This window comes from Tiliqua scincoides, chromosome 3 (genome assembly GCF_035046505.1).
Source record: "Tiliqua scincoides isolate rTilSci1 chromosome 3, rTilSci1.hap2, whole genome shotgun sequence".
NCBI classification, from domain to species: domain Eukaryota; kingdom Metazoa; phylum Chordata; class Lepidosauria; order Squamata; family Scincidae; genus Tiliqua; species Tiliqua scincoides.
Window position 1 is genome coordinate 4,307,402 of NC_089823.1, and position 130,173 is coordinate 4,437,574.

A 130,173-nucleotide genomic window follows, 5' to 3' on the forward strand; every position below is an offset into this window, starting at 1 on the left:
AGGTCGCCAGTTCGAGGCCACCGGCACCATGCGACCTTGAAGCAGCCGGCAAGCTGCAGCTGAGCTGTTCCATCTGCTCGGAGTGTGGGAGGATGGAGGCCAGAATGTTAAAACCAGATCGGAGTGTAACATCTTGAATGTGGTGGTTCTTGAAAGAGAGAACCTTCTTTCAATTTGTAAAAATCCCTGCGTGGATTTAATAAGCCTGCCTGTGTAAACCGCCTTGAATAAAGTCTTGAATAAAGACCAAGAAAGGCGGTATATAAATACTGTATATTATTATTATTATTATTATTATTATTAAATGGCATGGCTCCTGCGTATCAAGGAAGGGCCTTCTCACAGCACCCATTCTTGGGCATGCCGGGAGGGATAACACTGGCATGGGACATGACCAGGTCAGTTCCTCCAACAGGACCGCCTGAGTTCCAACGTTACCAGAGTATTGTAGGAAGAAGCCACATGAAATCAGCCTGTTTTTAAAGGAATATAGGAACAGGCATTGGTGTGCTGTTGGGGTGGTGTTGCCAGGTTGGGCTTAGAATACGATGGGCAACAAGAGGGCTTCTGTGCAGTGTTGGCATGACATCTGAATAAGTTCTGGCCATTAATTTAAAATACAGCAATTAATTACATACCCTCCTCATTCCCCTAGGCTCTCAGATTACTTTGCAAAAATGAAAGCAACGGTCATTTGCATCTCTTAATATTCTGCTTGTCTGGCTTTGTCATTCACACTGGCTGATCTCATGAAAAGCCTTTCCTGTGGCTGCTTCCTTCATGGGAACCAGTTTTGCAATTGTAAAGATTATAATAAATGCATTAGACTAGAATTTCACCCTGTCCTTTGTTTGCATGCAAATAACAATACTGAGGCTTAAACTTTTCTGTAGATATATAAATAAGAGAATCATCACTGGTGGATGCTTAGTGCTCGGAATGTAGAACACTACCCCTCCCCCAAAACATATTTGAGGCCTTTAATCATCACCCTAGCCAGAGGTGTCATTAGGGTTTGCATCACCCGAAGTGAGAGCTCATTGCATCACCCCCAGGATGGACCTCCTCCTGTACCTTCTGTATAAACACAGAATAAATTACAGTATCATACGCACAGCCTAAATACAGTGGCATCACTAGGGTTCATGTAACCCCCATTAACTGTATTTATTTCAGTAGATCACAGTACAGGTCAGTCACCCAACAAATCAGTTACCAATTAAAAAACCAGGAACCAACTTGATAACTCTCACATAATTTAATAAGAGTTCTAGTATTAGCTCTGATACATGGAAATCAGAGCTGACTCAGACTAACACCTTTTTGGTTCCCTGCAGTGTCATAACAACACCTCCATGCTAAATATGAACAGCACAGAAAATGAGAAAATTCACAGTACGAGCCTATGCGTATCTACTCAAAAGTAAGCCCCACTGAGTTCAACGGGACTTACTCCCAGGTAAGTGTATATTACTCCCAAGTTGATCTGCTGCAATCCTATAAAACTTTCCCACTTTCCTTGGAGTAAGTCCTATGGAATACAATGAAACTTGCTTCTGAACAAATGTGTGTAGGATTGTGCTTCCACTTTGCTTTTGAAACCATGACAGGGATGGAAACTAAGGGAGAGGGGTCATTTTACATGGGCATCTCTCAGCACCTAAAGAAACTTAGTGCTTCCCCCCCAACTCCTCTACCTTACTATAGTCTAACTGGAGTTACCAAATCTTAAATGGCAACTTCTTCCTTTCCTTTACCTTGAGGAGGCCACAGTGACTCCCCCCCCCCCACTTTTGATGCAGCTGTATAGTTGAAAATAGTTTTAGTTGAAAAGCAGTATATAAATACTGTTGATTGATTGATTGAGCTGTATAAGTGTTGGAAAGTTGTATAGGATTGGGCCCTTATTTGGCTGAGAGGGTGCTGTTGGTAGATGGAAAACTGAGCTGAGTGGTCCACTCTTCTGACTGACATGCCAGTTCTTGGGTGCTTTATATGATCTTCAACAGCTTTTCTGAACAACCAAAAGGGCAAGACACTTGATTTTCTCTTGATAGTTAATTCTGAGATATGTTACAATCCCAGGTGTTCAGACATTCAGGCTTCCTACAACTAGTTAGCTAGTTCAGAGTAATATGGAATACTTTGAGATTTGCAAAAGAAGTGACTCCAGACTGGGCAAGTTTTGGATGAGTAAAACTAAGTGCTAAACTAAAGTGGCATCAGGGGTGTGTGAATGTATCTCTGATAACTTTGTGGTGAAAAGCAATTGGGGAGGGGGGCTGAACTAGATTGGGATGTAGCCATGAAGGGAGACAAATTCTGACCCTTTTACCTTACCCATTGACCCCACTCTAGTGCTGCTATCACCTGCAGAGAGGAAAGACTACAGGCACCCATATTATATCTATATGTTTTTGCATATAGCAGCTTGTGAGGGTGGGAGGTTTGCATTGTGCAATCAAGCAGGAGGAAAGAGTTAGCCACCTACACACACACACTGCACAATGGCTGTGATCCAAATTGTCCCCCATGCATGCATCCCTCATCATGTCTCATCTAGCTTGGCCTTTAGAAGATTCTAATGCAACATTTTTCAAATAGGAGAGTTTGATTTGAGGCGCTCAGTTTTCCCTGATTCATTCTGATGCAAAAGAATTTGCAACTGGATATTCCTGAGAATCCGAGAGCACTGGTGAGGGAGACCTAGCAGCTCAGTGGACAGTCCAAACCTCAACAGCTCACTGGGTATTTAGTTTCCTTGAAGGGGAGAGATACTTTGTACTTCATCTTGCAAAAACAAAATATTAGTTTCTCACTTATCGGTGCAATTTGTTTTAAATTCTAGCCATGAGTGCCAACTCAATTCAAATGTAGTAGGATTTGGCACACCTGACCAGAGGAAAGCAGGCAACTTACCAGCAGTGGCATATGAAGGTCATTTGACATCCGGGGCTCATAAATTTTTGGTGCCCTCCCCATGACAAAATTATTTTCAGTGATAGTCATGATATGAAATGAATAATAATAATAATGGTCAGAAAAGAAGTGCAGAGAGTGAACATTTTTTTATTGAGCTTAAATATATTATAGGTTTCACATATATAGTGAACATTAGAGATCATAACCCAGACTGGAGAATGGCCATTGTTTTTAAGAGAACTGAAGACGGCAGGAGAAGAGTTACAGTCACACATTTTTTTGGTCTTGTGGCCATCTCAGATCAAAAATGTTGCACAAATGTTGAAATGTTACACAGATCTCTTGAACACTCACTACTGGCAGCTGCTCTCCAGCTTTCAGACAAGCGTTTTTCCCAGCCCTACCTGAAGATGCTGCCAGGGACTGACCTTCTGCATGCAAAGCAGGTGCTCAACCATTAAGGGACAGGGATTGGTTGGTTGGTTGGCAACCTTCAGTCTCGAAAGACTATGGTATAGGCCTACAGCACCCGGTATTCCCTGGTGGTCTCCTATCCAAGTACTAACCAGGCCTGACCCTGCTTAGCTTCTGAGATCATGGTATAAGCCTACAGCACCCGGTATTCCCTGGCGGTCTCCCATCCAAGTACTAACCAGGCCTGACCCTGCTTAGCTTCTGAGATCAGACAAGATCAGGCATGTGCAGGGTAACAGTTGCTAGGACAGCCCTGGTGCCTAATGGGATGCCACCCCTAAGTTCTGCAGCAATCTTCTGACTAGGTATTAAATGAAAACCAACATACTTTCTGTGACAACCAGGGCAGGCCCAGCACCTGCTCTCCACCTTGTATGGTCTCCCAACCCTAGGAAGATGCCTGCTTTTTGCTTAGCTGTAACAAAAACTTGGACACAACCCAAGAGCTCTAGTTGTTGCTGTTACAAGGATTGGACACTAAGACCAGGCCCATCCCCTTGGCCCTGTCCAGACTTCATGTGCACCAATTATGCTGTACCTGTGGCACAACTCCTTCTCCCTAATGGTGAGGACATCTCTCTGTCCCACATCAGCCTAATCATTGTCAGCTGCATGTGACCTGATAAGCTGGGAAGAACTCTGGCAACAGCCTGGGCACATTTATCATTAGCTGAAAACCAGTATACTTTGGGCAGTTAGCACAAAGTAAACCCCCTCCCCCCAATCTCACACTAATTTATTTCAACTCACTCTCAACCTTCGACACCTGCACATCACTATGCCACTCTGTGAGCTTTATGACCTCTGTTTACTTTGTATGCTTTATCTTAGAAATAAAGGATTCTGGTACCTTGACCTGGCATATTCCCTACTCCAATCCTTAAAAGAACCTCCAGCCTGCCACATGGGCTGTAATAATAATAATAACTTTATTTTTACCCCGCCTTTCTCCCTGAAGGGACTCAAGGCAGCTTACAACAGGTTAAAACAGATTTAAAACATAATTTAAAAAACAGATAAACACATATAAAAACAGTAGTCAGATAAAAAGTAATCAGGTACAAAGCATAGAGCAGCAAATCATAAAAGAATCAGGCCTGTAATCAAGTATTTAAAAAATATTAAAAGGTGTTGAAAAGATGTTAAAAAGGCTGAGAACTCAGAAGGCTTGTTTAAACAGAAGGGTCTTCAGGTCTCACCGAAAAGTCTAAAGAGAGGGAGCCATTCTTAAGTCAAGGGGAAGGGAATTCCATAGCATTGGTGCCACTACTGAGAAGGCCCTATTTCTTGCCACCGCTCCACGTACCTACCTAGGTGGCTGCACTTGTAAAAAGGCCTTCTCTGATGACCTAAGCAGACGAGCCAGATTGTACGGGAGTAGGTGTTCAATGAGATACCCTGGCCCAGAGCAGTATAGGGCTTTAAAGGTCAAAACCAGCACCTTGAAATGGGCCCGGAAACAAATGGGCAGCCAATGCAGCCACTGGAGAAGTGGACTGACAGAGTCAAACCGCCTACCTCCAGTAACTACACGGGCTGCCGCATTCTGCACTAGTTACAATTTCCGAACTGTCTTCAAGGGCGGCCCCACATAGAGCGCGTTACAATAATCTAACCTCGATGTCACCGTGGCATGGATCACCGTGGTCAAGTCTGCACGATCCAAGTATGGCCGCAGCTGGCGCACCAGCCGAAGCTGAGTGAAGGCCCCCCTAGCCACAGCCGCCACCTGGGAATCCAGGAGCAGCTGTGAGTCCAGGTGGACCCCCAAGCTGCGGACCTGCTCCTTCATGGGGAGTGCAACCACCATTCAGCGCAAGCCGATAGTCCAGCACCTGCATCGAGGATTTCCGAACCAGGAGAGCCTGTGTCTTATCCAGATTTAATTTCAGCTTGTTAGCCCCCATCCAGATCCTCACTGCCTCCAGGCAGCGCTCCAGGCCCTCAACTGCCACCCTGGAGTCTGGAGGAGATAGAGCTGGGTGTTATCGGCATATTGAAGGCACCCCACTCCAAACCCCCAGATGACCTCTCCCAGCGGTTTCATGTAGATGTTAAATAGCATGGGGGACAGAACTGAACCCTGTGGCACCCCGCACCTCAAGGGCCAGGGTGTCGAACAGGCATCCCCCAGCACACCATCTGGGACCGATCCTCCAAGTAGGAGTGGAACCACAGCAAAACAGTGCCTCCAACCCCCAGCTCAGCCAATCAGCCCAGAAGGATACCATGGTCGATGGTATCGAAAGCCACTGAGAGGTCCAGCAGGACCAACAGGGACACACTCCCCCTGTCCAGTCCCCGGCATAGGTCATCCACCAAGGCGACCAAGGCAGTTTCCGTCCCGAAGCCCGGCCTGAAACCAGATTGAAAAGGATCCAGATAATCTGCTTCATCCAAGACCCTGTGGAGTTGGGACGCCACCACCCGCTCAATTACCTTGCCCAGAAACGGGATGTTGGAGACTGGCCGGTAGTTATCCCACACAGTGGAATCCAGGGAGGGCCTCTTCAGGAGGGGGCAAACCACCGCCTGTTTCAAAGCACATGGCAACGTCCCCTCCATCAAGGAAGAGTTGACCACCCTCCTTGTCCACTCAGCCAGTCCACCCCGGGCAGCTCTTATCAGCCAAGCTGGGCAAGGGTCAAGCAGGCAGGCAGATGGCCTCACACTCCAAAGGAGTCTGTCCACATCCTCAGGCTGTACAAGCTGAAAAGAATCCCACAACACTGGACAAGCAGTTGCCAAGGGGACATCATCAGACATTGTCGATGTGGCATCCAAGTTGTGACGAATACGATCAATTTTATCTGCAAAATGTTGTGCAAACACGTCACAGCGGCTGACTGTGTGTTCCTCCTGTTTTACTGGTGGGGCCTGATGGAGAAAGCCCCGCACCACATGGAATAGCTCTGCCAGATGGTTGTCAGCAGGCGCAATGGTAGCAGAGAAGAACGATCTCTTCACTGCTACCACCGCCACGGAATAGGCTCTGTAATGAGCTCTACTCCGTGTCCGATCGGATTCATCCCAAGTTTTCTGCCACCGTCGCTCTAGACGCCTGCCCTGCCGCTTCATCATTCGCAGCTCCTCAGTGAACCAAGGAGCCGCTCCGAGTCTTCGACATGGCAGAGGTCGCTCCAGAGCAATCTCATCCATTGCCCTGGTCATTTCCCCATTCCAGAGATCAACCAGGGCCTCAGATGAGACCCAGTCTTGACAGTGGGGAAATCCCCCAGAGCCCTCAGGAATTCTTCAGGATCCATTAGCCTCCGGGGGGCGGACCATAGAAAACGGTCCCCTGCCTCTGTGGAGGTAGGAAGTCGCAACAAGCCTAAACCTTACCAGGAAGTGATCTGTCCATGACAATGGAGTGATCTTGATCTCCTCTACATCCAGATCACTGCCCCAATGCCCAGCTGTGAACACCACCACCAACAACGGTATTTATATACCGCTTTTCAACAAAAAGTTCACAAAGCGGTTTACAGAGAAAATAAATATCTAATGGCTCCCTGTCCCAAAAGGGCTCACAATCTAAAAAGATGCAACACCAGCAGACAGCCACTAGAAAAGACACTGCTGGGGTGAGGTGGGCCAGTTACTCTCCCCCTGCTAAATAAAAGAGGAGCACCCACTTGAAAAAGTGCCTCTTAACCAGTTAGCAGGGTCCAGCTATTGGGCTGTAGGCTGGCCCAAGGCAGTTTCTGAGATCGAAGAAGCCTCATCCTTTCTCTTCCAAGTCCCTCTGTTGGACCGGATCAAGATCTGTCTTTGGGTTGTCTTTGCCTGAACAGTCCCCGAGCAAAAGTCCAGTTGGAGTCCTGGGTACATGACTAGTTTCTCTTTTACTGTCTCTCTTCTCCAATAAGGCTTTCCTGAGAGAGAACCAACCTCCTTTGCTGGTGTTCAGTGGGGAACAGTGCTAGGGATTAGCAGCTGTGCTGTCTGATGTCTCACTTGAACCAGCTCTCAGTGCTAATAATGGGAACTCCCCTAGAACCCTCCTTAAAAAAAATAAAAAAACAATTAGGAGAATGAAATAAGCACTTTGTTCTCACATAGAAAGTCATTAGCTGCAATTGACAGAAAATATGCAAATCTTATTCATATTTTCAAGATATGAGAGAGAGAGTTCAGTTATAACGGGGCCTGAATAAATTGCTTCTGAGGGCCACATTTGGTCTGTGGGCTTCATGTTTGACACCCCTGATCTAGATGATGTGCTTAATGTCATGTCTAGTTTGGCACAACAGGTACACTAGATGTGACAGCAACAGGGTTTACCCCAATCACATATAAAACGGGATGGGGTTATCTGCTTATTACAGCAAATAGATATGTTAGGACATTGATAAATTCCCTAATTCAACATTCACCAAGCCATAGTCTGTGGGCCAGATCCAGTGTGACACTGAATTGTTAAGGTTAGTTTAAATGGGATGATTGGTGTAGGATCCCTGTTTTGTCCCAATGTGAGCAGGTTGCAAGAAAAACAGCAAATACAGCAGAGTACTTTCAGCAGATGTATTTGAGCAAGGGATATCACAAGCAGAGTAGTCAGTTAGCAGTCCAAGAGTCATCACAAAGAGCAGTCAATCCAAGTATAACAAATCCAAATCAGTTTCCAACAATACACATTCAAAGGGTCAGTCCATAAGTCAGTAATAACATATACATACAGTATCCAGCCTCCTCAGTTACTGGCAGCAGTTCCTCAGTTATCTCCATCAACTCCCCTACTGCTGCACTGGAAGCTCCAGCAGACTAACCTTATGTAGTTAGCTTAGCCAATCAATGCTGGCTTAGTCACACCCAGGGTGTGTCAGTCCCAGGTGCCTGCTGATTCTGCTGACTCAGCAAACTACACCTGCCCCCCTGAACCAACTTGTAAGCTGTGATTCTGCTTCCCTCGGAACTCAAAGCTGACATGAATCCCTCCCCACTATGGGCAGTGCTTACCATTCTGCCGTGCTGCTCACAAGAAGCCCCTCCAATCTCTGTCCCGCCACCCCCTGTGCAGTTGCATCTGCCCAGAAATTGGTGCAAAGCCTGTTGGGACAGTAAGTTACAGACACAATTGCCCAGAGGGTTGTGCTGTGGTGATTGGAGGGGCTTCTTGTGAGCCATGTGGCGGAATGGTAAGTGCTGGTCCAAACAGGGACTGCTTTTGCACTACACAACAGTCACAAGTTTGGTGACCGCTGTCCTAGTTTATAATATCTGATTTAGGACTGTGGTTTTTTTTTAGGTAGAATATCACTGCCCTGATTTGTTACAGTAATACTAAGAAAAGGGGCATTACTGGCAGGGGATGGGCATTTTTGGGATTAGCAGAACATATCACCCCATCACAGCTATTTTCAAATTAGTGGAGGGGACCTTGCTTTTGAGAGTGCCAGTTGTTGGGAAATGTGTGGTTTGTGGCCTTTTAAAAACCAGAGAACGGACTTCCTATTTTCCTTTCCCCCTTCAGATCTAGTAGGCACAGTGTATGGTGATTCTGAGCCAGGCAAAGCTGGGTGGGAAGCTTTTAAGCTTTTATTAAGATGTGCCAAACACACAAATTGTAAAAGAAACTCAAGGCAGGCAAAACGTTGCCATCTTAAAGCAACATAATTTGTTTCCAACATGCTGTCTGTCTAACCCTTCCAACAGAACTCATCTCCAATTGATTAACCAGTTATTTTCATCCTTTTTCATTTCAAGGAGTGGGCACCAGGATGGCACCAGGAGTGGGCACAAGGGAGGGCACCAGGATGCAGGTCTCCTGTTGTCTGGTGTGCTCCCTGGGGCATTTGGTGGGCCGCTGTGAGATACAGGAAGCTGGACTAGATGGGCCTGTGGCCTGATCCAGTGGGGCTGTTCTTATGTTCTTAACTACAATTCCCAGGAGGCCTTGCAGGTCTCTTGTTATCTGGTGTGCTCCCTGGGGCATTTGGTGGGCCGCTGTGAGATACAGGAAGCTGGACTAGATGGGCCTGTGGCCTGATCCAGTGGGGCTGTTCTTATGTTCTTAACTACAATTCCCAGGAGGCCTTGCAGGTCTCTTGTTATCTGGTGTGCTCCCTGGGGCATTTGGTGGGCCGCTGTGAGATACAGGAAGCTGGACTAGCTGGGCCTATGGCCTGATCCAGTGGGGCTGTTCTTATGTTCTTAACTACAATTCCCAGGAGGCCTTGCAGGTCTCTTGTTATCTGGTGTGCTCCCTGGGGCATTTGGTGGGCCGCTGTAAGATACAGGAAGCTGGACTAGATGGGCCTGTGGCCTGATTCAGCGGGGCTGTTCTTATGTTCTATGTTCTTAAGGAACACTGACAAGGCACTAAAATTGTTAAGGCGCACCATGCTGCTGGTGGGGGGGGCACTCTCCCCCCAATGGCCCTATTAGTAATGAATGACCCTCCCCCAAACTCCCACAGCACACTTGCTGACCATTCACGGCACATCAATGTGCCATCACACAGTGGTTGAAGATAACTGAACTTACAACTAAACCAATCTTTAAGATGGTCTCCCATCGTACCCTGACCCTGCAGGAGATCAAAGCCCGACACAGATTCACAGCAGTGCACAGCCAGTCAGTTCAGGTTGCCAACCTTGACTTAAGCTATTTCTGGAGATTTTTCTTCCAATATGATCTAATGATGGACATTCCCGGAAGCTCTGTTAAAATCTCCTGGATTGCTTTCAGTAGTCACCTGGGGATTGTTGCTGATTCTGGAAGCCTCCAGGACCATCTTGGAGGATTAGCAACCCTAAGAGCAGGAGGTCATGATGAGCAAGGTATCACTTGTGTAGAAGAAGCTTGGTAACAAATGACAAGCTCATTTGTTTACAGCTAACTTTAAGGGGTTGACCAACTTCCCCATTCCTTGTTCCCATTTTCATTGCTTTTGCAATTCTTCCTCTGACAGTTCTGGGGTCCTTCACTTCTCCTTTCCCTAGTGCCAGCAAATGCCTCCATTTTGCTTCTGCTGGAATGACTCTGAGGGGAAGTGGCCACCTGAAGGCTGCGGTGAAGCTCTCTGTAAAACTTAAGAACATAAGAACAGCCCCACTGGATCAGGCCAGAGGCCCATCTAGTCCAGCTTCCTGTATCTCACAGCGGCCCACCAAATGCCCCAGGGAGCACACCAGAGACCTGCAAGGCTTCCTGGGAATTGTAGTCAAGATCATAAGAACAGCCCCACTGGATCAGGCTACAGGCCCATCTAGTCCAGCTTCCTGTATCTCACAGCAGCCCACCAAATGCCCCAGGGAGCACACCAGAGAACAAGAGACCTGCAAGGCTTCCTGGGAATTGTAGTCAAGAACATAAGAACAGCCCCACTGGATCAGGCCACAGGCCCATCTAGTCCACCTTCCTATATCTCACAGCAGCCCATCAAATGCCCCAGGGAGCACACCAGATAACAAGAGACCTCACACCAGATAACAAGAGAACGTAGTACTTTGCACCCCCTCTAGCTATGCCCCTGCATGCTAGCTAGTTTGGCTTTTAATCCATGTGGCTCTGTCTTCGGTATATTTACTGTCTTTCTTCAGTTTTTTTTAATTGTTTCATGGGGTTCATTGTTTCTCAGTTTCACATTGTCATCCACTGTGGGAGGTGGAAAACTTAAGGATGGGGGCAGGAATCCCACAAAGATTCAAAATTAATTTAGAAATGGAACTCCAAGAAATCCAAATGTGAAGCAGCCCTGGAGAGACAGGGAAAGTGCAGGCTGTGTAGGCCTTGCAGGCTTTTTGTGAGAACCCAAGAAGGATGCAGATTCTAGCTGTGCTTCTCCAGCTGTCTTTTGCACCCTGGCCAGTGCAACAAAGGCATGGCTGCCTGGCAGTGGTGCTGGCTCTGTCTGGTTTGTTTCCTTGCTGAGATACCCTTTGCTGGACACCACCAGGTGTTCCACCCCTGACAAAAGCTGTAAATGAAATACCAAGCGCTCATTTGGCATCTCAATGGCATTCCTAGGGAGGCTGTCAGATTCTTACATCACCCCAGCCAAGGAGAAAACAGCTATAGAAGAAACAATGCAATGACCCCAGGAGGCCTTTAGCAGGGAAAGCTGTCAAAAGCTGTGAATGGCTGGGCTTAGGTGATGAATCAGCCTCAGCAGGGGGAGATCTCTGGTCACCCCCCACTCTCCCCAGGCCTGGAGGAAATTTAGAGGTTGTCACAGAAGGTTTCCTCTAGAGTAGAAGGAGAGAACGTAATGGATATTGGGGGTCAGCAGGGAACACTATAGGGCACAGAAAGTAATAGTAGAAATGGTCTGGTTTCTTCATGCTCCCCCCCCCAAATATGGCCACAGCTGCCATCTCTGCTGCATTCCGACCCAATGTGCACTTCACTGCACTTCACTGCAGTGTCGACCCAATGTGCGGCGGCAGTGAAGAAGGCCAATTCTATGCTTGGGATCATTAGGAAGGGTATTGAGAACAAAACGGCTAATATTATAATGCCGTTGTACAAATCGATGGTAAGGCCACACCTGGAGTACTGTGTCCAGTTCTGGTCGCCGCATCTCAAAAAAGACATAGTGGAAATGGAAAAGGTGCAAAAGAGAGCGACTAAGCTGATTACGGGGCTGGGGCACCTTCCTTATGAGGAAAGGCTACGGCGTTTGGGCCTCTTCAGCCTAGAAAAGAGACGCTTGAGGGGGGACATGATTGAGACATACAAAATTATGCAGGGGATGGACAGAGTGGATAGGGAGATGCTATTTACACTCTCACATAATACCAGAACCAGGGGACATCCACTAAAATTGAGTGTTGGGCGGGTTAGGACAGACAAAAGAAAATATTTCTTTACTCAGCGCGTGGTCAGTCTGTGGAACTCCTTGCCACAGGATGTGGTGCTGGCGTCTAGCCTAGACGCCTTTAAAAGGGGATTGGATGAGTTTCTGGAGGAAAAATCCATTATGGGGTACAAGCCATGATGTGTATGCGCAACCTCCTGATTTTAGGAATGGGTTAAGTCAGAATGCCAGATGTAGGGGAGAGCACCAGGACGAGGTCTCTTGTTATCTGGTGTGCTCCCTGGGGCATTTGGTGGGCCGCTGTGAGATACAGGAAGCTGGACTAGATGGGCCTATGGCCTGATCCAGTGGGGCTGTTCTTATGTTCTTATGTTCTTATTCCCAGAATGCGGCTTTGCTGACCTACAGAAAATGAAAGTTGCAAAAACAGAGATAAATGAAGGTGCGTCTGTTGCAGCAACAACAACACAGAGGCCGCTGGCACTTTAAAGACTCACAAATGTATTGTGACATAAGCTTGTTATCTTCAGTTGAGGACACACATATGCACACCCAGAGAGAGACAGAAGAAGGATTGTGGAGGCAAAGTTGCCAGGCTGGCAGCATTCCACCCAAAGGCAGGGTCTGGTGATGTCACACAGTTGCCAACTCTTGAAAGATCCAAATACAAATAAAACTCTGGTGCCAGGGTGGAGCTGGGCAATGCCAGTGCCCAGGAAAAAGGGAGAAACATCAGAGAAAAATGGAAATTTGGAGGGGAAATGGAAAATGGAAAAACCTTGTGCTGCCCGACCGTTGTTCTTCCTAGAAAGCATCGTGATTCTTTGGACCTTTGATCCAATATTTTCTTTTACAGAATGATGTTTAAAGTAATGCTTTAAAATATTTTTACAGCCAGATATGTTGCTGCAGAACTTCTAGATTTAAGTTTCACAGGTAAAAATATTGGTGATTATGGCACTACTGTTGCAATTGTCAGGACAATAAAATCATACCTTCCAATATTTTACAGAGAAAGACAGGGACTTGATTACACAGGCCTACAAAACTAAGGGTCAGAAAAGTTTTCTGGTCGCCGCATCTCAAAAAAGACATAGTGGAAATGGAAAAGGTGCAAAAGAGAGCGACTAAGATGATTACGGGGCTGGGGCACTTTCCTTATGAGGAAAGGCTACGGCGTTTGGGCCTCTTCAGCCTAGAAAAGAGACGCTTGAGGGGGGACATGATTGAGACATACAAAATTATGCAGGGGATGGACAGAGTGGATAGGGAGATGCTCTTTACACTCTCACATAATACCAGAACCAGGGGACATCCACTAAAATTGAGTGTTGGGCGGGTTAGGACAGACAAAAGAAAATATTTCTTTACTCAGCGCGTGGTCGGTCTGTGGAACTCCTTGCCACAGGATGTGGTGCTGGCGTCTAGCCTAGACGCCTTTAAAAGGGGATTGGACGAGTTTCTGGAGGAAAAATCCATTATGGGGTACAAGCCATGATGTGTATGCGCAACCTCCTGATTTTAGGAATGGGTTAAGTCAGAATGCCAGATGTAGGGGAGAGCACCAGGATGAGGTCTCTTGTTATCTGGTGTGCTCCCTGGGGCATTTGGTGGGCCGCTGTGAGATACAGGAAGCTGGACTAGATGGGCCTATGGCCTGATCCAGTGGGGCTGTTCTTATGTTCTTATGTTTTCCCCAAACTTTATGGTGGTTTGATATGAATTTGGGGTGCCGATTCCAAAAATGACATCCATTTTGCCCTATCATGTCTAGTTTTGGATATATAGTATAGCCTCATTAGTGAATGGTTCAAGCAGCTTCTTTGTGAGGAAGCCATGGTGTAGGTGTATCAGACCCAATTCCAATAGGAGGGATCACTTCCCAAGCTTACCCCTCCCCACTATTGCATCTTTCATCCATCTATCAATTCTCTCTCTCTCTCTCTCTTTTCCAGGAGCGCGCACGCGCACGCACGCACACACACCCACATGCACCTACCTGCCAGCCTGCCAGCCTGCCACCCAGGCACTGTTTTCCCTCCCCAATCCATCCATTCTCCCCATCACCAAGCTCTTACCTGCTGCTGCTGAGACTCAGGTTGGGCTCCCACCTACAAGGGCCCTGTGGCCCCAGTTGTGGCATGGTGGGAGCACACTATTGCTGCTACTACCTGCAGTTGACCAGCCCCCAAAGCAATGCCAGTGGCAGGGAGACACAACCTTCCAGGGAGCGGCACTGCTCCTGGATAGCAGTGTCATCCAGCACAAGAAAGCACTGTGAGCCAGTGCGGTGTAGTGGTTACACTACTGGGCTGGGATTGGGAAAAGCTGGGTTCAGCCCTAAAGCTCTTTAGTCCGAACACCCACGGGATGTCCCAGGGCTCAACACAATATAACAGGGCAACCTCAGGAGGTTGTTGCAAGGGTAAAATGAAAGGAAGCAACATATTCTGCCCTGAGATCTTTGGTTTGGTTGCCTGAGAATTCCAGGATCCTCTTCTTGAACCTTTTACACCCGGCCTCCTCTGGTTACAGGGGCAAACCCCTGCCAAAACAGATGCCCTGAGAATGGATAAATGATACACAACAGAGGACACAGCTGTAGCATAGCTAGTAGTTGGCAACCTTCAGTCTCGAAAGACTATGGTATCGCGCTCTGAAAGGTGGTTCTGGCACAGCGTCTAGTGTGGCTGAAAAGGCCAATCCGGGAGTGACAATCCCTTCCACACTGGGAGCAAGTGCAGTCTGTCCCTGGTCTGTCTCCCTGGCTATGGGCCTTCCTTCTTTGCCTCTTAGCCTCAGACTGTTGGCCAAGTGTCTCTTCAAACTGGGAAAGGCCATGTTGCACAGCCTGCCTCCAAGCGGGCCGCTCAGAGGCCAGGGTTTCCCACTTGTTGAGGTCCATCCCCAAGGCCTTCAGATCCCTCTTGCAGATGTCCTTGTATCGCAGCTGTGGTCTACCTGTAGGGCGCTTTCCCTGCACGAGTTCTCCATAGAGGAGATCCTTTGGGATCCGGCCATCATCCATTCTCACGACATGACCCAGCCAACGCAGGCGTCTCTGTTTCAGCAGTGCATACATGCTAGGGATTCCAACACTTTCCAGGACTGTGTTGTTTGGAACTTTGTCCTGCCAGGTGATGCCAAGAATGCGTCGGAGGCAGCGCATGTGGAAAGCGTTCAGCTTCCTCTCCTGTTGTGAGCAAAGAGTCCATGACTCGCTGCAGTACAGAAGTGTACTCAGGACGCAAGCTCTGTAGACCTGGATCTTGGTATGTTCCGTCAGCTTCTTGTTGGACCAGACTCTCTTTGTGAGTCTGGAAAACGTGGTAGCTGCTTTACCGATGTGTTTGTTTAGCTCGGTATCGAGAGAAAGAGTGTAGCATAGCTAGAGGGGGTGCAAAGCACTAAGTTTTTCATGGTGCCTCACTGCAGCGTGCAAGCGGCCCCTCCTTCTTCCCTTTCGAACCATTCCAGGTGTACGCTTCTGTTTTGCTCTAGCAGCCTGGAATAGCTTTGAAGAGGAGGGGCTGCTTGCCCACTGTGGTGAGGCACCATGAAAAACTTAGTGCTTTGCACCCCCTCTAGCTATACTACTGGGACACAGATCTGCTGGGAATTGCTGGTAGGCCTCTGCACCATGTACAAGATTGGCAGCCATTTCCAATGCTCATTTAACAAGAGCAACAACAAAATTCCAGCCTTTAAATCAAGCTCTTGGAATGCAGAAGGGGGGACGGACGGACGGGGGATGACAAGGGTGCACTTTCCTGAGAAAGAATTGCATGCTCATCTCCAGTTCTGAAAATAAATTCCTGAGCGGAGGATGTGCTCAAAGGCAGCCTCCTCCTCTTTACCTGTGCTTGTCCCTCTAAGCCCCTGTTTTTCACCTGACTCTCACTGGCAGCCTTTTCGGTTCCTATGAAAAAGTAAGCAGATCTTGGTAAGTAAAGTAAGTAAGCGCATCACCAGTCTCCTCACTTCTATAATATATGGTGTTTCTATCAATTGATCCATCACTGATCCATCATCAATTTGAGAAAGCAGACTCATTGATCAGGGGTGCCAAACCCGTTTAGTACAGAGGGCCAAATAGCATTCACGTCGCCTGCTGAGGGCCAGCAGTGATGTCATTAAGCAGGAAGTGATGTCATTAAGCAGGTTATGACCAGAAATAAGCACTTTTTTTTCTCAGGAACTCATCAGCTGCACATGACAGAAGATAGATACACAAATCTGGCCTATAAAGATTTAATACACAAATAAAAATCAAATACACAAAGCTTGATGGCATTTTCAAGGTATGGGAGAGCCCAATTCTCGTCTGGTCTGCCCTTTTAGCCTGACACCTCAGCAGGGCTCAGCAGCAGAAAGCCATGCCAGGTGGGGGGGGGCAAAGCCCTAAGTTTTGCGGGGAGCCCTGCAAGGGGCCCCTCCCCTTGGGAGCCACCCCAAGCACTGGCCTCCGTTGCTCTCCCCGCCTGGAACGGCCCCGAAGGGGGGCCCCTTGCAGGCTGCCCGCAAAACTCCGGGCTTTGCCCCCCTCCGCCCACGCCACTGGGGCAGCCCTCCTCCTGCAGGCGCCCCCGTCCCTCGCAGGCTGGCAGGAGCATCGCCCGCACCAGGACCAGCCAGGCAGCCCACCTAGAGCGGAGCGGAGCCGGGAGGCCGTGCTGGAGGTGGGGCCGAGCGAGGGAGGCCGGCCGATGGGCGAGGCGGGGGGCGGCCGGCCGGGGGGCGGGCGCTGCCGCAGTCCGCTGGTGGGCAAGGCGGGGACGGCGGTGCTGACAATAGCGGCAGGTCCGGACTGGCTGCTCCTGCCTGCCGGGGAATCGCGCGGGGACAGCGGCTCCGGCTCCGGCTCCGGCTCGCCTGCGGCGGGAGAGGCCGGTGAGTGCTGCCTGCGTGCCGCGCGGGCGCGCCCCGCACTGCGCGGGGGTTCGTCCCGGCGAGGAGGTCCGGGCTGCAAGCCGAGCCGCACTTGCCTGGGAGCAAGCCCCGTTGACTACAGCGGGACTTACTTCCGAGTAGACGTGCCTGGGCTTGCGCTGTGAGGCTGCAATCCCAGCCCAGCAAGCCCCATAGCCTGTAGTGGGACTTACTTCTGAGTAGACGTGCCTAGGATTAGGATGCATCCCAGCCACACTTAACCTGGGAGCAAGCCCCATTGATTACAGTGGGACTTGCTCCTGAGTAGACGTGCCTAGGATTGGGCTCCTGCACCGCTGAGTGCTCTCGCCCCAGGCAGATCTCCGGTCCTGCGCACCCCTCCCCCAGTGCTTTGGGGCTTGACTCACTTTGTCCCACCGGGGAAGTCTCGCCCAGGAACGTGAGGGGTGTGGGGCTGGCTGGCTGGTGGGATCAAGCCCTGTTGGGGGGCTCCCGGTGGCGAAGGGATCGCGTTCCCCATCACGCCCACCCCCCGCGTTTAGAGAGGGAACTTTTTTGAGGGAGGGAGCGCCTTTCTTTGGATCCCCATCTTTCTGGGTGGTCCCAGTGGCCCCCCGGATCCCTCTGACTTCAGCTGCACAGGATGCAACGTTTCTCTCCCTTCTCTGAATTTCCTTTGATGTGGGCCCTGGAGTGGGGGGCTGGACCCAGTGGCGTAGCTAGAGGGGGGGCAAAGCGCTAGGTTTGGCTCGGAGCCTCACGGGGGGGAGTGCAGGCGGCCCCTCCCCCTCGCAGCCATTCCAGGGGCCCCTTGCTGCAGTGAGGCTCCCTGCCAAACTTAGCTCTTTTGCCCCCCTCTGGCTACGCCACTAGCTGGACCAGCTCTGCTCCTCTTCCGCGCTGAGTTTATTCATTCAAAAATCACAGCGCTTCCAGTGGGCCATTTAACAAAGGGATTAAGCCTTGGCTGCTGCCCCTCCCTCGAACTGAGTTGAGGACTCCCAACAGATCTGCGGAGCTGGGATGAAGCAGCTGGCCTCCTCTTCCTCTCTGTGATCCCCCATGCAGTTAAGCACTTCACAGTGCATGGGGAGTTATTTTAGTCACTCTGGGTCCAAGGAACCCCAAAGGATTTCAGTGGCTTGACTCCTAAGTACTTTGTCTTTCCTGGATTGTGAGGGGTGGGGTTGGGGGGGGGCTTTAATTCCAAGGAGGTGTACAGGATCTCTCTGCAGTGCTTTGGATTTGGGAAAAGTCTGCTTTCAACTGATACTTGTTCTAGGAAGTATCCTAGAACTGAACTAAGTATCAACTGAACAAAGTTGAGTTGGTATGTCCAAAGCTGTGAAAAATTAGGCAGGTGCCTTTAGGTGTATGAGGGTTTTTACCCCCAGGTTAGCCCCAATTTTAAGGAATTTTTGCCAGGAAAGGAGGCATATCCTCCTCATCTCTTGTGCTTTCCCAGTACCTTGGGATATTTCTGGGATGGGTGCATGTGTGCATATTTTAGATCACTTAATGCAGATTGATTACCACTTAATATGCCAGGGAGCCCCCACAGTTGATTAGTCTGTATTAGTCTGTGGAACTCCTTGCAACAGGATGCAGTGATTGCTTCTGGCCTGGATGCCTTTGAAAAGGGATAGGACAAATTTCTGGAGGAAAAGTCAATCACAGGTTACAAGCCCTGATGGATATGTGCCATCTCCTGGTTTTAGAAGAAGGCTACCTCAGAATGCCAAATGCAAGGGAGAGCGCCAGGATGCAGGTCTCCTGCTGTCTTGTGTGCTCCCTGAGGCATAGGATGGGAACACTGTGAGATACAGGAGGCTGGTTTGACCTGATCCAACAGGGCTCTTCCTATGTTCAGTTGCAATGAAAATCACCAGTTAACAACTTTCCTCCTCTCCCTCCTTTAGATGTGACCTCACTGGTTATTAAGGGATTCGAATTTGCTTTGGGACTTTTCTGGAAGCCCACTCATAACTTGATGGCTGCATCATCCAGTGATGACTTGTGTGGGTGAATGAGCCACCACAGAAGGAATTAGAGTGGTACCCAAATGCTGAGCTTTTCAGTGGCAGCAATGGACATATTCTCACTTCCTGGCCCCACAGATGTGTGTTTGTCTTTGAGCCTTAACTGGCCAGCTGATGTGGGGTACATGGGTTGTGAGCTTGTGCATGTGGCATGTGTGAGGAGAGGCAGAGGGTTCTGGTGAGAGTAAAAGTAAAAATTAAAGATTAAAGTAAAAATGGGGTGAGAGTTGTAGGTACAAGTCTGTGAAGGTTGATGCACTTCCACTGTGAGAGGATCCTCATTTCAGTGGCAGAGCATGTGCTCTGCATGAAGAAAGCCCCAGATTCAATCGGTGGCATTTCCAGGAAAAAGGATGAAAAGGCTTTGGAAGGGTTCCTGAAGAAACTTGGGAATTTCTGCCAGTCAGAATCGATAGCCTGATGTGTTCACCAGAGGGTCTTGTTGGGAATGCAGGAATAATACTTAACATTTACTATATATACAGTAGCATGTTCTGAGTGTGCATGTATTATCTTGATGTTGTCGCTACAACAACCCTGTAAGTAGTAGTATCTCATAGCTGAGGCTGAAAGGGAATGCTTGCCTAAGGCAACCTGGTGAGTTTGTGCAAAGGTGATGAGATCTGAACTGGGAAAGATTTGCAGCTCAGTCCCTTCGCTACTCTGCTACATCAACAACCTAGCCTATATTTGGTGGTTGGTTTCCTGGATGAGCAGCACCAGGAAAGAGGAGGGGGCTAGTTTGTCTCTCAGGCAGCTTCTGTAAAGAGCAATACATCAATACTGTATAATCCTGGATTCAGCTTCTTGGTGCTTCACTCATAGGAAGACTTTCAGGCACACTGCTGATTTGTCTGCACTTTTGAGGAACAGAAACTCACAGTATAGTCCTACACATGTCTGTGCAGAAGATATGAGACTTACTTCTTAGTAGGGCTTACTTCCAGGAAAGTGTGTATAGGATTGCAGCTTAGGCCATTTCTGCCCTACATTGCATATATGCAACAGGGATCAAATGTGTACACCTGTGGGTGGGGCAGAAATGGCTTAAGTGGGTGGCTTATGATCAAAGTCAGTGGTTAGTTTGCTCCTGGAAAGAGTTGTGGGCATTGCTATCTTGGGAGAGGGTCATGCTGCCTAAGTACTTTGGCCGGTGTCCTCTTCCCTGCCCCCGCCCCTGCCCCCATTCTTTGGAGGCAGACTGGAAATTAGGAGTCCATGTGGAATATGCTCCTTCTCAGTGGCATAGCTAGAAGAGGTGCAAAGCACTAAGTTTTGCAGGGAGCCTCACCACAGTGTGCAAGTGACCCCTCCCCTTTGGAGCCATTCCCAGCAGTGGGAGCAAAATGTAGGTGAATGCCTGGCACTTAGTGCTTTGCACCCCCTCTAGCTATGCCACTGCTCCTTCTACACAACAGTTCTCTCCCCCCCCTCCATTAGCTTTCAAAATGAAAGGCATGCAAGAGAGTTTTCCATTGAAAGCATTATTTATAATCCATCAGTGCAGCGTGTCAAGATGTGATCTTTCTTTCCTCCCTTGAATTGACTCTGCCATCTAATAACACCAATACCTTGCACTTTCATCTGGTTAAGGACCAGAGCAAATTGATGAATGTCAAAGCAGAGCCTTATTTAGCTTGCAAATTTTATTTTGGCTGGTGAAAAACTTAACTATATAATGCATGCATATGCATGCAAAACTGAAATAAAAGAACAATAAACATAAGAACATTGATGACATGGAAGGTTGAATGAAGTTGGAACAAAGAAGGTGGATGAAATTTGAAATGTGGTTATAGTTGAAAATGGCTGAAAGAGCAACGTGTTGAAAGTCAAGGTATTTCTGTACTGCCATCCTCAAGACACTGTTCGCTGGCACCAGGTCCGTGTGTCTTAGTAAGGGAGGGTTGACCAAATGGAGGGAGGAGGGGTTGGGTAGTGGGGAGGTTGGGAAAAGACGCAGGAGCCCAGGTCAGTGCAAGGCACTTCGTTTCATGTGGTTCACAGGGTATTTTTCACAAGCGACAATTCTCTCTTGAGTGTTTTGTGTACATGAATGGCCATGGCTCAGTGGTAGTGTCTCTTTTCCATGCCGAAGGTTCTGGGTTTGATCCCTGCCGTCCCTCGTTAAGCATGGTCTTGGGTAGCAGGGTGGGGAACAGACCTGAGAGCTTCAAAAAAGCATCAGGAGAATCCTTGCTGGACCTGACCTTGTCCCACAGCCTGCTTTTCCCAGTGGCCATTTGGATGCCTCCAGGAAGCTTGCAAGCCAGGCATGCTGGCAACAGCCTTCTCCTTCCTGGTAACCGATGCTCTGTGTGTTCTGCTTCTGGCCCTGGAGACCCTCGGAGCCCTCACAGCTAATAGCTCCCAAGAGAGCTGCCCTCTGTGGCTCGGAATTGCCACATCTTTTGGCCGAGAAGTCCATAATTATGTGTTGTGTGAGAAATTCCTCTCTTTTGTCTGCCCATTGGGTGACCCCCAGTTCTGGTATTGGGGGGGGGGGAGGAGAAACTTATCTATTCACTTTCTCTTCACTGTGCAGAACTTTCAGGACTCCTTCTCAGTTGCTTCTTCAACAATCCCAAGGCATGCTTGAGCTGTTCGTAGCACGGAAGGTGCACAGAGCCAGTTGCCCTCTTCTGCACCTATCCCAGTTCTGTAGTATCCTTCTGGAGACAAAACTTCATTTGTACACTGTGATGCAGCATTTCTGCCCAGCCCACAGGTATACACATTTGATCCCTGTTGTGTATATGCAACACAGAAATAGGGCAGAAATAGCTTTAAGAGGGAAGGGGTTGTAGTTCAGCAGCAGAGCACCTACTCTGCATGCCTGAAGTCCCAGGTGTCTCCAGTTGGGGCTGGGAAAGATCCCCGGAGAGCTACGGAAAGTCAGCAGAGACAATACTGAGCTGGATGGAGCAATGGTTAGTATACAACTGCATTGCATGAATGCAGAGGAATCCAGTTTTTAAATAACTTGAGTGTTGTACACATTTCTTGCTTCACCTTTGGCCTCTACCTGAAGTGCATTGTTATTCATCAGCCACCTGCTTATCTGTTTTGTGTCCTGTCCTCCAGGGCTGGTGTTAGTTTTGTGGGGGCCCTGGGGAAAAGCCTTGTGTGGGCCTCCCATGGAACTTCCCTTTTCTATGTACGTTGGGTGCTCCCTCTGCTTTTGGGGGATCAGGGACCAGCCTGGCTGTGTGAACTGTTGAGTGCCGACCTCTGACGCTATCCCTGCTGCCGCCTTCCTCAGGGTGGTGTGTGTTGAGATTATTGTGTGTTATGCTTGCAGCGAGAATCTGACTTGCCTCGGGCTACCCAGTTTAGACATTAGAGCAGGCCATTATTATAACGGTTTCGAAAACAGGCATCTAAGCTAGTGGGCATCACAACATTTTGTGGTAGTGATGCACCTCAAGTTTGGATCTTGGCTTGCTCAGGAAATGACTGGTAACGCTGGACAATGTACTTTGAGGTGCTTCCCTTTAGAAAGAGGGTGTTTATCCTGACCAACCTTCTGAGGTTGTTGTAATGGAAAAAATGGCCATCTTGACCTTGAAGGCCTGTTAAAATCTCATGGGGGTTGCTTGTCTGCTAACTTGTTTGCAACAGAAGTCCGGATGGTATGTATACAGTCCCTACAGCTGGACCTTTACAGCAGCCATGTGTGAACTGAAAATATTCCAAAAAACCTGCTTCTGCTTCTCCCCTCCTTCCTGCCTGCCCACACGGTTTCGCTAAGCAATTTTTCAAACACAGGACTAGAATAATTCTGTTTTGATATGATCCCTTCGTAATTTTTGTTTTTACTTTGTGTCTTTGCGATCCTGAAATCTCTGAGTTGAGTCCTCCAGTCAGTGGTGCCTGAATCCCCCCAGTTGCATAGGGCACATTGCCATTGCTGCCCAGAATGGCTCCCATGGCGAGTGGGAGGGGCCACTTGCATGATTCCTTGCAATACCTGCAATACTTACAGCTCTGCTGCCCTGTAGCTACGCTACCGGCTCCCTGTTCAATGTTCCCACTCCTATGGCACCTCTGTGGAGAGGCGAGGTGGGTGAGCAAGTAATCAAACAGGTGGGGAGCCAGTGAGCGCCCATGGGTAGGGAGGGGGCTAGAGAGGCACCCCATCTCACTTACCTACTCCACTTCACTTACCAGAGTTCCATGTGCACCCTGTTCTCCGCATGGATTCTGCTTGACATGAGGAGGAACCCCATGTTCATTTTAAACAGAAGTGGTACGGAGGTCCGAGGTGCTGTGTTTTGCTCCATAAGTAAAGGGGGAGGGGGGAGGCTCCAGATCCCTTCTCAGATCCCAGATCCAGATCAGGATCGTTGCTAGTTAAGCAGCGGGTGGGTGGGAAAAAGTGATGTGGTGCTGTGGCAGCTCTTTGTTTCTTCTGCGCCCCCCCCCCTAGTGCTGGAAGGAGAGGGGGGCTGCCATCACCGGATCCTCTTCTGGCTGGCTCTCAGCAAGTCAGACAAGGATCAGGGCCCCCAATGCAGGCTGGAGAGGGCAGGGGACGAACAGATGGGGGTCTTGTCACAGCCACCTTTCCAAGGGTGCCACTTCAAGCAAAGGTTTCAGGTTGCTTCATGGCAAGGCCAGCTCCGCCTCCAGTCCTCTTCCAGTGCTGCCTTTGTCAAACTGATTGCACAATCTTGAAGTACACAAATGCAGCAGCAGACCAGGTATACTTGTTGCCCCAAGAAACTGCAGCAAATGTAGTTAACGTTTAACCTGCCCCACCCTGCCCCATGATCAGGGGTGGAATAGCAGAGCAAATGCTTTAAAGGCAGGCTGTTGTTACAGCTGTCATTCAGAACAAGGCTTGGGTATGGTCTAAGGGGGATCAGGACACCCACCTGTCTGTTTGGAATCTCATTGGGAATCTGATATCAGGCACAGGGAGGTCGGGGACAAAATCAGGGGAGCATGGCAAATTCAGGGGCAGTGCTAAGCCAAATCTGGAGATGTTTGGCTTTTCAGAACCCACTTGTGGTTGGGAACATACAAAGACACCTTATGCAGAGACGCTCAATATTGCCGATATTGACTCCGGGTGTCTTTCCAGGGTTCAGACCAGGGTCTTTCCCAGGCCCCCTGGAGATGCCTGGAGTTGAGCTTGGGGCCTTTTGCACACAAGTGGGTGCTCTGCCACTAAGCTAGTTACCTGACAGCATGTAGTACCAGTTGGACAGTGTGTATGGTAAATGAAGCAGCAGTGTTTTGAGTCAAGCACTCTTTAATGTTCCATGGAGGGGAAATAAAGCACAGCCTTGCTTACTGCTAACATCCCCATTCTTCCTGCCAAGGATCTGTCTGAGCTGTCCTGCCCCTTCTTCCCCATTGCTCACTGCTCTGCCTTCTGTATCTTGTACTTATTGATGCTGCAATCAAGGGGTCTGCATAGGCTTCTGAAGCAGGCTGTGTTAGTAAATGGAGCATAATAGCTTTCTAACCAACTCTTAAGAGAATATTTAATCTTGCAATTGATCTGGCTGAGTGTGTTATAGGATAGCTGCAAGTTCAGCAATATTCTTGTCTGGGTAGGCAGTTACAAGGCAGTGGCCAAAGGGCAAGCGCCCTGATATTTTGGATTCATGTGCATGTGTGTGCATGAATGTGTGCTGGAGGCATGAAGAGGCATGTGATCCCTCAAAGGTGTAATTTATAAGACCATTTCTGGCATTCAGAATGTGAACAATGAATGCGCATGGAGTAGTGGGTAGTGCCCTGACCTACATGCATTCTTTAAAATGTCTGTGAATGGATGGCACTCTGCACATGGTCAGGAAGCCTGCAAAAGGGGCTCCTTAAAGATGCTCGAATGAATACTCAAGAAGTTGAATACCTGATGCCCCTTGTAGATATGCATATATAATCTGAATTCCTGAAAGGGCTGTAGGTTCTTGAGGAGCAGAAACCTGAAGAACTCCCGGGCATCCTTCAAATCTCCCCAGAAAGCAAGATAGGGACAATAATGTACCGGGGACATGTACCAGGAAGCTGAGACCACTTGAGCTTCTTTGCAGGTGGGCTGAGTCTGTCCTGCTCTGCTGCTTGTCAGATTGAATTCAGTTGCAAAAGATGATGGACTGGCTTGAGGGTAACTGGTTGTCACCTCATTGAGTTGTGCTTAGTGACATTCCTTCACAGCCCATTTCTGTACAGCTTTTCATCCCCCACCCCTTATCCTTATCAGGACAATCAAAATTGGCCCTTATCATAAAGCCTTGTGTTTTGGCATTGGTGCAGTGCTTGGGGGTTTTTTTTTTTGGGGGGGGGGCCTGTGTTCATCAGATCGGAGCCATTCTGGTGGCATTGAGTTCCTCTTGGCCTGTCTCTTGAAGTGGAGGCGGGTATGCCTACTCATGAGTAAATGTGCACATGTGGCTCAGTTTCACTTCCCATAGGGCTCAATACATTTTCCTTGTTGGCGATTAGCTTCTCTGTTTGGCAGCCCTTCAACAATCAGGTCTGGACCAGCTCGTGAGTTCCGACCCACACTCTAGTTCATTCTCTTACCCGCTCTGAAAAGTCAATGTTAATGTTAATTCAGAAGAACAGTGTGGCTCAGTGACCTGCAGCCTGGAAAATGCAGGGTTAGGAGAGGACTTTGCAAGCAGCATGGCAGCCAGGCTATTCACCAGCACCCAGAAGAGATTCTCCTTGTTTCAACACACAGATTCCCAGCTCCTTTCTTGGTTTTGGAGGGAGGGGTTGCACAAGGAAATAATTTTCCATGGTATGACCTGGAAAGTGATACAAAGAGCTGCCTTGGGTGGCAGAAATGCCTGTTTCCTTCCCAGACCACAAAAAGAGATTAACTTCTGGTGGCAGTTTGAATTTCCTGCTGTTTTAGCTGCTCTCCGAGATGGACCACTGACGCCAAGTGGGGTTTGGGTTGGCAGCGTTTGCAAACTTGGTCAAAGCCTTCTGGGCTGGTTATTTTCCTAGACTTACCAGTATGACATTGTAGATGAAAATCAGTGCAAAGCAGGAAGAAAAAGAGAGAAGAAAATGGGATACTGCCTGGTTTTTTTGGTTTTTGGTTTTTGCGTTGTAAAGGATCTAAAACAGCAGGGCTAGCAATTTGATAAGGAAGCATTCACTGAAGCTGTGTTCCAGGGACATGCAGTGGGTGGGAAGGCAGGGGAGGCAGAGCCTCCCCACCAGAGTCCTTCATAAAGCGCTGCCGCCGTCCAAGCACCCACAACCTACGCGTAACACAACGGGTGGCACTTTTCTGTGTCCCCACCCACTGCACGTTCCTGTCTTGTATTAGGTTTTCCATCCCATCACCTTTCCATCACCTTATTTTGTTGCATGTGTAGAAAGGCCTGCAAGTGAGCAGCTTGCCCAAGACTATTTGTTAGCGGGAATGTGAACCCAGGTCTTCCTGATCCAAGCTGATGGTCTACCACTTTAATTTACACTGGGTCTCCATTGTATATTTATCCATGGGAGGCGCACAAGCACTCTCACCCCATGCGCAGTAGCTATGTTCTTCATCAGGTTTGTGAATTTTGCCCGTATTCTACTTCCTCAGTAGTCTGTGTTAGATTAGAAATTGGCAATCCGCTCTCCAGAATGCTGCCAGAAACCAGTAGCTTCCTGATCCGCTGCTGAGATGTCATTCCCTTAAGACAGGGGTGGGCAGACTTTTCTGTGAGGTCTCCTCTTTAAAAAAATAAATAAATAAAAAGGACCAAAAACAAATCCCTGGAAGTTCCCTGATGTGTGATGGATATTCAAAGCAAAAGGGCAAGCACTTGGGCTCTCTTAAGGTGAATACACAGCATAGAGGTCCTGAGTGTGCACTCCGGCTATGAGAAAAGCCTGGTGGGAACTGGACTGAGTCCACCTAATCCAGGCTTCTTTACAAGGACCCCACCAACCAGCAGGTGCTCCAGCAGCTCATTGGAAATAGGCCAGCAAAGGAAGGGAAGAAATAGATCTCAGTGGAGGTGGAGAAGGAGGGAAGCACTTATATTAAAAATACTGTAACTAACAAGAATCTCTTGCCTGATTAATTGGATGCACCTTTAAAAGATCAATCAAAGGATTTTTAAGATTTTTTGATACTGCTTTTCTGAAAGGATCAAAAAGCGATTTACATCGTAACCAAAATATGATTAGAAACCAAATATACTGAACTTTATATAAGTTATATAAGTTATAAACTTATAAACATAACTGAAGCAATAATATAAAAACAGTTGTGGGCAACAATAGTGTCATCCAAGGGGCTGATGAAGGGTGGGAGGGAAGAGAACAGATTTACTTAGAGCAGGGGTGCCCAAACCCCGGTCCGGGGGCCACTTGCGGCCCTCGAGGCCTCTCAATGCGGCCCTCAGGGAGCCCCCAGTCTCCAATGAGCCTCTGGAGATTTGTTGAAGCCCGCACTGGTCCAACGCAACTTCTCTCAGAGTGAGGGCGACTGTTTGACCTCTCCTGAGCTGTGGGATGAGAGCTCCCTCCACTGCTTGCTCTTTCACATCTGTGATGCAGCAGTGGCAGTGAAGGAAAGGCTGGCCTTGCTTTCTGCAAGGCCTTTTATAGGCCTTGAGCTATTGCAAGACCTTCATTCATTCATATAAGTTCATCTTTAATATATTCATTTATTTAAACTTATGTAAATTTATTCAAATTGAAAATGTAAATTAATTCTTCCCCCCCCCGGCCCCCGACACAGTGTCAGAGAGCTGATGTGGCCCTCCTGCCAAAAACTTTGGACACCCCTGACTTAGAGGATGCTTAAAATCCACCCATTCTCACATGATATGTATGTATGTGATTGCACATACAGCTGCCTCCTACTGAGACAGACTTCTGCTCCGACTTGGCTGGAATTACCCACTCAGCCAGGAAGCAGCTCTTCAGGATTATAGGGAAAAGTCCTTTTCTTAGGTCTGTTGCCTGAGATCCTTTAGCAGGAGAAGCCAAGGGCTGAACCCAGGGCTACCTGATGCGAGGCAGGAACTCTACCACTGAGCTCCACCCTGTCTCCTGGAGGAAGCCAATGGGTGGATTTGGGGGATTCTGTTTTTGCTGCTAACAGGATCATAGATGCTGGAGTTTGAACCTGGGCATTGTTTTGGGTTCTGGCCACATGTGGCGTTTTCTTGTGCTGCCAGCGATGTGTTTAAAAGAAATGGAACCACTCCATGTTTCAGCTGCCAGTGGTCAAGATGACGTGCCTCGCTACACTGATTTGTTTTTCTGTAGAGTTGACAACTGGAAAGTGAAATAAAGAAATAAAAATAAGATGATGGAAGCTGAATTCTGAGAGGAATCCCATCTGGCTGGTTTTGGTACTGGCTACTCCGTTTTGACATGTTTATTAACTTGCGCCAAGGGAGAATATGGTTTCTTTTCACTGTGAAACTGAATCCTCTTTGCTTGTTTCTAGTTTAATCTAATTTATTTTTTAAATTACACTTCTAGGGCCACCTTTCAGTTCTTTTAAAGAGATCATTGAGCTTATTGACAACCCCACTCTCCGAACCCCCAGACAATTTCTCCTGGCAGTCTGGGAAGTGCAGTAGGTGTGGAGGCAGGTGAGGCAGAGCCTCCCCACCAGAGTCCTTTGAAAAGCGCCACTGCCGTGGAAGGTGGTGGCGCTTTTCAAAGGACTCAGGTGGGGAGTCTCTGCCTCACCTGCCTCCCCACCGACCACATGTCCCTGCTGTCAATCCACATATATTTGTGTCTTTGGTTCTTGAATCTCCATCAATCTCAGTTCTTGAATTTCAGGATGCTCTGGATGAGATGGTCCCAATTTTTGTATTATCTTCAAAACAGATTTGCCTACCCATGCTGCAGGATGAGAAAGGACTGTACCACTTCAGGCTGCTGGTGGTGGGATCGCAGTTTTAGACATTCCTTTATGTAAAAACTCCCAGTAAGTAAAAAACTAGCACAGCAGTGTTTTAGCCCAGCCAATCTCCCTGTGTGCTAGTTTTTATTTACAGGGAGTGTGCCTGTGAGCATAGGGAAGCTTTCAAAAATGGTATAGCAGCCCAGCCCTTTCCATCACCTTATTTTGTTGCATGTGTAGAAAGGCCTGCAAGTGGGCCGCTTGCCCAAGGCTATTAGCAGGAATTTGAACCCAGGTCTTCCTGATCCAAGCTGATGGTCTACCTCTTTTCTTTACACTGGGTCTCCATTGTAAGTTTATCCCATGTAGAATATGTAGTTAAGAGATGGTAGGTAAATAAACTTCTTGTTTTATTTTCCCTCTCTGTGATTTGAAGCAAATTGTGTTATCGAGTTCAGAAATAGTGGAACTGAGGTTTATGTCAAAGCAGTGGGAAAACTTTCTCTCGTCTTGCACATGAAAGAGGAGGGAGGGAGGAGAGTTCTTGCACAGCTTACTGAGACTCATATCCGTCATGAGAAACCATGGCTTCCCATTTTATTCAAATGTCCAATGGTTGAACAAATATCATTACTAGCTGCAAACTTAGGCATGTTTACCCGAGAGTGAGGCCCATTGAACTCAGCGAGGCTTACTTCTTAGCAAACCAAGGAGGCTGAAAAACTTTCAGCCTTTCAAAATTATGCAGCCAAGGAGGTTGAAAAACTTTCCCTTCCTTGATTTCCTTGACTGATTGATGTGGCATATTGGATGGAATATTCTCATGCAAATAGGAACTATGCTGAAGGAACCCTCATAAATGCAGTGCTGTCGTGTTGATCATCCCAGGGATGGCATCTCTTTTCCTGCTGGATTCCATTCCCCTAGTTTTGATTTATGATGAATGAAACCTTTGAGCAGCCCGAGGAGAAACTGTATAGCTGACCTTCAGCCGTATCGGGTTAGCTTTTCATCTGCTTGTCTCCTGGTGACCCAGATTCTTCGGAGGAGGGACCCCTAGCAAGGCTGTGCTTGCCGTTTGCTTAGGCCGCTTTCCTCCTGGTCTGTTCCATTCAAAGGAAAGGATGTTGATGTGTCAGTTTCATGGGAAACAAGGACCACATATAAATCTCCAATCTGAATGTATTGAAGTCTCAAAGAGTCTAACAGTGCAATCCTAACATGCCCTGGAGCCGGCAGGCCCACACTGCATCCAAGGCAAGGTTAGGGCTGAAAGTGGCTTGGCCTGGGGCAAGGGGAATCGCTTCTTTTTACCTCGGGTAAAGCCACAGCAGCCGCAATGGGGATACTTGAATCTGCACCACTTCAAGAGGTAGTGCAAATCGTAGCACCCAGGGCTGGCTGCAAATCGAAGCATCCCGGGCCACCCAGGAATGGGGTTAGGATCCTGCATAACCACCGGATCCTGGCCTCGCCTCCTGCTCCCTGCCTGCCCACCCCCAGGAATACCTGCTGTACACCCTGTATTTCAATTTCCAGGTCTCTGTATTTTGTGATCTCTTCCAACTATTTCTCCTCAATTTGATTAATCATCTGGGATGGCCACATCAGTAAGCATCACCTGTTTCTTTCCAACCACAATTATATCTGACACATTGTGTTCCAATTTTTTATCTATCTGAATTCTGAAGTCTCACAAGGTTTTGACCTGCTCATTTTCTGCCATCTTAAATTATGCAGGGGATGGATAGGGGGTGTTCTTTTCCCTCTGACACATCAGCAGAACCAGGGAACTTCCACTAAAATTGAGTGCTGAGAGAGTTAGGACAGACAAAAGAAAATATTTCTTTACCCAGCATGTAATTAGTCTGTGGAACACCAAGCCACAGGATGTGGTGATAGTGCCTGGCCTAGATGCCTTTAAAAGGAGACTGGACAGACTTCTGGAGGAAAAGTCCATTGCGGGTTGCAAACCATGATGGGTTTCTGCAACCTCCTGATTTTAGAAGTAGGCTACCTCAGCATGCCAGATGCAAGGGAGGACACCAGAATGCAGGTCTCTTGTTGTCTTGTGTGTTCTCTGAGTCAGTTAGTGCGCCACTGTGAGATCCAGGAAGATGCACTAGATGGGCCTTTGACCTGATCCAGCAGGGCTCTTCAGATGTTCTTGCCTTTTGAGGCAGGTGCTCCCACCATTTCTTTACTGATGTTACTCCATATTTCTTGCACAACACAAATTCCAGTGGAACATAGCGATGAGTTATTAATATTAATAAGCACTTTTCAACAAAAAAGTTCACAAAGTGATTTAAGAACATAAGAACAGCCCCACTGGATCAGGCGATAGGCCCATCTAGTCCAGCTTCCTGTATCTCACAGTGGCCCACCAAATGCCCCAGGGAGCACAGCAGATGACAAGAGACCTGCATCCTGGTGCCCTCCCTTGCATCTGGCATAGCCCATTTCTAAAATCAGGGGGTTGCACGTACACATCATGGCTTGTAACCTGTAATGGATTTTTCCACCAGAAACTTGTCCAATCCCCTTTTAAAGGCATCCAGGCCAGATGCTGTCACCACATCCTGCGGCAAGGGGTTCCACAGACTGACCACACTTTCCCTTCTTTTCCTGTTGTTCTTGCCTCTGGCCTGCATTCCTCTCTTGCATTTCCCAGCGTGATATCGTACTAGAGTAAAACAAAACTGACAGCTGGAGAGACCAAGGCAAGGAGTTCCACAGACCGACCACACGCTGAGTAAAGAAATATTTTCTTTTGTCTGTCCTAACTCTCCCAACACTCAATTTTAGTGGATTTCCCCCGGTTCTGGTGTTGTGTGAGATTGAAAAGAGCATCCCTCTATCCTTCCCATGCATAATTTTGTATGTCTCAATCATGTCCCCCCTCAGGTGCCTCTTTTGTAGACTAACACATAAATTGGACAATTTATTGATCTCCAGGTGAAGCAGCCCTATCTGTCAATGCTTCCAAGATTCCAAGCGTCTCTTTGCATCCTTTGTGGCCTTAGTCTTCTCAGTCTATTGTTTTTAATCTTGGGAGGGGCTCGTAGTTTGTAGGTGTGTTTATTGCATTTAATCTTTGTTCTTTAAGGTCTAGAAACACCTCCATCCCTGGGGATACTTTCAGAATACAACAGCTGTGATTGGTGGAAGTTGACCTCTGGACTGGAGTTTCTCTCTTCTCTGTGCAGTACCTGTTTGCGGTGTTCCTGCCCCCATTAATCTTCCTTTTATGAGCAGAAAACATTTGCTCCAAAGACAGTTGAGCAAAATGGCAGCTCCTTTTTTCTTCTTCTTCTTCACTGCAAAGCTGTAAGCTGTTTCCTTTTGCTGTAGCCTTTTGTTGGTGTTCAAAACATAATCTACCTCAAGGACAGATACACAAGGCTAAATTCTTACAACCTGACTTTTCAGCTATTATCACCTTGTTAGTAAATTGATGGAAAAAGGAGATTTAAAGTGGCATTAGTCAGCTCAGGTGTTTCTGTATGCTTGTAATCTGCACCTAATTCGTTCTTGAAAGTAGCCCTTATATGAAAATCCAGATGCATACAATTGTTACATTAATTTAAATGGGAAAAATTCTAGTTCATTCGAAAGCCATTTCAAGTTCACTCAAAAATCACCCTATCCTAAATGCCTATTTTTGTTGTTGTTGATGATGATGATGAATAGTATGGTGTTTCTGTACCATTTTTCAATAATAAAATTAACAAAGCGGTTTACGGACAAAATTAAATAATTAAATGGTTCCCCAAAGGGCTCACAGTCTTAAAAAGATGCAGAAGAACTCCAGCAAACAGCCACTAGAAAAGGCACTGAGCTGTGATGGACAATTCCTGTCCCCTGCTAAATATAAGAGGAGCATCACTTGAAAAAGTGCCTCCTGCCGAGTTAGCATTCTTTGTCTTGGAATTTACTGACAGGAGTCGGAAAGACTTTGGCTAGACACTGGAGGTTAATGTGATGGCTGGGAGAACCTCTTTGTTCAGAAGCACTTTTGCCATGAATACCAGCCAGCTTTCAGGGGGCCACAGTAGGAGATATGGAAAATCTTGAGCGGCTTGACTCGAGTCAAGTCACGAGTCTCCTCCCCCCTTTAACTTGACTCGATAATGAATCCTAACCCTAATGGGTTGTCTTTCCCAGTAGCCTGGAGCATTTTGGGGACTCTAAAAGACTTGAGTCCTGAGTCTTTTTGATACATGTGTCAGACACGGCTCAGTGGAAAAAAGTGGAGCTGCTGCAGGGGTATTCTCATTTAATATTGCCCTGATGTCCCCATCCCATCTGTAAACAAGGCTGGACGGATTGTGAGAGAGTGGGGACAGAAGCTGTAAGAGGGAGGAGGGTCACGTGCAGCAGTTGGAAGGCTTACTAGTATGACCCAATCCTTTGCAGCTGTACTCAGAAGTAGTCCCACTGTAGCCCATCATTCAATGAGCCATGCTGGAGCCTGGATCACTAAGAACCACCTCCCCCTGCCTTCCCCTCTCACTTCATCTCCTTCAGAGATAGACAAGAGAGCCCACTCCTACCTCCCCCCCTCCTGCTCAATGCAAAACCAAAACATTAACCTTTCCCTGCCTCCTGGCTGGAACTTTCCTGCTACTCTCCCAGTCTGAATGACGTCCCCACGAGGTCTTTCATGCCACAAAAAATGTAAGCAAGCCCACCCAGACACAGACTGACTTGAATCTGCATGAGTGGGGAGTCAGTGCCGGCGTCATCAACGAAGGTGACTCGAGTCTGCACAAGTCAGCGGAAAAACACATGTTTTTGCAACTTGGAATTGTGTCACCTGACTCAAGTTCTCATCTCTGTGAGAGGACTTGTTGCCCTCAAGTTTTTCTGGTTGACCACTGTGGGAAACTAAATGCTAGAGTACGTGGACCTTTAGTTCATGGCTGCAAGGCTCTTATCTTCCTAAGATTTTTGTCTCTTTGGCACAGAGAAATCCTCTGATTTCTGATAGAAACTGCTCTGTCTTTTGGGCAAAGATCTTATCTCCTTTGGCACTATTTACTTGGCCCACCAGGAGGTTTTCAGGAACTAAGGGAAAAGTCTTCCTTTACACTGTTCTCCTGGAATCCCTTCACCCCAGATGCCAAGGACTGAACAGATGCCCTATGCATGCCAGGCAGGTGTGTCAGTGCCATTGCTGAGCTCAGCCCCTTCCCCACTTTCTTTCCTCTTGTACATCTTTCCTTTGGGAAGATGGCTTCCCCCCCTACGCTTTGCTCCCTCTTTGTTTTCCAGGAGATTCAATAGGCTGCTAACATCCTGCTTCACCAAGCTTCACCTGCTTCTGCCAAGATTTTTTAAAAATATAATTACAGCTGGCTTGTCTCAGATTGATGTGATCTTCGAAATGGCCTTCAGAATTGAGCGCATGTGAATTATATGTTAATTAAGAGTGAAGAAGCTCCTTTGCATAACCCCATTCCAGGAATCCATATTAGGAAAGGCAAATGTGCCCTAAGGGATTGCTTGGGGTGGGAAGTGGTGGGGGTGATGGTGGTGCAGGGGGCGCATGTAGAGAGAATGTGTTGAGCGAGGCATTGTTTGACTCCTCCTTGAGTTACATTCACACAGAGTTTCCTGCAGGGGCCCATAGCCACCAAGATAATTTGCAATTTTCTAAGTTCATCGGGAGCTCTGTTTTTGTTTTTCGATGACCACTTCCCTGAGTCTCACCTTGTTGGTGCACTTCTTTGAGCACTGCTGCCACTGAGAGATGATGGCTGCTGTGTGCAGAGGTGGTTGGCTTGCCCCACTGCTTCCCTGGTGTTGTTACCGCTGGTTGAGAAGTTGGTTGATTTATTGGAGTTTGCTCTGCATGCAGAATTTCTCATCTCTCTGCTTTGTCCCTGGAGAGTTTTTCCAGCATGGTTTGTTTGTAACCTAATGAAGTATTTGCTCCGACTCATTTGCCCCCGTCCTATGATTGAAAAATCTGCATGGCTGACTATGGATTTGGTGTCACTAGGTAAACACCACAATCGGATACCTACAGTTGTTCTCACTCTGTATGTGGCCTCTGCAGAGGTGCTGGTTTTCAAGCGAATGGGAATGGATGCTTCCCCAGAGTTTGTTTACAGATCCAGGGTTTGTGAATCTGTCTTCCTTGCTTAGAGCAAAGAATCCTGAGATCATCACTGCTCTACTTCCTGTTTGGCTGTTTTAGGATATTCAGGAGTGCTTATGCTCCTTTGCTCCAGGCTGAGCAGAGATTAGGTTTGTGGGGTGCACGTTTCCTTTAAAACTTGAAACCTTGAGGTCCACCAGTTGGAGGCTGGTTCCAAGTTGTGGCGGGACAAGGTAGAGCCAGGCTCAAAATGCTGGCATGTGGCAGAGCTCATGAGCCATACACTGGGGTAACCTGAATATACAAGTTCAGGTCTACAGCTGAGTAACTGTGGACCAGACAGTCGAATAGAAATCTCCAAAACTGGCCAGCAGAGATTCACAAAATACCTGTCCAAAGGCGATCCATTAATACTTCCATTTTACAGATGAGGAACACTAAGGCTGAATGATAAGCAATTGAAATAATGCCAACCAGAGCAGATAATTTTTTTAAGCCACTTGGAGTCAGAAAACCTTGCTGATATACTGCAACTGCTTCTATAGGTAGAAAAGAGATCTACCTGTACTTTGCAATCCATGTTCACTTCTGGCTTTGTAAATCATGGATCTCTGCCGACTGGAGAACATATTCTTTCTTCCTCTTCCCCAGCCTCGTTTCAGATATTTTGGGCTTAATTTGTTGACCCTATGAACCTTTTTAGTACCTGATGAGAGCCCAAGTGACATTGAAAGTGCTTGCACTGAGCACCTTTCCTCACATAAGAAAATCCCTGCTGCATCTCATCCAGCCCCATGCTTCCCTCAGCAGCCCACCAGTTGCCCCTGTTACCCTGCACATGCCCAATCTCGTCTGATCTTGGAAGCTAAGCAGGGTCAGGCCTGGTTAGTACTTGGATGGGAGACCGCCTGGGAATACCGGGTGCTGTAGGCTTATACCATAGTCTTTCGAGACTGAAGATGGCCAACCATCTCCCTAGACTGAACACTATCTCCCGATCTCATCTGATCTCGGAAGCTAAGCAGGGTCAGGCCTGGTTGGTACTTGGATGGGAGACCGCCTGGGAATACCGGGTGTTGTAGGCTTCTACCATAGTCTTTCGAGACTGAAGGTTGCCAACCACCAGTTGCCCCACGGAGCCTACAAGCAGCAGAACCACCGCCTTCCTTTACCTTTGTTGTTTCCCTGCAGCTGGTATTCAGAGGCCTCCGCTTGCAAGCCGCTGTGAGGCTCCCTGCAAAACTTAGTGTTTGGCACCCCTCTAGCTATGCCACTGCTCTTGACAATCCTGGTTTTCAAGGACCATTAATGTGACTGATATAACAAGGGAACTCCTTTTAAAAAATATCTTTAAAATTCATTGCAAGCGAAAACAGTTCATGCTGCACTTGTAGCTATTTTGAGAGTCTCTCTGCAGGTAGCTTCGAATTTCAATTCTGCTCCTTTATATAGATGCATTTGGAATTTGGAATTAAAACTAAGTGTAGCACTATTTGCATGAAAAATATTTTCCCCTAGATTAGGGTTTTAAATCTTTAGGCAAGCTCTCATTTGTTAACACTGCTAGGATACCTTGAAGAAGATGCTTTAGTTGAGGAATTATTGGGGTGTGTGTGGCTTCCCAATCGCAACCAGAACAAGCCAAGCTAAGCCATGGTGCAGGCTTCCTCATGAGGAAGCTACTTGAACCATTCACTAACTAGGCTCTTCCTTATCTCTAAATTGAGATTTGATAGGGCAAAACTGATGCCATTTTTGGAATTGGCACCCCAAAAGTACCCAGGAGTAAGATTCACTTTTAAGATAGTAAGATGTGTGTTGGCCTGTGAAAAGCACCAGTTGTCTAACTACAAAAGTTGTATCTGCGACAAGTTGTATATACTACAAAAATGCATAGGTGAATTTTTCCTTAAGCAGCCTGCCACGGGACAAGTCAGTAGCAAACCTAATTTGTCTGCATTTAATGGGGGATGAAAATAGGGCCCCTGCAGTTGTTGAGGAGAGGAAATTTTGAAAGGGGTACATTTTCTCACCTCTGCATGGCACATTGCATGTTTCCCAGGATCCCTGGATTAGGGGGCTGCGAAGCCCTGCTCTCCTCTATACCTGCTTGCTTTTAAAGGCCAAACTCAATGTTAAGTGAGAGAACTGGAAAAAGGAACCCCAGCTGGAGGTGGGGGTTGCAGAGGAATTTTTGACCATCTCTCCTGGAACTACTGCATCTCCTCTGAAAACTGCACCTTCCTGTCACTGCTCTGCAGCTACACCCAGAACTTACAGAATATGTCTCCGGCCAAACATATTCCATGAATCTTTATATAATGCATATTTTAAACTACGTACTTGGGGGTGAAAACAGGGCTGGGCATTTGACAAGTCAAATGCATCTTTTTAAGGTGTAAACTTAATTGGACAAAGAAAAAAGACACTTCAATCCTCAACAAGTTTGCTGTTTTGGCTAATTGTACCTGCCTGTTAATTTGATAGCTTCACAGCTGAAAATTGTTAGGTTATAATGTCAGGAAAGGTAAATGAGTGATCCCCCGAACAGTTCTTCTCTTTGGCTTTTATCCTGGAGCACCAGGAGATTATGCTACAACTCTCTCTCTTTCTCTCTCTCTCCCCCCCCCCAAAAAAAAAAAAGAAAAGAAAAAAGAATAATGCAGCCAACTTGCTGAAGCTAATCCCTTCTAGGATTCTGACTGCTGGGGAATCCCAGGTCTTTTGCTGTGAGTGCCATGATGGAAAAAAAGGTGGGGTATACATAAATGAAGCAGAAACAAAGACAAGTAATTGCAGGCACTGCAGCTGGAAAGGCCAGGTGTCGCCTACACAGTGGCAGTCTTGACATAATGGAACATTCAGTCAGTCAACTGATAATATGGTGAGGATAAAGATTCCAGATGATTCCAGGTAAGAGAGGCAGACCCTTGGACTTCAGTAGCCCGTGGTTGCCACCAGTAGCATGGCGTGTCTATGCTGACAGCACCTTCTCATAGGGAGATGGGCGAAAACCCCATGTGGCTCACTTTTGATGCCTGGAAGTGGCGTCCTCCTGATTTTAGAAATGGGCTATGTCAGAATGCCAGATGCAAGGGAGGCACCAGGATGCAGGTCTCATTATCTGGTGTGCTCCCTGGGGCATTGGGTGGGCCGCTGTGAGATACAGGAAGCTGGACTAGATGGGCCTATGGCCTGATCCAGTGGGGCTGTTCTTATGTTCTTAACTATAATTCCCAGGAAGCCTTGCAGGTCTCTTGTTATCTGGGGTGCTCCCTGGGGCATTGGGTGGGCCGCTGTGAGATACAGGAAGCTGGACTAGATGGGCCTATGGCCTGATCCACTGGGGCTGTTCTTATGTTCATTTCTGTGGCTTTTCATCCTCTGTGCACCGAGTGTTGAGTAGCTTGCATGACTGCACCAGGAAAAAAGAGGCTTGCATGATGGTAGATTTTTCTTATGCAGAAGTGCTCATGGTGTTGGAACAGATAACATCTGGAGCAGCCTTCATGAAACCCAGTTCACCTCCATTCCGTGGACCTCAGTGGCCAAACTGGTACAACCCTTTCTGTTGAAAAATGGGAGTAGTCCAAAGCAGGATGTTAGACCCTTTGCTCCTTTTTTGTCTTTTCCTCTTTGATTTCTACAAGTTTAATTCAAGGGGCAGCAGCTCCTTGCCAAAGAAGCAGTTTGTAGTTTGATGAGGAGTTCCACGTAATGAGCTCATAAGTAAGTGAGATTCAATTTTTCATGCGCTCTTCTGATAGGTGCTCTCAACACTTTAAGGTCTCTCTCTGCTTTATTAAATCTTAATCTTTCTTGATCTCAAGGGGGAGATTGTACAGGTGATTCCAAATCTCAGAGTAAAATCCTGAACCTTTGTTTTTGCTTTTTGGTCTGTGGTTGTACACACAAGGATTTCTGCAGAGGTGCCATTTACCAGCCTTAGCATGGACAGCTTTGTAATACGAGAGGGTCTGGCTTAGGGCTGTGTATTTGTTTGTCTAGTGACATGATTCTGTGCTCTTAAAATAGAGCCCAGGATAACGTGTCCGCCTCCCCACTTGGTTTTCAAAACTGGGATTCACAGCTTCCTGGCAAATGCAGTCTTCATAAAAAAAAGAGTGACAGCAGGCTCTGACCTAGTCAAGAGAACTGCATCTACACAGTCAACAAAGGATACGCAAAATAACTGCCCCAGTTTGTGCTTAATACTTTTTGCACAGCCCTTTGTAAAGTGTTCTTTTCAATATTTGTTGTAGGGAGTTTCTGTGAGGTCAACTCCTATTACTAGGGTTCTTAGGTATGTCAATATCACTCCTGATGGGTACAATAATTGATGCAGGATCAATGGGAGACTACAGGAAGTTTGATGTGCAGCTTAAGACTGAGATGTAAAGTTAATTATCGCCGTGTAACAGAAAAATGGCTTCGGTTGAATTTTAAATATTTCTAATACAATTCAGTAGAGGAGATTCCAATGGTAATATTAGTTTTTTTTGTATCGTCAAAACCTTTTTCTGCATTTTCGAAACCCTTACACTGAAATGATTAGAGAAACATCAAAATATTCAGATATCCAGACATAAAATTGATCAGATGTGTTATCAGAAGCCTCCTTGAATTGGAAAAAAGGGCATTGTGGAGGGTGATAGATCCACTGTGATTCAATAACAGGTGTCGTCAACCTGGATGAATGTGAGCATTTTATCATATTCACGGACAATATAAACTATGAATTGCAAGCATATTAGAGCAGCATTTCTCAATGTTTGTCTCCCACTGTACTACTTTATGTGGTCCACCTATTGGTAGGAGTGTGTTTCTTTTTTAATGGTGATATTTTTTCCAAAATTTCTTGATTAAAGTAGCAAATCATGATGGTATATGTTTTTATCCAAATTTTTATTCAAAAATTGTACAAAAAGCACAGCAAATCACAATAAGCATTTTAACTGTGGATTCTGTATCTTTTTAGACCTTTACCAAACTTAGGGGAAGATTAGGCCTGTCTGTTCCTTGCTTTCTCCTCACCAGGTAGAAAAGCCTCTGGCTTCTGGTCTGGCTGGTGGTTACCAAACATATATACTTACATATTCATTGGTTTTCCAAGCTTCTCAAAGCACAGTACCACAGAGACAAGCAGAATTTTTTTTTTTTAATCATAGTATACTATGTATACTTTTAAATCATAGTATACTTTGCATACTAGAATGGCATAAAACGTGCAAAAAAAGCCACAAAGGGATCAGGTCAAGCTGCTGTACAATACATAAAAAATAAAATCGGAGAAAGGCTCCACTGAGCCTTGCTTAGTTTTCCAGACTTCTCAAAAGTGCAGCGCCACACAGACAAGCCCCAGAAAAGGCATTTACAGAGAGTGGCTTGGGGCAGAGGATCGATTCAGATCCAATCATATTCACCCAATCACAGATCACAGTTTAGAACTCAGTTGCCTCACCTCCAGATTACAGTACAGCGCATACCTGGGCATCCCTCGCACTCCCCACCTATTTACCTGTTCATCATTGGACATAACTGGCGATGATGTCATTATCAGTTACTTCCGAATTGGGAGGCCAGATGCAATGCAACAAACACCAGTAAGAGACTCAGGGTGGAGGGCTTTTTTGAGCGTGCAAAAAGTGCACACTGGAGCTCTGCCCCCCAAACCGAGCCTCCCACTGCTGTTTGTTACTTTGCATTGCTGGTCTCACTACCAGGCAGTGGAGGTCTGGGGTTCCCACACATGCCATTGGTGGTATGAGTACCACTGGTTGAGAAACGCTCCATTAGAAAATAGAATGAATTTTTAAAAATGAATATATTTAAATGAAAAATCAATGAAAAACAGTTTTGACAAGAACAATCAAATGCAGGGCCTCTTCAGCCTAGAAAAGAGACGCCTGAGGGGGGACATGATTGAGACATACAAAATTATGCAGGGAATGGACAGAGTGGATAGGGAGATGCTCTTTACACTCTCACATAATACCAGAACCAGGGGACATCCACTAAAATTGAGTGTTGGGCGGGTTAGGACAGACAGAAGAAAATATTTCTTTACTCAGCGTGTGGTCGGTCTGTGGAACTCCTTGCCACAGGATGTGGTGCTGGCGTCTAGCCTAGACGCCTTTAAAAGGGGATTGGACAAGTTTCTGGAGGAAAAATCCATTATGGGGTACAAGCCATGATGTGTATGCGCAACCTCCTGATTTTAGAAATGGGTTAAGTCAGAATGCCAGATGTAGGGGAGGGCACCAGGATGAGGTCTCTTGTTATCTGCTGTGCTCCCTGGGGCATTTGGTGGGCCGCTATGAGATACAGGAAGCTGGACTAGATGGGCCTATGGCCTGATCCCGGGGGGCTGTTCTTATGTTCTTATGTTCAGAGTAATCTGAAGATGGAAAATTGACATGATAGTGGCCTAAGAGAGCAAACAGCAAACATAAGGGGTGCCACCGTGTTGCTGCGGCACCTAAAGCCAATGCTATTTTTAATTGCGTCAACAGGGCTTGGAAAGCAATATGCAACTGTCATGCTGTCAGACCGGTGATTCATCTGGCCCAACACTCTCTACTCTGATTTGCAGCCTCTTTCCAAGGTCCCAGGCAGGGCTCTTTTCTCGACCTAAATAGGCATATTTTTTACTGGAGAAGCTAGCAAGTGAATCTGGCATCTGGAGTATACTTGGGCAGCCCAGTCCTAACTTGCACTGGAACAGGTAGGGAGGCTTTTCCCCTTATGCTGGGAAGAGCCACAGCAACCCCAGTGAGGGTTTTTGAATATGCGCTACCTAAAGAGGTGGCGCAAATCCAAGCAGCCTGGGACTGCCGTAGGAACGGGGCTAGGATAACTGTCCCACCTTCCACTCCCCACCTGCCCCCAACCTGAAAGCCTCCCTCCTGCCTCCTCCATGCCCTCCCCACGCTCCCCCCCCCAACCCCTGCACTGGCCAAGCTCAGCCAATGCCACTCACCTGTCCCCAGGTCCCGCATCAGGGAGGGAAGTTGGCACGTGTCTGTGTGCCAGCCTATTTCCCCGTATGTTGGCACAAAAGTGCTTTACGGCACTTTCGCGACATTGGGCTGGTGCAAGGGACTTGCATCGGCCCAAGGGCACCTCTGGATTGTGCTCTTAGTCTCTTCTAATTCCCTGACTTTCTACAAAGGAATTGCATTTATATTGGCACTGAAGATCAGCTATTTTGTCTTTTCAATTATCCCTTAAAAATTGCAGGTACAAAACGTCATCCAAACACCTGAGAGATGTTTTATCTCCCCAACAGGTTAATGCCTGACAAGCCCTCTCCACTGCAGAGCACATCTCTCTCTCTATCAGGAAATCGAGTTTTCCAAACCAAAGTTTTCACATTTGCTTTTGAATTGGATATAGTTGACTTTCTGCCACCGATTTATCGCCAAAGGCCTAAACTCCATGCAAAACTCCTGGTTCCTGTTTTAAACTGGGCCATGCTTTGCAACCTCATCTGAGTAAGCTTCCCCTTTTTTCTCTTTAGCATTTGAGACGTGGGAGATCTATGAGCAGATTTGTCTCTGCTTCATTTACACTGCGGACTTGTCATTTCAACGGCATGTTCGCATACCCTTTTGAGTTCTGTTCAGCAATGAGTCATGCTTCAGGCTTTCAAGTACTGGATGCCCAGATTCCCCTTTGGTTGGTTGTGAAGCCTGCTTTCCTTTGCTTTCTTAGGCTTGTGCAATGAAATTGTTTTTTGATAGCTATCAAGATGTGATTTGTGCTTGGGCTGCTCCTCCCTAATTTGAGATTAGTGATTAGCTGCCTGATTCAGGGGAAGGGTTTCAGGAATCCCCATGGCTATGACTGCACTTTTGGGTATGCTGTAAAAAGTAATACTTCATAATAAATGTACTTGCAGCCCTAATTTAATTCTGTAACTCCCATTAAACTCATCGGGGCTTACTTCTGAATGAAGGTGCATAGGAGTGGGATGTGCTGTTGCCAACTGTTTTCATGGCTCTACCCCTCTGCCTTAATACTGGTTTGAGAAGGTGTAGTTAAGCAGGTGAAGCTGTGCTTACAAATTTGTCGCCATATTAGGAATAGCTTTTCTGTCTGGTTTCTGCATGCCTTATGTTGGCATCCTTCAGTCTCGGAAGACTATGGTATCGCACTCTGAATAGTGTTCTGGAACAGAGTGTCCTCTCCAGTGCGCGAAGCCTGGGTAAAGTAGATATGGAGGATAGGCTGTTACCCATGCAGCAAATCCCCCCTCTCCACGTCGCTGAAATGGTCCAATGGAAAGGCAGAGGCCAATATGGTTGGTTCCAGCGGCGTCGCAGGAGTTGCCAGAACGTGACTATGTTCAGCCATGAACTGCCTCAGGGACTCCGGCTCCAGATTTTGCCTGGAGGTTGACTCCTGAAGCCTTTTCCACAACTGGATGTAGCCACAAGGCAGTGGAGGTTTGGGATCAGAGTTTTCCTTCTCTCAGATGAGCTGCCTTTCCAGGCTGACGAGTCCCATCTACCCGGTGGCTGTTTAGTCGCCTCTTATGACAAGTACAGCCAAACTGAGGGCCTATTCAAGGCCAGGATCTGTTGCCACCTTGAATGAAAGAACTTATGCAGACTCCTGAGAACTTCTCAGCCAACCCTGCTTCTTACCCTTGTGCTTGGGTAGAAGAATACTGAACATGCAAGTAAGCATTGCAGTGAAGGCCAAATCTATGCTTGGAATCATTAGAAAAGGTATTGAGAACAAAACGGCTAATATTATAATGCCGTTGTACAAATCTATGGTAAGGCCACACCTGGAGTATTGTGTCCAGTTCTGGTCGCCGCATCTCAAAAAAGACATAGTGGAAATGGAAAAGGTGCAAAAGAGAGCGACTAAGATGATTACTGGGCTGGGGCACCTTCCTTATGAGGAAAGGCTACGGCATTTAGGCCTCTTCAGCCTAGAAAAGAGACGCTTGAGGGGGGACATGATTGAGACATACAAAATTATGCGCGGGAAGGATAGAGTGGATAGAGAGATGCTCTTTACACTCTCACATAACACCAGAACCAGGGGACATCCACTAAAATTGAGTGTTGGGAGGGTTAGGACAGACAAAAGAAAATATTTCTTTACTCAGCGTGTGGTTGGTCTGTGGAACTCCTTGCCACAGGATGTGGTGATGGCATCTGGCCTGGATGCCTTTAAAAGGGGATTGGACAAGTTTCTGGAGGAAAAATCCATTATGGGTTACAAGCCACGATGTGTCTATGCAACCTCCTGATCTTAGAAATGGGCTATGTCAGATGCAGGGGAGGGCACCAGGATGAGGTCTCTTTTTATCTGGTGTGCTCCCTGGGGCATTTGGTGGGCCGCTGTGAGATACAGGAAGCTGGACTAGATGGGCCTATGGCCTGATCCCGGGGGGCTGTTCTTATGTTCTTAAACTACAATTCCCAGGAGGCCTTGCAGGACTTGTTGTCTGGTGTACTCCCTGGGGCATTTGGTGGGCCGCTGTGAGATACAGGAAGCTGGACTAGATGGGCCTATGGCCTGATCCCGGGGGGCTGTTCTTATGTTCTTATTGGAACCCAGAAGGTGCTTTGACCCCTTATGCAGATGAAGCCACTGGTGTGGAGATGAGACAGCTGTAGTTTTTCTTGTATTCACCCTGCTCTCTTGCCTGCTTCTTGACCTGCCTGGGGTTCTTCTTTCAGAAAGTTTGGGGTGGGGGGTGACAGGTCTAAGGTCTGCATGGGCAGTGAAGCCACTGCCATTTGGGCTACACTGAAGTATTAATAAGTACAGTACAGGCTGTACCTTGGCATCCTTGCTTGGGACACCTGTGTCATCGTCCTCTTATTCCTGTTGCTCCAAGCTCCTAGAAATAGTGGTGGCATTTTGGGATTCTTGCTGTCTGTGTTGGTGGTTGGCAAAAGAGGAGAATTCTAGTAAACAGCAGTGGCGTAGCTAGAGAGGGTGCAAAGTTTTGCAGGGGGCATCTCTGCAGAGTGCAAATGTATGCCTCTGTTTTGCTCCCCCTGCCCAGAATGGGTCTGAAGGGGAGGGGCCGCCTGCACGCTATGGCGAGGCTCCCTGCAAAACCTAGTGCTTTGCACCTCCTCTAGCTACGCCACTGGTAATCGGTTGCCTGCCTTGGGACAGGTACATTAGTTGCAGGGCTGTGAAAGTTTTTTATGAAGAATCCAATGGCCCAATCCTATCTCCCCCCCCCCCGCCACTGTAACTAGGGATCTGGAAGCGGGGTGTGCTTCGTGGCCATTGTGAACAGCCTTCCAAACAACCTTCTGTGAACCATCTTCCAGGAGCCCTGGGCTTCTGCAACACCTGTGCAGAGGCTGGAGTGCCCACCCTGTGTGGTGATGGGAAACAGAGTGCCCACGACAAAGGGAGGGCTGAATGGGGTGGGGGAGGGCAGGATGGGGAGAGAGCGCAGGGTGATGGAGGCGGGAGGAGGTGGCACTTGGCACAGGCAATTTGTGCTGGATGCCATGCCCTCTGGTGGCAGCCGGCACGCTCCCTTTCCTCAAACTAACGCCAGCAAAAGAACTGGTACATGTCTGAAGAGACCCATTCGAGACTGGGAAGCTCTGGGGGAGAAAGGGAATGTATTTTCCCAAGCCTCTCAATGAACTCTTCCCTCCTGCAAGTCACAATGCAAGCCTCCTTGGTGTGGCTGCATTGGGTGTGGGGGGGGTGGGGAGATAAGGTTGGATTGCAAATTCTGCCAGATTCTGTAACGCTAATAAATTATGCAAATTAATGAACTTTGCAAATGTCTGCTCGTTATGCATAATTTATTCTGCTTCTGTTTTGGATAGGACAAGAAAAGAGGCTTCACTGCACTCTCAGATTCGACCCTCAGGCTACTGGAAACTGCTCAGTGTTCCTTTGACTTCTGAATTGTCACTGCATGTTGTCCATGTGTGATTTTTAAGGGTAGTCCTCCAATAAGGACATCTGATACCATTTACTACTAACCACAGCCTAAACAAGTAGCTAAGTAGATATTGATAAAAGTCACTGGGACTTATTTTGAGATAACTGATTTCAGTGATAATTTCGAACTTCTCTCCCCCCACACTCCCTTGTCGACATGTAATAGTTGCAATTCAACTATTGCCCATTACTGAATTTTTGTTTGATTAAAACTATAAATTAGCGCTCGGGAATCGACTGTACCTCCTGTTCAGCTGACATCAAACGAAAACTAGAATTCTGCAGATGCAGTAGAAAGTGTTTTGATAGACAGCCTGGGAAGAGATCTTGGTCCCTGCCTGTCACTCTTTCAGTTCTGAGTTGAGCCTTGGGAGCATCGCAAGGCTCTCAAGGCCTTAACGAGGCGCATGAGAATTGATGGATTGGAGCCCATGACATGCTAGAGCTCTCCTAGCATCAGGCATGCAGAGCTAGCTGCTCCCAAGGGCTGACCAGTTCGACATATGAAGTGGTTCACAGCAGTGACTTCATAATCAATATATGGGAATTGCCCATCAACAGCATCCTGGACTTTATACGTTTTATGAGTAGTTCCGGGTAATTTTATTGGGCAGAGATGTCTTTAGAGGCGAATGGATGCCATCTGCCTTGCCATTGCTTTTCAATCTGCATTGTGAGTTGGAAGCTGTTCCGTGCTGAGGGCCTTGCTGGAAGGTGTACCTCATCGGAATTTCAGATCATTTGCTCCTACATAATTCATTTGGCTTGCAACATACGTATTTGAATGGGCCGGGTGGATGCCAAGCTGCTGTTGACAGATGCATCTGGGGTGTGTGCAAGTAATTCAGCACTAAAAATATCCCCCAAATCTGCATTTGCACTAGATTATGCACATAATTTTGTTTCAATTCCATAGCCTTCTAGTCCTTATGATTCTATCTAGATCCAGTCCCTTGCTGTGTATTGTACAAAAGGTTTAAAAATAGCAGCAAGGTAGGTCTGCTCTTCAAGCCCTTGTCTATAAGACCTGGTTGTAGTTATTTGGTGATGTGAAAATGGTATTTTGACAGTGCTCAGAAGTGTAATGCAGCTGTTTCTTTTTTCAATGATTCTAGCATTGAGAAGAAGGTCTGGGGCTAATCCTTAGCTAGTCTTGTCCCAAAACTACATGTAGTGTCTATTGATGATTCCACCCTACCCCCAAACCAGTATAGAATAGGTTTATCCTCAAAACGGCATCCTTCAGAATTTTCTTCTGTGTTGGTTACTCTGGTTTGTGAGTTTGGGGCTTGAAAGCCTGGAGAGTGACTGCCAACCAGGGTAGACAATATTGGGCTCTCATGTTGGCAACCTTCAGTCTTGAAAGACTCTGGTATCGTGCTCTGAAAGGTGGTTCTGGAACAGCGTCTAGTGTGGCTGAAAAGGCCGATTCGGGAGTGACAATCCCTTCCACACTGGGAGCAAGTGCAGTCTGTCCCTGGTCTGTCTCCCTGGCTATGGGCCTTCCTTCTTTGCCTCAGACTGTTGGCCAAGTGTCTCTTCAAACTGGGAAAGGCCATGCTGCACAGCCTGCCTCCAAGCGGGCTGCTCAGAGGCCAGGGTTTCCCACTTGTTGAGGTCCATCCCTAAGGCCTTCAGATCCCTCTTGCAGATGTCCTTGTATCGCAGCTGTGGTCTACCTGTAGGGCGCTTTCCTTGCACGAGTTCTCCATAGAGATCCTTTGGGATCCGGCCATCATCCATTCTCACGACATGACCAAGCCAACGCAGGCGTCTCTGTTTCAGCAGTGCATACATGCTAGGTATTCCAGCACGTTCCAGGACTGTGTTGTTTGGAACTTTGTCCTGCCAGGTGATGCCGAGGATGCGTCGGAGGCAGCGCATGTGGAAAGCGCTCAGTTTCCTCTCCTGTTGTGAGCGGAGAGTCCATGACTCGCTGCAGTACAGAAGTGTACTCAGTACACTTCTCTGCAGTACAAAGAGAGTCTGGTCCAACAAGAAGCTGACATAACATACCAATATTGGGCTAGATCAGCAATTTTCAGCATTTTTTTTTTTTCACAACACTGACGTCTATGGTCTTCTGTATGAACTTCACCTCTTGTGATGTCACTTCTGGCTTCCAGGAAACTCTTCTGGTTTCTGGGGCTTTGTTTCTAGGGCACCTGCCTTTAGTAACAAATTGTCTGTCCCTCTTCCTCTGCCCTAGGAACAGAGCTGCAACATCTTGGAAGACTTTTCCAGCAATTTTCAGTTGCTGTGTTCCAAACACCTGTGGCACACCTGCAGACTTTTCACACACTGGTTGAAAATCTGTGGGTTAGATGAAGTACTGGTTGTAAGACAGCTTCATGTTATCTCAGGCCTCTGTAGCTCACCAGTCAGAGTTCTTGCTTTACATGAAGAAGGTCTCAGGTTCAGCCCCTGGGAGCAACTCTAGGATGAACTGAGAAAAGACTAACATCTGATGCTTTGGAGAGCCACTGCCGGTTAGTGCAGAGTGGACAGTACTGCAGTGGTGTTGCTAGGGGGTGTGTGCAGGATGCACCAGGTGACACGTATGGGGCGCTGATGCCACTACTGGCCAAAATTTTTAAAATCTTAGTATATTTTAATAATACCATCTTGTTATATATCATTTGAAGTGTAATTTCATGCAAAATGCAATGAAACACTGTGTTGAAATATCTCTAGTCTATCAAAAGGTATAGCCAAAAAACCAGTGGGGTGTGTGTGTGTGATGGTACATCACCATGCCCTCTGCCCAGGGTACTGCCACACCTACTGCATGGGAGGAGGTCCATCATGGGGGTGATGCAGTGGCCTCCTGCACTGGGTGACACAAACCCTAGTGATACCACTGCAGTGCTGGACTAAAAAGTCCACCAGTCTGATGACAGCTTTATATGTACACATGCTTCATCCTGAAATAAATTTTCAGTCCTTCTCTGGACCAGATCAGATATCCCTCACCTAATCTGGTCCAGAGAGCCAAAAAATAAAATCCAGTAACTGGCCACGTGATCCGGGCCTACGTTCAGTGCCTTATTATTCTAGAAAATAGACAGATTTATAAACCTGCATGTATAATGAACAGACAAATGGCAGGAGGCTCTTAATCTCCTTTGGTTGTTTCAGTGACCCAGAACATGTTGCACAGAATGCTTATTAGGATTTGATGCAAGCACATTTATACACCATGTTACTCATGTATGTGATAAGAACATAAGAACAGCCCCACTGGATCAGGCCATAGGCCCATCTAGTCCAGCTTCCTGTATCTCACAGCGGCCCACCAAATGCCCCAGGGAGCACACCAGATAACAAGAGACCTGCAAGGCCTCCTGGGAATTGTAGTTAAGAACATAAGAACAGCCCCACTGCATCAGGCCATAGGCCCATCTAGTCCAGCTTTCTGTATCTCACAGCGGCCCACCAAATGCCCAAGGAGCACACCAGATAACAAGAGACCTGCCTCCTGGTGCCCTCCCTTGCACTGGTATTCTGACATAGCCCATTTCTAAAATCAGGAGGTTGCACATACGCATCATGGCTTGATGTACCATGCAAAACTGATGTGGACCCCAAATTGTAGAATGTATCCTCTTAAAAGCAATTTTCTCTTATGTTGTTAGATTTCCTTTTGGAAGCCCATGTGCTGATTGAATGTTATGTGCTTGAGTAGCATTTGAATGTCATGACCCTGCTTGGACACCTGCTGGGTTGTTGGAAGTGGAGCGTATGCCCTGGGTGGGTGGAGAGGGCAGTGGTGTTTTCACTTATCCAATCAGGCCTATACTGATGGAGGGAAGGTATTTTCTGATCCTTACCTTGGTATAAATAAGTCTCACTCCCCCCACTTCAGCCCTGGAGATCTTATTTTGCCACTGATTTGACTCCTGAGTTTTGGTAGGTACAGTGTTGACAAGGTCCTTCAGTCGTATGTTTGCATAGGTAAGGGCAAGAAGCTGAAACTGAAGGAGGCATACAGCTCCATTTTGCTCCCCTGTCCAGAATGGCTCCAAGGGGGAGAGGGCGCTCGCATGCTTAGGCAAGGCTCCCTGCAAAACACTTTGCTTTGCACCTTCCCTGCTTTGCACCTCCTTTAGATATGCCACTGCCTGGCAGGATATCTTCTATAAAAGCAAAAGTAGGCCTTCTTTTGTGCGTTGATCAAGAACACAATTCTTCCCTTTCAAGAACACATTTTGCAAACTGGCTTCAGTTCCCAGCAGTTCCTTATGCAGCAGCAGCAGGTAGCACAAACAGCTGGAGTCCGGCTAGTTTAGGAACAGCCACACTGTAAAAATTTCCTCCTGACTCCCCCCCCACCATGTGCTTCCTGGTCCTTGCATTTTTTAAATCAAAAAATGAATGCGCTTCTTTCTCAGCACCTCAGCTACCGTGTTTCCCCGATAATAAGACCTATCCCGAAAATAAGCCCTCCCCTTACTGTGTAAGATTCCTCTAAAATAATCCCTCCCCCGAAAATAAGCCCTATTGAGATTGCTACTATAGTGAAGGTGATCCCCTGCGCTACACGCTACATTACGGTACCCTCTGTATGCACCGTCCCCCCCCCCGGGTGAAACGCACGCCGCGCTCCGAGCTGCATCCAATCAGAGCTGCAGCAGTGAGCGCGTCATCCTGTTCTTCCCCAGTGATTTGCTTGCTGGCGCCATTGAGAGCAGTGCCGCGGAGGAGAGCTGAGGCAGGACAACATAAAAACCCGGTATGTAAGTGGGAGTGAGGGGGCATGATGGAGGATAAAAGAAGAACTCAGGAGGCATGATGGAGGATAAAATAAGCACTCAGGGGGCATGATGGAGGATAAAATAAGCACTCAGGGGGCATGATGGAGGATAAAAGAAGAACTCAGGGGGCATGATGGAGGATAAAAGAAGAACTCAGGGGGCATGATTTGTTCACATTTACCTGTTTATTAAAATTGCTGTCAATGTTCATTAAAATAAGCCCTCCCCTGAAAATAAGCCTTCTGGTGTTTTTCTGTCCAAAAAAAATAATAAGACAGTGTCTTATTATCGGGGAAACACGGTATGTGGGGAAAGGGGACCTTTTCCCCCTTCGCCATTGTGTTTGAGCTACTTGCAGGAAAAGCAGCACCTTTGGGGGAGTGGAGTGGATATATTTGTTCCCTGCTTTTGACATCCAAGGTTCCGAATAAAAAAATTGCAGCTCAGCACATCTAGATGAGCACATGAAAGCATCCCAGGAACACCATGAGGGCTGGTTCTCTGCTCACTGGACAAAGAGGCACTTTTTCAGGTGGTGTTTGCAGGGGAAGACGAACTACCTCTTCACCCCTCTTCATGTTTCTTTTCTAGTGGCTGTTGCTGATGCCCCTTTTGCATCTTCTCAGACTGTGAGTCTTTTGGGGGCAGGGAGCCATTTGATTTGGGGCCCAATCCTATCCAGCTGATGCAGCTGTGCCAATGGGGCATGCGCTGTGTTCTGTGGTCGTGAGGGGGACAAGTCACAGAGGCCTCATGATAAGAGAAGGTTTTTCCCTTTATCTTGGGTCTGCATTGTGGCTTCTGGAAAGTCACTGAATAGGATTGGGCCCTTTGTCTGTAAACTGCTTTGATCTTCTTTGGAGGCTCTAGTTCAGGGGTGCCCAAAGCTTTTGGCAGGAGGGCCACATCATCTCTCTGACACTGTGTCGGGGGCCGGGGGGGGGGAAGAATTAATTTACATTTAAAATTTTGAACACATTTACATAAGTTTACATAAATGAATATATTAAAGATGAACTTCTATGAATGAATGAAGGTCTTGCAATAGCTCAAGGCCTATAAAAGGCCTTGCGCAAAGCAAGGCTGGCCTTTCCTTTGCTGCCGCTACTGCATTACAGACATGAAACAGCAAGCAGTGGAGGGAGCCCTCATTCCACAGCTCACGCAAGAGGTCAAACAGTTGCCCTCACGCCAGTGCCAGTGCGGGCATCAACAAATCTCCAGAGGGCCAGAGGCTCATTGGAGACTGGGGGCTCTCTGAGGGCCGCATTGAGAGGCTTCGAGGTCTGCAAGTGGCCCCAGGGCCGGGGTTTGGGCACCCCTGCTCTAGTTGGAGGCTCCACTTTTCAAGGTGGAGTGGGAAGATGATGAGTGCTGGAGGAGATGCCCCCCGCCAGTCTGTTTCTGGGGTGACTGCCTCATGGATGAGCCAGCCCTGCTCTTTCATCCCCTGGTGACTCTTATATCAATTACTTTCCAGATGCCTCCCTCCAGTGGCATAGCTAGAGGGAGTGGGAAGCATTACATTTTGCAGGGAGCCTCACTGCAGTGTGCAAGGGGCCTCTCCCTCTCCCCTTAGGAGCTATTCCAGGCAGGAGAGAAAAGCAGAGGCATACTGGAATGGCTCCGCATAAAATGGCTTCAAGGGGGAGGGGCCCCTTGCACACTGCAAAATGTCATGCTTTGCACCCCGTCTACCTGATGATGCTCTAGTCCAGTGCTCCTCAACCTTTTTTGTTCCTGTAAGTTGCCACAAACCCCACAGCTATAGTTTTGTGACCTCACTGGGGTTCCGACCCCAAGGTTGAAGAACGTTTAACAGGACCGCCTTCTTGTGCTTTTAATTGAATTCACCCCCAATTTGTGATTTGATTGGGTCGCTGCCTTCTCTTGCTGTCCTCTCTAACTTAAGGCACATCACATGTAGTGGAATGAGGCATGTTTGCTGGTGTCTTGGTAGCTAAGCATGTCTCTTGAAGGGTGAATGCAGCCTGAATGAAAAGGCTGTGCGGTCTGCCCAGGAGAATTTGAACAGCAGGTGAGCAGTACCTGTCTTGGGGGATGTGACCCTTGCTTTTTATTTCCGCTATTTAGATGCAAATAGTCTTGTCATGGCGCCTCTTGCACCATCTGTTATCCCTGAGGCCTCTGCTATAGCAGTCCGGAGCTTCTGGAAGCAGCAGAGGAACTTGGAATTGGCTCCGCTCTCTCTCCCTGGAGAGGTTGGGGCTCCTTTTATGTTTTGTTTTGCTGAATAATTCATTTTCTCCAGGACTGGTTACTGCTGCTGGAGGTGGGACAATCTGGGCAGGCAAAATTAAAAGAGATGTGAATGAGTCCAGGCAAACAGGAAACAGCAGCAAAATGTTGCAAGAGCTCACCACCTCTATGAGACATGCTCCTTTGGAAGGCTCCCCAAAGCTTGGAGCGGGACCCTTAGGGCGTTTGCTCAGACCCCTCAGCAGGGATCAAAAGGGAAGGGGCTTGAGTTTGGAGCTGGCAGCTAGTCCCAAACCTGTGCCTTCTGTTGTTGTAACCTGGGAGAAAGTTTCTGGAGAGAGGTATTCAACCTACCTCCAGGATACTAAAAGCTGTTTAGGGTTCAGCTGTTAAATGGATCAATTCCTCCTCTGCCCCATATTCCCTTTTCCTTTTTTTCTTTCTTTTTTTTTACAGCCATCTCCACAGTGGTGTAGCTAGAGGGGATGCAAAGCACTAAGTTTTGCACTTGAAGGTGCTGTGCAAGCAGCCCCTCACCCCCCTCCCCTTCAGAACCATTCTGGCAGTGAGAGCAAAACAGAGGCATATACCTCTGTTTTGCTCCCACTGCAGAGAATGGCTCCAAAGGGGCATCTCTTCTTTTCTATATGCTTTTTGGTGTTTGGGAAGAGTAGTTTCTAGGCAGCTTACCTACAGGGGAATTTCCTGCAATGACTTGTTCCTGAGAAAGCCCCATGCATTGTAGAAGATTCTGGGGCATGTTCTCTGGCACGCACTTGCTTCAGGTGGGGTTCTGGCCAGACCATGGGCCTCACTCAGTGTCCCACGCTGAGCCTATATGTGTGACCTAGAGAGACACCCAGCATTGTTGCATCTGCCCACTGTGGGGGAAGATCAGCAGGACTGGGTTTATTACAGTGAAGTTTGCCTTTCTTTACTGATCCCCTTATTGAAGAATCCTTGATACACCTCTGAGGGACCCAGGATCCTAGAACTGGGTCCCCAGTTTAATAGCCGCTGGTTTGGAACATAGTGCCTGTCTGGAACTTATTGCCTGTCTGTAGTCATTTTTTCCAGCCCAAGGGTCTCTCACTTTTCTTTCTGATGACCAAAATCCAGATTTCTCAGCTCTAGCTTGTATCCAGAGCAGTGTCCCATAACTTCACAATGGGTAGGGAGGAAAACCTTGCTGCAAGAGGATTGCTTGTTTCCCAAATCTGGTTGACCAGTGGGGAAACGGGATACTGGGCTTTCGAGACCTTTTAATCCAGTCCAGCAGGGCTCCCTGTGCATTCTTTAGGCACTCTTTAAGCATCGAGTAATGCAGAAGTGAGCTCTAGAAGCGAATCCTCCAGGACTGCTGCAGAGGAGGCAGAGTTGGCAATTGTCAAATCCTCCTCTTGACCATCTGCTTTTAAGTGGAGGGTGCAAAGCCTGGGAAAAAATCCCAACAGAGCCATTCCTGCTGTTAGTGTCTTTGGATGAGGCATTGGGCACAAACCTAACCAGGTCTACTCAGAAGTAAGTCCTATTTTGTTCAATGGGGCTTACTCTCAGGAAAGTGTGGTTAGGATTGCAGCCATAGCAACACAAACAAGAGGCTGGAACTCCTCAGCATCCCTGCTCCAGGATTCTGAGTCTGCAACAAGTGATGTCGTAACATTTTCAAGCTTCTATTGGAATGTAGGGGCTAGAAACTTGATCAGCCTAAGGTGACATACAGAGTAATAAGCAATTACCTAAAGGCAAAGGGAAGAGAATAAAGTAGGAAGTATGTTAGTCCTTCTGACAGCATGTGCGGGTGCAGAGTTGCTCAGGTGGTATATAGTCCGACGCATCGACGGTATCACCTGGCAGGACAAAGTTCCAAACAACACAGTCCTAGAATGAACTGGAATCCCCAGTGTGTATACACTGCTGAAACAGAGACGCCTGCGTTGGCTTGGTCATGTCGTAAAAATGGGCGATGGTCGGATCCCAAAAGACCTCCTCTATGGAGAACTTGTGCAGGGAAAGCGCCCTACAGGTAGACCACAGCTGCGATACAAGGACATCTGCAAGAGGGATCTGAAGGCCTTAGGAATGAACCTCAACAGATGGGAAATCTTGGCCTCTGAGCGTCCCGCTTGGATGTAGGCTGTGCAGCATGGCCTTTCCCAGTTTGAAGAGACACTTGGCCAACAGTCTGAGGCAAAGAGGCAAAGAAGGAAGGCCCATAGCCAGGGAGACAGACCAGGGACAGACTGCACTTGCTCCCAGTGTGGAAGGGATTGTCACTCCCGAATCGGCCTTTTCAGCCACACTAGACGCTGTTCCAGAACCACCATTCAGAGCGCGATACCAGAGTCTCCTGAGACTGAAGGTTGCCAACAACAGGCAAGAAAGGTAGTGGAGCTGCTTGGGGGGCCTGAATTCAGCAGTAGCATATCCAGGGAGGGCATCAGGGTAAGGTCAGCAGGTGCCATGCTGTGCTGTGTAAGTGGCCCTTCCCACACACCATTGGGGCCTTTCTAGGCGGCACTTGCTGAGCGCCTGAGCACTGCTATCGCTACACCAAATGGACCCCAAAGGCAAGTGAGAGTTGCCACTTACACTGCACGTTGTGGTGCCTGCTTCACTTACCCCGCCAACCCCCTCTATGCTATTGCTGAATTCCCAACTCCGTCCCAGTTCTTGCACTTATACAGTGCCATTGCAGAATGCACTCAGCTCACAGAAGAATGACTGGGAAGAGGGCAGGATAAAGCCAACACTTGAGCAGAACAAAATGGGTTATATCTTTATCATTCTTTAATTTTTAATTATGGGTGATGATGGTGCCATTCCAGTAAACCTGTTACTGTAATTTTTGGTAAAAGGTGTGCGAGATCTTTAGAGAGCTCATTGCTAGGACCCCATTATTAGATCTTTGCTGCTGGGCAGATAACAGATTGCCTTTACCATTTAAATGGTATCTTGAAGACTGGCTGTAAATACATAATAGATAATGCTGTAAGAGCCACTGGAGAAGAAAAGGAGATAGCCAGATTCTCTTTGTGTCTGAGTTTTGCAAAATTTCATTAAATAAGCCTGTAAGCATTGTCTTGGTGCAATTAATCAACAAAATCTTAATTGCAGATGAAAGTGTCTGTGGTAGTCCCCAGTCACCCCACAGTTTAACTGTAGGTCTGATTACAATGAGCTTGATAACCAAGCAAAGACTCTGCCTTGGTCGCCTCAGATACTCAGTGAAACAGCTGGCCATTGAAGCCGGTGATGCTCATGTTTGATCAGCCTTCTTTTAAAAATGGGATCCTCTTCAGGAACCCTTTGACATAACTCCTTAGTCCTCATGCCCTAGTACAGGGACATCAAACGTTTCATATAGTGGGCTGAGTAGCATTCATGGCACTTGCTGAGGACTGGAAGGGACATCATTAAGTAGACGATGGCCAGAAATAAGAACATTGTTCTCCCATAGAAACTCATTAGCAGCAACTGACAGAGGAGCAAATGTGCAAATCTTGTTCATAATTTCAAGAAATGAGGGAGCCCAATTATCTCGCTAGGAGAATCCAGTTTTAACAGGGGCTGGAGAAATTGCTTCCAGGGGCTGCATCTGACCCTCAAGCCTTATGTTTGACACACCTGGCCTAGTATATTCTCTCCCCTGCTCCCATTTCTCTCCCCTTCACCTGCCGTCCCCTTTGTGTCAATCTATAGATTGTAAGCCTCTCAGGGCAGGGACTTGGCCACTCATGTTCTTCTAGTGTGGTGATGTCCCTGTATGGTTGGCAACCTTCAGTCTCGAAAGACTATGGTATAAGCCTACAGCACCCAGTATTCCCAGGCAGTCTCCCATCCAAGTACTAACCAGGCCTGACCCTGCTTAGCTTTCGAGATTAGACAAGATCAGGCAGGCGCAGGGTAACAGTTGCTCTATTGTCCCTGTATGGTCCCTTCTTGTTTTACCCTTGCAACAATCCTGTTGTTGAGCATGTGTCTGGCCCAGGTTTGCCCAGAGACTCTCATGGCAGAGTACGAGCTTGAAGCTAGATTCCCACTCCTAATCCAACCACTGTCACACTGGCTGTCCTGGAAATTTTGGAGCATCTTTCCAAACCACAGAGGGCTGACTATGATGAAGCTTTTTGGTCAGGATACCCTGCATAGTTAATAAACAGATCTGAAATGGTTGGTTTATGACTTCCTACCTTTCCTCGGCTGGGCCCTGAATTGCCCCTTCCTGGTTCCTGGAGGGTGTTTTCTTCTACCAGCAATGCAATGGTCAGGTCCCAAGGTCTGCAATAATCACCTGACTGTTTGGCAATGGGGGGGGGGGGAGGAGATTTGGAGAATGCTATTTTTTACAGTTCTTTTGATCTTTAGCAAGCCAGTGCATTTGCTTTGTTTCATGAGAAGATCAAAAGATAACGCTGCTGGGGGGCACAAAGCTAAAGGGATTTGTATGATTAATGAAATGTAATTAATTAATTTGGCAGCAATTAGAAGGGGATACTCCATGCCTGAACATTTGTTTTGCGTCCTTAGAAGCTTCCATTTGAATTCCTTTTGATGTTTCTGAAAAGCCCCAAGTGACACTGTGTGGTCTCTCCTCTGCTTCCTCCACCCCCTGCCCGTCACCCCTCACTTTTCTCTGCTTTCCATTTCCCAAGGCAGCAAACCTGTTCCTGTACAGCAGTGGTCCTCAACTTTTTTCATGCAACGACTCCAATATATACATAATGTATGAGACTAGGGACCCCAATATTGATCCCGCCCCCTCTCCCAAGATACTGTCTACCCACTCCAAGCCCTTGTAATGCCCTTCCACTGCCTTTGCTTACACTGAACACCGTAACTTATTAGGAAGAACATAAAAAATAACAATGAAATGTGGCGCTAATCAAAGCTGTTTTAGCACATTTGCTAAGAACCTTAGCAGGACTGCGATACAATCTCCAGGTACCTGAAGGGGTACACTAGGTGCCTCCCCTATAACCTGGAGGTGCTGTAGTCTAGTGGTCTTCAACCTTTTTCATTCCCGTAAGTTGCTGTTACTCCACAACTGAGGCTTTGCAACCCCGTTGGGGTTCCAGTCCCAAGGCTGAAGAACACTGGTGTAGGGGAAAGGCATCCAGCAGCTGAAGACCATTGTGGTTGGTCTGTGGAACTCCTTGCCACAGGATGTGGTGATGGCGTCTAGCCTGGACGACTTTAAAAGGCGATTGGACACGTTTCTGGAGGAAAAATCCATTACAGGGTGCAAGCCATGATGTGTATGTGCAACCTCCTGATTTTAGAAATGGGTTATGTAAGAATGCCAGATGCAAGGGAGGGCACCAGGATGAGGTCTCTTGTTATCTGGTGTGCTCCCTGGGGCATTTGGTGGACCACTGCGAGATACAGGAAGCTGGATTAGATGGGCCTATGGCCTGATCCAGTGGGGCTGTTCTTATGTTCTTATGTTCTAAGACTGAGCAGGAACAAGAGACAGTTTGGCTAAAAGAGACTGCCTGTGCTAGAATGCCATGTAAATGCAGAAATCTTCCTAAAATCAAAGAATACAACACAGTAACAGAGTTAAATGAAATCAGTCATATGAAAACTGTTTCCCAATGACGGTGAACAGTCTGGCAATTCAGCATGCAGTGCAGAAATGGTCAGGACAGTGGCATAGCTAGAAGGGGGTGCCAAGCACTAAGTTTTGCAGGGAGCCTGCGGTCTTCAAGTGGCCCCTCCCCCTCCCCTTTGGAGCCAGGCATTCACCTCCATTTTGCTCCCTGGAATGACCCCGAGGGGGAGGGCTGCTTGCATGCCACAGAGAGGCTCCCTGCAAAACTTAGTTCTTTGCACCCCCTCTAGCTACGCCACTGTTTTTACTGGATATGTTTCACTGTGTTTTATCATTGACTTTTGAAGCCGCTTTTGGTATCGGCTATGAGGGTGGGGTAAAAATCCTTCAAAATGAAAAGAAATGGTTCTGAGTGCTTTTTTTATCACCTGCTCTGGCGCATGCGTGGCGTCAGAGCCTTGGCCCTTCCCATTCCCAGGTCTGCTGCCGGAGGTCTTTCCACTTCCTTTTTTGCTCCCTCCGATAACAACTTATCTGGCACGGCTCCCTGGGTTTTGCAGCTGAAAGCTGAAACCCTGATCTGTCAGTGAGTTGAAAGCAGCCAGGGCGCGGTTTCAAGAATGCCAGCCAGCGCAAGAGGCCTGCCTTGACGGTGGAGGCCAAGAGCACTCCTGGGCACCTGCCCGGAAATAGCCTTTCAGTGAATTAAGGGGGAAAGTGTAGACGGGGCTGCTTTATAATTAGAAATGCTTGGCTCTTAGGGGGATCTCAACATGGAGACTAATGCCTCTTTTCCCGTTGGCCGGCCAAGTCGAAGGTAAATGCTTGCAGAAATCAGATGGAATGAGGGGTCTGTACTTGTAACTGTGCTGGCTGGGTAGATTTTGTCTGTTCCTATTATTGTGGTTGAAATGGCTAGGCTGCCTTGGGCGATTCCCACAGGGAGGATGGCTAATAATTACAGCAGTTGGATTAATTTATTTTGGGTGCTGTGTACCTGTGCAGGTAGCTGCTGATTCCACAGCGGATGAGTGGAATCCTTGCTGTTTCGGGATTGCGAAGGAAAAATCTGAAAGAAGTTCTGGTGGTTCTCATTTTACGGATGAGGAACTGAGGCAGAAACATGGGGGTGTGCATTGGAAATGTCATGGGGGTGGATATCCCAGAAGCCCTGCTTTTTTTAAATACTGGGGGCAAAAAGCAGCCAGGTGTTTTCCATAAAGAATTAGGCTTCTATTTCCTGGTAGCTGCAAGGATGAAAGTTAGCAGGACGGCGGGACATCTCAATGCTCTAAATGCTGATTCTCTAATATCTGGAGTGTTCTTGCTATGGAAAAAAAATATTCATCAGATCAGTTTATTCTAGCACAGAGTAACTAGCCAGCTCTCACATACAGTCTGCTTCCAGGCTTGTATGAATTATAAATGTCTTCTTTTCAATAATTTTTTTTTCCCCCTGGGGAGTAAGTTCAGTGGGTTAACTTTTCTTTTTCTTTATTTAAATTTTATTTTGTGGGAGATGTCTCCCTTCAGCTGGGTGAAGATCAGAACATATCTCTGCTGGCTCCAGCTAAATATAGATGTGTATATACATATTAAAGACTTATAATCAAGAAAGCAATTCTTCCCTCCCGCCACATTTCTCTGCAGAATTTCCATCCATGAGTCACTGCTTCCATGTAATAATGGAATTTACAGGGTAATGAATGTGTATGAGATAAAACTTTTAAGAAGTGTCTTATAAACAACAGAATAAACGAAACAAAAGGATTCAAAGCCATTTGCTGATTTGTCGGAAATCTTAGACATTAGAAATAAAAAGATAGGTGAGATGAGAGTCTCCTAGCCTAATTCCTTTTCTCCATCTTGTGGGTCATGGTTCAACCCAATACTTGTGTTCCAGGGGTAGCATAGTAGTTGTGTCACTCTGATCTGATCTCACAGAATGTGGTTCCCCCCACTCACACATAATTGTTGCCCCTCAGCAAGCAAAGCTTTGGTATGGGAAGAAACTGTGGCAGTGGTGTAGCCAGAGGAGGTGCAAAGCACTAAGTTTTGCAGGGAGCCTCACCGCAGCGTGCAAGCGGCACCGCCCATTTGGAGTCATTCCAGGCAATGGGAGCAAAATGGAGGAAAATGCCTGGCTCCAAAGGGGAGGAGAAGGGGCTGTTTGCAAGTCACAGGGAGGCTCTCTGCAAAACTTAGTGCTTGGCCCCCCTCTAGCTATGCCACTGTTCTGCATTAAATCCAATGGGGTCAATAACACAGGCCAACACACATTTTGCTTCCTTAAATGTTACACCAATTCCTGGGTATATTTATGGTGCTGATTCCAAAATTGGCATCCGTTTTGCCCTATCACGTCTTGTTTTGGAGATATAGTATAGCCTCTTTAGTGAATGGTTCAAGCAGCTTCCTCATGAGGAAGCCTTCACCATGACTTCCACCACTATATCTCCAAAACTAGACGTGATAGGGCAAAACGGATGCCATTTTTGGAATCGGCACCCCAAATGCATATCAAACCACCATAAAGTTTGGGAAAAACTTTTCTGACCCTCAGTTTTGTAGGCCTGTGTAACCAGCAATGGCTACCTGTCATGAATATGTACAGTTTAGGCCTAGTAACATGTAAAGCCTGAACCAAGCTAAAACAGTAACACAGAAGTGGCTTGCAGTTCCTATCTGCTAGGAATTTACAACTCAATGGAAGGTGATTATGTAGCACCTAGGCAGCCAGAAAGATGCCCATCAAGGATGGAATGCAGCTGTAGATCTCCAGGGGGGAGGGAACAGCTGAGAGGGCAAGCATCCAGGGTGCATATCCTGCCCCGCCAGGACCATGTGGCCTCTTAGGTAACTGACTTGAGGATCTACAAAAGAAGCTGACCCAGGTGAGAGTCAGAGAATAATAGAGTTAGCCAGTTAGCTTTGTTGTTTTATGCTGATATGTTTCCTAGAAGTTTTTATGCCTCTAGCATTTGCTGCCTTTTGTAACTTTTTGTAACCCTATGTACTTAATAAAGTAAAAATCCTTTTACCATGTTGGCTCATTGTCTGTTGGGGACAAAGGTTCAGAATCCTGCCTAGCGGTTCAGCAAGCTACCAAAAATCCTCATTGTGGACTAGTAACTTGAGGACTGAGACTTTTAAGTAAAGAAAGTGCTCAGTTCCTACAAGGGATATAGTTAAGCCTAGAGGGTCTCAGTTTCCCTGGACTGAGACACTGGCTCTTACAGGGTGGTGGCAGTACTACCGAACAGGGATCTTTGAGGGCTCTAGGGTTCAAAACCAACAACTCTGAGCACCCAAAACCCTGGGAGTGTGAGACCAAGTATACGACACTACCCTTGCGTTTGGAAGAAGGGAGAGTACCTAAAAAAGGGATATGAAAGCATCTGAGATATTTTGCAGGGTAAGACAGAAAGAAGAACTGCTGAGCTAATATCTTCCTCTTATGGGTGTCTCTTTAGAAAAAAAAAAAAGTGGAAGCTATAGCAGCTAACTCACTCTCATATATGATTTGCTTCCGGGCCGATATGAATTATAAATGCCTTATTTTTATGAACCCTTCTGGGGAGACTCCAGCTGTTGGTGTGGCTCAGGTTTAATTATCTCTGTATGGCATCTACTCTGGCTTGCGAATGTGAAGGTTGTACGCTTTTGTTCTTGTGGCGGGAAGTGGCAACATCTGCCTTAGCGAGCACTTTTGCTGCCCTGGGCATGGTGTTGTCCCCACTGTCCCCGAGGTCCTCTTGCTCTCTCCTTGAAGCAGAATTTTGTGGGTTGGTTGTACATTTCGGGGCCGGCCCATCCAGGAGGCCAACTGAAATGGTTGCATCAGGCAGCAGATTGGTGGAAAATGCTCACCTCTGTCTTCCAGTCGCCTCTTCTCCTCCTCCTCCTCCTGCTTCTGGATTGCAAAAGGAAGAGAAGGACAGGGTGGAAGAGGGTAGGGTAGAGGAGAGGAGGGTTGTGGGCTGAAGTGACCGCTGTCTTCTTCTCCCACTTTCTCTCCACCCCTGCTTCCTTTTCCAGTTCAGGAAGCAGGAAGACAGGCTGGCATCTCACCAGGTGAGGAGGGGCGCAGCAGCATTTGGCACACTGCCAGGACATCTTGGGTGGCCCTTGGTCTGATCCAGCAGGGCTCTTTGTATCCTTTGGAAGGTGCTTTAAGTCTCTCCACGTTAGAGCATTTCTTGCCAAACAGAAATGGTCTTAATGGCTTTGGCCTTTTAGCCTAATGTTTTGGAGTGTGATCTGAATGAATGCCCACACTGTAGTATTGTTAGTTTTCCTTGGTTTAAAGTAAATTACGGGGCATCTGAGAAGGAGTGGAGTCTAAATTTAGTAACTTCAGGAAGGTTTGCTTAAACACGCTGTTGAGAATTAATACTACTCTTTATATAGCGCTGAGATGCTTCTAAATCTCAGCAAGAACTGCAGATACACAACAATAATAATAATAACAGGAGGCTCAATTATTGCTGGTATTTTGTCTTGGGTGACATCCCTGTCTGAACGTTAATTTCCAAGGCTGCCGCTTTTGAGAAACTGGGCTTTATGGAACCCCTGCAATAATCTTTAAAAGCTTGACCAAGGCGCTGATAGTTGAATGCAGCCTAATTATCTCCTGAATGCAAAAGGATTGTTCTTGTCTGACTTGGCGGCCTAATTGGGCTTCTTAATGACAGTAGATGAAATGGAAAATGACCTTTCCCCTTTGGAAATGGCATAGTTAAGAGTGGAGGAAATTTTGCCTAGCTTGGCTGCCACTCTGCCTGACTTTTGTCCGTCTGGATGACTTCTGGTAAAGGTTGATGGTCTACCTGAAGTTTGAGTGGCGCAGTGATGATCCGACAGTACGGTTTACTTGAAGCAAGAATTTTGGCAGGTAGGAATGGCCTTCATAGGGTCTGCTGCCAGAAGGGGTGGTGATTGCCGTACGTGTAGAAATGGTTTCAGAAAAGGATAAATAACCACTGCTATTCACCATGACAACTGTATACAGACAGATCACTTCTGAGTGCTGGGGCTGAATGGCAGGGGAGGTTCTTGCCTTCACGCCCTCCTTGTGGACTTCTCAGAGGTGTCTGGCTGACCACTTTTGGAATCTTTTTTTATATTTTATTACATGGACCTTCAGTCTGATTAGACATGGCCCTCCTTTGATGCAGCGGGAGAATTGGTTGGGTGCATCAGCCTTAATTCCATGTGCTATGCGAGATACATAAAATAGCCAAGAGGACCATCCCATCCAGCTGGCTCCAGGATAATGCAGGGGCTCCAATTAGAGTTGTAAGTTTTGCCCCCCCTCGCCCTTTGCAGCTACCTGATAGGCAAGAGTTTAGCACTGATAAAGATTTCCTTGGTACTGAGATGGCTTAACAAGAAAAGCTCAATAGGAACATTTCTGCCTCTCAAGCAACAGGAGCCTCACCAGGAAATTTGGCAGCTGATCAGTAAAAAAATAAAGCTGGCCAAGGCTGCTCTTGTGCACTTTGAATCTGCAGAAAATCAGCAGGTGCAGCTTTTCACCACTGAGAAAAGCTTTTCACCACTTTTCACCAAAGCCAGCCAGTGTGCTCTGCCCAGACTGTGTGCTCACCTTAGCTCAGGGGTGTCCAAAGTTTTTGGCAGGAGGGCCACATCATCTCTCTGACACTATGTCTGGGGCCGGGGGGGGGGGGAAAGAATTAATTTACATTTCAAATTTGAATACATCTACATACGTTCACATAAATGTATATATTAAAGATGAACTTATATGAATGAAGGTCTTGCAATAGCTCAAGGTCTATAAAAGGCCTTGCACAAAGCAAGGCTGGCCTTTCCTTTGCTGCCATACTGCATCACAGATGTGAAACAGCAAGCAGTGGAGGGAGCCCTCATCCCACAGCTCATGCAAGAGGTCAAACAGTTGCCGTCATGCTGAGAGCAGTTGCGTCGGGCCAGTGTGGGCTCCAGCAAATCTCCAGAGGGCCAGAGGCTCATTGAAGACTGGGGGCTCCCTGAGGTCCGCATTGGGAGTCCTTTGAGGGCCGCAAGTGGCCCCAGGGCCAGGGTTTGGGCACCCCTGCCTTAGATCTTCAGGGTTCTCTGCACCACAAGAGGAAGTTTTGGCCTTGTGGACATTTTGAAAAAACACTTCTGTTTTCATTTTTTAAAATGTGGACCTCAGTAACGCAATCACGGCAATCTTGATCAGTTAAATAAAACTGCATAATTTTAATTTGCATAATTTGTTCTGCCTTTGCTAGGTTAAAGGGAGAGAGAAGAACGTATTCAGAGGTCCTCTCTCACCTCTTGACCCATAGTGAGTCAGCAGCTCCATAAGAACAGCCCCACTGGATCAGGCCATAGGCCCATCTAATCCAGCTTCCTGTATCTCACAATGGCCCACCAAATGCCCCAGGAAGCACACCAGATAACAAGAGACCTGAATCCTGGTGCCCTCCCTTGCATCTGGCATTCTGACATAGCCCATTTCTAAAATCAGGAGGTTGCACATACACATCATGGCTTGTAACCCGTAATGGATTTTTCCTCCAGAAACTTGTCCAATCCCCTTTTAAAGGCATCCAGGCCAGGTGCCATCACCACATCCTATGGCAAGGAGTTCCACAGACTGACCACAAGCTGCATAAAGAAATATTTTCTTTTGTCTGTCCTAACCCTCCCAACCCTCAATGTTAGTGAATGTTCCCTGGTTCTGGTGTTATGTGATAGTGGAAAGAGCATCTCCCTATCCACTCTGTCCATCCCATGCATAATTTTGTATGTCTCAATCATGTCCCCCTTCAGGCATCTCTTTTCTAGGCTGAAGAGGCCCAAACGCCGTAGCCTTTTCTCATAGGGAAGGTGCCCCAGCCCAGTAATCATCTTAGTCGCTCTCTTTTGCACCTTTTCCATTTCCGCTATGTCCTTTTTGAGAGGTGGCGACCAGAACTGGACGCAATACTCCAGGTGTGGCCTTACCATCAATTTGTACAACAGCATTATGATATTAGCTGTTTTGTTCTCAATACCTTATCTAATGATCCCAAGCATCGAATTGGCCTTCTTCACTGCTGCCACACTTTGGGTCGACACCTTCATAAACTTGTCCACCACCACCCCAAGATCTCTCTCCTGATCTGTCACAGACAGCTCAGAACCCATCAGCCTATATGTGAAGTTTTGATTTTTTGCCCCAATGTGCATGACTTTACACTTACTGACATTGAAGCGCATCTGCCATTTTGCTGCCCATTCTGCCAGTTTGGAGAGATCCTTCTGGAGCTCCTCACAATCACTTCTGGTCTTTACCACTCGGAAAAGTTTGGTGTCATCTGCAAACTTAGCCACCTCACTGCTCAACCCTGTCTCCAGGTCATTTATGAAGAGGCTGAAAAGCACCGGTCCCAGGACAGATCCTCATCTTCGTCAGCTCCATCTTCCTCATGCTGCTGAAATTCCACCAACTGTTTTCAAGCCTCCACTGCCACAGGGGCCAGCAACTTGTTTGTTTTTAATAAGAGCTGTAATTCTCAGAAGGCTCCTTTTTCAGCAGGAAGCTGAAATTTGGTTTTGTCTGGTGTGATGCCTTGAATGTAGTTCTTTTTGTCAAGCTGTGACCTACATAACCCATATTCAGTACCACAAGAGCTGAAGTATCTGGTGTTTATTATGCAAATCAGGAAAAATTGCATAACTTATTCTTCCTCCAAGGAGCTCAAGGTAGCCCCTGGGATGCATCACTTTTATCCTCACAGAGAAGGCTCACAGTGCACTTCATGACTGAGTGGGAATTTAAACCCATTTCCTAGGAAATCTTTCTAGCAAGCAATGTGCATCAATTACAGTATAATAAAAATGTGTCTCATAGCAAAGCATCACAGCATCCCCAAGTTCCCTCCTGATTTAGTAACAGGTTGGCAAAAGACTTGGCAGGTTGGCAGAAGTCTGAGTAAGCTTGCCAGTAGCCACCAGTGCTGGAGCCTGGATTCCATCCTCAGAATGGGGTTGGCCTGGCTCCAAAGGGGAGGGGGAAGGGGCCGCTTGCACTTCGTGGTGAGGCTCCCTGCAAGACTTAGGGCTTTGCATCCCCTCCAGCTACACCACTGTGCTATAGTTTTGCTGATAGTGACGGGGTGTGGATGTACAAGCTTTGAATCATTTTTCTTTGCCTTACCTGGAAACACCAGGGATTGAATCGGGAGCCTTCTGCATGCAGAGCTCTTTCAGTGAGTGACAGCCCTTATTATAATTGATTTTTAGCGCTTGGAAATGTATTATTAGAAATCCTATTAGACTCAGTTTCAACGGCTGGGGCAGACTTCTCTATCTGCTCATCCACACAGCTACCTGATGCAGGCAGAATGCAAGGGGGCAGCAGATTTGGGGTGCCTTTCACCCTGTGCCACTGCTCCTTGCAAGCTGCCTCCCTCAAACCTGCTGCCAATGCAAGCCACACTTGTCTGCTTCCTGCACACTTGAGCAAAAAGCAGATCATTCCTTATCATCCTCCAGGAGTCCCCCACTTACCGATTTCTCCACAGCATGCAAGGAGCATGTTAAGGATTTTGGTGTTGGTGTTATGGTGCAAGAGGCAGCAGCTTTGAGGCAGCATCAGGTGGCATTCCAGGTTGCACCACTCCTGATCTGCCAGGTTGGGTATTCTAGTTTTCCATTGCCCAGGTGGGGTCATCTTGACTTAGACCTTAAGAACATAAGGACAGCCCCACTGGATCAGGCCATAGGCCCATCTAGTCCAGCTTCCTGTATCTCTCAGCGGCCCACCAAATGCCCCAGGGAGCACGTCAGATAACAAGAGACCTGCATCCTGGTGCCCTCCCTTGCATCTGGCATTCTGACATAGCCCATTTCTAAAATCAGGAGGTTGCACATACACATCATGTAACCCGTAATGGATTTTTTCTCCAGAAACTTGTCCAATCCCCTCTTAAAGGCATCCAGGCCAGGTGCCATCACCACATCCTGTGGCAAGGATTTCCACAGACCAACCACATGCTGAGTAAAGAAATATTTTCTTTTGTCTGTCCTAACCCTCCCAACAATTTTAGTGGGTGTCCCCTGGTTCTGGTGTTATGTGAGAGTGTAAAGAGCCCGACATGTAATTTATGGAATTTGCAGCTACGCAGTGGACATGGTGAGGGCCACCAGCCAAGTGGACTTCAGAAGGGGATTAGACAAACTGGTCTGTTGGCTAGTCATATTCGCTTCTTCACCCAGACCCAGTTGCAGAGCACCAGCTGTTGGAAAGCAACCACTGGAGAGGTCTATCTTCAACTCCTGCTTGTGGGCTGCCCAGAGGTATCTTCGCTGGTTGCTGTGGGAGGCAGGATGCTGGGTGAGATGGACCTCTGGGCTGATTCAGCAGGGCCTTCCTTTTGTTCTGATCAAATGCTGAAGTGAAAAAGGTATTTGCCCAAGGCCAAAAAGACATCAAAGTAGGTGCCAATAAGGTCTCCCCAAATACAGTTTCTCTTTCCCCCTTCTCAACTTTAGCTTTAGCTGCTGTTCCCGAAGATGTCCACGAATGGGCTAGAAGCAGAAGACAAGCCACCAGCTCCTCCCATGAGGAACACCAGCACTATGATCAGCACTGGCAGCAAAGATGTGGGAACCTTAAACCACGGCTCGAGACCATTGCCTCCCAATCCAGAAGAGAAGAAGAAGAGGGACCGCTTCTACCGTTCTATCTTGCCAGGAGACAAAAGTATGGTGTTCTTTCTTTTGACTTCTTCTGTAGATGGTTTCTGCTTTTGATTTGACTGGGCTAGAATGTTAAAGCAAAGGTGCTTAGGCCCAGTTTGCTGGGGTCCCTGGGGCTTCACTGGCACCCCCACCTGAACCCTGATGGTGCTTTGGATGCTACTTACTGCCACCAGAATTGAAAGTTCAGGGATTGGCCCAGTCTTGTGGGTGCAGGTTTTTGATGTCCCACCTGATTGACCACTGATGTCAACCCTACATAGACCTCTATAGTTTTTACAAACAGCAAGCTGGGATAGCAGATTGGGACACATCTGAATGAATGCTCCTCCAGAGGGAAAAAAATCCCTGCACACAGAAATCTAGCCTTGTAGGGACAACGGCTGTAGAAAGGGCCTTGTCCCTGACATGCTAGTTTTCTGTATGCAGAGCATTGTTTGTTTGAAGGGAAGAAGTAGAGAGCTCTGCTTTTTCCTGATCCATTTCTCAGAAACATCTGGTGCAATTTGCAATCTTATTTTGCCCCTGGGAGGACTGGAAATGTGATGGGGCAAAGCTCAGTAGGTGAACCTTTCCATCACGTGTGCTAGAAAAACATTTTACCTGTCGAATGAGATTTAACTCATGCTACTGTTTTAAAGGTGAGTCTTTCTGCCTGCATAAGACCAACATTTCTGCAGGTCAGACCAGGAAGGCATCCCATCATTGTTCTTTGGTCAGGAATGGAAAAAAACAAACACCTCTGCATTTTTATTTTAGGAGCAAGTAGAGATTATTTGTTCCAATCCTGCATTAGAATTTTAATTAAGGCTGGAATCTTCAACATACATCCCTTATGTACAGAATAAGACCTGTACAGATCTTATTCAAAGCAGCATAACTTCTGAGCAAATATATTTTGACTCAAATGTATTTACTTGTAAGTAAATAGCTGCTCTAAAAATGCATCCCCATTATTTGATGATGATTGGCCAGTATTAGTTGCCCAATCCAGTTTTAAGCCCCTGGGGCTTGGAAGCCCCCTGTGCGAGCCGGACCACCAACACTTTTGGGATTCATAGCTTTATCCAACTGCTGAGCAAGCTCCTTTCAGAAGGGGATTGTAAATAAAGCTTTGTTGTGGGTCACTCCATCATGATTCCCTGATGCAAAAGTGTTATTTAAGCCCTGACTTGGAAATTTCAAGCTTGTTTCCCTATCCCAGAAGATGTAACATTCTACAGCTCTGTTAATGTGTGTATGAGGCTCGGTCATGTTGTGATGGCCGGATCCCAAAGGATCTCCTCTATGGAGAACTTGTGCAAGTAAAGCGCCCTACAGGTAGACCACAGCTGCGATACAAGGACATCTGCAAGAGGGATCTGAAGGCCTTAGGAGTGGACCTCAACAGGTGGGAAACCCTGGTCTCTGAGCGGCCCGCTTGGATGTAGGCTGTGCAGCATGGCCTTTCCCAGTTTGAAGAGACACTTGGCCAACAGTCTGAGGCTAAGAGGCAAAGAAGGAAGGCCCATAGCCAGGGAGACAGGCCAGGAACAGGCTGCACTTGCTCCTGGTGGGAAGGGATTGTCACTCCCGAATCGGCCTTTTCAGCCACACTAGACGCTGTTCCAGAACCACCATTCAGAGTTTTTCGAGACTGAAGGTTGCCAACAGAAGCTGTCTTCACAGGGAGTGAAGTGAGGATGCTTCCAGGATTGAACCTGGGACCTTCTGCAGGCCCAGAATGAGCTCTACCACTGAGCTGTAGTTTCTCTAGAATCCACTCTCCTGTCTGGTCCAGTGCTTGTGTAATAAACCAATCCTGATTTATAGTCACACGTGGCTCCTAGCTTCATCTATCTGAGTCTCTCCCAATTATCCCCTTCCTTGCTGTGTTCTTGAGGCCAACACTATTCACCTTGGTGGGGAAAGGAGCCTTTGCTTGAGCTTCAGCTCACACGGCAATGAGTAAGTGGGCACGGCTCAGTCCAGAATAAGCCTCCGTTTGAACATTTAGGTTTTGCACATTCCCTGATGACAATCTATTATTGGCTGCAATTCCTTGCACATTTCTTAATAGAGAAAATACTTACATAACACTCCCTTCCATCTCATTCCCCTTCTGCCACAGCCTCCTGGTGTAAAAGCTAAAATGGGAAAGGAGAAATAGATTCATTGTGCTGAACATAAAACTTTAATTTCTATTATCAGGATATTTGAAGGTTGCACACGTCACGTCAGCTCTCTAATCCCCCCCGACATCTTTTTACATCTATATTGGAAAGTTCCAAAATAAGACAAGTTCTTCCTGTAGCTGCTTTTCTCCCAAGTATCATTGTACATAAAAACCAGAACTCACCTGGGTTCATTCTCAATCAACATTATGGTAATATTGTAGGGCATTTTGAGGTTGCCTTGAATATAGTAGGGAACTGGTGGCCTAAGGACTCAATCCACCCCTGGAACTGCCCCATTGGAACTTTATCCAATTCTCTCACCCTACATGCATATCTGCCATTGTCTTTATCATGCATGTTGATGCCAAGACATCATATGCTGGTCTTTGAACTGGAAGGTCAGTGGATAGGAACCATAATAGCTCTTCTTTGGTTCTGTCCTCTCTGGGAGCTCCTGTTATGTCAGCAAAGAAGTGGGAGAAGAGAAGGTCCTCTTCCAGCCCTGTTGGAAATAAAAGCAGAGGGTAGAAAATGAGCACATGAAGCTGGCTTCTACTGGGTCTGACCCTTGATCTATCTTGCTCAGTACTCTCAGCACTGACAGGCAGCAGCTCTCCAGGGTTTCAGGCAGGGGTCCACTAGCCATACCTGGAGATGCTGCCAGGGGTTGAACCTAAGTAAGGCCACACCTGGAGTATTGTGTCCAGTTCTGGTCACCGCATCTCAAAAAAGACATAGTGGAAATGGAAAAGGTGCAAAAGAGAGCGACTAAGATGATTACGGGGCTGGGGCACCTTCCTTATGAGGAAAGGCTACGGCGTTTGGGCCTCTTCAGCCTAGAAAAGAGATGCCTGAAGGGGGACATGATTGAGACATACAAAATTATGCAGGGGATGGACAGAGTGGATAGAGAGATGCTCTTTACACTCTCACATAACACCAGAACCAGGGGACATCCACTAAAATTGAGTGTTGGGAGAGGACAGACAAAAGAAAATATTTCTTTACTCAGTGTGTGGTTGGTCTATGGAACTCCTTGCCACAGGATGTGGTGATGGCTCTGGCCTGGATGCCTTTAAAAGGGGATTGGACAAGTTTCTGGAGGAAAAATCCATTATGGGTTACAAGCCATGATGTGTATGTGCGACCTCCTGATTTTAGAAATGGGTTACGTCAGATGCAGGGGAGGGCACCAGAATGAGGTCTCTTGTTATCTGGTGTGCTCCCTGGGGCATTTGGTGGGCCACTGTGAGATACAGGAAGCTGGACTAGATGGGCCTATGGCCTGATCCAGTGGGGCTGTTCTTATGTTAACCTAGCCCTTCTGTTTGCAGAGCAGGTGCTCTACCACTGATCAATGGGTATGCCCAAGGTCTCATTTTATCAATGAGTTTGGCCTCTTAAGAACATAAGAACAGGGTTTTACCCCCTCCTAAATGCCTTTGTAAGAGCTTCCTATTCATGTGTCATTCCATTTCTATTTGCAATATCCTGTTACCATTTTTTTTGTCCAGTTGCATCACTGCAGCTCTCCCTCAGTAACAAATTACTGAAGCTTCAGATTAAAACTCCCGTGATGCTCACTTTATCCAGCTGGATTTCAAAAGCCCAGCAGGCTTCCTGCCCTGTGGCTGTTCATGGCCTCCTTTGAGCATTGTCTCTACAGTTAGGAGGAGGCAGCTGGAATTTGTTGCTGGTACCAAAAGAAAAGCAAGGAAATGTTTTAGTCTTTGGCTGCCTCCTTGGAATCTGCTGCTGATGCAACCTGCATCAGGTGGCCTCATGCAGTGGTGTAGCTAGAGGGGGTGCAAAGCACTAAGTTTTGCAAGGAGCCTCGCCGCAGCATGCAGGGCCCCTCCCCCTCTGAGCTATTCTGGGTTCTGGGAGCAAAATGGAAGCTCCCACTGCCCAGAATAGCTTCAAAGGGCCACCTGCATGCCATGGTGAGGCTCCTTGTAAAATGTAGTGCTTTGCACCCTCCTCTAACTAAACCCATGGATGGGCTGTCATTGGTGGTACAGCACTTGTTTTTATGTGCAGGGGGTTCCAAGGTTCAATCTCTAGATAGAGCTGAGAAAGCCCCCCCCCCCCCCCCAATCTGAAACTCTGGAGAGAATTTCCAGCACTTGGAAATTTCAGTCTCAGAACTTACAGAACTTGGGAGAGCCTCATTCACTGCAGGCAATACTTAGCAGAATGGACCAAAGGTCTGATGAAGCAGAAGGGCAGCTTTGAAAGAGGTTATCTGTGTCAATGAGTGGGGATAGCTTGTGTGTGTGTGAGAGAGAGAGAACGAATGAATGAATGCTGGGAAAGGATAATCAGTGCCCTATGGCCAACTGAGGCAGTCCCTTCAGAAAGCACACTGGTGGAGGGTGCCCTCTGCCCACAGGTCTCCACTGGAAAGGAAAAGGCTGATGAGTTGGAAGTGTGGAGGGAAGAAGAGTGGTGAGCTACAGTATTGGAGATACTCTACCACCCCCACACTTCCTTTTCCAGTCCAGAGAGCAGAAGGAGCAGAGATTGGCACATTGCCAGGCAAGAGGGGGCAGTGTTTGGCAGATGGTCTCAGGCACTAGGAGGTCTTGGGCTGATCCTGAGAATAATGCAGATTTGTATAGGATTGAAGCAGTGGTTCCCCCCCTTTTTTTTTTGGATGGACTACTCCCTTGACCTACTGGGCTATTGGCTGTAGCTCCTCATTATGGTTCCAATCCTATACATTGTTTAGGGTGGCAGGTTTTTCACAAGGATCCCATGGCTCCCATGGCTGGTTTCCTTGGCTCCTGGTGGAGCCACGGCTCACAGTTTGGGAAACACTGGTGTAGAGTGTACCCTCATATATCCCTCTTATCTATCCCTCAATGGTAGGTGCATGGAGTAAGAAACTGTCAACGAATATGGGGTTCTTATTTAACTATCATTCAATATAACTTAAAAAACAAAACTCAGTAGGCTGCTGAGAAGAGCAGAGGGGCTCTCCTTACATTTTCAGGCTCTTGGTCATCAAAGTATTAGATTCTGGCCTGTTTGCACCACTGGAGCATCCCTGGGTCAGGAATGCCCATAAATGCTATCTAAAGAGATTAAACAAGAACGCATGATTCGACAGGCCTTTAAATGGCTAATCCTCCTAAGCCCAAACCTCATGCTGTGGTGTACAGTGTTTTAGTGGCAAAAGGCAAATATAATAGTTAATATTTTAATGGATTCAGGCTCAGGCCTCAAAGCCGTTTGGACTTGGTTGGAGAAAACCATCTGCTGCTCATCTGCTATTTATAATCCTGCATACAGACTTTTAAGTGCCAGTTTATTTAACAAGGGTTTAGGGTAATTAATTTAGGTCTCTTAATAGCCATAGCAGTGTGTTTTTAAACTGCTTTCAGGACACACAGAGAGTGACCTCAGGACTAAGGGGTTTTTGAAAAGTATCAGGGAATGGTTTTAGATAAGGCTATGTCAGGGGAGACTAAAATGAACAAAGACCAAAAACCCCAAGTTATCCAGGGCCTCTGTCTTGTTGAAGTGTTTAACTCTAAAAGTGCCAGCAGAAAGTACCAAGAGCCCTGTTCACACTCGCCTTTGTGCATATAATGAATGCTCGGAGGGCAAATTGCTCCACATTCACTGGCCACTCTCAGCATCTGCCCATTCTGTGTGAAAGGGGAGCCCGATGTGCAGAGAAGCACACCAATATATACATGTAGGCTCTCTTTTTGCATGTCCTGCTGGATGCATGGATGTGTCCTGGTGGCTGGTGGAGCAAGGTCACACTCACTTGGAGGTAAGCCCCATTGAATACAATGGGACTTAACTTCTGAGCAGTACCGGTTGCCTGGGCCATGGTGCAGTACACCCTGGTGGCCCCTGACCAACAGCCTGGTCAGCCCCTGACCCAAGTGCATAGGGTTGCCTTGTAAAGGTCAAACTGATCAATACAATAGGGTAACTTTTCTAATGTAAATGGCACTTGTATGGTTGTGTGTGTTTGATTCCTTTGTCCTCACCACAGTCTTGGCTGTGGTCTCTGCTCTTTGCTGTTTGTGCATTAGGAGGAAGCTCCCATTGAGAGAGCTGGTGGGAGGAAAGGATTAAATGCCTCCCTCTGTAGTCCAGTCTGGATTCTCCCCATCCCTTGCATGGACCATTTACATTTGTGATAGTTAAACCTATCACAAAGATACCTACCTAAAGATAGATACCAATCATGCAATCAACCTATCATTTAGTTTGGCCGGAAGAGAGGAATTTTATTTGAGGGCTGGAATGATGGCCTGAGCCTCTATCTGCATACAGCTAACCCCTGTAACTTGCATACAGCAGCAAACTGGTCCTCTAGAATGTTGCAACAGTGCAGCTCAGCCACATACGCTCCTTGAATGAAATCCAGCTATTTGCATTCCCTTAATCCAGTAATAGATACTTGCTTTTCTGGAACAATTACAGCCAAGCCACTGTGTTCTTGTGACTAATTTCGTGGCCTGCATTGCTGGAATGAGATTCTACCCAAGTTAGCTAGGACCAAGCCAAAGCATTTTTTGTGCCCAAAGTAAACAATCCAAATGGCACAAGCTCTCTCCCCAATAAAAATAGACTGACACATGGCCACAAGAACTAGCTTGCTCCAGAGTGTTGTATCAGTGTTATAATCTGTGCTGAATATTCTTAAAGTTCTGGTGCCACATGTATATGAGGTTAACCAATGGGGAAGGAGGATGGGACATGTGAGGGACATTCCCAGCTGGAAAGGGGAACCTCGTCTCCTAATCTGAGCTACACCTAGGCAGCAGCCAGCAGAATGGGGTCTAGGTTAGGAGCAGGTGGATAGGATAATTTTCATTACCTCCACACCATAGTCAAAAGGATAGGTTGCTCATGATCCTGCATTCCAAAGTGCTTAGGTTTGGGCTTATCTCCCAGTAGACATCATCAGGGACATGCAAGTGCTCATCTCCTGTTTGGGGATCTTACTGCTGGCTGAAAGTATGTATCTCTGTTTTTTGTCTTTGATTTGTCACTGGCTGTTGTGTTTAGATTTTATTTTGTAAATTGGGCCCTCCTGAGACAAGCTGTGGTATAAAACAGTGTTTTTCAAGCTGTGGGTCAGGACCCACTGGTTGGGTCCTGAGCCAATTTTGGGTGGGTCCCCATTCATTTCAATGTGTATTTTATTTAAATAGATTTGATGCTCCCATGGTATATGACTGCATTGGGGGAAATGTTACAGATCTGCACTTTTTACAGGCTACTATGGATTTTGACAATGACTGTCAATGGGGCTTACACCTGGGTGTGGATAGAATTGCAGCCTTTGGGATGTTTGGGGAATTTCTTTTTTAACAGATCAGCAACTGCTTGAGAGGATTAGGAAGGTTCTTCTTTATCTTAAAAAATGTTTAAACATATACTTAGGCTGCAATCCTAACCTCACTTTCCTGGGAGTAAGTCCCATTGAACACAATATGATTTATTTCTGAGTAGATTTGGTTAGGATTGTACCGTTAGTCAATTAATTAGATTTTGTTGCATAGGGGGGTGTTAAAAATTTTTCTGTTTGATGATGTCACTTCTGGTCATGGCATCGCTTCCAGGTTAAAGACATAGCTTCTGGCTGCTCCTGACAGATTGTCATTCTAAAAAGTGGGTCCCAGTGCTAAAAGGTTTAAGAACCACTGGTCTAGAAGATTGAAAAATAAATGAGTATTAGTGACTTATAACAAGGGATTCGTTTTAATATGAATAACAGGAAGTACATAATAGGACACGCAGGTGGATATGCAGAAAACTGGAGTTTGACTAGTGAAGCTTTAGGTTCCATTGTTGGAGCAGCGTATTTAAAAAAATTGCAGTCTTGTTTTGCTGTTCAGACAGGTGAGCTTACATAAAGCCCGACTAGCCTACCTGTTCGCACCTCGTGATGATCTTGGCTTGACACACCTCTGACTACTTGGAACATGGAGGAGAGCCAAGTTTTTCCCAGCTCACAAACGTTCTCCCAGCTCACACTGTCATGTTATGAGTTGCCAACATTTACTTTTTTTTTCTCCTTCAAGGGGTGCCTGTTCTGTAGTTTTCAGCAGGTGGTGATGCTTATCTCTACGCTGTGGAAAGCTTCACCTGCAGATCAAACAGCTGTTCAAAGTACAGGAACAGGCCAGGCTGTGTTTGCTTTTTCCACCTGGCCGAGAGAGAAACCTATGAAGCCGATTCGCATTGCAGGGGGCTGTTGGCCCTTCTAGCCTCGTCTTGCCTCCTACCTGCAGTCCCTGACACTCCAGCAGAAGTCTTCTCCTGCCCCTTCTGTCCTTTTAAGTGGATGTGCCAGGGATTGATCCTGCGCTTGACAGCTGAGCCGCAGCCCTTTCCCAAACCCAGTTCCTGGTGACCTGCTGGTCATTCTTGCTTGCTAGAGATGACCACATGGGGATTATTTAAAAGTTTTGTGTGGTGCAGCTTGTTTACTTCTTCCACATGGTGCTTTTTGATCAGGCTAGTTTCTCTGGGCTGACTGGCAGAGAATTGTGTCTAAGGGGTGTTATGGACACCCTCTCTTTCTGGGAGAGAAAGGACACCCTCTCTTTCCCTGGGAGTGTGCAGTTCCTGGGAGTGTGCAGAGGGTGTCTGGGACACCCTCTCTTTTCCTGGGAGTGTGCAGATGTAACTCCCTTTTGGATTTCCTCCTGGGAGTCAAACAGGGAACTTTGCCCAGCAGAGGTGAGGTCACACTGAAACTCTCAGGAGATATGCTGATTCCGGGACATCTGTATGCCTCCTTCCCCTCATGGTCTTGTAAATTTTGGGGTGCTTCATCCTGATGAAAACTGGCAGCAAAAACAAGTCCTGTCTGCAGAATAAATTGAGTCTCCCAATTGTCCAGGTGCCAGGCCCACCTGTCTTTCAGCCATTGGGCCAAGAAGTCTCTCCCCCTGACCCTGGGGCAACACACCCTGCCATGCCTTTGTTTCTCAGAGACCACTCTGGATGGCTGATCCATCAAGCCTTCTGGAAGGACACACTCAAATCAACCAAGGGCAGGAAACCCAGGCTGCACAGCTAAAGAGAAGCTCCACACTACTTTGTCTACCTGGGGAATGCTTTCTTTCCTTTATGCAAATGTGTATCTCTTCTCCTGCTCTAGCAGGCAGAGAACCAGGCCACCTCCCTCCCTAGCAAGAGGTCCATGCTGTGCTTGGGAGTTTCTTTTCCAGCAGAAACCTCCTCCATTTTAGGAAACTTCTAACTGGTTGGGGTGTCCCTGCTCTGCTTTTTAAAATAAGAAGCATCCTCCGTTTTGGGCCTTATTTTTTTTTTGCCTCTGGAACATTGTATCTTGCAGCGCTGCCTTGCTACTCAGAAAGCACTTTGCACTCCAAACCCTGACCAGCAAAATAGGATAGGACAGTGCAGGGTTGTCCAAAGTCTTTGGCAGGAGGGCCATATCATCTCTCTGACACTGTGTCGGGGGCCAGGGGAAAAAAGAATTAATTTACATTTAAAATTTGAATACATCTGCCTAAGTTTACATCAATGAATATATTAGAGATGGAACTTGAATGAATGAATGAAGGTCTTGCAATAGCTCAAGGCCTAAAAAAGGCATTGCACAAAGCAAGGCCCGCCTTTCCTTTGCTGCCATACTGCATCACAGATGTGAAACAGCAAGCAGTGGAGGGAGCCCTCATCCCACAGCTCATGCAAGAGGTCAAACAGTTACCCTCATGCTGAGAGCAGTTGCTTCAGGCCAGTGTGGGCTCCAGCAAATCTCCAGAGGGCCAGAGGCTCATTGGAGACTGGGGGCTCCCTGAGGGCCGCATTGGGAGTCCTTGAGGGCCGCAAGTGGCCCCAGGGCCTGGGTTTGGGCACCCCTGGGACAGTGGTTCTCTCACATTTACCACCGGGACCCACTTTTTAGAATGAGAATCTGTCAGGACCCGCTGGAAGTGATGTCATGACCAGGAGTGACATTATCAAGCAGGAAAATTGTTAACAATCCTAGGCTGCAATCCTATCCACACTTGCCCAGGAGTAGGTCCCATTGACTATCATTGGTAAAAGAATATACATAGTAGCTTGTTATGCTTCTGATGTAGCTTCTGATGGTTTTGTTTCATTTTTCAACCCACCTAGCGAACAAAAAGAAGGAGAAAGAGCGACCGGAAATCTCCCTTCCTTCGGACTTTGAGCACACAATTCATGTTGGATTTGATGCTGTCACAGGAGAATTCACTGTAAGGAAAATGGGGAAAAGATGGTGGTTTTGGGGAGTGTCTTAGATGGACAGCTTCTTAGTAGGTTTTTCTTTACGTGGCTACAGGTGAGCAGAAGGTGACCTTCAGGCCATTGCTCACCTGTTTCTTGTAGAGCAAAGGCTTTTAACCTTTGGACTTGTGATACATTTGCCCCCAAAGTTGACTGCCATGTCATAAATGCTCTTTTAGGGCTGCCTTGCCAATTGGCCTCAGGTTCATGGGGCCACTGTGTACCCTCTTCCCCACTTATGCGTCTGTGCTCAGGTGCTCCATGTCAGTCCAGTCTGAGTTTTCGGGTTTGTCAAGAGAGAAAGTGGAGGAGCAGGTGGCATTTTGGATACCACTTGGTGCTTCCACCCACCTAGTGGGCTCCCTTTCCTCTGTGGTTGCTTTGAATTGGAAACCATAGTTTGAGTTCTCTATTTGAATGACTGTTAGAGAGCTTAATAAGGATCTATTGCTATTCACTGGGGTGTGTACTGTTGACCCCAATATGCTTCAGAATGAAAGTGCTCTGATGGTAAGCAGCAGAAGCATCAGAAGCTGTTCTTCTCGAGAGCACAGGATGCTGACCTCCATCTTTATTGTTCTTCCAGGGCATGCCAGAGCAGTGGGCCCGCTTGCTGCAGACGTCCAACATCACCAAATCTGAGCAGAAGAAGAATCCCCAGGCGGTACTTGATGTGCTAGAATTCTACAATTCCAAAAAGACCTCCAACAGCCAGAAATATATGAGCTTCACAGGTGGGTGGCTTTGACTATTTTAAAAAAGGAAAGAAGGAAATCCTCCAGGCAGTGAGAGCAAGTCTGATTGGCTTTGAACAGGCTTGTCCGTAAGGCTCTTTTGCAGTAGAATTAAGAACCTAAGAACCACCCTGCTGGATCAGGCCAAAGGCTCATCCAGTCCAGCTTTCTTCAGCTCACAGTGGCCCACCAGATGCCTCAGGAGAGCACACAAGACAACAAGAGACCTGTATCCTGGTGCCACTCCATTGCACCCAGCATTCTGAGGTAGCCTAAAGCAAAGAAGTCACACATACCCAATCCATGATAGACTTTTCCTCCATAAAATTGTCCAATCCCCTTTTAAAGCTGCCTAGGCCAGGTGCAATCATCACATCCTGTGGCAAGGAGTTCCACAGATTAATTACACTTGAAGCTACCACCCTGAAGCTATGAGGAAGAATTTACTCTGTTCTTGGTAAGCAAACCCCACTAGGCTCTCACTTGCCGAGATACCCATCTTGAATGATCATGAGTTGTTCATAATGGGTGTTGCTATATTGTTTATGGCTTCTCACGTCCATCAATTACACTGTGATCCTGCGTAGCCACAACTAAAATGGCACACTGTGGTTGTTGCCATCCTGGATGTTGCCACTGCATGTACGTGATTATAAACAAGATAGCAGTCACTGTTGGTGATAGCAGAAGCAAATTTGTTTGTGTCCCATCTTAATGCGACATTCAAGCACTAATGGGAGTTCAGGAAAATGTCATAGAGAATCAAACGTGTCTAGTTTAATCCTACAAAAATTTGGCCCATGCTGCCTTTTCTTGTTGTCATCCTAGCTGGCCATTTAATTTTTTTTAAAGCAAATGCAGATACATGCAAATTTATTTTCAAATTTTATGTGTAAGATTTCTAAATTTGTTGATTTAATTTAATCAACAAACTGTAAATTAGTTGATTCCAGTAAATTCAAACTGGAATGTCAAAAAATTTAGAAATCCTACCCATCAAATGTGAAATGTGCAAGTTCCTTGAAGTTTAGCAGCTTAACAGTTCAATCCTCTGGGCATGGAGAACTCGTGCAAGGAAAGCACCCTACAGGTAGACCACAGTTGCGATACAAGGACATCTGCAAGAGGGATCTGGAGGCCTTAGGAGTGGACCTCAACAGGTGGGAAACCCTGGCCTCTGAGCGGCCCGCTGGGAGGCAGGCTGTGCAGCATGGCCTTTCCCAGTTTGAAGAGACACTTGGCCAACAGTCTGAGGCAAAGAGGCAAAGAAGGAAGGCCCATAGCCAGGGAGACAGACCAGGGACAGACTGCACTTGCTCCCAGTGTGGAAGGGATTATCACTCCCGAATTGGCCTTTTCAGCCACACTAGATGCTGTTCCAGAACCACCATTCAGAGCGTAATACCATGGTCTTTCAAGACTGAAGGTTTTGCCAACTCTCCTCTGGGTTGCATGTGCTCCTGGAACTTGGCATTCCAACAGCACACTGTGGTTTGTGACGCTACAAAATGTGATGCACTGTCAGATGCTGCCAGGCCCCTGCTGCAAATGGCAAGCGGAAGGTGCATTTGACAATATTAACTTACAACCTCTCCTTCCCAATATGTTTGCAGCTCTGACTCCATCTTGGTTTTCAGAGCCAAGCAGGCCCTCTGCTCTCAGAAGTGGTGAGGTCATGCTGGCTGCCTCAGGAAGGAAGGCTGTGATGCTGTGGGCATCTGTGACTTTGTGTGCTTCATTCTGATCAAGAGCAAGTCCTGCCTGCATAATAAATTAATTCCAAATTGTCCAGGGGCCAGGCCACCTGAGCATTGTTTTCAGACACTGAGCCAAGACCTGTCCCATCTTGAGCCTAGGAGAGAACACACCCTGCCAGTCCTATTGTCCCTCAAAGATCACCCTAATTGAGGAGTCATTAAGCTTTTGCATGCTCCTGGAAGGACTCACTCAAACTCAATCCAGGGAAGGAAACCTGGGCTACATAAACTCCAAACTCCTTTGTTTTGCTTAGTCCCTCTTTATGCAAAGTCCTATATCTTCCCCTGCTCTGGAAGCAGAACTTTGTCACTCCTAGACCTTCCAGGAGGGTCCTTTCCATGTTGTACTTGGAGGTTTTTTCCCCCCAGCAGAAATCTCCTCCATTTTGAGTCACTTCTCTAACTGAAAGGAGTGTCCCTGCTGCACTTGGAGTTTTTTCTCCCCAGTGAGAAAGCCTTCCCTGTTCTGGGTCGTGGCTCTATTTTTTTCTTCTTTGGAACCTGGAATCTTGCAGCCCTTCCTTTGCTGCTCAGAAAGGGCTTCGCACCCAAAACCCTAACCAGTCCACAGGATGGGTAATATTTCCCCCCTTTTCCCTTTTGATCCTCATCACAGTTCTTTCTCTCTCTCTCTCCCCCCCCCCCAAAGATTTGGTCACTTCTCCAGCTAACCCCTGCTGTCCAATACAGCTATTTGCAAGTATCTCTCCTGCCATTTAAAGCTCAGTAGCTGATCTTCGAAGCCAGTGGTCTCCAAACTTTTTGGCCAGAGGGCTGCATCAAATGTCTGGCATGGTTTTGAGGGCCGAAAAAAAAATTTAAATATAAAATTTATATAAATAAATTGGAACTTAGATGTGTGAATAAATGAATGAATGGGCTCATTCATTCAACCTCTCTGGCCCTTAGAACACCCTCCAGATGCAACCAGAGCATAGTTTCAGTCATGTTCAGTAAAGTGGGCCAGGGGCTTTCGGGGGGACAAGAGGCTGGCCGCGGGCTGGATAGAGGCTCACCATGGGTTGCATCTGGCCGGAGTTTGGAGACCCGTGTTCTAAGCAAAGCGCCTGAAAGTAAATGGCCCTTTTTCTGGTTATCTATATTTCTTTAATGAACTTGTATCTTATTTGGAAAAAACGCTGTCTTGTGGTTACTGGCAGCCTAATTTTAAGGCCCTTTGAGGTTGTTCACATCACTGGTCCACATTAACAACCCCAGAACTGTCACATTGCTGAATTTGACCTCTCACTCTGAAAGTTATGCTAATTTCCCCAATTTGAGTTATTGTATGTGTGTATGTAAACGTGTAGTGCACACATGTGCGTGTGAGGGAGTGGTGTTGGCAACAGCAGGGGCTGCTAGAGCTGCATAAGATGCTGGGGGTGGCATGCCATTCACAGGGAGGGGGAGGGCTGGGAGAGTTTCAGGGCGGATGGGGTGGGCAGGGGGCAGAGCAGGGGAAGGAGGCAATAGATCTTGAGTGGCACTTAGTGGCATCCCTTTGTCTGGTCCCTCCCCTTTTTCCTCCTCAGAAATAAGTCAGTTCTATGGGTCTGAGGAGTCCCTGAGGACATCAGAAGCTTACCTGGAGGCAGTGGTGTAGCTAGAGGGGGTGCAAAGCACTACGTTTTGCATGGAGTCTCACCGCAGTGTGCAAGGGGCCCCTCCCCCTCTCCTTCGGAGACATTCTAGGCAGGGGCTGCAAAACAGAGGCTTATACCTGGCTCTGCTTTGCACCCCCTCTAGCTGCGCCACTGCCTGGAAATAAGGGAATAAAAGTTCATTTGATCCAAGGAGGCCTCCTGATCTCCTTCCCCCCACCGTTGAATGCAATGCATGCACCTCCAGAGAGTGACTGCATCTGCCCTAATGGCAGGAGATAAGATTGGGGCATTAGTGACTCTTCTCCCCCCCCCCCCCAATTAAAACGGAAAATAGTCCTGCAGCTGGGATGCCTTTTAGATTTTTGGTGAGAACCAGCTGGCCTAATGCTTGTTTTGAGGACTCTTGCAATTGTACGTCAGCAGAAGTATAAACTGTGGGGTGGGGAGGGGTGTTGCTAAACTCTTCATTGCAAATGAATAATAATAATAATAATAATAATAATAATAATAATAATAATTAATACAGGTATTTATATACTGCCTTTCATGGTCTTCAGATTTCTCCTCAGATTTTATTTCAAGGCGGTTTACATAGGCAGGCTATACTAAATCCCTATAGGGATTTTTACAATTGAAGAAGGTTCTGTCTTTCAAGAACTACAACATTTCAGATGGACCCTTTTATGATCTGGTATCACATTCTGGCCTCCAGTTTCCTCCCACAATCTGACAATCTGACAAGTAAGCTGACAATCCTTCATATCTCACTTGAAGGGTGACCAAAGAGCAGATGGAAAAACTCAGCTTGGCTTGTCAGCTCCTTCAAGGTCTTGCCGTTCACGGTGCCAGTGGCCTCGAACTGGCGACCTTCAGCTGCTATCTTCAGAGCAGCTCTACCCTCTAGACCAGACCTCCTGCCCATACACACTTTTAAAAAATGCTAGAAGCTGGGGAGAAAATTCTGATGAAATTCAGCTGAAATCTGGTATCAGTCTTAATTCATTGTGTGGGATGTGGAAACAAATGCTAGTTGGGGCAGGAAGATGGAATGCCATTTGAACTTCTCTTGTGTTCCTATCTTGATCCTTTCTGGCAATTGTGATATGTTGGGTAAGACAGGGAGCCATTCCAGTGTCACTCGCCAATCACAAGTGAACACTGCTGCTGGTCATAGAGGAGGGATGTGTTTCTGAACCACACTCCATAGATGTCATCTGTAGCCTTATCTGCTGTGCTAGAGCAGGGGTGCCCAATCCCCGGCCCTGGGGCCACTTGCGGCCCTCGAGGCCTCTCAGTGCAGCCCTCGGGGAGTCCCCAGTCTCCAATGAGTCCAAATCCGGAGATTTCTTGGAGCCCACACTGGCCTGACGCAACTGCTCTCAGTGTGATTGACCACTTGCCTGAGCTGTAAGATAAGGGCTCCCTCCACTGCTTGTTGTTTCACGTCTGTAATGCAGTAGCAGCAGCAAAGGAAAGGCCAGCCTTGCTTTGTGCAAGGCCCTTTATAGGCCTTGAGCTATTGCAAGACCTTCACTGATTCATATAAGTTCATCTTTAATATATTCATTTATGTAAACGTATGTAAATTTATTCAAATTTGAAATGTAAATTAATCCTTTTTTTCCCTGGCTCCCAACACAGTGTCAGAGAGATGAGGTGGCCCTCCTGCTAAAAACTTTGGACACCCCTGTGCTAGAGCATTTTACTTCTCTAGCTTTGAATGGGTTTGATTAGAATTATTTTTGATGTTATCTGTGTAGGTCCATTTCAACCGTTTCTGTTTTTCTTCCAGACAAATCTGCAGAGGATTACAACTCATCAAATACACTGGTAAGTCTTCTTTCAGTGCACTATTATCTTAGTCTGGGGTCCTCTGCAGAGTTAGGCATGTTTAACCCAACTGAACTGTGCATAAAGTTAGGCTCAACTTATGATATGCAATCAGTGGCATAGCTAGAGGGGGTGCAAAGCAGGGGAGTCTCACCATGTGGTGCAAACGGCCCCTCCTCCTCCCCTTCAGAGCCATTCCAGATGGTGGGCCCAAAACAGAGACATACCCCTTCTGGGTGCGTTCCAGGGAGCCCTTCAGGGTTATGCCTCCATTTTGCTCGCACCACCCAGTGTGGTGTCCGAATAGGCTCTTCTTCTTTTTTTTAAAAGAAGGCAGTTCTTCTGGTGGTCAGATTCCAAGCTGGGTAGGGCTTTCAGGGTAAACACGAGCTCTTTAAATGCTAGAATGGACTAGGAACCAGTGGTGATGAGATGATTCTGTTGCCTGGTCCCAGTTGGCAGTTAGCAGCTGTGCTTTGAACTACCTTTTCCCAATAATCATTTAAAGGCAGCCCTTTAATACAATGCATTATAGTCGTTCAACCTGTTTTTTTAATCCTGATTTATTAGTGCTAAAGAGATTAAACATCCTGCAGTTCTGTCTGTCTTTCTGGCAGTGTATCAGTGCTTTCCTTGCTGCGTGGCAGGCAGAAATTCAACAGGTAAAGAGTCCCAACGCTACACTTCTTATGGTGGGGAACTCTCTTTTTCTGTTAATTTTGGCCTGTCATGCCGCTGTTAAAGACAGCTGCCAAAATAAATAGAGGTGCGTGTTTAACGACAGTGATTTAAAAATCACAGTGATTTAAAAATCAGTGGTGCCTGTTAAGCAAGCAGTGCTTGCTTTCCCTTATTCTGAAGGCAGGCTCAGATAAAAGAAACACAACAGGACTTAAAAAAAAACCACAACACATGGGGGAAAACAAAGTGTGAGGTTGGTCTAGTTTCATTTTTGCTGGAACCATCTATTTTAAAATCTGGAGCAAGCTCACAAGCACACTGGGATGGAGAAACAAAACTAGGTGTCAAGTAATCATGGTGTGAAAGTGATTTTTTTAAAGCTTGCCTCTCCAAATAATGAAGAAAATTAGACACCAGAATTTAACACCTACGTGTTGTGCCAGTTCTGTGTCAGTATTGTGTCCAGTTCTGGTCGCCGCATCTCAAAAAGGATATAGTGGAAATGGAAAAGGTGCGAAAGAGAGCAACTAAGATGATTGCTGGGCTGGGGCACCTTCCTTATGAGGAAAGGCTATGGCATTTGGGCCTCTTCAGCCTAGAAAAGAGACGCCTGAGGGGGGACATGATTGAGACATACAAAATTATGCAGGGGATGGACAGAGTGGATAGAGATGCTCTTAAACTCTCACATAACACCAGAACCAGGGGACATCCACTTAAATTGAGTGTTGGGAGGGTTAGGACAGACAAAAGAAAATATTTCTTTACGCAGCGTGTGGTTGGTCTGTGGAACGCCTTGCCACAGGATGTGGTGATGGCGTCTAGCCTGGACGCCTTTGAAAGGGGATTGGACAAGTTTCTGGAGGAAAAATCCATTATGGGGTACAAGCCATGATGTGTATGCGCAACCTCCTGATTTTAGAAATGGGCTATGTCAGAATGCCAGATGCAAGGGAGGGCACCAGGATGAGGTCTCTTGTTATCTGGTGTGCTCCCTGGGGCATTTGGTGGGCCGCTGTGAGATACAGGAAGCTGGACTAGATGGGCCTATGGCCTGATCCAGTGGGGCTGTTCTTATGTTCTTACGTGTTAATTTAATTTTCTCACTTGGGAACTAATGGTTTTAATTTTCTTGGCTCTGCTTTTCCATGTCAACAATAGGTTATAATGTAAGCAGAGCTCTTTGCCTTCAACAGTTCTGCACACAATGAATTCTTGAAGCTTCAGATTTTGTCTTGCTTGAGCAAGTTTTTATTATGCTGGTTTTTGGAAGTACTTGCATGGCCTAGAAATGGATATTGAGATCCATGCCTGTGCAGGTGCTCTCAGGTAGCTATCAACCTGGACACCACCTATAGTATGGGGACCACCACCACCCCCCGATAATGCCTTAACTCACCTGCTGATCTGGCATTAACTGTCTATGGAACTTGCTGCCACCAGAAATTTGTCTTTCTATATCCCTCTCAGTGTAACAAAACAAAGAACCCTTGAAGCCATTTTCTTCTCAATAAGGGAGCTTGGATTGGCAACTTTTCTTGGAGGATAGTCCCCTTCTTCATCCTGTGCACCTAGCAACCCCTCCAATTCTGCAGGAGATACTCTTTTTGCTGTCCATTTCAACCACCTCTGGCCTGACTGTTGGGGAGGAAAGCTGAGAGCTCTTCCTTGAGGCTCTCTATCCTGTCTCCTGAGAGGTGGGGATGCAATCTTCGGTTCTACTTCTGATGGCATATCTTCCTGCAGAGCACAGTTCTCTTGGTGCCCTTCCTGCGAACAGTGCCATCTTGGGTCATCGATACTGAGCTCTGATTGGCCGTAGAGCAGTGGTTCCCAAACGTTTTAGCACTAGGACCCACTTCTTAAAATGACATTCTGTCGAGACCCACCAACCTTTACAAGACAAAAAAAAGTTTCAGTTTACCAGTTGCTCAAGCCTGTTTCTATCCTTTTTACTATGGTGGGGGGGCACCTTCTGGAGCATGCATTTGAGGTCCACATTCATCGAATTGGGACCATTCTGGTGGCCATGCATTCCCCTTCACCTGGCCTTTGATAAGAGCAGAGGCACATTCACCTACTTGCAAGTAAATGGCTGTATGTGGCTCAGTTTTGCTCTTCATAAAGCTCAATACATTTTCCTTGTAAGTTTAGAGGGGAGGGCTTCCTTCCCTGTTGGAGCCTACATTCATTGGATCAGAACCATTCTGGTGGTGTTATGTTCCCCTTGGCCTGCCTTTCAAGGTGGACTGAGGCACATTCACCTACTTACAAGTAAATGCACATGGGCTGCTCCATTTCAGTTTCCATAGGGCACAATACATTTTCCTTGTGGGCTATCAGCTTGCCAGCTTAATGACCCACCAAAGATTGAGTCATGACCCACTGGTGGGTCCCGACCCATAGTTTGGGAACCACTGGTCTAGAACAAGTAGCTCACAGAGCAGCCTCAAAGCAGTAGAATTAACCCAGGTATCCTGCCATTTCTCTGGGCAAAGAATGAAGCTTTTGTGCTCTCCTCATTAAGATTTGAAGAGGTGCCAAGAGACAAAGATCAGAGGAAGTTGTTTTCCTGAGAGCCAATTGAAGATCATGTAAGATTAGTGCTGCCAACAAAGGCTGGGCTTGGATGATCCCAGATCACTTTCTCTCTCTCTCTCTCTCTCTTTCTTTTCCTTGGTGGTGTTGCCTTGAACTACACTCACCATAATAATTATGCTGGGATCCCATTGAACTTGTCATTGCCTGGGAGCCAAGGCTAACTTCTGTCCTCCTGGATTCTGAGGGTCAAACTATCCATTGCGTTAACAGCTTTGTGAGGAAACAAGTGAAGGGCTTTGGAACCAAATGGTAGGCGAAGGGAGATGCAGAGTTCGGATTAGGACCGCATTGCAGAGGGGAGAGGATTTAGCCTTTTGCACCTAGTTTGGCTATGGATTGCCATGTCAGCTTATCCTTGGTTCCCCCCAGGGCTCCCCACCACACGCTCTCAGCTGCTGTTTCACTTGGGATGGAATCTCCCATTAGAATCAGTAGTTTGTTTTATTTCACCTTCAGAGGAGCTTCTTGTTTGCTGGCAAATGTTGCCCAACAGCTTCTTCTGCACAACTGTGTTTTGCTTTTTCTTCATAAACTTCTTAGTTTGCCAAGGAGTGTCCACTCAGGTTAGTCTTTGCATGCAGCTTTCAGTAAAAGACTGTTAGAGATAGTTTAATCAAGTATTCAGGCTGTCAGCAGCCTGTCCACATCACCCTGTAAGCTTAAATGCTTATAGTGACCTAAGTCCAGCAAAGGCTTGCAGTGGTATAGCTAGAGGGGGTGCAAAGTGCTAAGTTTTTCAGGGAGCCTCATCACCATGCAAGTGGTCACTCCCCCTCCCCCTCCTCTTTGGGGCCAGGGTCCAAAGCTCGAAGCTTTTTGCTCTAGCGGTCCAAAATGGCTTCGAGGGGAAGGGGCCCCTTGCTTGGCGCATTCAGGTGCTTGCAAAACAGAACTTTGCACCTCCTTTAGCTGTACCACTGGCGCAACTCCTCCCCCATGTTCTAGAAATGAACATCTGCTATTCAGACCTATGGAAAGAAAAGTAAGCCAATGTGCAGAGAAGCATTTAATCCTCCCTTCTTCTCCCAAGTTGAGTCTTTTGGTGGTGGGGGCCCCACTCCTCCTGCCTTCGTGACAGACACTGCTTGTTTGGCTCTAAATGGAGCGTGACAGTCTTGTTACTCGGCAGGTGAGACAGCAGTGTGCCTTGAACAAAGGAAGTTCTTGAAAAAGCCCAGCGAGCGTTAATAAACGGGGCAATGAACACAGTTGGTGTGGGCCTAATGCCAGAGATTCTTTGTTAGCATGGCAAAACAGAGTTGCTGTGTCAACACACTGTCCTCCCTGGAGTCCAGGGAGGAGTGAGTCTGGGAAAACTATTGTGCTGAAAACCTCAACTCTGGTTCCTCTTTCTCCCCCTCCCCAAAAAAGGCAAAACAAGCCCACTTGTTTGAGATTTGTTGGGAGGAGAATTGTGTGCACCTGAGATGAAATGTTTGGTCTTTCTTGGCAAAGCTATTGCTCAAGTGACTTGGCTGTTCTGATGATGTGCAGCGCGTGTGTGCTGGCCACATACCACTGGTGTCCCAAGAGAAAGGAGCACAGTGATGGCCTCCTGTGCCCACTTAGAAAATGTGATACACTCAACCTGTTAACCTTTTCCGGGCTGCTACAGGCCAAGGATGAAATGTAGTTGCCAAAACATGGAAGGAAAGGGGAGCAGGAAGGGAGGTGACCCAAGAGGTCGGGCAGAGGGACCCATATTAAATGGAGTGTTTGCAGTCAGGGGCTCCTCTCGGTACCTTCAATGTATAGGTGTAGCCAATTAATAGGAAGGCCTGTGGTTGCCTCATCACTGGATTCGAGTAGTTTATCTAAGTAGTCCAAAATTGCACTGCTCTAGTGTTTCCGATTTCAGCTGTGCCCGTTGACTCCCGCCTGAGGGTCAGGAATCCAAGTGTGCCCGGCAACCTCAGCTTGGCACCAGGTCTTGACACTGGCTTCTCTGACTGGGGGATGGAAGGTGAGCACAGCGGCAGCTACAGGGCTCTTCTCCAGAAGCAAATGCTTCCTCAGCACCAAGAACAAGCCTCGCAGGGAGGGGGGAGGCTCTCCCTGGCCCAAATCCCAAACCCGGTTCATTTCCATTCATTCAAGAGACACGACAGAGACCCGGCTGAGCAGCTGCCCGCCCCTTCCGGGGTACCTGTTGTGGTGGTGACTACGCTGACAGCAGCGTCCTGTTTCCAAGGCGACAACGGCTCCTCCTCGTTCAGGATGCTGCTGACCCTGTAGCCCACGTCCGGGTTCTGGACGGTGGCGATGAACCACTTGTCCCTCTCGAGGGAGCGCGGGCAGCCCTCCCGCTCCACCAGGCCTGCTGCCCAGCGCAAACCTTGTTTGGGATTTTCTTTGCTGTCCTGTTGAAGCAGGCCTTTGGAACTGCAACAGAAGGCATCTATCTCCGGACCAGATCGGACGGAAAGCTCTTCAACCTCTCCAGACTGAGAGCAAAGTCCAAAGTCCAGCTGAAATGTCTGTGTGACTTCCTCTTTGCCGACGATGCAGCTGTCACTACCCACTCTGCCAAAGATCTCCAGCAGCTCGTGGATCGTTTTAGCAAGGCCTGCCAAGATTTTGGACTGACAATCAGCCTGAAGAAAACACAGGTCATGGTTCAGGATGTGGACTCACCTCCCTGCATTACAATCTCTGCACGTGAACTGGAGGTTGTCCATGACTTTGTGTACCTTGGCTCAACGATCTCCGACACTCTTTCTCTCGATATCGAGCTAAACAAGCGCATTGGTAAAGCAGCTACCACGTTTTCCAGACTCACAAAGAGAGTCTCTTCCAACAAGAAGCTGACGGAACATACCAAGATCCAGGTCTACAGAGCTTGCGTCCTGAGTACACTTCTGTACTGCAGCGAGTCATGGACTCTTCGCTCGCAACAGGAGAGGAAACTGAACGCTTTCCACATGCGCTGCCTCCAACGCATCCTCGGCATCACCTAGCAGGACAAAGTTCCAAACAACACAGTCCTGGAACGAGCTGGAATCCCTAGCATGTATGCACTGCTGAAACAGAGACGCCTGCGTTGGCTTGGTCATGTTGTGAGAATGGATGATGGCCGGATCCCAAAGGATCTCCTCTATGGAGAACTCGTGCAAGGAAAGCACCCTACAGGTAGACCACAGCTGCGATACAAGGACATCTGCAAGAGGGATCTGAAGGCCTTAGGAGTGGACCTCAACAGGTGGGAAACCCTGGCCTCTGAGTGGCCTGCTTGGATGGCCTTTCCCAGTTTCCCATGCTTTCTGCAGCATGGCCTTTCCCAGTTTGAAGAGACACTTGGCCAACAGTCTGAGGCAAAGAGGCAAAGAAGGAAGGTCCACAGCCAGGGAGACAGACCAGGGACAGACTGCACTTGCTCCCAGTGTGGAAGGGATTGTCACTCCCAAATCAGCCTTTTCAGCCACACTAGATGCTGTTCCAGAACCACCATTCAGAGCGCGATACCATAGTCCTTCGAGACTGAAGGTTGCCAACAGAGCATCTAAGTAGTCATTCAGAGTGCACACCTGCAAAATCATACCTCCGCTGGATTGATTGACCTGGGAGTGGGGCCTTGGGTGCCCTCTCGTTCCCCACCCTCTTTTTAGCCATAGCCCAGAAAAAACCTTTTGGCAGGCCTCTTAGCCCTCATTCACAAACAGGAAAAGCCTGAGGTGTTTTTGCAAACAAACCCAAAGAAAAGTTAATTGTATTTGACAGTAGAAGTCAGCATGTGCTAGAACGCACACTGCACAGCCCCACATGTTCTGTAAAGCACAAACGCACATGTGCAGTTGTGTCTTGTGGCATATACATTTGTATTCCGTATGCAGCTCCACAGGGCCATCCTATGCATGTCTACCCAGAGAAAAGTCATACTGATTTCAGTGGAACTTGCTTCCAGTAAGTGTATATAGAATTCAGTAAGGTCTGAAAATCAGAGCTACTCTCCCCCTTTACAGAGATCACTTTGGGCCAACAATTCATGTTGCTTCTGTTTCAAAGAAGGATAATCTTTGAATAATTTTCTGACATAAAGAATTGGTGTGATGAGGGTGAGGAAATGAGGGGTAAACTAAATTTAGTCAGAATGCAGAGTTACCTCAGTGGGAAATTCAGTTCATTTCAGGGGTAATGCAACCCTGATACTACTTTGCTCATAGGAAAGAAATGGTTAATGGTGACTTTTTGTTTGGGGTAATCCTGTATCAGGTGGACAATAACCTTAAGGGGACACAATGCTGGAGTCACTAACTTTTTTGTTTTCCCAAAAAGATGTTTCTGGGGTAGAAAATTACGTGTTCAAAAATAATGATTAACTGATCTGGGAGCAACTAGTTAGAGTTGTGTGATTTTTGGTATATGTTTGGTGGGAAATGCCCAGTCTAGTCACCTATAAAATTAAGATCTTGCCTGTAATGTGATGCGGAAGAAATGGTTCATGTTTGGGTTTGCATCTGTGTTAGTGGAATAATGATAAGACTCTGGTTCTGTTTTTGGAATCCCATTGATGATGATCTCAATGCATGTTATAAACATGCATTGTCAGAATAGAAATGGGTTATGTCAGAATGCCAGATGCAAGGGAGGGCACCAGGATGAGGTCTCTTGTTATCTGGGGTGCTCCCTGGGGCATTTGGTAGGCCACTGTGAGATACAGGAAGCTGGACTAGATGGGCCTACGGCCTGATCCAGTGGGGCTGTTCTTATGTTCTTAACTACAATTCCCAGGAAGCCTTGCAGGTCCCTCGTTATCTGGTGTGCTCCCTGGGGCATTTGGTGGGCCGCTGTGAGATACAGGAAGCTGGACTAGATGGGCCTATGGCCTGATCCAGTGGGGCTGTTCTTATGTTCTTATGTACATGCACAGAAAAAGGGAGAATTCTGCCCTTTTGCAAATTGCTAACTACCTTGGAATACAAGAAAGCAGCAAGAGGATGTAGCAAAGAACTGGAGAAAGATGAATGTAGCGTTGAGCCTGCCTTCTTGTAGTCCTCCTGGTGGTCACCACAACTATGCCCACATTTTTCTCATGTCTCCAGTGCCTGACTTTCTATATATCCATAATAACTGCAAAACCTTCCCATGTTCCCCAAGTTGGTAAACCTCTAATCCAGTGATCCTCCGCGTGGAACAATGTAAAATTATTCTAAAATAATTCCAGATGTTGCAAGTATAATAAAACATCATCAACTGCATTTCTACAACTTTTGCTGTTACTTCTTCCTGTTGCAAAATTTAGGGTTTTGAATCTTGAAATCTGGGATTTATTTACACTGTAGAAAACTACATCCTTTTGAGTGTATTGGTGTACTGAAGTCCTGCCTCTTCCCCCCCCCCCATGAAAAATTCCTGTTGTAAGGGAAAAACTGATACATGTTTAGAGCTGTGTATAATTCTGGAATCGCAGTGCTAATGTTGAGATAAATTGGTTCTGTTTGTAGAATTTAGCATTCTGAGAATTCTGCTTTTAAGTTAAAATATAAAATAAGTTTCTAACCATTATGGCTGCAGAGGTCGGCTAGATATGGGTAGTACTTATAATCACAGCAATTGGAATTTAAACAGTATAATTGGAATTTAAACAGGATCTCCAACTGTATAGGTTTCTGTATTCTACACAGGTCTTTGCCCCGTTGTGGCTAGAAGAAGCAAAATTAATAGGTGTAAATAAATATTTGTTTTATGTCAACGAATGGCATGTATCCTCTTGTGGGACCTGTTCACACCTGAGATCTTCCTCTTTGTGTAGCCACTGGTTGATGTTCAGTGGATGCCTTCTGGATAGCAGCATCTACTCTGTGAAGTGTCCTTCCCAGAGGTGCCTTCCTGGCTCAAATTCTGTGTACTTTCAGACTGGAGGTTTGGGGCCCAGTAGAATAATTCTTATTCTACTGAACACTTTTTTGGGTTTAAGAACATAAGAACAGCCCCACTGGATCAGGCCATAGGCCCATCTAGTCCAGCTTCCCGTATCTCACAGCGGCCCACCAAATGCCCCAGGGAGCACACCAGAGAACAAGAGACCTGCAAGGCCTCCTGGGAATTGTAGTTTAAGAACATAAGAACAGCCCCCTGGATCAGGCCATAGGCCCATCTAGTCCAGCTTCCTGTATCTCACAGCGGCCCACCAAATGCCCCAGGGAGCACACCAGATAACAAGAGACCTCATCCTGGTGCCCTCCCCTGCATCTGGCATTCTGACATCTCCCATTTCTAAAATCAGGAGGTTGCGCATACACATCATGGCTTGTACCCTGTAATGGATTTTTCCTTCAGAAATTTGTCCAATCCCCTTTTAAAGGCATCCAGGCCAGAGGCAGTCACCACATCCTGTGGCAAGGAGTTCCACAGACCGACCACACGCTGAGTAAAGAAATATTTTCTTTTGTCTGTCCTAACCCGCCCAACACTCAATTTTAGTGGATGTCCCCGGTTCTGGTGTTATGTGAGAGTGTAAAGAGCATCCACTCTGTCCATCCCCTGCATAATTTTGTATGTCTCAATCATGGCCCTCCTCAGGCGTCTCTTTTCTAGGCTGAAGAGGCCCAAACGCCGTAGCCTTTCCTCGTAAGGAAGGTGCCCCAGCCCCGTAATCATCTTAGTCGCTTTTTCACCTTTTCCATTTCCAGTTTGTGGGTTTCTGTTAAAGTCAGTATACGGGTCTGCGCTGCTTAACAACAAGGAGACATTTTGCAAACCCCGTTGTTAGGCGCATCCATCATTGCCTGGACAACCATGAATAGCAGGTGGGTCATGTCCCAGAATGCCTTGTGGCAACTGAGTAACACTCCAGAATGCCTTGTGGGGCCAGGAAAGTAGGAAGAAGGTAGCTGGCTGATGAAAGTACTCCAAGCATGGCTAAGCTGGTTGAGCCAGCAAGGAAGGAGGGGAGGAAGCCAGCCTGCTGAGTTTGGAAGGACCACCATCCTATCTACAATCCATCGCTGGCCATAACATTGCTACATGGTGCATACCTTTCTTGTCTGCTTTTGTTCTGCTACTTTTTATGTTGGTTTTTGTTTTGTACTCTGACAGTTGGCTGATTGTGGTGCTGACTGCTTTGAGCTATTTATAAAAGTGAGTGGGGCAGAAAATGTAAAAATAAAAACAGCCATTTTTCGCTTTCTCAGTGTGTCTTGTTTCTACGCAGAATGTGAAGGCCGTGTCTGAGACCCCTGCTGTTCCCCCTGTGTCAGAAGACGAAGATGACGACGATGATGATGCGGCACCTCCCCCAGTCATTGCCCCTCGCCCCGAGCACACAAAATCTGTAAGTGGTTGGAAGTGGAGTAATGTTGTATGAGCCTTTGCCGTTAGAGCCCTGACCCAGGCTGCTCAGCAAAGGGAACACACACATCATCCTGGGAGTGGTGATAGTGGGGAAATGTAGTGTGTTGCCTGAATTGGCCCTCTCTGAATATTGTGTTTGAGTACTCTGTCCCTAAGTGCCAGCCTCTGCTCTTCTAGACTTCATTCTCACTGAGGTGCTAAGCCTATTTCTGGACTGTATCACTTCAGATTGCAGATGTGGGCTCATACCAAAAAATTGGACCATAGAGAAAACTTGAGATATCAGAAGGAGCTATGTCCAGCGTGCCCTTTTTCTGGACAGTCTAGTTTTCTAGAGCCCTTTGTCCATGTTTGGCTCCCCCATGCAATGCGTTGTAGGGGGAACAGAATTACACTGCTGACTCTACACTGTGGGGCAAAGGAGAGCATGGAGTTTTTATATATGTACAACTTATGCATGAATTAGTTGACTCCTTCATAAAGCCAGTTCCTAGTTAGTGTCCATCAGCTCATCTTGTAGTGAAATCCACGGATTATGTGTTTTGGAAGCAATTGGACGGATGTTGGTTTTTGATTTCTACCTTTTCCCCTGATCTAGATATACACCCGCTCCGTGATAGAACCTCTTCTGCCAACCCCAACCAAAGATGTGGCCACCTCTCCGATCCCCTCCCCTTCCGAAAACAACACCACTCCCCCAGATACGCTGACAAGGAATACGGAGAAGCAGAAGAAGAAACCCAAAATGACAGATGAAGAGATCTTGGAAAAATTAAGTAAGGCTCTCACTCTTGGGGCTCTAAGTGGTGGCTCAGGAGGGTGGGAAAATTTGGAGGCTCACAGGATCAAGACTTAGACAGCTTGACTTGGTCCAAGCACTGTTCCTGTAGCTGCACGCTGCTGGTTTGTTTCTGGGCCTTATTCAGTGCAGGCTGTGACCTTTAAAAGCCCTATAGAGCTTAGGGGCAGGGTATTTGAGGAACCACCTTCTTCCATATGAACTGGCCCATCTCATAAGGTCAGCTGAGGGGACTCCTTCCTCCCCAAACAGCAAAGCGGCAGTGTTGCCTTTAACCCCTCCTTGTGAGGCATCTGGTCAGTCATGAAAGAAAGTGGGATACTGGACTAGAGGGAAATTTGGTCTGATCCAGTAGGATTTGTATGTTCGACAGCTTTGATTTTCCAGCATTGTTAACACAGTCTTGCACATCCCAAGGCGCTGATAGCAAACAAAGCTTCTAAGGTTGCCTTGACATTACTCTCACACATGCACACACCCCTCTCTCACACTCAAACACCCCCCCATCTATTTAAAGAAACTGAATTCTCACAGAACTCACAGCTGACATCACTGTGAGAAATTTCAGAAAAATGAGGCGATGCCGTGCTCTTCAATGTGGCAAGCGTTAACATTTGCACATCAACTGGCCAGCAATTAGCACAAAACCACGAGGTGAAGCCTGGCAATGTGCATTTCCATCTGCAATCATGGATCTAAAGCTGCAAACCACTGCACTGCAGGACATGAGCCGGAGAGAGCTGCATTTCCAGGATTTTTCCATACACCACAGAAATAAAGCACACACTTAAAATGGACCCCCGTTCCTTCACCCCACAAGCACAGCTCCAGTTGTGTTTGGTCAACTGTGCCAGATGCTCTTAGGGGACCAGAGGCTGACCACAGGTCAGACAGAGGCTTGCCACGCACCGCATCTGGCCCCTGGTTCTGGCCACCACATTTGGAGACCCCTGTTCTATACCAACTGCAGTTTTTGGACAGTCTTCAAGGGCAACCCTACATAGGATGTGTTCAGCCTCGATATTGCCAAGGCATGGACAACTGTGGTTAAGTCTGATTGACTCAAGTATGACTACAGCCAGTACACCAACCTAGGCTCAGCAAAGGTGCTCTCCACTGCTACCTGGACATTCAGAAGCAGCAGAGAATCCACTAGGATGCTGCATGTGCTCCGGCAGAGTTTCAATACCTGCATCATGGATTTCTAAACCAAGAGGATCTCTAATTTGTCTTGATGTAATTTCAGCTTGTTAGCCCATATCCAGACCTTTGCTACTTCCAGACAGCACTTCAACCACTTTTCAGCATTGGAAGATAGGTAAAGGTAGAGCTGGGTATCTTCCACTTATTGATTATACCCAACTGTAAGCCCTCAGGTGACCTCTCCCAGCAGTTTCATGAAACAACACGGGAGACAAGATGGAACTCTGTGTCATCATATACACGGAAGTGTGATATCCCCTCCCATCACACATCAAAGTGTGATTTGTTTCCCACTGGTAACAAAATTAAAACACATAACACTCCTTTCTTCCCTTTTTTTAACAAAAATAACATCAAATCTGCACATACACAAAAATTCCTAACACCTAATTGACTGTATAATAACTGTATCCGCTGATGCTCTACCATCTATATCACCTACCTAGTTCACTTTTAAAGCTATTACAATTTATAAAAATGCACCCTTGGAATAAAAAAACATAACTTTCTGCGCTTTTTCCTTAAGGGAAAAAACAAAATCTTTGAAAAAAATAAAAATGTTTAAGAACACTCTATAGGCTATATGTCAGAGACCCAGTGGCGTAGCTAAGGGGGTACAGGGGTAGCAGTTGAACCGGGCAACAAGGTTTAGGGGGGCAACAAGCTGAGCATGACACTAATGTCCAAAATTGTGAAAAAATCTATATGTACGACTGATACCATCATGTTATATTTCATTGGAAAGGTAATTTAATGCAGAATGCAATGAAACAAACCTCATTGGAATATCTGTATTCTATCAAGAGTTATAGCCAATTAGCCAGAAAATGAAAACACAACTGCCTTATGGAACAGAAAGTGGATTTTCTTAACTTAAAACTGACCTATGAGACTGATCGTTCTGAGAGCTAATGAGATGTTGTTATGATACAGCATGGAATGAATAAGGTGTTAATATGAGTCCGCTCTCATTTCCATGTATCATAATACAGTTACCCTGCTAATTGGGTAAAGAGCCACTTTTTTCCAGGGATGCTCATCTTATATTTAGTAGGGGGAGAATAACTGTCCCTCTTCAGCTCAGCACAGTATCTCTAACCAATAAGGGGCACAATTTTAATTTACTTAATTACATTTTATTTTGTTGTGGGGGGGGGCTACAAAATCTTTGACCCCAGGTTGCAGGTAGATGCATTATGCCGCAGACTGGGGGGTGGCAGCAGAGGAAGTAGGTTGCGAGCTTCTGGGGGGAGGAGGCAGGTTTCCCCTCAACTTTCACTTTTTAAAAAACCCGGTTGTGACATCACTTCCGGATGTGACATCACTTCCGGGGCATCATTTTGAGCTTGGCACCGGGCTACGCAATCATTAGCTACGCCACTGCAGAGATCTGGGTGCCGAACAAGAGCCCCCCAACAACACCTTCTGGGACCTGTTGGTGAGGAAAGACAAGAACCATTGCAGACCAATGCTGCCCGCCCCCAGCCCAACCCAACCAGGTATTCTAGAAAGCCACCATAGTCAAAGGTGTTGAATGCCACTGAAAAGTCCAGCAAGACCAACTCCCCCTTTTAGTCTCCAGCTTAGATCATCCACCAGGGTGAACAAAACAGTTTCGGTCCCAAAGCCCGGCCTGACTGAAACTGATCCAGATATCTGTTTCTTCTAGAAGCCTGTGGAGCTGAGATGCCACCAGCTGCTCAGTCTCCTTGCCAAGTAACTGGTTAGAAACTGGGCTGGTAGTTCTCCAACTTGGTGGGATCTAAGGAGGGTTTCTTCTGGAGGGGCTAGTCTCTATTGACTCACTTTATGCCAGGGTGGGAGCATTAATGCGAAATACACCATGTTTCTTTCAGCAGTGTAACATCTGAAAAGAAAATTCATCACGTGCCCCCAGAAATGCACATTGCTCCTTCAGGTTCTGTTCCCCCTCAGGCAGAAGAAAATCATCAATGCCTCACTGTTGCTTAACCTTCTGCTAAAAAAAAGTTTTTCAGCAGCTTGTGCTCTGTTTAGCAGCTCAAGTTTTGTAAGGCTAATTATTTCCCCAGGCACTGAAATCTTGCAAGGACCTAAACTGTTAGGTTTATGAAATCTTGCTTGCAGGCGTGATTTTATTTAAGTAAAATGAGATTCTAACTTGCATTTTTTCCCCTTTTCCTTTTGAAGGAGGCATAGTGAGTGTGGGTGACCCTAAGAAGAAATATACAAGTTTTGAGAAGATCGGACAAGGGTCAGTATATTGTCATCAACCTCCTTGGCCTCTTCCTCCTTTAATATGAACCTGAGAAAAAGCTGACAAAACACTCTTTCCTCCCCTTTTTTTGCTGAGGTCATGCTCACCAATTGTGATGGCATGTTATTCAGTACCACTTGAACTGGTGACTTCATGCAGCAGGGGCTTCTTAAAGTAAAATTTAAAAACAAACAAACAAAACCCTTAAAGCTGTCAGCCATGTTAATGAAATTTTAGTCTAGTCCATGTTTCTCAAACTGTGGGTCGGGAGCCAATTTCAGCTGCATCCCCATTCATTTCAACGTGTATTTTTGTATTTTTAATATATTAGACATGGTGCTACCATGGTATGTGACTGCATTTGGGGAAATGTTATAGATCTAGGCTATAACAGGCTAGTCAATCATATGACTTTAGATTTGTAGATGAGAAAAAAAATAGTTGATCTAAACAGGGAGAAAAGCCTACTTTGTTAGATGATGCACATGGGTCACAGAAGGTATAATCCTGGAAGAGGCATTCCTGCCTGCCTCTCCATCTCTCCATCTGATAGAATGCCTTTTGTTAAGATGGCTCTTGCCACCTGCAATTTTTGCAAGTGCTCATGTTAAAAACAATGTGTTAAAAATCTGCTGACTCTTAATTGGGGGCATCGTTTTGGTTGATCAAAATGTTTTTAAATGATTTATCTGATGGATTAGATCAGGGGTGCCCAAACCCCAGCCCTGGGGCCACTTGCGGCCCTCAGGGAGCCCTCAGTTTCTAATGAGCCTCTGGCCCTCTGGAGATTTGTTGAAGCCCGCACTGGCCCAACGCAACTTCTCTCAGCGTGAGGGCGACTGTTTGACCTCTCATGTGAGCTGTGGGATGAGGGCTCCCTCCACTGCTTGCTTTTTAACGTCTGTGATGCAGTAGCGGCAGCAAAGGAAAGGCCAGCCTTGCTTTGTGCAAGGCCTTTTATAAGTATTGAGCTTCATTCGTTCATATAAGTTCATCTTTAATATATTCACTTATGTGAACTTATGTAAATTTATTCAAATTTAAAATGTAAATTAATTCTCCCCCCCCCCCCGGCCCCGACACAGTGTCAGAGAGCTGATGTGGCCCTCCTGCCAAAAACTTTGGACACCCCTGGATTAGATGACTAAGGCCCCAATCCTAGCCAACTTTCCAGCACTGACACAGCTGTGCCAATGGGTATGTGATGCATCCTGCAGTTGGGTGGCAGTCACAGAGGCCTCCTCAAGTTAAGGGAATGTTTGTTCCCTTACCTTGGAGCTCCCTTATCTTGCTGCTGGAAAGCTGGTTAGGATTGTGTTGCTGCATTAAAGAATATGTATTGTCGGACATGCGTATTTCTAAATACAGTGTTAAGCAGGAGAAGAATTTCTCACTTTTGAAACAAGACACTTCTCAAAATCCTAGGATTTGCCCCCTCTGGCCCCCTGTTGGTAGGCTTGAAAAGGATCAAGGTGTTCACTTTCTCGTATATCTGCTTCTTGTTTTAAGCCATTTCTCCCCAACATTGCACACATGCAACAGGGATCCAATGTGTACTCCTGTGGGCTGGGCAGAAATGAGTTAATACATTTAGGGCGCAATCCTAACCAACTTTCAAGCAGTGGCGTAGCGGTGCCAGTGGGGCATGTGCTGCATCCTGCAGTTGGGGGGCAGTCATGGAGGCCTCCTCAAGGTATGGCAGTGTTTGTTCCCTTAACTCCGAGTTGTATTGCCCTTATGTCAGTGCTCAAAAGTTGGTTAGGATTGCAGCTATAGATGGCTAAGTATCCAGGAAGCTCTTGGATAGTATGATGCTTGTTTGTGATCTTTGCACTGTCTCCACAAGCACTGAGAAACAACAGCTGGCTTCAGCTTCCACTCTGCTAGAACTTATGAAGCCTTCAGTGGAGTCAGACTTTTGGCTGGTTTTGCCTGCCAGTATACTTAGAACATAAGAAGAGCCTTGCATGGCATGTTTAGCAGTTTGCAAAACGTAGTGCTTTGCACCCCCTCTAGCTACACCACTGGTGAGGCTACTACTGCATGTGATCCCAAGAAGCCAATCATGTGTTTCTTCTCCATGGGGAGGACACATCTTCATAGGGACATAAGAACATAAGAACAGCCCCACTGGATCAGGCCATAGGCCCCTCTAGTCCAGCTTCCTGTATCTCACAGCGGCCCACCAAATGCCCCAGGGAGCACACCAGATAACAAGAGACCTGCAAGGCCTCCTGGGAATTGTAGTAAAGAACATAAGAACAGCCCCACTGGATCAGGCCATAGGCCCATCTAGTCCAGCTTCCTGTATCTCACAGCGGCCCACCAAATGCCCCAGGGAGCACACCAGATATCAAGAGACCTCATTTTGGTGCCTACTTTACTCTGGCTGTCCATGGTGGGGTGGTAGACACCAATGACTGGCCCAGGGACTCTTTACACCTCCAAAGCAAGTGCTCTGGCACCTCCCCTGTATTTTCCATGGGGAAATAAGTCATAAAATTTATCAGGGCTATGAGGAAGTGTCTGTTAAAATAATACTGTGTGTACTTGTTGGTTTCGTTCAACTTGCTGTTTCTGTTTGCCCTTTGGTATCTGTGAACTGTTGTGAGCTGTTAAGAGTGTTGCCTCTGCAGTTCTCCAAAGAGCAATTTGCATGGGCTGGTGGGTAGTTAGGTCATAAAGACCACCACTGCAGTGCAAATGAGGAGCCCATTTTGTTGCACAACCAACAATTCCAGTAAATAGCCTTACCTGCAGAAAAACCCCACAGGGGTGGTAAAGAGACTGAAACGCAGTGAGGGGTCATTAAGGGAACTGAAATTACCTCTATGTCAAGTGTAATGAGCTGATAGCAGGAGCTCAGAGAAAGTTAAGCATGTTACAATTAGAGCATGATGAATTTTTGTCTCTCAAAATTGTCAGGGCTACAAGGATTTGTGGTGTGTGTTTTTACTAAGAACATAAGAATAGCCCCACTGGATCAGGCCATAGGCCCCTCTAGTCCAGCTTCCTGTATCTCACAGTGGCCCACCAAATGCCCCAGGAAGCACACCAGTTAACAAGAGACCTCATCCTGGTGCCCTCACTTGCATCTGACATAGCCCATTTCTAAAATCAGGAGGTTGCACATACACATCATGGCTTGTAACCCATAATGGATTTTTCCTCCAGAAACTTGTCCAATCCCCTTTTAAAGGCATCTAGGCCAGATGTCATCACCACATCCTATGGCAATGAGTTCCACAGACCAACCACAGGCATCTACTGTTTTCACATTTTTTTAAAAAACTAGGGTGTTTTGTCCTTCAGAGTGTAATCCCAGGCAATCGGGGATCACGAAAGCATGGTGACATAGTGGCACCATATAACCAGTTGGATTTTTCTGTATGGATTTTGCTGGGGAAGGGGGGTGGGAAGAAGGGAACAAGCTCCCATTGCCAAAACAACGGGTCTGTGCTTCATGTTATGCCACACTGTCAGGAGTTTTACTGCAGCTTAGCAAAACAGGAAGCATCAAATAGTTTTGGTGGAACGAAAGAAAGACACAGCTTTCAGCTAGGTCGATATTAATATGGTGCTCTTTTGAGATATTTTCTGAGTTGTTAAGAGAAACTTAGGCTGGGGTTTTTCCCTCTCCTAAATGACAGCTGCTAGCAACCCTGGTGCGCGCGCATGCATATGTGTGTCAAGTATGCTTTATGAGTCACTGGTCACAGTTGGAAAAACTCTACCCTTTGTTTTACCAAATTTCTCACCTCTAGTTTTGAAGGGAGTTTTTATAATAGGCCTAAAGAACTCCCACCTACCTTCTTGTGCGTGTGTGTCTTTTTTTAACTTTCTATTTAACTAGCTTCTCTAGTGCTCAGCATTCTTTACAAGCATGAAGAGGTGGGTTTGTTTACATATAAGATTTTTATACCTTTCTTCCAGAACATTAACAGTGCAAAATGCAACAATTCAAAAAGGTGACAGTTAAAGCATCACTTAAAGCAACTTAAAATGCCTTGACAAATGGGCAGCCCAGTCTTAACTTGCACTGGAACAGGCAGGCCAGCTGGCCTGTGCTGTATCCAGCACAAGTTTGGAGTTGAAAGCAACTCGGCCACGGGCAACAGGAATCGCTTCCCCTTACCCCGTGTCACGTTGCAGCAGCCCCAATGGGTCTACTTTGATCTGAGTCACCTCAAGAGGTGGCACAGATCCAAGCACAGCAGAGCAACCAGAGGGTGCTCTGCATTGCCTGGCAATAGGGGTCAGGATCTAGCATTACTGCTGGGTCCTGGCCCTGCCCACCCACCCCCGGGAGTGCCCGCTGCCCTTCCTCCCCCTGCCCCAGAATGCCTCCTTCCTACCCTCCTCAAGCCCCCTCAGACTCCTGTGCCAGCCGAGCTTGGCCAGCATGGACCCATGGCAGCACAGCGATGCCAGTGCATGTCCGTGCGCAGGCCTAACTCCCTTCAGTGGCACAAAAGTGCTTTATGGCAGTTTTGTGACACACTTGGGCTGGCGCAGGGGACTTGCGCTGTGCCCAACTTCCATTTAGGATTGTGCCCATAAAGTCTTTTTGGTGCAGGGCAAAGCCCAGCAGTGGCGGCACAGGCCAGCTGCTTTGGGGAGAGGATTCCATGAGCAGGCTGCCTTAATCCAGCAGGCCCTTTTTCCAGTCACCATTTCACTCTCTTCAGGAGGCAAGAGCATGTAGAGAAATCCATAGACAGGTTGATGTGGGTGCAAGTATTCGTTCAAGCCTTTCCCCCTCCCTTCTATGATAGTGAGTAACACTGCCAGGTTATTCTGGGCTGGAATAACCAGGTTATAACTGCCAGGTTATTATGGGCAGGAGGTCTGGTCTAGAGGGTAGAGCCTCCGTTAGCCCAAAGATAACATCAGAAGGTCGCCAGTTTGAGGACACCGGCAGTTGAGAATGGCGAGACCTTGAAGCAGCTGACAAGCCGAGCTGAGTGACTCCACCTGCTCTTGGTGTGAGCAAGAAGCGTCTTGGCTGCCCTCCATGTGAGAGATGGAGCTGCTTGTCAGCCTGCGTGGGAGAACTGGAGGCCAGAAGTGAGACCAAACCAGGAAGATCCATCTGAAATGTTGCTGGTTCTTGAAAGAGAGAACCTCCATGATTGTCAAAATCCCTTTGAGGGATTTAGAAACGCCTGCCTATGTAAACCGCCTTGAATAAAGTCAGAGGAGTAATCCGATGACCAGAAAGGCGGTATATAAATACCTAGTTATTATTATTATAATATACCATAGAGTATAACATTGTAGTTTGCTTGCCATTCTTGACTATTGTGTGTCCACCAGTGGCAAAGAAACTTGAGGTTTTCTACCTTCAGACTTATTTTAACTGTCTTTCCACTTCTGTTTTTGTTCTAGTGCTTCAGGAACCGTTTACACAGCCATGGATGTAGCCACAGGGCAGGAGGTGAGTGCTTGAGGGAGCCTGCTTCTAAACTTGAGTTTTGGTGGATTGGATTGAGCCCTAAGTGCCCTAGCAAATCATTCAGAGTCGCAAGTGAGTTATTTTGGGCAAATCTGGTATGTCTCCTGTGGTTACAGCTCTGGCTCTCTACCACTTTCAGATGACGACGACAAAAGTCTCTTGAATCATGGTGGCCATTTGAAACTGGGCAGTGTTCCAAAGTAATGTGATCGAGGGGGACTTTATAAAGTGAGATCTGAGATAAATTAATAGGTTTGGGGGCATGGGCTGATTGTAGCCATCTTGTTGAAGCTGAGCAGCCTGGCTCTGATTTGTGCCTGGACTGGAGATTGCTGACATTTATTCACGTTGGAGTTGGTCAGAGTTCTAGTAAGGGACTCAAAAGTTGGAATTTGGAATCTGGCCAAGATCAAGTCAACTAAAATAATAAGTGTGACATGTCCTCTCTCTCTCTCTCCCTCCCTCCCCACCTCCTTATTTCAGGTTGCAATCAAACAGATGAACTTGCAGCAACAGCCCAAGAAAGAGTTGATAATTAATGAGATTCTTGTCATGAGGGAAAACAAGAACCCAAACATTGTCAACTATTTAGACAGGTACGTGTGGTCTCCTGAAAGAGAAATTACTGAGCTGGGGATAATCTGGTGTCAAGCCAAATCTTCTCTGTTGGCTGGAATCATGTAATACTATTATTTTATTTGAGAAAATTTGTATCCTGCCTCTTCCATGCCGAAGCCAATGCCCTTACAAAACTTACAAAACTTACGGCTTACAAAACTCCGTAACAAAAGTACAAGTAACACAACAGGTAAAAAGAAAAATATTTTTAAAAAATCACTAAAGACAATTGGATTTGTTTTTAGATACTAGATATTAGATACTAGTGGTATATGGGACATTAAATACCATCTAATCCAACCACCTGTTCAGGTGACTACAGCATCTTGGTGGCCATCCAGCCTCTGCTTGAAAACTTTCAATGGAGGCGAGCCCAAAACTGCACAAGGCAGTCTGTTCTAGTGCTAGATGGGAGATTCTTCCTTACGCCTAGCCTAAATCTACGTCCCTATAGGTTTGACCCATTGGATCTAGTACTGCACCCAGGAAACACCAAAAGCAAGCCTTCCCTTCTTTCCAGATGACAGCACTTCAGATACTTGAAGATGGCTATCATATTCTTTCTTAGTCTCCTATTTTCCAGGCTGAACATGCCAAGCTCCTGTCATCATTACTTATAGGACTTGGTTTCCAGACCCTTCATCCTCTTTGCTCCCCTTCTCTGGACCCGCTTCAACTTAATACTTAAATCTTCCACTTATCACTTCTTGAAAATTCGGATGCAATATTCTAAGTGAAGTCTAGTGCAGTATTAAGAGGAATTATTGCTTCTTGTGATTTGGACTCTCTGCCTGTAATGATGCAATGAAGTGGTGTGTTCACTTTTTTTGCAGCTGCATCACACTGCTGGCTCATGTTCAATTTATGGTCTCCTGCTAAGACACACAGATCTTTTTCACACGTGGTGCTGCCAGTGGTGTTTCCTCTATCCTCTACTTGTGCCTCTGTTGTTGTTTTTTTTTAACATGCAGGATTTTACATTTGTCTGTTACTCTTGTCTTCCTATGGGGCACCACTCAATACTTCCCTCCAGGCTAACATACAGCCATTTAATAGCATTGTCTGGGAATAGTTGTTCAACCAGCTTTGAATCCATCTAACAGTGGAACCATCTGGCCCACATTTAACCATGTCATCTGCAAGGATATCGTGGAAGGACTGCTTGCTCGGAGGTAGTAGAGCACCTGCTTTGCCTACAGAAGGTCCCAGGTTCAATTTGGGTGGTGCTTGGAAAAGCCCTGCCAATCAGTGTCAACGACAGTCAGTCAGAGAACTCAGTGTTCTGACTCAGTATAAGGCAGTTTCCCATGGATTCTTTGTTCGCTAGCATGCTCCTTAGCAAGAAAAACACCGTCCCACACTGATTAAAGCACTGTTCAAAAATTGAGGGACCATCTTTCCTAGCAGTTGCATTAGAAATTTCCAAGAGTTTGGACGTTTTCCAGAAAATGCATCGTTTCACTGCTTCTAAGTAGGTTACGTGCTTTTGCCAAAGCAGCCAGCACAACCTCTCTTCAGCGGACAGTCAGCCCTTGTCTGCTTGATGCAACCACCGACTTGAGTAAACAGTGATTGTAACAGGCAATAGGCCTTGTGTGTCAGGCAGAATCCTCCCATGTCCCTTGAGCATTTCAGCATGTAAGGCTTGAAGCTTCTTGCTTTAGCTCAGGTTTGAGGCAACCAGCCTCAGGCTCTGAAGATAAATAGAATATGAAAATCATGGTAAAAGGATAGAAGTTCAGCTCATTTGGTTGTATTTTCTACAACTAAAGCTGGCCAAAAATTTAGCTGCATGCTGATGTAATTGCAGGATCAGGAGGAGAGATCCATCCTTTGAGCTCTTCCGGACATGCTGCTTTAGGTTTTTCCTATCTCTGGTGAGAAGGGAGCCGTGCTGCTCTGACCATCTTGCTTTCTCCTGTCCCACTGGGATGGAAGATGAGGTGGTGCTGATTCAATGGTGCCTGCAGGAAATGTGCTTGGGCTCAGGTTTTGGGGATTAAATTGTCTTCCTGGCAGTTCATGGTTGTGTTGTCTATATATAAACATAAATATGTTTAATATGTTTTTAGTCCCCTGTACTTGGCAGTCAGAGCCATGCTGTGAGCCTTTCCCAGCTTTCATGGCCAATAGCTGTGGGATTTGTTCTCTCTCAATACAGAGCTGCTGTACACATTGTTCAGAATGTTTGAAAACCTCATGAAGCTCTCCAGATGGTCTTGGGCCAGTCACTGTCTTTGCCCAACCTACCCCAGGATGCAGGAGATTGTGTGAGCCATCCTGAGCTCCTTTGAAGAAGGAGGGGCATAAACATTACACATGCATTCAAAGAACTTACTTCTGAGGGATGGGGATGGGGTTGCCAATCATTGAGTTCCTTGCGAGGAAGAACAAAATGTTGTTAACATGCAGATGGGGGTGGGGTTGGTTACTGAGCAACTGAGTTTAAATGAAGTGCATTTTCTGACCCCAGATATTCCACTTTTGATGACTAAGGGACAACCCTCCTTTACTACCCCAACTGTGATTTGGGTTGAGATTGGCTTGAAGGTACATGTATCTCTGTTCATGCTGAAAGGAATGTAGTTGCCTGCTCACTTCATTGAATTGGCAGGCAAGACAATCTTATGCGGGATGGGGGGATGGGGCCGTGTCCCAGGATGTGACGGTCAGCCTCCCCAGAGTGGTCTCACCTGATAGTTCCCTGTGTCCCATATTGGCTTTTCTGCAGATACCCTCTACTCACGCATGAACCTGCACCTGTGCACTGCCCTCTGTTGCCAGGGATATTTCCTCTCATCATGTTACCCTCTTAAGTGGATGATTGGGAAGCATGTGATTCAGCACTCCCCAATCTTTCTTCAGGGCTATGAGGTTTATATTATGAATAGGAACTTTCAGTAAACCTGGAAACAAAGAACTCTTCTCCCACTTTCTTTCCCGTAACAACTTGACGTAAGTCAGGAAGAGAGAGACCACGCAATCCCCCCCCCCGCCACAACCAAGTGAAAATCTGAATCCCGGCCCCCACACAATCCAGGTTCAACATTCTGTCCATGGCTCCGCACTGCCTGTTTGTGCTTTTGTTTTTAAAAATAACCCTAAAGTTTGGCAAAAAGAACACATTTGACTAAGAAGTACAATTGCCTTCTGTTATTTCTCTGGCTTACCGCAGTTACCTTGTGGGGGACGAATTGTGGGTTGTCATGGAGTATTTGGCCGGCGGCTCGTTGACAGACGTGGTGACAGAGACCTGCATGGATGAAGGACAAATAGCTGCTGTGTGCCGGGAGGTAAGGTTTAAAAACAGAAACTTGAGGGGTTTTTTTGGAGGGGGGTGGGGAATGTTTTACATTTTCCTTTGGAACGAATGCAGTTCTGGTAGTGGTGATGTGATTTTCAGAGTTCTCGTGTGTTTTTGAGAGAGATGTGGTATGTACCAAGGATGTGTGGTGTGTGGGGAGGCAGAGCCTCTTCACTGGAGTCCTTTGAAAAGCACAGCCGCCACTGGAGGTGTGCAAGCACTCGCAACCCACGCACTCTGCCTCCTTACCCACCACATGTCCCTGGTATGTCGTTCAACTTCTTGCAGAAACCACTGGGAGGGAGGAATTCAGTACAGTCGGCCTTCTATATCCGCGGATTCCGCATCCATGAATTCACCCACCACGGATTAAAAATATTGAAAATATTTAGGGGGGATTCCAGAAAGTTCTGAGAAACAAAACTTGAATTTGCCACATGCAATATGTCACCAGTACTTGTTTGAGCATTGATCACTTCGCATCTTGTTTGTTGCCTCAGATTGTTTAAAGTATGTGGAGGGTGTGTATAGATTATATGCTAATACTATACCATTTTATATAAGTGACTTGAGCATCCACAGATGCTGGTATCCTCAGGGATCCTGGAACCATACCCCCATGGATACCAGCCGTACTCTGTGGAGGAAGGGGAATTCTAGTCCAGGGAAAGGTGAATTCTTCTACTTGAATAAATTCATGAATATTAGCAGACTTGTAGATATGCGTCTTTTTCTTCCAAATTATGAGAAGACAGGTGTAGCAGTCATGCTGCTTGACCAAACTCATGCTGGCCTCTGAAGCATCGTCATTCTCCACATTAATGTTTTCAAGCCTGTCTTTGAACAAGGAAATTTGATTTGATTTGGAAAAAAAAAGATGGAAACTGACATTCTGTATACATTACTGAATTTTGCACTTGAAGAACTGTTCAACTCAGAAATCCTCATTGTCTTGTTACTCTGCATTGATTGAAATAATTTCATCTCTGTGCCCAAAAAAGCATCACCTGCTAAATTCCAGCCTGTTATAAACATAGGCGAATGTCATTGTAAAGAAGAATTGATAAATACTTAGGTTTATGGATTGCATAGATAATGGTTACCTGAAATATCATCTTTGTCCTCCAGTGTCTGCTGCTGGTTGACTTTATTCCTTCCCCACGCCCTCTCGCTATCAGTGCTCAGATAACTTACCTGATAAATGCCTACTCATGGAGAAAATAGGTGCCTTTAAAAATAGATTAAGTCATTGTCCTGGGAAAGTAAATAGGTCAGGGTTGTTTATTCCTGGTGCCCATCTCACCAGCCTTGAGGGGCCTTAAGGGTCTCCTTAAAATGGAGAGTGTGGTCATGCTCTTATAACTATATCGACTGTATGCACTGGAGTGAATTTTGGGCAAGAGCGTTTGAGCAACAGTGTCTAATAAGCCTGGCCTGCTAACAATTGTGTCTTAGACTGAGTAAACCAATTAATTGATGTGTGCTGGATTTTCTAGTGTCTTCAGGCATTGGAGTTCCTCCATTCCAACCAGGTCATCCACCGGGACATCAAGAGTGACAACATCTTGCTAGGAATGGACGGTTCTGTTAAGCTAAGTATGTGGGTAGGATTGTTGGGGAGAGCCATACTTAGGCCTAGAAGGGGCCAGGCACTCTAAGTTGAAATGGCAGTAAAGGACTTCAGCTCCTTACCTCACCCTGACAATTTTAACACAACAGAATCCTTGCCAGAGTTCTTCCCGTAAACACTTCACCTGGTTTGTGCAAGCGATGAGCAAACAAATAAAAATGTGTTGCTTGTGTTATGCTGAGCATGTCACAAGGGGAGCTTTCTGATGCTCTTTACACTAGGAAGGAGAGAGTTAAAGATGCCCTTTTCTGGTTCTGGGATCAGGCAGGCATGAGACCATGTGCAGTGCCAATGTCTCTGTCCCTTCACCTTTGCTCAGTTCCTAAATAAGTCCTTTGTGTTTAAAGTCAGTTGCCAGCCAGGGAAGTTGAGCACGTTGTGTCTTATGTCATGGCAGAACCACCAAAGTTTCTTTTGGCTTCAGTTTGTGGCTCTGAGCTTAGTGAGAATGGCCTGCGAGAATGTGGATCTTCCTATTTGTTTTTCTTTTCTCTTTCTTTCCAGCCGACTTTGGCTTCTGTGCTCAGATCACTCCAGAGCAGAGCAAACGTAGCACCATGGTGGGGACTCCGTACTGGATGGCTCCAGAGGTGGTGACAAGGAAAGCATATGGGCCCAAAGTGGACATCTGGTCTCTGGGGATCATGGCCATTGAAATGATAGAGGGAGAGCCCCCATACCTCAACGAGAATCCACTGAGGGTGAGTTGTTTGGTTTTTATTTTTTAATTAGGGATGATCTAAAATGTGTTCCCACCCCCCATTTTGCCTCATTTGCAGGTGGCAAAATAAAGACAGGGGACTTTTTTTTTTTGTTTTTTTGAGGGAACGTGAAAGGGAGGACAGTGACAGTCCTATAGGCAGCTGGTAGCTACCATCTTAAACCATGTCAGAATAGTAGTAATGTAATAGTTGTTACATTAACAGTGTTTCCGGGAACCTACGTTATGAGAAATTAAAATGGATACTACATTTCCAGAGGAGTGTTGCTATAGGGGGAAAAAGTTGAACATGGGGAGGATTGTGAAACCTGCCTCCCTCACTCAATCGTTAAGCCCAAAGTTTCCCAACAGAGAGCCATCAGATCAGCCTTACTTTTTATTTGCTTTATTACTCTCCCCCCCCCCTGTTTTTTACCCTTCTGCCGTAATGATCAGAGCAGGGCACATGGGGGTTTCTAGACCATCCCCCACCCAGGTCCTGTCCACCTACAGTCCTGCTTCATTCCAACAATGTTCTTGTCTTCAGTGCCATCACCAGGTTGCTGGGGGGTCCTGGAACAATGCCCTGCTGTTTTCCTCCCTCTTTGGCCCCTCTGCTTACCAGTGATGAGTGATGTTAGCAGAAGGTGGCTTCTCCCAGCATTCCCTTTGGTGGTGGGGAATCCAGTGGCTGATTGGTTCTGAAGGTTAGAGGGGTTGACCTGACCAGGAGGACCCTCTTTCAGGTGTGGCCCTCAGCCAGTGCCCAACTTGGCTGACTTCTGATGCCAGCCTAGCAGTCCATGCTTGTCTTAGCTTTTGAACACCTATAGAAATTGGGCAGGCAAAACCCTCCTTGCCTCAGCAATGAAATTTTAGGACCTGTTCTCCGTTACTTGGAAACATGATGCAGGATCGAAAGAGACCACTGATACCAAACTAAGTTTAAGGCTTTTATTAGGGGGAATGGAACCTGAACCAAACAAATGGAAAGACCTTATTTCAAATTCCCCCAATTGAGAGAGGACCTGAGGCAGACAGGAGGCAGCAGCAGAGCTTGAGGCAGGCTGGAGGCTTGATGGAAGTTCCCCTCTGGTTCTCAGCTCCAGCAAGAGGCTCTTTCTCCCAGGGCTCCTCCCAGAAGCTCTCTCAGCTCTCCCACAGAGCTCAAGGTTCAGCTCCCCTCTGCAGCTCTTCCCTGGTGGTCTCTGAGTCTCTTTGCTGGTGCAGCCCCTTTTATAGTCTCAGTGGCTCTGCACACAGCAGCCTCTAAATTTCCTCCCCTGGTACTGCAGCCTTCTCTCCTGCAGCAGTTTTCCATTTGGTCCTCCAACTCTCAAGGGCTTGTTACAAGGTACTCAGTTCACCTTCCTCAACATTGAGCCCATTGGCTCAAACAAAACTTTATAATGATTGGCTCAGACAAACTCAGACTGACTGTCTATTGGCTCATGAAAGGCACAGGCTACAATCCCCTCAGGCCAATTTACAGCAGTCAACTGAGTCCAAGTTCTGCACATATCAGAAAGAAAAGGTGGTATAAGTAGTTGGGCAGGGGGCTTCCCATGGGTGGTGCAAAGACCTCATGTCCTGGCACTCTCAAGAGGCTCATAGCAGGATAATACAGCAGTTGTCACTTCAGGTGGGAGGGCATAGGTTGGTGATAATGAGAATTAGGGTGGGGTGACTCCTGAGGTAATCCTCCTGGGTATCCCTTATACTGCTCCTTCTGATCATTCTTTCCCCCCCCCATCCGTTCAGTCCTGATCTGACTTATCAGATTATAGAATCACAGAGTTGGAAGGAACTCACAGGGTCATCTAGTTCAACCCCGTGTGGCAGGAAATCCACCTAGAGCATCTCCAGCAGGTGCCTATCAAGCCTCTGCTTGAAGCTCTCACTGGATCCACCACCTCCCTCTGCAATCTGTTCCACTGCCGAACCACCCTGACCAGGGGTGCCCAAAATCCGGCCCTGGGGCCACTTGCAGCCCTCCAGGCCTCTCTGTGCGGCCCTCAGGGAGCCCCTAGTCTCCAATGAGCCTGTGGCCCTCCAGAGATTTGTTGGAGCCCACACTGGCCCAACACAACTGCTCTCACTGTGAGGGCGACTGTTTGGCCTCTCGCGTGAGCTGTGGGGTGAGGGCTCCCTCCACTGCTTGCTGTTTCACGTCTGTGATGCAGTAGCAGCAGCAAAGGAAAGGCCAGCCTTGCTTTGTGCAGGGCCTTTTATAGGCCTTGAGCTATTGCAAGACCTTCAGTCGTTCATATAAGTTCATCTTTAATATATTCATTTATGTAAATTTATTCAGATTTGAAATGTAAATTAATTTGGCCCCGACATGGTGTCAGAGAAACGATGTGGCCCTCCTGCCAAAAACTTTGGACACCCCTGACCCTGACCATCATGAATCTCTTCCCAATCTCCAACCAAAATCTCCTCTCTTGCAGTTTGTACCCATTGAACCTAACTCTGCTTTCAAAATTGTGTCTTAACAGGCCACCTGCACACCCCATCTTGTAATTAACATGCATTTGTGTTTTCCCCCAGGGAAAATTTAATTGCACTGATCTCTTTCATACTTTGATCTGGCACAGAATGCATTTGTGACTTGAGCCCTTTCTTTATAGGCCCTGTATCTCATTGCTACCAATGGGACCCCAGAGCTACAGAATCCAGAAAAGCTCTCGCCCATATTTAGAGACTTCCTTAATCGCTGCCTTGAGATGGATGTGGAGAAGAGGGGCTCTGCCAAAGAACTCCTCCAGGTAACACTTCGGTTGTACCCAACAAGCAATTTGCTGTGCTGTCCAGACCCAACAAACTGGTTTTCACGGATTGTAGTTTGACCTGCACCAGAATTGCAAGCTACACAGACTTGACTGAGTTCTGGGATACTCTCCAGAGGCCCTGCTCTGGGTGTTCCTACCTTCTAAGATGAGGTGGTTTGTGACTGAGGAAAGGGTAGTGCCTTCCTCCGGCCCTGTGGATTTCTCTCCCCAGATTCCTGCACATGAGGATTAGATACGTAAATGTTTTCATCAGAACTACCTGCAACGTACACCACTAGCAGACTGAGGAGAAAGTGAGGGTGGAACCTTTCTTCCTGAGGTGCTAGATCTTTTTGTGAGAGAAGTGGGTTTGCATTGAAAAATTAATTTTCTCTCCTTGTGCTAAAGTTTGCAGCTGATGGATACACCAGCTGGGGGAAGGTTTGCATTTTCCTAGTGACACAATGTTGGCTTTGAGTGCTGGAAAAATGAGATATCTCAATGCGAAGTGCTAAATTAGAGGAATATGACTGGATCCTGTGCAACAAAGCTATTAGTGACATGTTTATTGTTGATCTACCCTGAAAGGCCCCAGTACCTGTGCTTGGAAAAATGATCTGTAATGTTTATATTTTTAAGGGCTGTTTGCCTAGAAGAGAAAAATTTAGCAATATTTATTTCTTCCTCTGAAGAGTTCAGGGCAGTGCACAAGGCTCCTTTCTTCTTTTGTCCTCACAACAACCCTGTGAGGTAGATGGGGCTGAGATGTAGTGACTGGCCCAAAGTCACCCAGGAAGCTTTATGGCTGAGCAGGGGTTTGAACCTGAGTTTTCCAGATCGAAGTCCAACTCTTAAATCACTAAGGGCGCAATCCTAACCCCTTATGTCAGTGCTTTCCAGCACTGGCATAGCGGTGCCAATGGGACGTGTGCTGCATTCTGCAGTTGGGTGTCACTCACAGAGGCCTCCTCAAAGTAAGGGAATGTTTGTTCCCTTACCTTCATTGCCCTGGAAAGCACCGACATAAGGGGTTAGGATTGCTCCCTAAGTGTCTTTGCGTATATTCTAAAATCTTGCGTAGCTTGTTCAGCTACTTTGGGGAGGTTCTGTCTGTGTCTCTCTTTAGTGAATCTTACTCGGCCACCTTCCATTTTCCCTTTACATGCATCCATGGGGGTGTGTGTGTGTGTGTGTGTGAAGGTGAAACGTGGGACAGAAGTAGCAAGTGTGAATTCTGAAGGTGACAATTGCAAGCCAGTTTGCTGGGCTTAACTCTGCTTCTTCTACAACATCTCTCCTTCCTTTTCTTCCAGCACCAATTTCTGAAAATTGCCAAGCCCTTGTCCAGCCTCACTCCTCTGATTATCGCAGCAAAAGAGGCAGCGAAAAACAACCATTGAGGTGTCTGAGCGGCCGCAGGCATCACGCCAAGACCCTTTTAACGTTTTGTTGTAGTCCTGTTGTCAAAGAGCTTGACTCTGACCATGCTCAAGGACTCTCTTAATCGTGCAAGGTCAGGATCATGAAAATCACTTGCGCTGAATGGACACGTGGCATGGACTGAGCTCTGAAAACTGTAACCTCCTGCTTAGAATGGGAGCAGCTTGTACATTCAAAAGAGTCCTGGAAAGACTTCTGATCCTGACTGTTATGTCGCCAAGCCAATATGTTTGCTCATCTTTTAATGTGTCGATTTAGGATGGAAGGAAAATTTACGTGGAGCCTTTTAGCTGACGTGTTTTTTCTTAGTAAGTTAAATTTAAATTGCTACCTGGGCTCACTTTACCTCTGCAAAAGCCCTGCTCTTAGACTACTGAAAGACTGGCACACAGTTCGGATTACTTGAAAGCGAGAAGAGCCAAGCAAAAATGGAGACAGCTTTTATAATCTCAAGGGGTGTGTGTAGCAAAACTGTTTCTTCCTCTGTGCCACAGAAGATGATGGAATGAGCACCCCTTCTCAGCCATTGAAGGATTGCATTAATGATCATCATGCTGTGTCTTTTTTTTCTTGTGAAACTGATTGCCTTCTGATTAAATTCACATCATTGTTCCCACTCCCTCTGATCTGTGTTTTCTTTTTCCCTTAAAAGTCTGGTTAGAACAATAATTTTCAACCACTGTGTGTGGCACATTGGCATGCCACAAATGGGATCTTCAGGAGCACTGTAGGAGTTTCGTGGAGGGTCATGTCTTAGTAGAGCCAGTGGGGAAGTTTGAGGGAGGGCAGAACCAGTGTCACTCTTCAGTCAGACTTTGTTTCGATTTGGTGTGTGTGTTGTCATTCTGTATATAGCTTGCACTAATGCACTTTGTTTCTATATCTTAACACATCATTTTTAAAAAAACACAGTGTGCCTTGATGAGGTGAGTGGTGAGTGCCTTGTCAGTGTGCCGTGAGATGAAGAAGGCTGAAAATTTCTCGGTTAGAGGATCAGTGAAAGCTTTCTGTAAGCAGAGGCTGTGCTAGTCCAAGAGTAAACCTCTTAAAAGTGGTGTGTAGCATCTAATCAATACTGGGTCCTGGAGTATTTAAACTAAACACACTGGCATACCTGGGGAGGGTCAAGGGGGACAAATGTCTTGGTGTGTCACACCTACAGAGGCGCTGGCTCCATTCATGCCCCCCCGCCGCCCATTTTTTAAAACTTCTTTCGCTTTGAAAAAAAAAGATTCCACACTGCTCTGGGCCACCACTCCCCCCCTTCTTTAACAGGAAAGAAGGGGCTGCCCACAGATCTGCATGGTGCAGAATCATGCAGCCAATAATGGCTGCGAAGTGGAGAATCAAGGACTTGATGCTGGGAATGTATTGGGGGGCAATAGCGTTTAAACGCGATCAGAGTCGGGTTATAATCTCAGTTGTGCATAATTTGTGTCCAGGTAGCCCAAATTCAGAACTATGACTTGTGTGTTGGCATCCTTCAGACTCGGAAGACTATGGTGTCACGCTCTGAATGGTGGTTCTGGAACAGAGTGTCCTCTCCAGTGCGCGAAGCCTGGGTAAAGTAGGTATGGCGGATAGGCTGTTACCCATGCAGCAAATCCTCCCTCTCCACATCGCTGAAATGGTCCAATGGAAAGACAGAGGCCAATATGGTTGGTTCCAGCGGCGTTGCAGGAGTTGCCAGAACGTGACTGTGTTCAGCCATGAACTGCCTCAGGGACTCTGGCTCCGGATTTTGCCTCGAGGTTGACTCCTGAAGCCTTTTCCATAACTGGATGTAGCCACAAGGCAGTGGAGGTTTGGGATCAGAGTTTTCCTTCTCTCAGATGAGCTGCCTTCCCAGGCTGACGAGTCCCATCTACCCAGTTGTAGGGTAGGGTCTTCCTCCTATGACTTGTATGATGATGGAAATGCACGTATATTATCATTATGCAGTGTAGTTTGCCAATCATGGGGAAAGGACAACAATGTTGCAGGAAATTGGAGAGGCACTTCCCCACACTAGGTATTCAAATTGTAAGGAAAACTTGGTAAAAGAAGCACAACGGAATGCAAGATTAGTTTGCAAAACATTTCACTCTTTTATATGAGATCAGTAGCACAGAATGCAAAGCATAATGATCAGACTTCCCAAGTTGCAAAATCACAGCATAGGCCTTGTGAGTGCCATGATATAATATCCCTGGTAAAATCCAGCACGAGGAATCTGTCACTGTGTTCCCAACAATCCTTGGACCTCCTGATCTCCTTATACCCTGCTAATACCTGTGATGATTAGCCCGTTGTTCAATTCTTCCAATTCAGGACTACAGGTTGGATTTTAAATTATGCTCGTTATAACAGACTGTAGTTTCAGGTTATAAGGTTGCTGAATAATGAGTTAATTATAATAGGGACTGATGATTGTCCTTCCCTCCCTCATTGTACTTCCTTGCAATCTGTCACCCAAACTCCCTCTGCCTCCAGTCTGGCTTTGATACCAGAATTGAGCTGAGCAAGGAGGAAAAACAGCTGGACAAGTAAGGTTGGGAGAGAAAGGATTTTGCTTTCTCAGCTGCACATCTTTTTGGTATTAAAATCAAATTCTGTCTGCGCTTTTTGGGTGAACAAACAGACATGGCTGCCATCATCAAATCTATTTTGGCTCTGGTTAGTGGCCTTCTTAAATCTCAAAGTGGAGGCCACAGCAGCTAAGAATTATCTCATGCTATCCCTAAACCAACCATTTTCAACCAGTGCGCCATGGCACATTGATGTGCCGTGAAGTTCTGCAGGTGTGTTGTGGGAGTTTGAAAATAGCTGAAAAACTCTTCTGGGTTCTGTGGCTTTGTTCTCTGCACTGCCAGTGGAGGAAGAGGGACAGACAGTTCATTACTTTACATTACATTACAAGTCATTACATTACAAGCCAAAACCCTTGACTTCCGAGGGACGGACCTCCCTCAAATGAGGAGGCTGGTTGGAAGGAGGTTGAAAGGGAAGGTAAAAAGAGTCCAATCTCTCCAGAGTGCATGGAGGCTGCTTAAAATAACAGTAATAGAGGCCCAGCAGAGGTGTATACCGCAAAGAAAGGATTCCACTAAATCCAGGAGGGTGCCCGCATGGCTAACGAGCCAAGTTAGAGAGGCTGTGAAGGGCAAGGAAGCTTCCTTCCGTAAATGGAAGTCTTGCCCTAATGAGGAGAATAAAAAGGAACATAAACTGTGGCAAAAGAAATGTAAGAAGGTGATACGGGAGGCCAAGCGAGACTATGAGGAACGCATGGCCAGCAACATTCAGAGGAATAATAAAAGCTTCTTCAAATATGTTAGAAGCAGGAAACCCACCAGAGAAGCGGTTGGCCCTCTGGATGGTGAGGGAGGGAAAGGGGAGATAAAAGGAGACTTAGAGATGGCACAGAAATTAAATGAGTTCTTTGCATCTGTCTTCACGGCAGAAGACCTCGGGCAGATACCACTGCCCGAACAGCCCCTCATGTCCGAGGTGTTAAGTCAGATAGAGGTTAAAAGAGAAGATGTTTCAGACCTCATTGATAAATTAAAGATCAATAAGTCACCGGGCCCTGATGGCATCCACCCAAAAGCTATTAAGGAATTGAAGAATGAAGTTGCTGATCACTTGACTAAAATATTGTCCCTCAAACAGCCACGGTGCCAGAAGATTGGAGGATAGCAAATGTTTCCCTATCTTTAAAAAGGGAAAGGGAGGGGAGACCTGGGAAACTGTAGGCCCATCAGCCTAACATCTATAATGGGTAAGATGGTGGAATGCCTCATCAAAGTCTCGTAGAATCTCAAAACGCATAGACGAACAGGCCTTGCTGAGGGAGAGTCAGCATGGCTTCTGTAAGGGTAAGTCTTGCCTCACAAACCTTTTAGAATTCTTTGAAAAGGTCAACAGTAATCTGGATGCGGGAGAACCCGTGGATATTATATATCTGGACTTTCAGAAGGCATTCGACACGGTCCCTCACCAAAGACTACTGAAAAAACACAGTCAGGGAATTAGAGGGCAGGTCCTCTCCTGAACTGAGACCTGGTTGAAGACCAGGAAACAGAGAGTGGGTGTCAATGGGCAATTTTCATAATGGAGAGAGGTGAAAAGTGGTGTGCCCCAAGGATCTGTCCTGGGACCGGTGCTCTTCAACCTCTTCATAAATGACCTGGAGACAGGGGTGAGCAGTGAGGTGGCAAAATTTGCAGACGACACCAAACTTTTCCGAGTGGTGAAGGCCAGAAGTGATTGTGAGGAGCTCCAGAAGGATCTCTCCAAACTGGCAGAATGGGCAGCAAAATGGCAGATGAGTTTCAATGTAAGTAAGTGTAAAGTCATGCACATTGGGGTAAAAAATCAAAACTTCACATATAGGCTGATAGGTTCTGAGCTGTCTGTGACAGATCTTGGGGCGGTGGTGGACAAGTCAATGAAAGTGTCGACCCAATGTGCGGCGGCAGTGAAGAAGGCCAATTCTATGCTTGGGATCATTAGACAAGGTATTGAGAACAAAACGGTTAGTATTATAATGCCGTTGTAGAAATCAATGGTAAGGTCACACCTGGAGTATTGTGTCCAGTTCTGGTCGCCGCATCTCAAAAAGACATAGTGGAAATGGAAAGGTGCAAAAGAGAGCGACTAAGATGATTGCTGGGCTGGGGCACCTTCCTTATGAGGAAAGGCTACGGCGTTTGGGCCTCTTCAGCCTAGAAAAGAGACGCTTGAGGGGGGACATGATTGAGACATACAAAATTAAGCACAGGAAGGATAAAGTGGATAGAGATGCTCTTTACAATCTCACTTAACACCAGAACCAGGGGACATCCACTAAAATTGAGTGTTGGGAGAGTTGAACAGACAAAAGAAAATATTTCTTTACGCAGCATGTGGTCAGTCTGTGGAACTCCTTGCCACAGGATGTGGTGATGGCATCTGGCCTGGATGCCTTTAAAAGGGGATTGGACAAGTTTCTGGAGGAAAAATCCATTATGGGGTACAAGTCCTGATGGGTATGTGCAACCTCCTGATTTTAGAAGTTGGCCGTCTCTGAATGCCAGATGCAAGGCACTGGCACCAGCACGCAGGTCTTTTGTGTACTCCCTGCAGCATTTGGTGGGCAGCTGTAAGATCCAGGAAGCTGGATTAGATGGGCCCATGACCTGATCCAAAGTAAGGAGCTCAGCCTGATATCCTGCACCTCCTCTTGAACCTGAACTGTTGGATGCAAGTGAGTAGCTAGGATGGGTCCCAGAGGGCAGTCTGAGGGCATGCGATGTAGCCACCTTGTTGAACAGAGGCAGGAGTAGGTCTGGCTAATGGTTGTGTGACCACTTGGAAAGCCTGTGCCTGCCTCCTTCAATGGAAGAAAGATGGGGTATAAATGCAGTAAGCAAGCACTGCCGCCTGGAAAATATTCGGTTATTTCCCCTTGTGATTTGTATTTAAGACGTGTCCTTGTTTTTGGTGTGCTGCCTTTTCTTCCTCCACTCCTGTGCAACCCCCCCCCCCACTAGAATGCTCAAAGATCTCAGATTAGGATTGTGACATCGGCTGCAGGCCAGGTTCTAGCCCCTGAATCTTCTTGTGTTGGCTCCTGAAGAGGATGTAGGGGGATCTGTGGCCTTTGAATAAGAAAACCAAATGTGAGTCTCTGCCCCCATTTCCCCCACCTCCTCCCCATCTTTCTGTGTAGAACCTTTTAGTGATCCAGCAACTGGTGTGAGAATGTGGCACCTCCTGCATTCTGAATCGTATTTATTCATTTATGGACTTTGGTATACCACATTTCAAGGGCTAGGAATGAGTTCCATCATTAGCTCAGTGGTGGAGCATATTCTTTCCATATTCGTTCAGCCTCTGGCACCCCCAGTTGAAAGGTTTCAGTGAGCTGAGCTAGGAAAGGCTGTGGAGAACTGCCAGGCACCACCAGGGAGAAGGATTGATGCTCAGGTACATTATGGCCATGCCTCTCATAGGAGATGAACCTCAAGTCTATTCAGCTAAGAGAAAAGACAATATCTCCTGTTCACTTCTGATGCAATAACAGTCACATACAATCATTTTAACCTTATCATTTAACATGGTAGACTATAATTTCCTTTTCTTTTTTAAATCCAAGGTTTCTCCTTTCATTTTGTCTTCCCAATAGCACTGTGAGGTTCAAGGACACCCCAGGAATCTTTGTGACTAAGTGGGGATTTGAACTGGGTCTTTCCAATTGCTAGCCCAATACTAACCAGTGCACCACTCTGGCCCAGGGTGGGGCATTTGTCCTGGCTGTAAAATGAACATCGACATATATTTTGACTCTAATACCTGTCCAGTTAGGAGCTGGACTGTTTCATTGACCAAGGACATTGTATTCACTTTAACAATTACTGGGGATAAATATGTAACATTTTCAGCATGGAATAAATAATTAAGCAGTTTTTAGGCTCATAGATGGAAAGACAGGTCAGATCTCTTTGACGTTTAGAATGGGCAAAAGGCCAGGCAGGGTATCAGCACTTTAGCTTCTCAATGCCTTGTGCCTGCACCCTAAGGCCTTGAGGCAGAGTCAGCTGCTGCATATTGCTGCAAAACTGGGGAAAGGAAATCAACACTGGGTGGCAGCAGTAACCAGGAGTTCTCTTTCCCTTTGCCTAACTGTTGACACTGTGAGAATTTGACATTTCAGCAGCAGTTTGAACTGCTGATTCTCATATTCTGAGGATGCTGAATTTTGTATTCAACCTCCATCTCTTCATAAGTGTTGTTCAGAAGCATACTGCCCCTGAATGTGGATGTTTCGTGGGTGATGTCCGTTTATAAGCTTATCCTCCATTAATTTTCTACCCCCTTCTTAAAGCATTTAAGCCTCTGGCCATCACCACATCTTGATGCAGTATAAGAACAAACAACAAACTGCTGAATATGTTGAGAGCATAAATTTATTATTGATGAGTCATTGGTTTCTCTCTGATTCTTTGATCTGCACAGAGCCCACAGACGCTTGTCGCTCATCTCAAGAATTGGAGACCACTGGGTTTGACACCATGGATAGATCAGCAGTGTCTCGCCTAACAGATGCCAACGAAAACTTAAGAAACGAGATCTGGGACCTCCGAGAGACAGCTGCCAACCTCGACACTGAAAAACAGGAAATTATTACAGACAACAAATGCATGAAAGAGCAGAACAGAAGCCTGGAAGCCAAAATAGAGTGTTTTAGGGCAATGGCTGATGATTTTGAAAAGGAAGAGTCAGATCTCCAGGTGACTGTCCAGCAGCTGGAACAAACTATTGAACAATTGGAATGCCAAAACAAGATCCTAAAAGGAACCAATAAAATCCTCAAGACAGAGATCCAAAGTGTGTCCAACCACGTCACTGCCTTTCAAGATTACAAGGCTTTGCTAGATCAGGATATCTCCTGCCTGAAGCAGGTGATGGAGAGCATCGTGGCCTACTTCAAACAGCTGGAGGCTAACATTGAAATAGCCGAGCAGCAGTATGATGAGGAGCAGAACCAGGTTTCTGAGCTGAAGCATACCTTGAACGAGCTGGAACAGATCCGGGAGGTCCAGGAAAATGAGATCACTTGCCTGAGACAACAGTTGGAAGAGGCCCCGCTGCTGAAAACCGAAATGGACGAGAGCACAATGGCTCCCTCCTTGTTGCATGAGATGGTGCAGGCAAAATTGGTGCAGGATTCGCTAGCCATGCAAAACACCATCCTCTTCCTCCTGTCCAAAGTCATGTGGCTTTTGCTGGCAACAGTTCTCTGCTTGGGATTCTTGAGCGGTTCTGTCAGACTCTACGTCTTCATGTTCAACCAAGATTTGGAACCTGAAAGCAAATTACATCTGCTCTCAGAGCACCACCTCAAGTTCTTCCTGGATGCCGTCTCTCCAAATCACTCAAGGGAACCAGATGGACTGTGGCCATTTTGAAACTGATGCTCTGGTGGAGAAAAAAATGGGGGGAGCTAGGCTTAGTTCTTAATGTCAAATGGTGTGAGTGCAAAATTAAAAGGAACCCCACACTTAAAGAAAATTTTGTCTGAAACGTTTCTATCCAATTTCTCTTAGTACTCATTTGAAAATAATCCTACAATTATTTGTGTCCTTCAAGGCATGTGCTAGAACTTGGGGCTGATCTTCACATTCGGTAATTTGATCTGTTGGCAACCTTCAGTCTCAAAAGACTCTGGTATTGCGCTCTGAATGGTGGTTCTGGCACAGCGTCTAGTGTGGCTGAAAAGGCCTATTTGGGAGTAGCAATCCCTTCCACACTGGGAGCAAGTGCAGTCTGTCCCTGGTCTGTCTCCCTGGCTATGGGCCTGCCTTCTTTGCCTCTTAGCCTCAGACTGTTGGCCAAGTGTCTCTTCAAACTGGGAAAGGCCATGTTGCACAGCCTGCCTCCAAGTGGGCCGCTCAGAGGCCAGGGTTTCCCACCTGTTGAGGTCCACTCCTAAGGCCTTCAGATCCCTCTTGCAGATGTCCTTGTATCGCAGCTGTGGTCTACCTGTAGGGCGCTTTCCTTGCACGAGTTCTCCGGTAATTTATTACGTTTATATCCTGCTTTTCTTCCATCAAGGCAGGCCGGGTGCCACACATAGTGTTCTACTTGGTCTCCCATCCAAGCACTAACCACCAAGCAGCATGGTTGAATGCCAGAGTGTGCCATGAAAGACCAGCAGCAGTTGAAACATCACTGAAACTCTTCTGGGTTCTGCAGCTCTGTTTCTAAAGCAACCATCTGTAGTAACACATTGATCCTCTTCTTCCAGCAGAGCTGTTACTTTTGTTACTACAGTCAGGCTGCAATCCTAACCACATTTTCCTGAGAGTAAGCCCCATTGAACAAAATATGACTTGCTTCTGAGTAGACCTGGTTAGGATTGTGCCCTCAGTTGCCCTAGAAACAGATCCACAGAACCCAGATGAGTCTCCTGGAAGCCAGAAGTGACATCACAAGAGGCAAAGACCATAGAGGTCAGTGTGCCATGAGAAGAAAAGCATTGAAAATCACTGATCTAGGCCAATGCCTCCATTTTTTCCCATGTGGTTTCTGTGCTGATTTATTTACCATTCACAGGGATTTGTGTTCCAGCTATTTTCAACTGCTCTACTCCAAACTCCAGCAGCACACCTGTGGACCTTTCACTGCACATCAATGTGCCATGGCACAGTGGTTGAAAATTACCAGATCAGAGGCATTCTCACTTTTCTTGGATGTAGGAGGGATTGAAATTAATCTTCAGATCTATTTTCCTGCCCCCAATTGATTCAATTGTATGCAGATTTCATCATCTGATGGACTCACACAGCTGATGGACTCAATCATCTAAGACTTATTCATGGAGTGACAACCGTAACTAAACTGTAGATACGGCCTGTGGGTCAGAATCCAAAAATGACCTGAAAGCAAGTTCTTTCATGACACCAGCTATGCTGATCGCTCTGATAAAAACAGTTTCTTGCCTTGTCTCGCAATCCTGCTGACTACACCAATTTGTCTTGCCCAAATTCTCCAACTCCCTTCCAATGCCCACTTTTTGGCTAATTAACACCCTCCTTTTCCAAGAACAACAGCTGTGGTGTGCAAAGAAATGAACAGAACTCCTTATCAGTTGAGCAATTAACAATAATTTATTGATACAAACACACTCCGAGCACTTCCTCTTGTCCAGAGGCTTTCCCCTCCCTAAAATACTGATAGAGATTTTAGGGGTTAACCTAACTTCTCTCAGAGGAGGAACATTAGGAAAAGCATGACTAGTGTTCTTCTGTTAAAAACAAGGTAGAAAATGTCAAGATGACCTGCAGAGAGAGAAAAACATGTGTGTCATAGCTTTCCCAAAAGGAACATTCCAGGGTCTTGTGAAATCAAAGTGCAAGCCAGAACTTCTCCATACATGGATAATGGACTTCCCAGTGAGGGCTAGAACCATGCACCAGTATGCCAAATAAGGAGAGGGAAGTGACATGAATATCACATGGGTCACTTGTTTTTCATAGAGTACAAGTACAGGAGTTTTGGGTGTGGTTCGGAGAGGAATCAAAGATCCACCATGGGGTAACTTAGAACCTGTATCCATCCTAATCTATTCTTAATCTGTAAATAGCATGTAAATAAATTTTTCTATATGCTTTTAAAGAAGTCTGTGTCTGCTTAGCATTTTGACCCAGAGACCAAGTCCTGGAAATCTCTCTATCAATACCAGTGGGTAAAGGTTCAAAGCCTCCAGTTCAAGTCCACAGTCTAATCTCCAAAGCACAGTTCAGTCTTCCCAATTCAGTCTTCTACAGGAGAGTCCCTCCTCTTCAGCAGTGTCCTCTCCAGCAGAGTGTCTCCTTCAGTAGGGTCCTGGCAGTCCTCTCTTCTGTGTCCTCCAGCAGGGTCCTGGCAGTCCCCTTCTCCCATAGGTCTGGGTCAGATAGCTCTGTCTGGGCAGGTTCCCTCTAGGTCAGGTAGCTTTGCTCCTTCTGAAGCTGCCTTTTATCCTTGTATTTCCCATTAAGCCCAAATTAGGCTCAGGTGAGCCATCCCTTCAGCCCATGTCCGTTCAAAGTCCCATCAAGGTCAAATGAAGCTCAGGTGTCCATCCAGGTCTCCATTGGCCTTGATTGATTACAGCTGTGGAGCCAGCCCTGCCCTTCCCAGAGCTGTCAAACAGCTGCCAAAACATGGAATCACTGTCAACACCACATCATCCACCTGATGATCTTCTGATCTTCCATTACATGCATCCTCCTACTTGAGCTGGGCTGAAGCCTATGAGATACTGGCCAAGGCCGAACAGCCCTGACTTGGAACAGGAGCTGTCCAGCAACCAGAAACAGGTTCCAGGTAATGGGCTGAGCTTGGGTTTGTCAGGACATGGGAAAGGTCTTAGTGAGAGCTCCAGGAAAGCCCAAATGTGAACTTAACAAGTTCCTCAAGAGTAGCCTTTCCCTCGTGGCCCCGTCCTGTGCAAGGAAGAATTTTCAAGGGCAGCCCAATCTTGAAGCCATGTGTTCTGTTCCCACTAGGTAGCCCCCCAAGGTCACTTACAGTGCAATCCTAACTTGCGCTAGAACTGGCAGGCTGGTGGGCCTGTGTTGTATCCAGCACAAGTTTTGAGCTGGTTGAGGCTTGGCCTGAGGCAAGGAGACAAAATTCCCCTTATGCTGGGGACACAGCAGCCCCAATGGGTCTACTCAGATTTGCACCACCTAAAGAGCCTGGAACAGCTCCCCACTGCCCAGGAACGGGGCTGGGATTCGACATAAATGCTGAATCATGGCCCTGCATCCTGCTCCCCACCCACTGTCTGCCCTTCCCCACCCCAAAACGCCTCCTCCCCAAGCCCACCTGATCCCCATGCCAGCCAAGTTTGGCCAGTGCAAACTTACTGGTCTTGGTGGGTGCATAGGCTGAACCTGGCCTCTGCTGGCCAGCACACACCCCTGCCCTGGCTCAGCCAACTCACACAGAGGCGTAGGCACGGTCATATGCCTCCATTTTGCTCTAGTGGCCGGGAATGGCTCCAAAGGGGAGAGGGAGGGGCTGCTTGCATGGTATGGTGAGGCTCCTGCAAAACTTAGTACTTTGCAGCCCTTCTAGCTACACTACTACGCAACGGAACTCCTTCTCAAAGGAAATGTTTACAGGGAGACCTGCTGCCGTTAGGTGGGAATCGGCCTCAAGAATGCCCCCCACTCTGTATCAGGCTAATGAGAACATGTTCTCCTGCAAGTAGAAAGCAAGTGCTAGTGGGCAGAGAGGTCCAAAAGACACAGCCCAACCCAGTGCATGGGTCAGAAGCAAGCACCATTGAGTTCAATGGGACTTCCTATCAAGGAAGTGTGTAGCATTGATGGGTTGAGTGTATTCCTAAGAACATTGTTTTGTGAAAGGTTCCCACCCTCAGATTTACAGCAGGCACCTGAGAACTCAGCAGCTGTAGTTCACACAGGGTAATTACCTTTGAAGTTGGCTCTGGTGTGACTGTTGTCAGTTCAGAGTTCTCTCATCTTGAGGATTTATTGCAGGTGCTCTTCGGAGCTGATGACCTGAGTATCTGTGGAAGGATATGATAATTAACAGACTGCCTCGCTTCTGTATCAGTACCAGATCTGCCTTGTAAGCATAACTTAGTTTGGTTGTTTGCTCTGTGAAGGCTCATTCTGATACCCCTGGAAGGCTCACAAACAAGCCATGAAAGTGATGTCTGTCCCCAGTTGTTTGCCTTCCCCCCTTCCGTATCTTGTGATAATGACCTCATTCCATTCTTAGCTGTTGTGATGGGGCTGGCCCATCCGTGAGGCCAACTGAGATGATTGCCTCAGGCAGCAGATTGGCAGGGGGTGCCCACTTCCATTCATCCACTTGCATTCATTGCTTCTCCCCTTCCACACCATGGATTGGAAAATGAAGAGGGTGCTGGAGGGGACACACACAGAGTAGAGTAGAGTGGTGGGCTAGAGTGTCCCCACTTTCCTTTTCCAACAAAGGGAGTGGGAAACTAGTACATAATCAGACAAAGAGATGCTCTAGCTCTGACCCCTGACACAAATGCAGTATCTGTGCCCCGCCCCCAACTTCATTGGCTGTCTGTTTAGTTGCCATGAGAAAGGGAATGCCCTCGTGAGCACTATGGAAGCAGGAATACTGGATGATGTGAGTTCCTTCCTGTGAACATGGCATGGGAGAGTGCAGCTCTTTTCTCATGAAAAGTCCAGTGCGTGGCCACGGAGAGATCCTGCTCCTCCACTCTGTATGCAATAAACACAGTGAAGATTTGATCAGGAGGAGACTATTGTCTCATTGCTTGGTGTCTCCCAACCAAGTGTGTGACTGACTCCTACTGGTGAAGAACGGGGCTTGAGTCTGATGTTGCAATTGCCGACTGATGGATATGCTTGTGGGAATTTGTGTGAGTACAGAACGTAGATCTGGGCTCACAGTGCTGGATTTAGCAGTCCAATAAGCTGCTAGTCTCATTGCTTCACATTGCTTTATGTACCAAGTGAATAATCATCAGAACAGATGGATAGCAGAGGTGGTGAAGGACAGCAACTACAGGAGTGAGACAGAAGTGAAGACTAGTTTGCACATTTTCTGATTTGTGATGAAAATCCTTGGCCTGTCCCTTACCCTGACACCACATGGTATTTTGCTATTACAGTATTGATGTATGTGTTAAATATCCGTATCTTTAGTTCAAAACGAAGCACTCAAGATGGCTTACCAGCAGAAAATTAAAAGCACAGTAATCATAATAAAAAAGCAAAGAAGCAAACAGATAAGAGCTCAATAAATGTAAGCATTGCGATAAAAAGAAGATAACCAATGGCTAAAAATCAACCAACCAACCAACCAACCAACACGGAGGCCAAAGGTCTGCCTGAACAGAAAGCCTGCAGGAGGTGACCGAATACCACCATATGTGTGGTGTGTGTGTGTTTATACACACAGATCTCTTGAGGCACGGGGTTGTACAAAGCGGATGCAACAACTGAGAACACATTTTCATATGTTTCTGCTAGCTGCACCTTGGATGGAAGTGGGACATACAAGGGAACTTCTACCAATGACAGGATCATACCTTCAGTTATCCATTGAATGAAAGAGTGGTTTATGGAGGGATGCAACGACCAGTGATGTCACTAGGTGTGTGTGTGTGTGGGGGGTCTGAATCACACCAGGTAATGCACTCAGGGGAGGTGACACCACTACTTGCCAATATTATGAACATCTTGCTATTTTCAAATAATGCCGCCCTATATAATTCAAAGGGTAGCTTAATGCAGAATTCAATGAAACAAACCACATTGAAATAGCTGTATTCTGCCAAAAGCTATAGCCATATAAGTTAGAACAGACAGAAGAAAATATTTCTTTACCCAGAGTGTAATTAGTTTGTGGAACTCTTTGCCACAAGAAGTAGTGATGGCATCTTGCCCGGATGCCTTTAAGAGGGGACTGGACAAATTTCTGGAGGAGAAGTTCATCACGGGTTACAAGTCATCGTAGTATTGCAAGCTCTTGGTTTTAGAGGTAGGCTGCCTCTGATTGCCAGATGCAGGGGAGAGCACCAGGACGCAGGTTGTGTCTGTTGTCTTGTGTGCTCCCTGGGGCATTTGGTGGGCCACTGTGAGATACAGGAAGCTGGACTAGATGGGCCCTTGGCCTGATCCAGCGGGGCTCTTCTTATGTTCTTAAATAACCAGAAAAAGAAAACCCAACTGTTATTATGTAACAACAAGTAGATTTCTTTAACTCAAAACTGACCAATAAGACTGATTGTTTTGAGAGAAAATGAGGTGTTACGACACAGCAGGGAACCAATAGCATGAGGCAGCTCTTAAGTTCATGTATCAGAGCTAATACTAGAACTCTTATTCAGTTGTGTGAGAGTCAGCAAGTTGGCCACCGGTTTTTTTGTGGGTTTCTGATTGGTTGGATGACCTGTACTGTTCTAGATTAAAATAAATAAAGTTAATGGGGGTGACAGCAACCCTAGTGATGCCACTGCGTTTAGGTTGTGTGTATGATATTGTAATTTATTCTGTATGGTCTGGTATGGGAGGTGTTCCATTATGGGGTGACACAATGAGCTCTCACACAGGTTGTGCAAACCCTTGGGATGCCTCTGGCAAGGACATTCCTCGCATGACCTGTTGTGTACAACCCAGAAGGATTTAAAATGAGCAAGATCACGTGAGAGAACTGGAGAGAATGGCACTGTTTTGATTATGTAGTGGAAGCCCCTGTGAGCAGATGGATTCAAGACCTTGGCCCATATGAACCAATGATCAGAGACAGTTTTCAGATAAACGTGTGGATTCTTTTTTCTAAGTTTCATGCACAGTGCATGCACACTTTTATGCACTGAGCTCTTCCATGAAGTTGCAAATGTTA

General features: G+C 46.8%; 1 protein-coding gene and 3 pseudogenes across 3 annotated transcripts; 3 read left to right on the forward strand and 1 right to left on the reverse strand.

Annotated features, from left to right (window-relative positions):
• Positions 1-3,526: 3,526 nt before the first annotated feature.
• On the reverse strand, positions 3,527-3,643 carry LOC136646499 (5S ribosomal RNA; annotated as a pseudogene).
• Positions 3,644-16,931: 13,288 nt separating this feature from the next.
• Positions 16,932-115,339, forward strand: PAK1 (p21 (RAC1) activated kinase 1). 3 transcript variants are annotated; one of them, XM_066618830.1, is made up of 15 exons: positions 16,932-17,050; positions 68,010-68,220; positions 78,500-78,600; positions 79,218-79,365; positions 84,519-84,556; positions 94,989-95,108; positions 95,727-95,904; positions 99,300-99,363; positions 104,755-104,803; positions 105,305-105,417; positions 108,615-108,732; positions 110,240-110,339; positions 110,878-111,074; positions 113,704-113,841; positions 115,158-115,339. In XM_066618830.1, the coding sequence occupies exons 2-15, from the start codon at positions 68,031-68,033 to the stop codon at positions 115,242-115,244; spliced, it is 1,641 nt and encodes a 546-aa protein (XP_066474927.1). In that variant the 5' UTR covers positions 16,932-17,050; positions 68,010-68,030; the 3' UTR covers positions 115,245-115,339. The 3 variants fall into 3 exon arrangements, with proteins under 3 accessions (XP_066474927.1, XP_066474926.1, XP_066474928.1); XM_066618829.1 differs by lacking the exon at positions 16,932-17,050 and adding an exon at positions 59,022-59,316; XM_066618831.1 differs by lacking the exons at positions 16,932-17,050; positions 68,010-68,220 and adding an exon at positions 59,022-59,316.
• LOC136646875 (5S ribosomal RNA) lies at positions 35,844-35,963 on the forward strand (annotated as a pseudogene).
• On the forward strand, positions 35,993-36,115 carry LOC136647218 (5S ribosomal RNA; annotated as a pseudogene).
• Positions 115,340-130,173: the final 14,834 nt, after the last annotated feature.

Bases quoted from the DNA above. Each gene is read 5' to 3' on its own strand.
- PAK1 (XM_066618830.1), top strand. From the start codon at position 68,031: ATGTCCACGAATGGGCTAGAAGCAGAAGACAAGCCACCAGCTCCTCCC. The intron at 79,366-84,518 runs GTGGGTGGCTTT...TTTTTCTTCCAG, and splicing joins GAAATATATGAGCTTCACAG to ACAAATCTGCAGAGGATTAC. The intron at 111,075-113,703 runs GTGAGTTGTTTG...CTTTCTTTATAG, and splicing joins TCAACGAGAATCCACTGAGG to GCCCTGTATCTCATTGCTAC.